Raw genomic sequence first — 125,090 nt, forward strand, 5'->3', positions numbered from 1 at the left:
CCACTGGAGCGACGCGTCAGAGCGGTAGCGCTTTCCTTCGAACTCGGCGATTTTGTCGAGCGAGGCGTGGGTTCGGACTTCTAGGTACTGCGTCGAGTCCTCTTCAGCCGCGTCAAAGCTCAAGTTTCGAATATAGTTCTTCACGGTTTCTTCACGGTTACCTCTCACGTCGAAGGCATCGCCGTCTTCTTCATCCTCCTCGTAAGCCTCAGCCTCATCTGCAGCGTCATACAATTCACGATAACGACCTACATTTCGCTGCCCACGACTCGGCGCTCGCTGAGTCGGGTTTAGCTTTAATGGAGTCAGCATGTGAGATTCTTCGAAGTACGGAGTCCCTTGCGTAGCGCGGAACACTTCACGTCTCTTCGTCTCCGGGGTTTTTGGCAAAGGAATCTTGCTCGGGTCCTCGCCGAGTGGTTTGAACTCGGCTACTCGGCTGTACACCTTCTTCGTTCCGCCAGGGGCCTTCTCCAATCCAAACGCCACTCTGAGCTTCTTCTTCCATTGCCAGAGCTCGGCTCCGCCACGGGTCAGACTCCAGTCGGACAGAATGAGGCTGTTTGGTCGGCTGTTGCACCGATAGCCCATCGCCTTCAACAGCAACACAGTTTCTTCCACCAACTGATTGATGTTGGCTGCACGCACCGGCTGAGTTAACTCGGGACCCAACATCGGCCACTTCGCCTGCGCCATCGCCACAGGCGCGAACATCATCATCCATTCCGATCTCGTTCTCATCTCCTCGCCGAGTCGAGCCAACACTTTATTGGCGCTCGGCGTATCGGCGTTCCTCGTCGCTTTTGGAATAAGGGGCGGACGGTCCCCTTGAGCAACGCCATGGTCTTCTTCATCTTCTTCATCGTCCGCACCTTCGTCGAGCTCGGCGGATAAATTGCGCTCGACAGGACGTGGGGCTCCCATGCGTCCCACCTGCAGCGTCAACTCTTCCACCTCGCCAAGTAGCTCGGCGGTAGTCTTCGTTTCTCCGAGCTCAGCGGTCTCGGCCTTCTCTTCATACTCTCCTTCACTTGCGTCTCCGTTCTCGCTCTCCTGGTCTTGGCCATCCTCGTCGAACTGGACGGTTCGTCCCACCTCCATCGTCATGGCGATGAGTCGTTGATCCGCCGGGTCCGACCCCACGAGAGGCGATCCTCTAGCCGTCGCTGGGCTTCCGTCGCTCGGAGTTGCTGATCCCTTGACCATCTTCACTCTTCTCTTTCTCTTCTCTTCCTCTTAACTTGGTTAGCTGGCACCTTATAAAAACAAGCACACACTCCTGTTCCCGGGTCGCGGCACCAGTTGTGGTGTAGTAGAACACACAAATATCGTCAGATGTGGATTCCTTACACAAATTACAACGAATCGCCGAGTTAGGTCGGCGGTTGTATGGCCTGCGCAGAGGGTGGTTCCCTCGCGGTCCGGCCCTTCCGGGACAGACGAGTGGCTCGCTTCCACTCGGTTCCGACTAACCAAGTCAGATCACTTCCGAGGCTCCGCCGAGTTTGGTTCGGCTGAGCTCGTTCACAACCCTGTGCCCTCCACCAAAGGATGGACGACGGCGCGCGAGCGCTTTTACAGGTCACCGAGCGCAGAGGCTGCTCAGCTAGAAGTGTTACGGCACCCGGGCTATCCGACGTACCGGCCCGCTGAGTATGCGGGACTTTCTTTCGCGCGTAGCGAGACTTTGTCCTACCCGGACCGACCTAATCTCTTGGCGCTACCAGTCAATACCCTACAAGCTATGCCTCTCGAGTATTGACGGCAGGCATAATCCAGCCCTATGCAGGGACTTACCGGAAAAGTGTACACGTGTCTTGGACTAGGAAAATTCTGCTCTGTTATCTTCTGGGAGCCTTTTCGGCTCCTCCTATTTAATCCTATGCTTCTCATACAAATATCTAGTGAAATGTAGTCGTTTCGGATCTCTACCGACTCTTCAGGCGGCCGTTGAGCTCAGCGGCTATCCGGATAGCATATCCGGACAGATCGCCGAGTACTTACCGTGATCCTTGGCTCCTAAGCTCTGGGTTATCAGACCGAGCCGATTCTTGACCTAAAGTAGGTCGGCGTATGGTCGAATCTGGAAATCCCTACACCACACGACCATTTCAATAGTACGGATCAAGTGGATTGTTTAATGCACTTATTAAGTTTGTGTCTGTTGTATGCTCTCGGTCTGAAAGAAAACACACGAAATCGTGGTCAGAGTATCATAACTCCGGGAGGGGAGTTCCGAAATGGTCTGAAAGTTATTCAGAAGCTTCGTGATTTGGCAACGTTTTTCAACACTCCTCAAAGAATCACTAAACTCAAGCAGATAAAGAAGGCCCTTAGCCTTCCAGCTGTCAATATTGAAGTTGATTCGAAGACACGAGTTGGATACGCTGTAACGCTAATGCGTCGCAGTGTACTAAATCACTATGCCTTTGCTCAGTACTTTGAAGGAGCGCTAGACAGTGAGACGGCTGTATGGTCAAGCATTTCCAAGGATGATTGGACGCTTATTACCGAGATGGAAGGGCTGACTAACCAACTCGCACAGTTTAGTCTGGGCGAAGTGCAAAAGCAGGGCGTGGCAAGCTCGTACGTCTTACTTTTTCGCAAAATGTTGGTTTTTGCTGGTGAATCCACTATAGTTAATTGTTTGGTTCTCGATCGCCCTGGGCCAAAAGCAACTGAGCATTCGCAACGCCGAGCACCAAAGTCTATATCCGAGTTTTCTTGGGATGGCAAACGTTGTCGCGACCGACTTCGTGAGCAACTCGCTCTTCGGTTTCCAGTTGAGGATCTCAACGACATAAAAGCTTTACTTCTGGATCCCGCGGATTAAAGGAAAAGCACATAGTATTGTCAGTGATTCATCAGTTCTTGCACAAGCCGAGACCGAACTTCAATTTGAGCATGCTCTCATTTATCAGAAATTGTTTGCAAGGCAAGCAGCAGACGAGGAGTGTAAGGGTGAGGAGCCTTTGCCGTCGGGATTCCTCAAAGCAGCTCTGATCTCATTGACACTGCACTGGGTGCCTTACTAGAGATCGACGCCCCGGCTCAAAACGTGGAAATGTCTGATTTCCAGGCTGACCTATCCGCCCAAGCGATGAACGCGTGGAACGAATGGAAGAACTTGAATGTCTCGTGGCCGTGTTCAACATCCCAAACAGGCAAGTACAATTTACTAGACTTGTATCGGAACGTGGATATACTAGCATGGTTTAAAGAGTCTGGACAACTCCTGTTTCCTGGAATTGCCGTCCTAGCAAGGATCTATCTTGCTAAACCTCTGTCAACTACAATTCAGGAGCGCTTCTTTAGCTTAAGTGGGTACGTTGTGAACGATTTGCGTACCCGTTTGGATGAGGACCGGGCAGAGATGCTTTGCCTGATGAAAGCAAACTGGAGAGAGTACCGGAGCTTGCAAAAGCAAACTGAGGTAGACAGCAAGTAGCGACTCATCTGAATATCACATTATTGATATGATATTGATACGTTACTGATACGCCAGCGTCAGCGTATCAGTATCATCGGATATTGGTTTCACCGCTTTTTAAACTGTATCAGGATCATAAGTATTGCCCAAAGTGCCGATGCTATTAACCCCTGGCCGTAAGGCGTCTGGAATGACCTCCCGGAGAGTGTTTTGTCCTTAAGTTAAGGCCAAAGTCGATAGTATAGTCAAGACAAAATGGCGTCGGGTGCTCCGCTTAATGGGCTAAATCCAAAGCGTCTTTCTTGTGTGTGTGTTTTTTTTTCATTTCGCCCAGGAATTGGGATATTTGGATATTTTACATGTTAATAAATGTCAAATCAAAACAAGCAACCTTCACGTCACCTCCAAAAAGATCCTAAAGCTAGGGGGAAAACCCACAACGCAAAGGAAGGAAGCGGTAGAAGCAGCATGAAGGAGACTGCGCAGACCCCCGTGCCAGCCAAAGACCCTGCAGCCAAGGACGACAAGTCGCCCGACGCCGTCAATGCCAGCAACCCGACAGATGACGCGCCTGTAGAGGAAGAACTCGTACGTATTGGCAGAAAGCAAGATCGGTATTTTGATTTTTTAACGAAGCATTTTTGATCGCTTTCCTAGTCGGAGGAGGATCGCAAGCTCAAAGAGGACCTCAAAACAGCCGTGAACCGTGTATGTGGCCCGCAAGAAGAGATCGGCGTCAAGCAGCTGGCCTTGGAACTGCTGCGTCGCGAGATCCGCACAGCCACATCGTCCATGACGTCTGTGCCCAAGCCTTTGAAGTTCCTGCGACCGTCCTACGACAAGCTGAAGGCGGCTTATGAGACGTTCCAGCCTGGCGAGACCCAGAAGCTTATGGCCGACGTACTGGCCGTGCTGGCCATGACGATGGCCAAGGAAGATTCGCGCGAGAGTCTCAAGTTCAAACTATTGGGCAATAGCACAGATCTCGGCTCATGGGGCCACGAGTTCGTGCGTTCGTTGGCCGGAGAAGTCGGCGAGGAGTACAACGCCCGCCTCACAGCCGAGAACGTGGTAGACCCGGACGTGCGCGACCTGCTGGAGATCGTGGACGCCATCGTGCCGTTCCACATGCAGCACAACGCAGAGCCCGAGGCTATTGACATTCTCATTGAAGTACAGCAGCTGGCCAAGCTACTGAAGAGTCCGGATATCGACGAGAAGAACTACCAGCGTGTGTGTCTGTACCTTTTGGCCTGCGCTGATTTCATGTCGGACGCCGATGACCTCGTCAACTTACTGAACACAGCATACGCGCTGTTCCTGCGTCTCGAGCAGTACCCTGATGCGCTTCGTGTGGCGCTACGTGTGGGTAACGACGACTTTGTAACTCAAGTTTTCCAGAAGTGCAAGGACGACGTTGTGCGCAACCAGATGGGCTACATTTTGGGCCGCCAGCGCTATTTCTATGAGGATGAGAGTGAGGCGTCGGCCAATGAAATAATCGGCAACTCCGACTTGAGTGACAAGTTCCTCGCACTGGCCCGTGATCTCGACGTGATGGAAGCCAAGACACCAGAGGATATTTACAAGTCTCACTTGTCAGAGACGGCCAGTGTGGGTCGTGGCCGGGACTCGGGCTCCCAACCTGCAGACTCGGCGCGTGCGAACTTGGCCTCGACGTTTGTGAACGCTCTGGTGAATGCTGGCTATGGAACGGATAAACTGATGACCCCAGAGGGGAATACGTGGCTGTACAAGAACAAGAAGCACGGTATGATGAGTGCTGCTGCGTCGCTGGGTATGATTATGCTGTGGAACGTGGAAGAAGGTATCACGCAGATTGACAAGTACCTGTACTCGGGTGATGAGTACGTGAAGGCCGGCGCTATCCTCGGAGTCGGTGTGGTTAGTGCAGGTATCCGCAATGATTGCGACCCTGCGCTTGCTCTGCTGTCGGAGCACATTGACTCGGGCAACTGCTCTATCCGCTGCGCTTCGTGCTTGGGTCTGGGCATTGCATACGCCGGTTCGGCTCGTGAAGATGTGTCGGAGCTGCTGATCCCCGTGGTTTCGCACGCTGACGAGAATGCTGACATCCAGGAGGTTTCGTACGCTGCATTGGCGCTTGGGATGGTGGAGGTGGGCACGTGTGACGAAGAAGCAGGAAGTGTGCTGATGCAGAGATTGATGGAGAGCTCAGACGCAGAGTTGGACTCGTCCTGCGCTCGCTTCCTTGCGCTTGGTCTGGGGCTGCTCTATCTTGGGTACGTTGTATACTCTCGACGAGTAGGAATTGGGTATCTAATGAGAGTTTATGTTGTCAACTTGTAGCCGTCAGGAGCGTGTCGAGGCCATGCTGGAAGCGGCTAAGACGATTGAGCACAAGATGTCCAAGTACCTGGCGATTACGTTGGAGACATGTGCATACGCTGGCTCGGGCAACGTGTTGAAGGTGCAGCAGCTTCTGCGTACCTGTGCCGAACACATTGAAGACCCCATGGAAGCTCAGCACCAGAGTGTCGCTGTGCTGGGTATCGCTCTGATCACGATGGGAGAAAACATCGGCAGTGAAATGGCCATGCGCTCGTTCGACCACTTGCTGCAGTACGGTGAAGTGGCGGTACGACGCGCTGTGCCTCTAGCGTTCGCGCTGCTTAGCGTGTCCAATCCGGAGTACGCACTGATCGACACGTTATCGCGCCTTACACACGACGTGGACTCGGGCGTGGCTCAGAACGCCATTCTCGCGCTTGGACTCGTTGCTGCTGGCACGAACAACTCGCGGGTGGCTGGTCTACTGCGCCAGTTGTCGGAATTCTACAGTCGCGAGGCCAACCACCTCTTCGTCGTCCGTATCGCTCAAGGTTTACTGCACATGGGCAAGGGTCTGATGACTCTGCACCCGTTCCACTCCGACCGATTGATCATGTCTCGTGTGGCCGTGAGTGGTCTGCTGACGATCCTGCACGCGTCGCTTGATATGGAGCACACGATCCTGGATACTTCCCACTACATTCTTTACTGCATCGCCACAGCAATGCAGCCGCGTATGCTGATCACGTTGGACGAGGAGCTGAACCCGCTGCCCGTTTCCGTCCGAGTCGGCCAGGCGGTACGTTGCCTGGTCCGTTAGAGTGGAGTGGCTGTTTGTGCTGACGTTGGTTTGTTGTGTTGCTGTTTAGGTTGAGATTGTGGGCCAAGCTGGTCGGCCGAAGTCTATCACAGGGTTCCAGACGCACACGACACCTGTGCTGCTCAATGTCAAGGACCGCGCAGAGCTCGCGACTGAAGAGTATCTCCCGCTCACGAACGTGCTAGAAGGCGTTGTTATTCTCCGAAAGAACCCGGACTACGAGCCGGAGACTTAAGCAAGGAGTAAAAGAGGCGGTTGGAAGCTTCTCTGGCTAGCGATAAACAATGCCAACACACAATATTCCTTTAAAAGGCGCTACTATTGGGTTGCTGTAGTGCATCGAAATACTGCTTTCTGGTCACTCTTAGACTGTTTCGTTGTGCCCGTTCGTTCGGTCTAAAGGGACAGTACTAATAATTCGAGAAGGGAATAATGGACACGGCGTACTTGACCGGATCGTCGGGCATGCTGGCTACAGCTACGGGAGGAGGCTCAACTGTCCCCAGACGCAGCGACGGGAACGTGTCGCTTGGATTGTTCAGCAAGATCGCTGCAGCGCGCAAGGAAAACCTCTCGACTTTCGTACGGTTTTGGTAGTTGTGGTATCTCTCTCATGGTTGTGACGATTGCTTTTTGCTTTTACTCACAGAGTAAGGCCGTCGCTGGAGACGTAGGAGGACAGTCAGGACGGAATTTTGAAAAGAAGTCGATCGCAGGGACAAGTAATTTCCCCGAACTCAATGACCCTAGTGGTGAGAATATAGGTTGGAGATGAAGAACTGATCTAATCACTTACTTGTCTTTGTCTGTAGCTCGCAAGCCAGTTCTGCGGACACCAGGAATTCACGAGCGGAAGACAAGTTCGCGCTCTTACTCTCAAAATGTATGGACAAAGCAAACACTACCTGAAGAGCCATCACGACCAGTAAGCTCCCAAGCTCCAGTCAAGAGCTCCATTTTCACTGCACCAGGGGCAAATCGAGCAGTGTCTGCTCAACCACAGTACTCAATACCTGTGGGAATAGTGTCACCATCCAGTCGAAGGCGACATGCTCTACCTCCACATCAGCAGCTTTATCACCAACGGAGACCCACAACTGACTCGGTGAGGATGCCAACGGATGCCGTACTCGAACATTCAAGCTAATTCTCACCTACTGCATGTGGTTCAGCCTACAGAATTGCCAAGAAGTGATCGAGAGATGCCCATTAAGGAGTCACCGACACGACCTGCCACTGCTAGTGAAGTACGTGGAGCTGTGTTGACATTTTGACCAAACAAAACTGACCAACACTTCTGAAATCATGAAGATTCTAGACACCAGGTATCCAGGTTATCAGGGCAATGTACGAGGCTACGTCAGGTACGAAGGAATGCTGCTACTGACCGCAACCGACGACAACTCATCGCGTCTCTGCTCTAGGAGGTCGCCTGAAGTGCTATCGACCTCGTTAGATCCATCCAATACTGTAAGTAAGCGTCATTGATTCATTTGCATGTAGCAGGCCCATAACGATTAAGTATTTCATGGACAATCAGGCACATGGGTGGCATCGTCACTCGTATTCGCTCCAAACTGGCACTGCTGATCCTGGTGGTCGGTATAGGACCCGGACAGAGTCAATGGTAGCTAATGACATGAAGTATACTGGTGCGGGAGAGCTCCCCGTAAATGCTCCCAACCAAGAGGTACGCAGAGAAGGAGGATTCTTCTACAATAGCAAATGGTATGGCCGCTGACCTGACGAAGGATAGGTGCACTTTGCAGTGACTGAGGAGATCCCAGGAGTCCCGATCGTCTATCGGAATCAAAAGGTAAGGCTGTCAAGTGCTCTCTCGCATGCGTTTCTAAAAACATGTTATGATCTGCTGCATATTAGACAAAAGTATCGAACCCCGAGCGACTAAATCTCGATCGTCGCAACCTGCCAGTGATTCCTCTTCTTGAAGGTGAGCAGATTCTTCGCCTTCTCAATCTTCAAAATAATGTCATCCGGAGGATAGAGAATCTACTGGGACTGCCGAATCTAATTTTCCTCGACCTCTACAATAATCGCATCGAGGTACGTGGTGTAGCACTTTTTGTCTCGGTCACTTGTCAACTTGATGACTTATTCTTCGTGAAGAAACTTGAGAATTTACACTTGGTGCCCAACCTACGAGTGCTTATGATGGGGAAGAATCGACTTCGTACCATTGAGAATCTAGACTGCTTGAAAAAACTGGACGTGCTGGATCTACACAGGTACGTTGATGTCAACCTAAAAAGTGGGCGTTTTCGACTAAATCTCTGGTCCTGAAGCAACGAAATTGAGCAGATGCAGAACCTGAACGAGCTCAAAGAGCTGCGTGTCTTAAATCTGGGTGGGAATATGATCTCCGCAGTTGAAAACATTGACAAGTTGATGCTCCTCACCGAGCTGAATCTCCGACGAAATCGAATCCGTCGCATCGGAGCAATTGGCACTCTGCCGTCACTTCTAAGACTTTTCTTGTCCAACAACAAGCTCGAGACATTCGAGTCGATAGCACCACTATTTCAGGTACGTGGATCAATCATGTCAACTGTCGATAGACACAGCAGCTAACAAAAGTGGCTGCGGGAGCTGCAGGTCTCGTCCATCAGCGAGTTGCGCTTGGACTCGAATGGAGTCTGCGCTCCTGACCAGATGGAGTATCGTGTGCGTATGATAAACAGCTTCCCGTCACTGAAGCATCTGGACCTCAAGCCTCTAAGTGATGCTGATAGAAAAGAAGCGTTGCTACGTGCCAATTCCCCCAGCAAAAGCGTTGATACAGCGGAAGCGGCTGCAAGAGTGCAAGCGATTTCATGCGTCAAGGCGAACTGGGAACGGCGTTCTCCAGTGAGTAGCGAAGACTCGCGAGATTCGTCGTTTGTTTCGTCTTGGGAGCTCTCTACCAAAGCCGAGTTGAGTTCTCATGGCGGGTATGAAGAACGAGCGAGCACACCGATACATCGGGAGGAATCAACCGTGTACAGCAACAACGCGGGCTTTTCTGAGCTTGAGGTCTACGGTGACTACCGTGTTCTTGTCATCTATGGTGACGCGCTAGACGCCCTCGAGCAGACCAAAGCTCACGCGTTGGTAAACGCAATTTCGTTTCGCTATTTGGGTATTGCCAAGATCGTGGCTGCTGTCAGTAGCGCTACAAACGCCAATCTCAAGCTGTTTACAAGATTGAGGAGATTTTTTTTCGCGTACAACGATCTCCAGTCGTTCGATGAGCTGTTGTGGCTGAATACTATGGGGTTGAAAGCTGAAGAGGTTGATGCTAATCAGGGTGTGTAGCCTACTGCTTCGAGTGCTAATTGTGTGACGCTGTGGGTTTCCAGGTATACATTTCCCAGAATCCTGTCTGTGCCAAGACTCTTCTCAAGAGATTCATCGGTGCTCGAATCAGTGTGCGTTCGTTATGTGCTTCTTTGGTGTGGCACCTCCCTCAGCTTATCTATTGATGTGTGTGTGTCCTCCGGTAGAATATATTGCGCCTCAACGGCGAAGAGATCAACTCAATCGACAGACATATGGGCAAGCAGCTCTTCCCAAAGCCCAGTGTCCCCCGTACGCGAGCAGTAGACGCTCCAGAGCTTCACCCATTGCTGCCCTCAAAGGCTCGTGTGAAAGAGGGCAGGGACGCGAAAGTGCCCCGATCATTGTCAGTTCTGCACAGTTCTGCCACACCCTCCGCAGTCACCGAGATATTCGACGCAGCATCCGACATCGAAATGAAGTCCACGGTATGTCATGTGCTTGTCGTCCTGTCCAGTCTCCGGTCACCTCACTGCTCTAACTGATGTACCGGTAGGCGCTAGACCAAGCGTGGAAGGACATGCTCTTGACAATCGTCAAGGTACGAGCTTTCCTCTCATCACTATGGACGTGCTTTAACAAACCGCTGTCGTCTATAGGAAACGCTACAAGACATTGAGCGCCGCGACAGCTTCATGTCCGGTTGTCTCGACAATCTGTAGCCATTATTCAAGGCCAGCACCAGTTTTGAAGTCAAGAGCAAAATACAATATCGAACCGCCAGACATCTATTCCTCCGTGTCAGCTTTGTCCGCCTTCTTGCTCTTCTTCTTGTCCTCCTTGTCCACGTCCATCTCGCCGCGTACCTCCTTCTCCATCTGACGGATACGCATCCGTCGCAGCACCTTGTTCGAGACCTTCTTCACCACTGTTTTGCTCTCCTTTTGAGCTTTCTGTAGTCGTTAGCAACACATTGTTTAAAAAAACTGACCTGGTTTCTTCAACTGCACACAATGCCACGTACCCTCTCGCGCTTCTTCATGAGTTTCTCTTTGCGTAGTCGCTCTTTTTCGACTTCCAGCTCATACTGGGCCTTGATCTTGTTACGGTTGTTCTTCCTGGACATGGCTGTGCTCTTCGCTCACCCTACAGACGGCAACAATGATGTGCAAGTACTGACCCTGTGTCGCTTGAGACCACCGACTATTGCACCACACCATATGTACGCAAAGTTTGTGCATTTTCCGCCAATCCTGATAAGACTCAGTTTTGCATGAGTGGATCCACCAGGAAGCTTATCAATTGTGCGGCGGAGAGCTATGAAGGGCCGACGCCAGCGCGCCCAGACGCGATCTGTGTACAGCATGCTACCTGCTAGCATCCGGTATGTTCGCCTAGTCGTCGTAGAATGATAAGAGATGAGTTCTACGCCTGTATATTTGTTGTGGTATCCGTATTTACGAGTGGACTCATGGTGGACAACCAGGCGGACGCTGGCAGGTGTATCACTTGGCATCTCCATTGGCGTCGCAGGGACTTTGATACTGCTAAGAGTTGAAGAGGAAACCGAGAAACCAAGTCGACGCGTCCCAATTCCGACCGATCGCAAGCCATTCGATCCTAAAACGCTACCCAAGCATGAAGCACTTCGCTACGGAATGCCCTCCGACTCGAATGTGCATGTGCGGTCGGGATACGTCGTGTCGTACGACTATCGGTGCGTGCATTGAGTGCATATGTAGTGTTTAGTGGATAATCTGACGGGTTTTATGTTTTTGCTCTGTCAGCACGCGTAATGCGTCGTGGGTGATGGAATACTTGACGAAAGACTCGCTGCGAGTTGAGCAAGAGACGGATCGAGCGAATTCCAAGTTTGTTGTCGATAAAGATGTTCCAGAACAGTTTAGGGTGCACCCGAATCGGTATCTTAAGAGCGGCTATGACAAGGGCCACCTCGCTCCAGCTCGTAAGTTCTCCCCCTTATCCCATCAAGAAAAGTTTTAATCCCTGCTCATTCCTTATGCCGTTGATGGAATGCAGGTAACATGAGTCACTCCCAGGAAGCCATGGACGATAGCTTTCTAATGACCAACATGTCGCCGCAAGTCGGTGTTGGCTTCAACCGTGGCTATTGGTCACGTCTTGAGGGCTTCATGCGTCATCTAGCTGGACAATACGACGCACTTTACGTCATCACAGGGCCACTTTTTCTTCCTAAGGTAGATAAGTACTTTACGGTTGACGATTGATGAACTTTCCTCTGACGCGTTGCTATTTGAGCAAGCAGAAAAACAAGAAAACGGGAGAGTACGAGGTGTCATACCCTGTGATTGGCAACCCACCGGATGCCATCGCTGTTCCGACGCATTTCTTTAAGGTGGTGCTTGGGGAAAAGCGAGGTGGAAACGGTTTTGCTACGGCTGGATTTATTTTGCCGAACAGAGCCATCCCGGAGAACAAGAATCTACGGGACTTTCAGGCTCCGCTAGAAATCATCGAGAAGCAGGCCGGACTTCTCTTCTTCGACAAGGTTGGACCCCTGCTTGTTTCTTATTTTTTTTCTGTCTAATGATTCACCTCCGCTGTGGCGGTGTGTACAGCTGGAAGGTGTTGAGAAGGTAGACCTGTGTAGCGAAACCAAGTGCGGACTTGCTGCAGCTTACCGCAGAGCTTCGTCTATCGAGTCGAAGTGAGATAGATATGTGCTTGCATAATGGCATTTGAACGCTTGACTTCTGGTTTGCACATATGATAGGGTAGCAGCAGCAACAGTATTAATAGCTGCACATACACACATTTGCTTCCACATTAGACGGCATTTGCATTATATTCACTAATCATATATAATACATAACATTTCTTCTCCTTTTAGCGAATCAATCAACGAGTTGCAATTGCCATTGTGATTTCTTGAATTGAAGTGTCGGCATGAGTCTCAACGAGCATGACGCCGCCGCGTCGGGCCTCATGGGCGTGGAGGAGACACCGCCACCCGCGCCGCTAGTGAGGGCATTGGGCCCCCAGCAGGCCGAGGTGGTCGTTAAGCGCAACCAATCCAAGTACGACTTCGTGAAGGTTCGAGTATGGGTCGAGGATCATGTCTACGTGTTGTCCCGCTACCTGCTGTGCCGCGCGCTGGTCAGCGCTAAGGTTAGTATCGTATGGCCTCAATGGTGGTGTAGAATTTTTTCATGACGAAAGGGCTCATGCGTGTGGCTGACGTCGCAGATAAATTCGAGGGACGCAGTGCAGATTTCGCTGGATCTAAAGAGGGTGAGAACGCTGGTTAGAAGGTTAAAGAGAGGAAGCGTTACTGATTAAACTGCGTTATAGACGCTGGTGGACCTAAATTTGACGGATATCGTACAGGAACAGTTCGAGGACTTCCTGTACAAGACGATGCTTGTGTTCGGATATGGAGAACCTCAGATCTCGTGCTACAGGATGATGTCCAGGTTGGGTCGAGTGAGACGGGAGTGTGCGATATATCAGCTATGGACTGATAGCAGATTTTGTGTGTGTGTGTGTGTAGTTTCCACCGCAATCGGGTTCCACTGCTGATCATGCTGGCAGGTACAGCCTGCATCGGGAAATCCACACTGGCCACCAAGGTGCGGCATTCTTTGTCACTTTTGAAAAGGTGAACTTTACTCTTAATTTATTATTTTAAAAATATGTGTAGTTGGCCGACCGACTCAATCTCTCGAGCGTACTGCAGACTGATCTCATCTTCGAGCTCATGTGTAACTTTTCAGGGTATGTTTAGAGGAATACCTTGTCCGACACTGCATTTTTAACACCATCTATTTGTCTCTCAAGGCAAGAGAAAACTTCGTATATAGCGACGAGGTTTCAATCGACGGATGGCCTTGTCGCAGAATACCAGAAAGAGTGTGAAGTTGTCCGCAAAGGAGTCAAATCCGACATCGACAAGTGCCTTAAGGACGGCAAGTCGCTCATAATTGAAGGCTTCCACATCGATCCTCGCCTGTACCAGAAGACTATTGCACTGGAAAAGGATAGTAAAACCAGTTGTTCAGGAATCGTAGTGCCGTTCCTGCTAACGCTGGACGAAGAAGACCACCACAACTTTATGACGAACTCTCCTGACCCAAGATACCGTGGAGACCAGAACGCAATTGGCTTCCGCAACTTGCAGGATGTGCAGAACTATTTGGTCTCTCATAACCAGGAGAAGGATATGCTTCCGTTCACCGAAATTCGGATCAACCTTCACTCATTCCACGACACGTTGGACCACCTGCACGATGTGGTGCTCAAGCGTATTGAGGAGGTTTTCGTGAGTAGTAAGACAGCCACGTAATATTTTTTTCTTGCTTTTTCTAGATAATATCCTTCTCGTTGTCTTCTCAAACGAATAACTGAAATAGAAGTATATGATATGCGGATTGGTCAACACAGGCTTACTCGGCTCTTGCATGCTCGGCCACACTTTGTGAATCTTTACTCGTGAGGCCAGAACCCACTCACCGTAAAGAGACCACAGAGAACTCCTCCTTCCGTGACGCCCGCAACAAGCCCCTTGTATTTGCCGAGAAGACTCAATTCTCGACGTGAACGACGACGAGGACGTCGAACAAAACGCACAAACGAGAGATCTCTCTCCAGAGCTGCTTTCAATGGTCGATACAGCTTCGCACAGTTCGCGCGAATACGCTCGACTTCTCTAGCTGTTAAGTCAGCGTACTTCTTGAGCTCTCGTCTTTTGTCCGGATCGATCAGACTTTCACAATACTCACAAGACGAGCCATCGATTCCACTCCAATGTTCCTCCAAGAAGTCGACAAAATACGGTTTGGGATTCAGTTTAAACTTGTAGAAGAACCGTGATCCAGACCCCGGACTCGTATCATTCATCGCACGAGTGACTGCAGCCATCGTAGAAAGTTTCGGATTGTCTTTCGACATTAAAGGACACAAAACCGGCTCAAACGTGGCATCCCGATTTCTCTCCGCTGCCTCAAATGGCTTCATCAACTTTTTGGTCAGTAGAAGTGCGTCCAAAACGTTTTTTGGTCCTCCTGGCAACTGGAAAATGGGTAGCATTTTGTCCACTGTGAACGGAGCCTCCCTTCTGCAAGTGTCGTCGGTATTGTAGCTGAAATCCAGGCGCCGCATCCAATCGCATTCACAATGCCGACCCAAGTGCGTCTGATGCTCCACTGCAAAGTTTTCCACCGCCTTTAATGACACGGAGTCGATGAAGCCCCGCGAGAAGACATCAGGACAGGCTCGAAGCGTGTTGTAGGCGCTTTGTGCATCGAGGTAGTCCCACACCGACGCGGAGCCCAAGTCCAAGATGTAGCAGAAGCGATTCACTACAGAGGGGGAATCACCGAGTGACAGTCTTTGCTTCTTGGTCTTAGCGCTGCGTGGTGGATTCCGTCGTGGAGTCATAGCGACGCTTTGGATGTCGATTAGATCGCTGTTGATGAGTCACCTAACGTGCATAGAGTCTGCTATCCAGGATTGTCAATCGGTCTTAAGTGATCTGTTAACATGAAATCTGCTTCAAACTAAGTTACTACACTGTTAAACTGTGGAAAGATGGAAACGAAACAGCATAATTTAATATTGATTTACGTTTTTACTACGACTTTCACAGGTCACACGATCTCGCTTCACACGGACCGTACCATTGGTGAAGATACAACGCACTCGACAAAACCTCAATTCTCGGAGTCGAGGCGCAGAAGCGAGAGAACTCGAGGTACATCATCACAACCTTCAGTGGTCGCAGCTCCTTCTTGCAGCTCGAGCGAGAGCAGCCGTTCCTTAAGCCTTTGGTCAGCACCAACGCGCTCGAAAGAACTCGTGGTCTTCCCGGAATATGGAGAATTGGCAAGCTTTGGACATATCTATCCGCAGAAGACGTCTCCAACCTGTTGTCGTATGGGCTGGTATAGCCATGGAGAACAAAACGCATTTGTAGTTTTGATGAAAAGAAATTCGCCAAAATTTAAAACACCATTCGATTTACTAAATGAATCGTCCATTTCTATCCATCGTAAAAGCTGGCCACACTGGCTCCCTCTCAATTCTGGATTGTTGCAAAATGACGTCATGTAAGCAGCGGAAACGGAGTGCGACAGCCAAGTCCGGGAAAAGCAAGAAACAGAAAAATCTTGATACCCTTGATGCGTCCGATGTGGCAGTCCTTCCCGTTCACCTCTTCTCGATAGTGTTGGAGCTTGGAGCTTCTTTTGTATGGAAATATCTGGGTATTGAAGATGTTTTCAACCTGCTTCAAGTGTGCCCAAATCGGCTCTCGGATGATTTCGTTCACTACGTGGCGCTAAAAGCCATAGACAGCTTCACTCTTGAATACAAGGTTCATTTGAGGCGACAGTGTGGCTGCGACTGGATGCGTAGCCTCGACTTCGTTCCGCGTTCGGATGACAAGTGCGTCGTACGCTGCGACTGAAGAAGTCACTACCTTCATATCACAATCGTGGAGGTGGGGCTGCCAAACTTTTGCCTTTGGTTTGCCCTCTAATAACAAGGAAGAAGAGACTATGCCCATGCACTCAGAAAGGTATGACTCGAGTGATGAATGATATTTGGCAATCGGCTGGTACACGCTTTTTTCACGATTATAAAAAAGGTAGGGGGCGAACCATTTTGGATTACCTTGCCCACCATTGGAACGGAATGGAAGGCACTTCTTGTAATAACTGCAATAATTTGACGAAGCCCCATAAGAACTTCACGGTGTATACCAAGCGCAAATTTGAAGAACTTCGTGCACACTGCACCGATGTTTATCGTTCCCTGAAATCTGGCCTGATGACGAATCTACAATTTGTGCGCTTTGTTCCACGACGTCGTGGCTTGTACAGTGTACCGAGCACGCTAAATCCAGGTCAAATGAACCTTCCCTACGAGGGACTAGCCGCAGGAATTACAGACGACGGAGTTCTCTGTGGGTTCTACCAAGAAGGCGGATTCAGGGGTCGCTATTAGGGAGTCAGAATTGACCTTTTTTTTTTGCATTTCCCGGTACCATATTCTTGGATGGTAAGTACATTTCGAAAATGGGTGCCTTACAAAAAAAACCTACATAAAAAGTCGCTTTTTTTTTTGAATTTTTTATCACGATGAATTGTTTGGTTGAAACCCCTTTTTCGTCTCATCAAACAATAATAATCCGCCTTTTATTAATGTCACTCGTTATTTTGCCCGAATAGGCAACACGTGACAGGACATCCGTGCCAGAATTGACCCGCCGATTTAGCTAGAGCCGGAGGGTCATCTAATGAAGTGTCCTCGAAAATATACGTATAGCCGGAAGCTCATTGAGAGAGCAGAGCAGCATGTAGAGAGAAGAACACACGTGTGTGGCATTCTGACATTTTGCTATTGCATGCATAGCATCCAGGTATCCATCAAATGAAATTGCTGCGAACATCCAGCACTAGTCTGCATTAAAAAAATGAACTAATTTGTTATCGTTAAATGCACATGCACAGATATCTAAAGCGCAGATACTGAATCTCCTTTTTACTCAGCAAACTAAGACATTCGGCGCCACAAAATATCTCGAAGGCTACTAGCATGTAAATCCCACAGTTGTAGTTATCGACTTGCACTCCGAGATCACTTTGGTAGGCACGGGTTCGATATTTTCTTGGGACGAAATCAGGTAGCATCGCCACCAACTTCTCGGCAAGTGGTCGAATGTTGACCCCGTAGGTGAAATTCATCGGGTCGTAGATAAAGACTTCTTTTCGTGTAAGATCCATCATGATTGAGCACCAGTGATTCTTTCCACATATCACTGGGATCAAAATTTTCTCCGTGGTCACGTCAAGGAAAATATTGTGCATGGTTTCAACAGAAGCGTAGCCATTCATGACGTTCCCAGTGAGGCCTGTGTGTACCGCAATCACTTCGGCCCTTAATGCGAACAGATTCGACATCAACATGTCAACTGAGTTGTCGCCCAGCGCAGATTTCCCAACCAGTTCCAGTGCTTCTGCCTGCGTCAGTAAACAAATGCACGTCTTAGAAAATAGTATTAATAAAGGCGTGTCATACAGAACATTCATACCTGAGTCGAATGAAGCGGGATGGACTTCAGCTTCTCAATAAGATTGGGGTCTTGATTGACTTTGAAGCACGAGGGCATATGGAGAGGGAAGTCGACCGTTTCGATCCAGCTAACGGCCTTCTCTACAAGTATAGTCATCTTCTTTGCCTTATGCCACATTTTCATCACACCCAGTGTCTTTGTAAATAAGGTGCCGACACCAATAACTTCCACCACCACCATTTTTTCACCTACGTTACCCGCACCCTTGTCCGACCGCTTTTTTTGGAGAGCGGAAACTTTGTCGAAACACTTCTTAATATAATCGGCACGAAATATGCGCATGATCGACTCGTCTAATGTCACCTGTTTAGCTGGAGGTAGCGTCGCTAACATTCGAGCAATCGGGGCTTTAGGACTTTTAGTAAACTCGAACAACTTGAATCTGGATATAAGTGCTGCTGCTGAATCGTATGATGGCTGGTTGTCAAATGTGTACTGTTAGTTTGCCAGGCTAAGCTGTGATGCGTACATTTCCGAGTCATCTTGGACACGCGCGACCGCCTTACTTCGTGCACCCTTCTTAGCTTTCGCTGACTGTTTTGGGCGTCCACGTGATCTAGGAGGACTTGCAATTTCAAAGTCGCTATCCTGAGCAAGTTGCAGTGTTGCCGATGGTTCGTTTGAAGCAGCTTCTGAAACAGGTGATTGAGTGCTCATATCACCCGTCTGGTTACCCGACTGATTACCCGACTCACCCGACTGATTACCCGACTCACCAGAATGGTTACCCGACTCACCCGAATGGTTACCCGACTCAGTGACTTGGCCTGATTGACTGAGATCATCCCACTCACTATTTAACTCGACATTTGGCGAGACAGACGAGCTGTTAGCTCTCGGTTCGGGCGTATGGTTGGTTTGTCGAACCTGCAGCTCCGCCAGTTGGGTAGAGGACTGCGACGAAACAGACGGTAGGTTCGGTACAGCATCTTCTGGTCCTGACGGAATCGCCGCAGTTTCAATAACTGCACTGGAAATCAAATCGTTGAAATCCCCCCTTTTAAAGCGCCGAGCCACCTCCAATAAGTCCGCCATCGCTTCTCGATATTGACGCATCCCCAGCCCTGCCATCAAATCACATATCTCGCTTGCAATAGGAAAAGCCTCGTGATATTTACGGTTTGAATCCCAGGGACGCTCATCGACAATCATTACCCGACGCACAGCAAATGATTCCACATGAGACGCACTGTCATTGGTGCTTTCGAAATCAATTGCTGACCGGACAGACGAAAGTAGCCAACGCTGATGCATTAACTGCGTCGGGATAACTGTTTCCATCTGTAGAGCTCTACGAAGAAAAAAAACGTGGCGACATGGTAATAGGCGCGTACTCATGAACAAACATGAGCACGTCCAATCACGCTTTGATACAGAGTACTCCGTGTATAGTTCATCAAGCGCGTCGTCATCTTTGCAAGTGCTCTTCACGAAGTATACACCAGGGCACCCTTCGTAGAACGTGTACGAGGCACGACCAAGCGCGTACTAATACTGAGTATATATCAACTCACACGCGTGCTCGCTGACGAGATTCGCAACCAAACTCATCTCATTGTCGTAACCGACGTGCTGCACATTGACTTTCTTGTAGACCTCGTCCATGTATCTCCTCTCTTGCAGGCTCTGATAGTACATGATCGAGGCTATGCACTCATCCACAGCCATGAATGAATTCACCCACTCTATCAGCTGTTTCCAGGACGCCTCCAACCTATTGTTGGTATTATTTCCAAGCATCACCGTGTTTTGCCGCTTATGAGCACACCACAAATCTCGGCATTCGTCCCGATTCTTGACAAAGTAGACAATAAACGGGTGTCGGTCACGCCTCGGTAGTGTTTCAGCATCGTTTGAGTGCATACCATGCTCTTCCAGGTCTAATCCCGACTCTTGCTCAAGTTGCCCGTCTAAACCCGTCCTGTGCCCGACTTGCCCGACTTGCCCAACAGAATTTGGCGCCGCATAGTCTGAAATCTGCTTCCCCATTTCGACTATGATCCATATACTGGAAATGTTTCACGTACTCGGTCTCTGTCTTTGCGTAAACCAGTAGGCTTATAACACCTCGTAGCTGCTCCTTCTGCCATGAAGTGAATCCGTAGTCGGACGATGCGATTTCTTCTCGCAAATATTTAAGAACGTGGAGCTGGCAGAGCAAAATAGCAACGTTGGGGAAGGCCTTCTTCAACACTGACAACTCGGTGAAGTCCTTGTCAATAAGGATACACTGCAACTTTGTCCATACAGGGTTGTTAGCCTTAAATTCTTCCAGCGCTGTTAGCAACGTCGGCCATCGCTCGTTCTGTAGCAGAGAGTGCTGCACAAATTGACCTTTTCCGAACGTATCGTGGGCCATGAAGGAGAAGACCTTGTACTTCGAGCGATTTGTCCCGTGCGTCGCGTCAATCAGAGGGACTTCTGGAAATTGTTTGAAGAGAGACCGCATGTGTTTCGTTTGAAGAGTAATGCACGTAGCAATTTTCTACCATGCCAATTGCACAATTTTCAGACAATAGTTAAAACCAATTATAAATGTAATAGTACCTTTCCATCCACTTCATCAACGAATATACGACCGACATTCCCGGGCCGGTCACCAAACTCTGACATCCACGTCTTCATCCGTTTTGCGATGGAAGATGGCCCCTTTCCGTTTTCACGATCCTTCAATTTGCGAACTAGATTTTGGACGTCCTGAGCAGTTGGGTTGCTGTCCGAATTTTCCTTAATAAATTTCAAAATACTCGTCTTCTTAGCGCCCGCCTTTCGGAGTTCATCGACGGTTTGCAAGGTTTTGTTGGGGATGGAAACGCGAGTAGAAGAGTGCCCCGTGAATGCATATTCAGATAGCCGGTGGTTATGCTCCAGACGACACTTCGTTATCTTGACAGCAAACCTCTTCGAAACTTTGTCGACCACTTGGACGCACGTATTGATCTGTGGGACGTAAAAGACACGAGATGAGTCATTAGCGCTTAGTGCAATGATTATGATTCCAAACGTGGCCAACCAATTCCCAGCATGCCCAACTGAACCGAAACTTGCCCGACTCAGCCAGAATTGCCTAACTCAGACAGAAATTGCCCGATTCAGCCAAAATGAGAGTGTTTTGGAGTGTTAAGCCAAGGTCTTACCTGTGCATTACAGCCTTGGGCTCGAGTTTCTTGCCGTGGTCGTTTGCTAGTCGCTGTCGAGAAATATTTGCCATGATGAGTACAAACAAAAGTCCGAGCGTACTGTACCCACTCAACGGGAATTCGAGGTGCCTTAGATCTCTGTACGTCCATTTTGGCGTTTCGATCAGCCGCAGTGGTGTTTGTCCGCATCCGAAAGATCTACAAAATATAGTGAGTATTAATGCGCTTTGAATATGGCTGTTAAATGTGCAAAGTTACCTGGAACGATTGCGCTTGGTACACCCTAAGATAGTCCTCAAAAGCTTTCCACGACTCGAATTGGATCTGTTCTGGAGGTGGAGCTATAACAAGCTGTTTACCAGGTATACGCTATACGCTCGACGGATGTGATAAAAATCAGCACATCGGAGAGGAGCAAAAGATCGGCTAGGTGTAGGTTTGAAGACAGTCCCCATTCGGGCAAAATACTCACTTCCTTTACTAATAAGTAGCAACGTGATTAAACACATGACTAAACCTCACTATGGTGCGGATTGAATCGATCTGTAATTAATTTTATATTACCGATTAAACTTATCAAACAACTTAATAGTTCACCAAAACAGGTACAGAAGTCCCCATAAATAAGCGTAGCTTGCACCCCATATACCCCTTTATATCAAATCACATAGATTGAAAGTACATTTGACAAATCACAAGTTCGCTGTGATTTCCATCTGAAAAATTATCGGACGGCACCCTGCGCTTATTGAGGGGGACTTCTGTAAACCACTTTGGAGATGGTCAACGAAATCTGAAATGGTCAACCATTTTCGACTGACCATCCCTCTTTTAATCTTATGAATTGTATTCCGATCCTCAACTTCGACGTCTAGAGCCTGCATTTGTACCTTTCTGCAAGCTTGGTAGCTAAGTGTAGCGCCTTACAGCATCACTACACCGCCGTGTGCCAGAGCACAAGCTACATCTTGTTCGTATGCTTAGAGCGACGCTAGGTGATGTAAAGGCCCTTGAACGCTGGATAGCCGCATGCAACGGTGCAGGTCACCGACTTATATAAACACCTTCAAATGCTTTGAGGAAGCATGTAGCAGCTACCTTGACACTTCTACATGCTTTGCAAAAGTACGGAACCCTTTGTAAGTGCAAAGCGTCTTCCGCTGACCCCATACAGCGAGTCGGCACTGCCTCGGCAGCAAAGAGAAAGAATGAAAATGGTCATCCATTTCAATTCTGACTGGTGCAATATTTGGAAGATGTCTGATCATTTATTGTCGTCCAAGTGGTTTTTTGTTTGTGCCATTTCTTAATTCTGACTCCCGTATTAGTAGTAGGTGTTTAGCATTTGAATGAAGCTTAGCAAATGGTTTTGCATTGAGATCTTTCAGAAAATAGGTTAAACTCACACCCATTGCTAGGATGACACACACCGGGCTGGTCGACGTGAGTACCCATAACCGCGGCGCCAACTAAGGTGAGCGTGTAACCTAGAGTGTCCGTTGCTAGCTTACACGTAGCAATGAGGAAGCGTACAAGCTCCACGATAGTTAAACCAAGTGCTTAGTCTGAAGAAAAATCAACTCTGTTTTTATTTAGGTCCGGGGTAGCTTGCCCTGACCACTCAAATACACGTCAGCTCCTTACTGGTTGATAATGGGCCTGGCTCCCCATATATCAACTAAATAGGATGACGGCAGTTCAGCACACGCTAGCCGTGTGCTGCTGCACCTGCTTTTGTAATATAAATCTACCTACTTATGTAATGGTGTGGCTCACTACATCACCCCCTCTTAAAGTTGCACTTACGCAACATAAACGACGGGCGGAGAACAAATCAATCAAAAGGGAAGCAAAACGGAAATCGTGGCCAACGGGAACGAGCGAGGCGGGGACGAGACAGCTCCTGCGCCGCGCAGGAGCAGCACAACACAACTTGCACAGCAGACAACAGGCGCGGACGATGGAACAGCAGCAGCAGATTTCAGCGACGGCGACGTCGCTGAGGAGCGCGACGACAGCAGCACGCGGCACCCACGTGATGTACGAAGCGCTGAGACCCTGGCCGCTGTACGACATCTCCGGAGCGCGAGATCCGGAGCCTCTGGATGAGATGAATGACCTCTTCCGGCGTTTTCGTGCGCTGCGCCAGAAGCCGGTGGACGGAGTCGACCACAGCGCGCTGCAGGAGTCATGGTGCGCCTTCATCCGGCGCTGGAACCGGGCGCAAGAGCAGGAAGAGAATCTCGCCGACTGGATCGTATATCGGGCAGAAATCATCGGGGAGCATTCCTTGAGCGAGCTGCGTGAACGAATCTGCGATAGCGCTTGGAACGCCGACGACCGTATTTGCTACGTGCGAGTTGCTGAAGACTGCGGGGGTGCGTGTCGTCTCGCCCGACTACGGACGAGTGAAGAGCCCATGCCGCCAAGCATCCGCTCAGTGATCGCGAGAACGCCTGAATCCAACGTTACCGTCGCTCGCTGTCCGAAAAGACCAGCACCACTACTCGTGCCGGCTCGCGCCGCCACTCATCTCGACGAAGAGCATCTCCGCCGCTCCGTTGGGATTACGAGAACTCGGGTCGTCGTTCTCGGTCGCGCTCGCGCGATCGCCGCGTGGTTATTCGCGGCGCTATCCAGCGCAGGAAGACTGGAGTCGTACTTTTGGATCACATCCGGGACATCGCGAAGGAGATTCGCGCGGGGCTCCCACGTATCTTGGTCCGCCGGAAAGCCAAGCCATCGTACCATATAGCGGCGCGCGGCGGGGGCCGAGCGACTGGTGGACGCATGGTACTGCCCCGACCGACGGGGCGGGTCTTCGGGATCGACAATCTTCTCGACTTTCCAGCGGATCTCGCCTGCTGAGTCGACAATCGGCGGGGGACCGTCCTGCTGATACGACTGACGTTCTGGTCGGGAGCCGCGAGGAAGATCTCGCGGGGAGCTTTGGGACGGCGCACCAGGAGGCGGAGAAGGCTCAGGACGCGGCTGCAAAGGCCGTGAGGACTGCGACTGAGACTCGTCAGTCGAATCGGGAGCACTTGGCGCGCGCGAGGCTTCTTGAGCGCGCGTTATATGGTTGTATGCAGAGCGGGACGGTGGATCAGGCGCCTGGTGTGAATGGCGCGAGGGCTCGGCGCGCGCATCGGGTGGGGCGGCCGCTATATGCGCCGGCGGCTCAGGAGACTGAGTCGAAGCAGAAATCGTAGCGGACAGGTATTTCTGGAGTCGTTCGACGTAGAACGTCGGATGTAGCAGCAGCGACGTAGGGATATCCAGCGTGTAAGCCTCGCCAATAACCTTAGACACCGTAAATGGCTCAATAAAGCGCGGTGCGAGCTTACTCGCGTCGAAGTTGGTTACTGCAGAGTCTCTGAATCCTGAAGTCGACAGGTGCACTCGATCTCCTGTCGCGAACTTTACTGTGTGTTTGCGGCCGCGCTTGTCCGCGTTTTCGTTCTGCTTGTCGACCGCCGTCTGCAGCGCGTCGCGGACGTAACGGGTGACCGCTTGGCGCTGGAGGAGAAAGTCCGAGACAGCGGTGATGTCAGCCGGACGTGCCGGTTGCTTTGGCGCGTAGTTCGCTGATGGAGAGACCGCGTTAGCGGTGCCAGGACTGATCAGGGCACATTTGTCCACGAGGCGAGAGGGGACACCGCGTCACGCGGTGTCGTCAAGGCCTTCCTGGCCTGGGCGTGTGTCACTGCGCTAACAGTTGCTGAAGGTGAGCCTGCACTCGAGGAGGAGTCGGCAACCGGTATAGAAACCGGTTGAGGATCCATTACCGGTGTTGGCGCAGAAGGCTTGTCGGCAACCGATATGGTAACCGGTTGTGGGTTCGAAACCGGAGTCGTCACAAAATGGTTGTCACTTTCACCCCCACCCAGAGTGGAGCCACACGGCGCCGTGGGACGGCCCACGGCGAGGAGAGCTGGAACGCGAGGGTGCCGAGTGCTGTTAGCGAAGAAAGGAGTCAGGCCAGTCGACGCGTGAACCGCGTTGTTCAGCGTGAACTCAGCAAGCGGAAGGAACGAGCTTCAGCTCGTGAACGACGTCGCGTAACTGCGAAGCACGTCCTCAAGGACGCGATTAATTCGCTCAGTTTGGCCATCCGTCTCCGGATGAGCAGTCGTCGACATCAGCAGCTTTGTCCCTGACAGCGCGAAGAGCTTCGTCCAAAAAGCAGACGTAAACCGCGAATCGCGGTTCGAAACGATAGACTCGGGCATGCCATGATGACGGAAGACTGCATCCACGAAGTGCACCGCGGTGTCGGCCGCGGTGATCGTATCCGGGACCGGGATGAGGTGAACCATCTTGCTGAACCTGTCGACGAATACTAGGACACCGGAGCGCCCAGTGGAGTCGGGTGGGAGGCCAAAGATGAAGTCCATCGACACCGAGCGCCATTCCTCGGTGGCCACTGGTAAGGGTCACAGGGGAGCCTGCGACGACGCGGACGGTTTCACGCGTTGACAGATCTCGCAGGTCCTCGCCCACTTGCGCACCCACTTATACATGTGGGGCCAGTAAACGTCGCGCGACACCGCGGTGAATGTCTTCTCACGGCCCAAGTGAGCGCCAAGCGGGATATCGTGGAACTCATGGATGATCCGTGAGCGCAAGTCAGGGTCGTTGGGGACCACTACACGCGAATCATCGAAGCGACCGATGCTGTACGTTAACAGGCCGTCTTCAATCCGATATCTATCGATCTGATTGCGTGTGGAGCGGGATAAAGTACTCAGTGTCTTCTCACTGGGCGAGCGGAGGTGTTCCAAAATACTCGAATAGACCGAATCGAATTCATACGCAGTCCGGATTTCGTCGCGGAGTGGGGTTTCTGGGTTTCTGGAGACACGCTCGTCAGGTTCAATCCCGACGCCAAGCACGTAGCACAGTTGTCTTCGTCGTCTTCATCATGCAGTGGTTGTCGACCCAGCGAATCGCGTGGGTCGTAATCTGGACGACGAGACAGAGCATCGGCAAGGATGTTGTTCTTGCCGGGTTTGTAGTGACCCACGAAGTTATACTCGGAGAAGGACGACAACCAGCGAGACATTCGCTGGGAAAGATGAGGGCTCTTCACCGCTGTCCTCAGCGATGCGTGATCGGTATACACTGCGAAGGTTTGCTCGCCGAGTAAGTACACAGTGAATTTGATCAGAGCGTAGCGCATCGCGAGAAGCTCCTTGTCGTGGACAGGATAGTTGCGCTCCGCTGGCTTCATCTGTCGAGACTGATAGCTGACGACCCGTTCACGACCTTCGTCGTCAAACTGCATCAGCGCACAGACGATGGAAAAGTCGCTCGCGTCGCAAACGACGTGATATGGTTTCGAGTCGTCGGGAAGAGCTAGGATCGGCGCCTCAGCAAGGCTCTTCTTCACTGGTTCGAAGGCGGCTTGGTGCGCGGGTGACCAAGCCCATGTGGCATCTTTCTTCAGGAGTGATGAGAGGGGCTGGATCAGTCCGGCGTATTTTTCGTGTACTTGTGGAGATAATTCGCTAGTCCCAACCACTGACGCAACTCCGTGGGGTTCTTTGGTGTCGGCCATGCGCAGATAGAGGACACCTTCTCCGGGTCGGCGCGAACGCCGGCCTTGCTCACGAAGCAGCCCAGCACCGGAATCTCCGGCGCGCAGAAGATACACTTCTTCAGGTTTGCGTACAATTTGCTCTCGCGCATCACTTGGAAGACCTGCTTTAAGTGCTTCAAGTGGACTTCTATCGCGCTGAGACCACCCTCAGCGCGGCTGCGAACGAAGATGGCGTCGAAGTAGCTCGGTGCGAGGTATCGAAGCGGACGCAGCACATGGGAGACCATGCGATGGAACGTGGTGAGTGCATTCTTCAAGCCTTGTGGCATCATAAGCCACTCCCAGAGCATACCGCTGGGGGGGGGAGGGGGCTGACCGCTGTCAGCGGAATGTCGCTCGATCTCATCAAGATCTAATAGAATCCGTCGGTCAAGTCGATGGCGCTGAAGATGACACTGCCCGACATGGTGTCGAGCACCATGTCCTTCCGTGGAATTGGGATTTGCGCAGGGATGGTCGCATCGTTCAACTTGTTAAAGGCATGGACGATGCGCTATCCGCGTGTGGCCTTCTTCACACAGAACGTTGGACTCGAGTGTGGAGAGACACTCTCACACACGTGACCCGCTTTACGGCGATTCTCGATCAAGTCGTCGATGGCCTTGACTTGGTCTCGCGGCAGCGGCCACTGCCGCGTCACACAGTTCTTCGAGCCGGGCGTGAGATCGACCTCGTGGCGGACGCCTCGATCGGCAGGCAGTTCGGCTGGAATCTAATTGGGGAAGACGTCCGCGTATTCGCGAATGGTCTCGTACACTGGATTACCAGACTCGCGCAAGTGCGCTGCGAATCGCTCCTCGCGAGCGGACTTCGGTTCGGCGCTCTTGGGACGGGTGGATTCATCGTCATCACTGACGGCGTTTACTTCGAGTGGCGTAGACGCAGTGTCTGTAATCAGGCAGACCTGCTCAATCTCGCCAACCTTGAGACCACGAAGGAAGTTCTTCCAGGAGAGACCTGGAAGCCGGGTGATGGATTGAGCGTCGCGGGGTGGACACGCAAGCTCGACGGTGCGCTGACGGCCCATGCCGCCGTTTACGTGCTCAATGACACAGACCGACTCCGTCTGTGAGGTATCGCTCGGTGCAGTTTCACGTCGTGGCTTCAAACGACGGCGCTTCGAATTCTTTGCCCGGCACCTCGATGCGTACTCGAGGAGGAAGAATTGCTCTCGCTGGACGATGTATCACCCCACTCTAGGCACAGGAGCTCACTCTCGACTGTGCCGGTCACACGCGGGGGCCACTGCTCGACCGCGTGATCGTTCGGCGGGATCTCCAACGGCTCGACCACCGGCTCGGGTGACGGGAGCCTCGACTGCTCGACCGCCGTGTTGCGTTGCGGGAGCCCATGCTCGACCGCCGTGTTGCTTTGCGGGAACCCATGCTCGACCGCCATGTTGCGCTGCGGGAACCCATGCTCGACCGCCATATTGCGCTGCGGGAATCCATGCTCGACCGCCATACTGTGCTGTGGGAACTCATGCTCGACCGCTGTAGTGCGCCGCGGGAACCCATACTCGACCGCAGTTGTGCGCTGCGGGAACCCATGCTCGACCGCTTGCTCGTATTGCACCCCTGCTCGACCGCCATCGTGTTCTTGTCCTCGCCTCGCCGCGAGGGCTCTTCGTGCAACAGCACTGCGCAAGCCGTGCAGAGAGGGTCATCGCTCACTCTGCGTACAGCCTGCGTCGTGGACGACCGGTCCACGACGGTGACGTGAGGCCAGTCCTTCTGGGCAACCAGGAGGTGGGTGAACACCTCGCTCACGTCGAAGCCGCTGCGGTGTTTAGACGAGCGGGCCAACCAGTCAATCTCTGTTTGATACCGTGACAACCACGGGATACCCAAGATGCAATCAAACGCGTAGTTCATCTCAATCACGAGGAAGTCGTCATTGCTGCGAAAGCCGTCGAGCGTATACGGCAACGTAATCTCGCGCCGCGCGACGTGGCGCAGCTTCCCGTCAGCAAGCTTGACTACAACCTGTCCGCGACCATTGCGGACAGCGATTTTTCTGGGTAGCGGCGACAAACACGACTCACGGAAAAAGTTGTTTGTCGCTCCTGCGTCCACAAGCGCGCGTAGTGGACGTCGGGCGCCGGCGACATGGTGGCCGATGATGATCAGTCTTGAGTCGCCCGACGTTGTGGTGGCATTGAAGTGTGCGTGTAGCACACGTAGGCTAGAAGGTTGGGTTGCCACCGGGGGACCCGGACCCCCATTCCAGCCAGTAGGGCGCCCCGCACCTACTGACCCTGACCAGGTTTTGGCTGAACGGTAGGAGAGGCATCGACAGTATGCGCGAGCACTGGCGCGGGCGCGCAGCACTCAGCCGCGCGATGTCCAGCCTTCCGACAGCGGAAGCAAATGAGGGGTCGACTGGGACGACCACCCTTTTCACGAGGGGCCGCACGACGGCGGTTGCTCGACGCGTCGATCGCGTCGATCTTCATCGGCTCCGGAGCTGACTCGCTAGCTTCTGTGGACATTGCCCGCGCGTACGACGCCGCCATTACGTAGTCTTCACGAAGCGCGAGAGCAAATGCCTCCTCGAGAGAGGAGGGTTCCGCTCGAGTCAGACAGTATCGCGTCATGCCTTTACGCGTGCCGAACACGAAGACGTGGACTTGAGATGCCATGTCAATAGGATTGGTGACGATGCAGGATGCGAGGTGGCGTGTCTTTTGGACGTAGTCATCTTGCCTTGTCGCAGAGCGAAAAACTCTGCGTGCACTCGGGACTCGTCTTGTGGGGGCACGAAGGCGAGACGAAGATCACTCTGGAGGGCGTCCAGGGTGGATAACGCATCGTTGTTGACGACCAGTTTGCCGAGAGCCCACTCCTTGGTTTTCCCGGCCAGTCGGGAAAGTAAGAGCATAACTTTCGCTCCTTGCGCCTCGATCGTCCTCGAGGCGATAGCGATGTCGATTTCGCGGAAACAGCGGTTCAACGGAAGACGATTCGCTCCTTCACCGGAGTAGGTTGACGTCTACAACTTGACGATGTCATTCTTCGAGGAACGCGAGGGAGCTGTCGCTCGCCGATTCGCGTCGGCGAGCTCGCGTTCCATGAGCCCTTGGGCTGCTTAACGTTGTTGATCCAGGGTCGCTGAGCTTAGCAGCGACGCGACAACAGCCTCACCGGATACCGCTGCAATGCGGTGTTAGCCTCCCCACTCGACACGAGTGAGATGAGGGAAAGCAGCATGCTTCAGGGTTGGCCCTGAAGCTTCAGACGTCTGGCCTTGGCTTATTGTGAACTTGGTCATGGGAAGGACTACAAAGTGCTACCAGGTGTAACGGGCCTAGAGTGTCCGTTACAAGCTTACACGTAGCAATGAGGAAGTGTACAAGCTCCACGATAGTTAAACCAAGTGCTTAGTCGGAAGGAAAATCAACTCTGTTTTTATTTAGGTCCAGGGCAGCTTGCCCTGACCACTCAAATACACGTCAACGCCTTATTGGTTGATAGTGGGTCTGGCTCCCCATATATCAACCGAATAGGATGACGGCAGTTCAGCACACGCTAGCCGTGTGCTGCTGCACCTGCTTTTGTAATATAAATCTACCTACTTATGTAACGGTGGGGCCCACTACAGAGCGGGTGCGAGGCGGGCTCAGCGTCGAGCTCATCAGCGAGCCGTGCATTGCACTCTTCAGGTCATTTTATCTTTAAATCGCGAGCGTAGCAAATAGCGGGAGTTTCCGAAGCGGCACCAGCCAAGCGAAACGCGGCTGGTCCCTTTTCTGCTGTGACCTTAATCCTCGATTATGTCTTATTGCGACACTCAGATGGTCAATTCCTTACACAAGTCAAGTCAATCGATTTGTTGTGGGCTGATCCAGTAAATGCATGTGATTGGCATGTTCTGTCAACTCTTTTTATTCTGGCATTGGGTGCTTTCGATAAAAAGTACATCTTTTTTTTATCCCCCTATTTATTTCGCCAGCGATCCGATAAAAAGTCACCATAAATTCCGGATAGAAAACGCCTTCCATAATGATGCAACTATCTGTAGTTTTGTATGTCAGTTCAAATGCGACAATTTGAAATAGAACATAATGCAGAAATGGTTTTTCTACACGTACAGATATTGAAGGAGGTCTTCCCCTCGAGCGCAGCTGATACGAGATCATGTCGGGTTTAACACGTCGTTCCCCCTTCCTAGAATAGCCTACCGCCATTCAATAAGATCCAACCGCCTTTAGCTACACTATCCCAAGCTTCCTGCTCAAAACGGACGATGAGCGTTGAGGCCTTGTTTCTTCTTCTTAACGCCAAGATCGAAGGGTGCCGCAGATCTGATGGGGGCCTGCACGACCTTCGAAAATGCTTGCACCAGAACTTGATCAGATATGAGTGGCAAATGCTGGTGAGGATGCGTCACGATGTGACGCTTGACGTCTTGAAGGATCCGAGAGACTATTCCTAGAAGGACACTTGGCAGAGAGGGAGCGACAAGAACGTTTTGGCAACAGCTAGTCTTACACGGTGCGATCCTGCATCCTCAGAGGTCTTAAAATTTATCTACGTTTCTCTAATGAATGTACCGATTTATGTAGTGTGTTTGCCAGGGATTCCACAGTTTCGTCGAAAGGGTGGGCACCCGTGTCGGCTACAGGAACACCGCCAGGTCCTAGACCTGTTGTTAATTTCTACAAGGATTTAATGAGAGGATCTCTCTGCAAAGAATTCAGCGCGCCTCCTTCTACATTGGGACGCGTACTGAACGCCGGCAAGGAAGCTGTGGTGTAGGGATTTCCAGATTCGACCATACGCCGACCTACTTTAGGTCAAGAATCGGCTCGGTCTGATAACCCAGAGCTTAGGAGCCAAGGATCACGGTAAGTACTCGGCGATCTGTCCGGATATGCTATCCGGATAGCCGTTGAGCTCAACGGCCGCCTGAAGAGTCGGTAGAGATCCGAAACGACTACATTTCACTAGATATTTGTATGAGAAGCATAGGATTAAATAGGAGGAGCCGAAAAGGCTCCCAGAAGATAACAGAGCAGAATTTTCCTAGTCCAAGACACGTGTACACTTTTCCGGTAAGTCCCTGCATAGGGCTGGATTATGCCTGCCGTCAATACTCGAGAGGCATAGCTTGTAGGGTATTGACTGGTAGCGCCAAGAGATTAGGTCGGTCCGGGTAGGACAAAGTCTCGCTACGCGCGAAAGAAAGTCCCGCATACTCAGCGGGCCGGTACGTCGGATAGCCCGGGTGCCGTAACACTTCTAGCTGAGCAGCCTCTGCGCTCGGTGACCTGTAAAAGCGCTCGCGCGCCGTCGTCCATCCTTTGGTGGAGGGCACAGGGTTGTGAACGAGCTCAGCCGAACCAAACTCGGCGGAGCCTCGGAAGTGATCTGACTTGGTTAGTCGGAACCGAGTGGAAGCGAGCCACTCGTCTGTCCCGGAAGGGCCGGACCGCGAGGGAACCACCCTCTGCGCAGGCCATACAACCGCCGACCTAACTCGGCGATTCGTTGTGGTTTGTGTAAGGAATCCACATCTGACGATATTTGTGTGTTCTACTACACCACAAAGCTCTAAGAGAAGCTATGTCAGGGTTCGCGCCCGCTCGTATCGCTTGGCCAAGACTGGATCGTCATAAGGCCCTAGCGTGCCTGGTAGGGACGGTGTTAGAAGATCAGCACATCGATGTAGGATCACTCCGGGATCTTACCGGGTTTGCTAAATGGAGGTATCGATGCCTGCGTGGCTTGGGACAACATTTACATTTGAAATGAGGTAGCAAGTTTCACGCCCAAGAACCTTTGAGGATACGCAGCTTCAGCTTAAACCCCAGATCTCTATATGAAAAGATTGATTTTGGCTCATAGTCAGGCCAAGATAAGTTTTCTCTACAGCTGCTTAGTAAGGATCACATTAAACTGGATAAAAAGCCGCTTAATATTTTTTAAATGACCATTTTTCGAAAAGATCAAATAAGTGCAGTTTTATATAGGTAATTTTAAAAGGTTTTTTTTTTAATTTTAAACCCTAGTGAATAAGCTCTTTTATGTGGGTTATGAAAGTCATCCATTAATAGTTTTAAAAGGCATCCAATAATAGTTTTAAAGGGACCTTAATGAATTTAGGGTTTAGGATCGGGTACCTTTCAAAAAGTCATAAAAAAACAGTTTAATCAGTTTAATCTGAAATTTTAAATAGGTTACAAATGGGTTTAATGCGCACCAAAACGGTTGCTGGAACTCGACCTCCGCGCATTAGTGAATTTTAGTCATGTGTTTAATTATATTGCTACTTTAAGGTCGCGTTAAAATGCTTGTTGAGAGCAAAACGTGGTCTCACCAAGCAATGCGACGTGATTAAACTTTAATGCGGGACTTTTAATCCGGGTTTTTGGAAGGCACCCAATAGACCCTTTATTCCACTATATATACGATGGACAGAAAGTGGCGTGTACAGGGTTATCTTCAAATCAGGGTTCACAACCATTTCTTAGCTGCCGTTCGATCAGGATTTCAAGCAAAAGACGAAGAGCAAGGAGAACAGACAGGGCGTGACTGCATTTAGAGAAAGTAAGCTGGACTCAGTATTGGAGCTCTAAACTGCGTAGGTAGTCGATTACTTGACAATAACAGATAGAGAAAATATTTTTTCATGTCTGAAACGGATGTATTGCACTTGCCTCCAGTCAATGGCAGTTTTGCACTTATGAGAGATGAATTTCATGTGCGTGGCATCGTCAAGATGAAACAGTTGGCTGGACCCCGGGGACTCGCAACAAATAATGTCGGAGTCCAGAATTATTTATTTATAATGGGCATGTACCATAACCTATACAGTATTCTTTTGTGACTTTTAGCTTGTCCAACATCCTATGAAAGAGCATTTAGAAGCCGTTTTATGCCATATTTGCCAGTAACACATCAGGCATTGCTGTGAACCACTGGGCTTTACTGTCGAGGCATTTCAAAAGACCCCGAAAACCCTTACGCTGACAGTGGGCAGCATCTCGGCTCTACAAATCTAGGCCACGATGTATTGTGCATTTCAAAGCATTTGTCGTTTTCACTTGGCTGGACGCTCGATTTATAGTAGATAAAGGCCGTATTATTAAATCGTGGTCAATAAAAAGTACGAATCGATCAATTTAGACTGGCTGAAGATCGAGTTACGGTAGCCAAATTTACCGCTTGAGATCAATCTACCGTCAAATCCACATCAACATTCTGTAAATCGCCCTTTTGGTTTTTTAAAAAGGTAATTCGATCACAGATAAAACAAATCGACGTCTGCCCCTGGTTTTTAAGCTCCGGCCATGCTCGATCTACGCTATAAAACGGAGGACATTCCATCTGCAAAGCACAATATTTCCCAAAGTATCGGGAGATCGTTTAGGACATCAGTAGCCAAAACAGAAATTGAAACTGTTTCATTCCGATTATTTATGAGAGTCCCGGCAACTGTTTCCGACGGATAGAAGATTTAAACACGAGCACGTAAAAAATATTCTTAATATTATTCATGCTCAGATATGTAATAATGTCAAAAGAAAATGTATGATGCGTTTAAAAAGTAAGACCGAGTTCTGCGGTAACTTGAATGACTTCACGGCTTGAGCTAACGGCAATGCCCTATAGCGAACTTACCACGCTCACGCCAGTAGAGTCGGCATCCTCCGGTTCCGTGGCTAACTATTGGGCCTTCCGTTGTCAAATTACTATTTCCAGTGGTAGATCCCTCCGCGGTTGCTCCTAAGAGCTTACCTAGCCTTGGGCGCTCTCGAATGTTGTCACTTCGGCTACTGTCGCATTAAACGCCGTGGGTTACAGGCCAGACTAAGACGATCGCCGGTCGGTTTGGCAAATCTCTCAACAAGTGTAAAGCAGAAAGAAAGCTTCTCCATCCTTGTTTAAGTCGAGTGGTGGTGGTGGTGGGGGGGGGTATGTGTCGGGGGCGTCCGGGTGGATTGCACGTTCGACATATAGCACTACATGGCGGTGTATGGCTGCTTCAAGCGTAGCGGGGTGTGCTGCTGACCCCTTCTCTACATGGCGCCAATGATCAATGAACCAAACGATTGTTTGAATGCTGAGACGTGTATGGTCTCGCTTGCCTCGTTTCTACCGTTTTTCGGTAAAACCAACCCTGTCTAATTTGATTTCTTAATTTGGCGCTAATTGTGCAGTGAACAAGCGCCTCGCCCGACTTATCGACCCCGCTCGTCGGCTGCGCCAACCATCGGCGCAACTTCGCCGCTAGCTGCTTCCTGTCACCCAACGAGGAGGACCTCGGCCAAGTGCAATTGCACATGAAATAGCTGCACACGATTAAGCAAGCTGCAAAGCAAAAGTATTTAATTGTTTTTTACCTGCCGTATTTTTTATGTTGGTAACCATAGACTGAAGACCATGCTGAAACCCAAGCTGCGTCAAGAAACGTGATGTTGGCCCGCTTACTCAATGCTCGCGCGCTACTTTGAGCTGCGTGTATTACTCAGCGCCGGTGACGAAGACCTCGCTGACATCTTGCCCCACACCAGAAGTCCACCACAAGCTGAAGACGCTCAAGGAGCTGCTATCGGAAGTAAAGTATCTAACACAGAAGCTTCTGTGCGATGACCTCAGCTTGTTGGATGCTCGCGGCCTGCTCGATGGTATGTTCTAGATCCAGTCATCATTTGCCAATTACCTGGGTAAGTCAATTGCTTGCTTTTTTTTGTTTATTTATTTGTTTGCTAATTGAGAGCCAAACGCTGATATTGTACAGTCCTCTTACTTGGAGTCGGGAGTGGTGAAAGTACTTTCGGGCTAGGTTAATTAGCTGTCCCGTGGCGAGCGCTCGGCGCTCCAACCTCGAAAGAAGACATCGAAGGCTTCTGCCCCAGCACCGGAGCCGACCAAGATGGACTTTGCTGACAGCATTCTTAATGGGCGTAAGACACAGAGCACGCCATATGAGTACGAGCTGTTGAACATCACCACGCCGACGTCCACCATTGTTGAACGGTTGTTTAGCTCTGCTCACATGGTGCTACGATATGAGCGCAACAGGCTTTCGCTGCTCACGATGTAAATTGTTATTTGCTTGAGGGTCAGCGACACGTACTGGGATGTGACGACAGTGGATGCTGACAGCTACAACAACTCGACGTAGTTAAATTAACTGATAATCTACTTTTACAATGTCTCCGCTCCAATTAGTATTTCCTTTGTTCTAATGTTGCTGTGCGTTATTTATTCGCTGGTGCCCTCTGAAATAGATATACATTATATTCCCGGTTTCCCTGTCTAGGATACAATAGATGGATCGACATGTGCAAATTGTGACACCATACCACACCTCCAAGGTGGAAGCTCTTTCCGTATCGCGAACAGCATGTAGTATAAGGCCAAGGCGGTTGTGCCAACTGCGAGAGTGCTTACCGGCCACTAAAAGCGGCAATGCAAAACGAGCTTCAATTTGGGAGGTATGTTTCCCAGCCCCACGCAAGCGATGATATTTTATTGATGGAAGTCATTCTCACCTAAAACTACTCTAGTTTCTTAAAACCCGACTGAAGTAATCTGCAGTATGCACCTGATGAGCGGACGTAGGCCTTACCATCGCACGTGACACCTAGCTAAATCATTCTCTGGGTTTTATATCCAAATTTTAAGAGGCGAGTCATACTGACCTAAACCTCCTCTAGTTTCGTATACTCATATCCCAAACAAAGGTTTTCAACTCAAAATTAAATTGACTTAAGCACTTGATACACCTGTTACAAAAGATCTGCATTGAACTGTCATACTAAATAAAGTAGGGTTTCTCTCTGAGCCTGAATAATGTATCATTTCGGCTTGTATCGGAAGCAGCACAATTACTTTAATCAAGTTGTTTGGTGTCTTAAATTAAATATACTTGTATCAGTGATACTACCCAGGTCAATGATGCTTCTGGCGGTCAAGCGTAACATTATTGTAAATTACGCCTAGCCGGTGTAATTTAATCCGCGCGAATGTTGCAAGAACAGACTTCATCTTACACTGAGTGGAGATGATGCTACACTCTGCGACAAAAGTACATAGACACTCATTGTTTTATCTAAATCTCAGGACTACCTAGCGCTATTGGATGCTGTTTTAACAGAAGTAGCCAAGCACTTTAAGCAATAGATTGCATATGGCGCGATATCGCCGGTCGTGGAGTGTAATGGGGACCTTATTAAGATAATTACATCATTAAACCGCCAATGTATTTCTTGTGATTGCAGAGCGACTCGCACAGTATTGTAACAAGTCACGGGTAGTCTGCTTGCCTGCGGGTCGCGTAGCCGTTCGTGTCTGCTGCGCGACTCACCAGGGACCGTGTGACCGAACGTACCGTATGCAACTAAACACTATGTAGCCCACCGTATAGTGGCCGCTTTCCCACCCTATTTAATAATACCCAGTGCACTGCACGGTCAATCGCACTCAAGATCCACCCTCACAAAGACGCGGCTTGCACCACAATCGTCAATCCACTCGGGAATACGCCTGTGATGCCTACCCTCTCAATACGCAACCACCACAGCGAAAGTAGGAACCTCGTACCCCCTTACCGGTTGTAGCTTCACGCATCCATCCGCGCTTGAGTACTCTTGCACCGACTTGTACAGCTCTTCTTACTCGCTGTATGTCACTTTAACGTCACCCAGGTTTGGCGTACCGCGTGTGCTGTTCCAGATTAAGAAGTCGTTGCTGCCCTCCAACGTGCACTTCGTCTACGCTCATACTGCTGCCAACACTTTCGCATGTCACTGGAGCGCTGAAAAGCGCGTCCGCGACCGGGTTCGTGCGTCCCCAGTCGAGACTCCACTGCAAAAGCGCACGCATGAAGAGGCAACGCACATCGATGCAAATTACCAGTCAACTTTGATCCAGTCATTAGCCATTTGATTGCGGCATGGTCCGTCACAATAGTGAGCCGTCTACCGTAGAGATAGGGTCTAAGCAGTTTGATATATCATACGACTGCTAAACACTCCAACTCAGTAATGTCGTAGCTCGCCTCGCTATTAACATTACTAGCACACACCACAGGTTTCAAGCCCTTACCTTGGTCTTGCATGAGCCAAAATCCAAACCCCACCTTACTCGAGTCCGGAGCCACTCTGTAAGGTAGCCGAAAGTTAGGGTAGATTAGCAGAGATTTTGCCGCGGATACAGCTTTAACCCCCTGTGCGTGAAGCGTTTTCGGCGCCCCCATCGACAAAAAAACTTGTATATCCGGGTAAGGGTTACGATACTCAAATCAAGACGTTTTGGTATCGTGTATGCTGGAAAGGCGTAATAAAGCTACGCCTAGACCTCCCGACTCGCTCTAAACAGATGTATACAAGATTTTGGATGCATTATGTCCGTGACATTGCACTAACGTGATTATTTTCTTAATAACCAGCTAGACGGCTGCAAAGTCGTGCCGTTTGCATACAGAGACGCGTAAATGCAGTTCAAAGTCAGTCTAGTACACTGTACACTAAGCCGTCTGCTAGTTTCAGGAAAGGCACAGTGATCCAATACAAGAAGACAAAAGAGCTACGGACGAAACACTGCCAACATCGACTGCTCGGCCGTGCGAGGCAGCTTTTCTTGCTGGGTCTTGGGCTCATCACTGGGGGGAGTTGTCCTGCTCCTCCGCCTGCGCCCCACATTCCCTATCGTCATCTGTAATATTCGCCGGCGTCTGCAATCGAATCATGCGCTTCCTCGGTCTATTGGGCAAGGCCTCAACATTTCTCCACGCATTGTGCCATATTTCAAAGCATGCTATGGCCTGTCCGTTGTACTTCCAGCGCACTTTGACGCAAAGAAGACGTGCCAGACTCTCGGCTTCTTCGCAGATGTCAATAGCCTACCGTCGCTGCAATTTACGGAGGTGCCACCTCCACGGCTGTCATCGGTGCCCTACCGCAATGAAAACAATTTGCATACTCATGTCCTGCGCTTCCTGCCGGCCTCGTTGTTACCGCCGTGCCATTCATCAATGTGCAGCGGAGCGTGTTCGGCCTGCTGTGGCTTTGAAGATGATTTTGATGGCGCTGTTCCGACGTTCTCGCTGGCTTTCAGCACGTCCTAGGCCTCCTCGTGCAGTTGCACGAGCTCTAAATGCAGCTGCTTCATGCACTTGACGTGGCTCAGTTTGCGCATCACGTCCGCAACACGGTGAGCATTGTAAAAGATGTAGGTTGACAATGGCGAGATCTAGAAGACCGTTAAAGAGACTTCTGTAATACGTTTTGTACTTGATACCAAGTTGTAGAGATTATTTGCTCAAGTCTTACATACAAGATTAGCATAACGCTTAGCATGTACATATATTTTTACAACACTTGTCTTTGAGGTCGGTGTGGGTCGTGACAATCCACGCCGCCCACTAGCGTCTGATGATCTTTCAATGATCGGGAACACGCGACTTTCGGTTTGCTCTTCACTGAGCTTGTCACGGCGGAACACCGTCCAATGCCACGCTACCTCCAGATGCGATCCTATAGACGGCTCGGTTGTCCCATCTGGGTAGCGCCTAGAAGCCAAGGATCTGAGCGTATGCAACAATCTCAAATATTTCACGTTTGATTGACGCCGGGCGGGTTTTCACCAGCCTTTTCTTTTTATCCCCCTTCTTAGCATTTTCACTCACGACAGCTGCCGGTAGCCACTGCCGACCCGTTTGATAAGTTCCGACCTTGTAATATCCCAGCGTTAGCATCGGCAATGTCGGAGCGACCGAGCTGTAGAAGCGGTCGGTTACAGTCAAAATTGTCGCCCCCATTCTGGCCTTCTCTGGTCCAATACCTCACGCAGATTCCGGATGACGGCAGCCGGTCCGGAGTACCAGTCGGTCGACGCTCCTTGTTCTTTCATGCCACAGTATACTTTAAACCAGGAGGGTAAATAAATGCACCCAAAGGTGCACTACCCTTACCGAATACAGTACGCTGTCGTCGAGTAGCACAACATGAAGTCCCCCCCCCAACTTATGAGGCTTATCCTCTATGAAGACTCTCATGTGGTTGAAGCTTGAGCGAGAAGGTAACATGGCTTTGTCACACGCCAGATTAGGTGGCGGGATGTTTGCCTCGTTGTAGATGGTCTGTAGAGCGTTGATGACTGGGCGGGGCTTCCATGCACAGTCACGGCGAGCCCTCTCGTCATTACTGCTGCTGAAGTGTAAATTCCACGTTATGTGTATGAGCCGGTCTAGGGGCATGAACCGCCCACAGGTCCCGCGCGGTAAAGCGCATTTATCGGTTGTCTTCCAGTGATGCTTCAGCGTTTTTCTTGCTGGTGTGATGGCTCAGGCAATAAGTAGACCAACAAAGACACATAGCTCACATGGAGTAACTACAGCTGTCCTGCCAAGAGCAACATTTATTTATTCTCGGCCCTTTTTCTTAAGCTAAGGGTGCTTCTTTTCGTGTGCTACTTGCCCTGTGTAGGTGCCTTCCTCTCGCTCATCAAACTGCTCCAAGAAGTATCCGCTAATAGCTTCAGCGATGCCCTCCAAAAATGAGGGAGGGGCAAAGTAGAAGAGAGCCCCCAAATGTGTCGCAGCTGCCTTCGGCGAGTCTAGCGTCGGGACATAGTCACCGGTGTAGAGCCTAGGATAGCCTTGATACATTGGTGTAGCAGGTGGAGGCTCGTACGGCTTCATGCGATAATCGTACGGCGTTTGTTTGTAGGGCGCATTCCAACCGGGCTTTGCCATCTCCCTTGACCAGTCCTGTGAAACTTTTTCGGCAGCCAACTGCACAACACCTTTAATCGCTCGTACAAATGAGTCGTCGAATAGTATTTTAGGATGTTATGAGCCATCATCATCCATGCCCAAAGTTGTTTCGTCTTCATGTAAGCTCATCCGGAGCCTATGCAACCCCCGCATTATTCATGCTATCCGAATTTAGGACCGCATACCACTCCTCATCACCACCGCTGTCCGCAGAAACATCATCAACTACCAAATAAAACGTAGCAAGTATAGTATAAGCTAGTCGTAACTCGTTATCATGTATTTACAGTTTAGCAAACCTTGGTAGAGAGCTGTGTCTCCCTCGGCATCGACCCCGCTAAATTAGTTCAAGTTTACATCGTTGCAGGCAGCGACGGAAGGCGACAATGCATCGACGTCGTCGTGTGCCACTGCAGTGGCAGGTTAAATAATGTGTTCATCCTCAGTTGTCTGTACGACAATCGAGTCTGTACTTGATATCAACTACATACACTATTATAAATGTGCCTTGACTCACCAGGGCTATCGACAATGCGTTTGTAGTGTGTATCGGTGGAGAAGGCTAATCGTCCTCAATTATCAGGATAGCAGTCGACCCTGTACACACTGTCCAAGCCACACACGGTTAGCTTTGCGCAAATGTGGTCATACACGATTTTAAGTTTACATTTTCTCTAATGTGAAGCAAAACTTTATGCTGGCGGGGGAGTGTGTGTGTGTGGGGGGGGGGAGGCGGAGGCAGCGCCGCGATACTCCATCATCCTTGTTGCCCCTGCGCTGCTTTAAAATCACTTCGGCACTGTTCTTCGTCTCTCGGAGAAGTGCTGAAATTGAACGGCGCGGGATGCCTTGGCTGGGGCTTGCTGACCTTCGTTTTGCTGAGCAGCACGTAGATCTACTACATTTCATGCTGAGCAGCTCGTAGATCTACTACATATCATGCACGTATTAGCTCCGAGAACGATAAACCATCAATACAAACAAGCGTTAACGCTACCCAGATCCGGCCGATCGGGATATGGCATCAGGGCATCTGTGCCGACGAAGAAGTCCTCTCCTTCGATATCTTTGTTAGTCTTTCCAGGGAAGAATGTACGTAGAATGGTTCAAGCGATCGGTCGACCGCTTAACTATCCACTCGAGCTTCCTTAGCTCTCTCCAGCACGCTTGGAAGGCCATCTGCGCACCATGCGGTCATATTAAAAAGTGCGAGAGCGAAATATGTGGCGGCGCCTAGCTACCTGTAAAATCAAATGCGGGATGTGGTTGAAACAGCTTACAACCTCTTGTCTCTGATAGAGAAAGGTGCGCTTCGTGTGACCATACTATGTCCAAGTGTAGTTTACTGCGGGAATGATTGTGAGTACCCCGCCCCCAGCTGATTAAAAATTTGTAAAGGCATTTACATACGTCAAGTAAAAAAAGGTTTCACGTGGACCGTAGACGCTAAGATTTTGCGGATAACATGTACGGCCCACTCTCTCGAGCTCAATCGGTTAACGTGCTCAAACATCGATTCCTGTGAGAGTTCATTCCCATTCCGCGTCCTTGCGTAGCAATTTCGCCATTGGGTGCCTTCCAAACCCTATAAAAAACGTTTTAATCAGATTAATGGGTAATTAGAAATAAATAACAATTTTTTTTCTAATGCGCACCAAACCGATTGCTACAACCCGATCTTTGGGCATAGAGAAGCTCAGTTACATGTTTAATCATGTTGCTACTTAAAAGTCGGATAGGAATTGTTTAATGATGCAAAAAAGTGGTTTCGTAAAAAATCACCGTGATTATGCTTTAATGCTTGACCTGTTATGTAGGTTTGGAAGGCACCCATCGGTGCCATTAAAAACCGAGCCCTTCTAGAAATCGACGATAGTATTCTGCCAAATGCGAGAAACGTTTTACCTCCACCCTTTGGCGTGGAAAGTCGCGCACATTGATACTAGTCGTTCCATCAGTCTCACATCATCCGAGCTCAGCTGATGCCCCAAGTACTTAATCGTCGTTGTAGCATAATCCCACTGTGTCGGGCTTCAGAGAAAGCCCAGCCATTGCCAATCGTTCCAGCACGCAAGTAAACTTTAATACATGATAATCGATACCTTCTCTTGTGTAGATTACCACGTCATCAAAATATTCTAGGCAAGTACTCCGTGTCGACCCTCACAGTACGCTGTTCATTATCCTGAAATGTCGCCGACGCTTTAGTCAAGCCAAGTGGCATTGTGACGAACTGGTAAAGGCCCTTCTTGGTGATGAACGCAGTTTTCGCCTTATCCACAGCTGTTATTCCTTTCTGCCAGTAGACCGCTTTTAGGTCTAGCGTACTAAACAAATTGCACCACCCAATGCTTCCAGTATTTTATCGGTTCTTGGCAATGGGTATACATCGTTTTTCGTTACACGGTTTAATGCACGTTTGAGCGGGCTTCGCTGCCCTTCTTTTGTACAAGCACTATCGGAGATCCCCATGCTCCATTACCTTCTTCGATCCCACCAAATGGTACCATCTTATCCACGTTTTCTTTTACGACTTTGCCCTCAGCCTGTCGTCTTTGCAACATAATGCGCACCACACCCGTGTCAATATGATCACCTGGTGGACAATCACCAACATTCATAGTCAACTGTCGATTCGTACGAGGTAATTGTAGGATCCGTTGTCGGCTGCCGTCATCTGTACTGCCAAAGTTTACTGCACTTTCATCATCCAGTGGATCGGCACGGGTCCCTAAATCATTCAACCGCGCTTTGATGCGCTCACGCTGCAGCAAATCGTTCATCTCCAGGACCTCCATGTCGTCGTCCAGCGGTTCTCACTCACCTAGTTCCTACTTAGACGGCTATCTCGCTTGTTCAGCCTTCGCATATATCGCCGGTACGCAGGCAGGACCGTCACGCCCAGTCGTCACTGTCGCCCCAGCATGCCCGCACCTGTATTCTTTGCAGCGTCGTGACAATACTATTTGAAGAATTGATTCGTTGTCACTTTTTACAACAATACTAGTATTGTAAGAGCTACTTTTCCAAACACTACGGCTGGCTTTGAGGCAGACCAGAAGTTCTAAAGATGCGGGTTTGATCCTCGCTATTCTGGGCGTCTTAAGGCTTCGGTGCCATGCATCCACGGCCCCGAGCCCGAAGTAGTCGGCTTGGAAAAATATGAGGTCAATAGTTAGCGTTAGAGGGCAAATCGGGGCGCAAAACATAGCTACGCATCAAGACGCTGTATGGGCCTTATTTTTAAACAACCCAAACTACTATTTCAAAGCATTCCCAAATAAAGTACTATGGGTTTGGGGGGCGTTTACGCGTGGCACTGGGGCCTTAAGACGCCCAGAATAGCGGGGCTCTGGGGCCGCATAGGGCCATAGAATGAACGTTCATTGAGATATTCTGCTCACATATATTGGATGTTGGTTGCGCTAAGGTGGTGTTGATCTACGCATCTTTCGGTCCGATCCGAGGGCGCTTAAGCGCTTGCTGGGCAAGTGACATGGGCTTCTCGTCACTAGTTCGAGAAGTTCCATCTTCCTGGTTGGATAATTATCGCTCCGATATCGCTTCGCTGAAGGACTTAACCTTTTATCGGACTGCAGGCTTACCAACGCACTTTCAAACGAAGCATTGCTCACGATCGAAGCACGTGCAGACAGGTTCTTACTTGTCACGGGGTAACGGGCAGCTGTGTGGTCGAATAGGGCGCTATGCGAAGCCGTGTAAAAGATTGCACTGTGAGGTCCTCGCAGAAGCTGATTGGGTGTATCTTCACCATAGTCCAATCTGCCCATATATCGAGGTTAGGCGGCCCGTGCTCGAGGAACTAGACAAACGTTACCTGTAGATAATGCGGCTGAGAAGCAAGATGGGCTTTGAGGTGAGTGATACGGGCTGCAAATAGAATAGTGCCACGAACGCTAGCGAGCGGAAAGCCCACATACCCCAATGACCAATCCCATGAAAGGGCGACGACAACCATCCGCGTGGCAACTACACTTGAAAAATACTCAATACAATTTAGGATTGTATTGATGGGTACAATACCGCAATATATTGATTTCAATATAAAATTAAGCAACGCTGTTTCTTCGTAGGTAGGGTGATACCACGCTCTCCTTCCTGGCTAGAGCAGGTATCGCTACTGGTGTCAAGGTACATCCATCTGACTTCTTAGTTAATCGCACCGCTGCTATCCTAAACCCCCAGATCCTATGTTTGAACGAAATTGTATTACCACGAGTCCTCCTGCGATGCCATATCGCACCCTGCTCCCGTAAAACAGGTCCATGGTCGCTCTTTTTGCTTGCATGAAGTCGACCTCTAGAAGAAACTCATCAGTGCCTCCTTCCACGATGCAGATATCCACTGGAACGACTTCATCGAATCCAGTTCGTAGTTTGAACCGCTACATTTAACAGGAAGCCAACGATCCCTTCAACATTGTCTACCGAAGTTTGACACGTCACACGAATTCCATTCGGCAGCCAGTCTGTTTCAGCTATGGTGTACCGCGCACAGCTATCGGTTTTCACGAACTTCTTGGCACAGTCCACCTCCATAGTTACGTATGTAACCCGTCGTTCGTACCAATATATTTTACCGTTTCGTGAGTTACCGTACACCGTTCCTTAGTACGTTTACGCAGAGGTTTGATGAGGATCACACGTGCTAAGCCTCCTTGACGTCCAATTCGCTGTCCTTCAAAACTCCTCTCTCGTTGCTGCTATCGCTCTTAAGCATTCCCATGTCAGCTTCACCTTCCGCCTCGCGTTTCTGGCGTCGCTCGGCATCAGCTCGCCGCCGCTCATTGTCAGCCTAACGTTCTGCGCTCCAACGCTTTGCTTGTAGGATCTTAATGTGTTGATGCTTGGCTTGGTTTCTTGCCTTTTGTCTCTCCCGTCTCGCCTGCCCTACGCTACATTTTTGCTCTCTCGTAGCAAAACTTTCATCGTCCGAGATCGTTACCTTGCTGCTGACCGCATCACCCTGGATCATTATTAACACCGTGTCCACCATTGACGCCTTTACTGCGTCGGTGCTCGTGCCTTCTTCGTCTCGACGGACACTCCATGTGTCTCCGTCTTGACGCCTAGCTTCGCCTTTTTCCAGATTGATGTTGACCCTTGGCTCCACCATCAGCATCACTGCTCTAGTTCATATCATCCTGATCGACACGCACAAACCTTGCCGAGGCCATCAACGGTCTCATAATTGCTACATACCTCGCGGCACATCCCATGTCATGTGAAGCTTCGTCCTCCATCATTTGCATTACCCATTCGTTTGTTTCCCCATTGGCACTGGTATCTCGTGATACCTTCGGCTCCAAGTGCTCGACGAAGCACTTCACACCACCATCACCCAAATTCTTCGACTTGTCGTCACACTCATCTTCATCTCACATTCAGATTCCCTTTCTTGTGCTCGGACTGCACGTACCGCAGTAACTTGTCGTTCTTCGCCACGCCCTTCGACGGCGCCAGTTTGGGGTCCTCCGTATTGTCTCGAACGCCGTATCCTTTCTTCCGCATTCGACGCCTGATTTCCGCTACTGGTCGTGGCTCTTGATCCCGCTGCTGTAGGTACTCGTCGCCGCGTGCCTTTTCTTTGCTATTGGAATAGTTGTGTGCATAATGTCCGAGCTTCGAGAACTCCTTACTGGTACCATGCAGTATGGTAACGACACAACAAATCTGTGTCAGCACCATTCGATCTGGTCACCACTGCACGGGTCTGATTAGAACCACACCCAGCACAACACGATAGGACACCCGCGGGAAGCACGCAAAAATGGTGCGGCTAAGGTGAATATGGCCGGAGGCCAGCGGTGACCAGTGTGCAGTGTGAGCCACATCATTCCAGCACAGCAATCACGATCGAGTATGCCGCCGCGAGTTAGCTGGCGAGAGCTCGCCGTCGGGACCGAGGTGGTGTTCGCGAAGCTAAAGTCGTTCGACATTGAAAAGTCGCAAGTCATGGGGTGTACTATCTGCCCTGGAGGAGACCATAAGATGCGCTATCGTCTATTGGAATGCAGCTCGGCTACATACAAAGAGGCGAGCCCCGTGAAGTGCCCCTGGCGGAAGAAGGTGGTCACGTGCTTGGAGTCCGAGCACGCGTCCGTCTAAGACTCGGGAGAGCACAACATGGTCTTCTCCACCTCTTCACCAGTGCGCAAGAAGCTGACCCAGCCTCAGAAGGCCTTCGTCCGGGACCTGGCCGAGAACCACCTGAGACCCATGCGCAACAGGCACGCGCTGGCCCGCAAATTTGCTACCCCGCTGGAGGAGCTCCCCGCTCTCGAGACCGTAAAAAACTTTGTAAGCCACTACGCCCGCTCGCGGTTAGAGAACCATGACCGAGTCGATGACTTAAAGAGGTGGATTCGCCAGCAAGCGTACGACCACTCGAAGGACATGACGGAGCCCTTTACGCTCACGTGGGAGCTGGACAACGAAGGTTTGCCCCTCGTCGAGAACGGCTCGGACACAAAGCCGTTCTTGGTCGGCATCTCGACGAGGTCTCGAATGACCTCAATGATGCCGCCAGCGAGCTTTATACTGCACCGGGACGGCACCTACAAGACGAACAGGATGGACTACCCCGTGCTGGTAGTGGGGGTGTCCGACCGCTCGCACCGCTTCGATTTGGTAGCTATGTTCATTATGTCCTAAGAAACGGAGTCGATTTTCAGGAATGCGCTTTTATCGCTACGGCGCCTCTACTTTTGGATGACGGACAAGCACCTGACGGTGCAATACGCAATGGCTGACGGCGACAGAGCCCAATTTAGTGCTCTGTCGTCGGTATCTGGCGAGAACCCAACGCTTTTGCTTCCTGATGTGCTTCTTCCATGTGATGAAGCACATCCAGGAGCAGGCTAAGACGCTTTCCTCGGACTCGCAAGATCGTGTCCTGACGGAACTATACGACCTGCACTTTGCCTGGGCCCAGGCGTACTATATAGGGACGCTGCGTGCTGTTCTCCACCGCTGAATGCCCGAAGCGACCCTAACCGCATTTGCGCAGTATTTCTAAGGACAATGGGTCGTGGGGCCCTTCGCGAAGTGGCAGCGCTTCGCCACGCCAAGCGGTTTTGCTTCGACGAACAACCCAGCGGAGACGTTCAACGCGCTGTTGAAGCGCGACTACACCTTGCGCCGTCGCCTAAGATGGGAACGTTGTTGCTCGAGCTCAGTGGCTGCTGCCTGGACCAATCCAGCAGCGTCAGAGCCTTCGAGTATGCCGTGATTCCAGCACCGACCCTCGAAACGAAGGGTCTCAGAAATGGAGCGAGAGGGGTTGCTAGGTCTCGCACCAGGCCAGCATGTCAAGTACGTGCGCTCAGGAGAATGCTCTATCCTGCGCGTGATTTCGCTGCCTACCCGCCGAGTTTTATTTGCCCCAAACTGGCGCAGTGAGGCGACGATTGCTGTGTCGGCGCAGATGGGCAGCAACTACGCGCGAAAAGAGAACAAGGGGGATCCCTTAGACGGCTGGCCCGTGAACATCCAATGGCAAAGCTGCCCGTTCGCCTACAGTGGTGTTGGAATTCCCACGTGAACTCTAGCTACAAATGTAGTTAGGACGTTCCCACAACAATACGTCTACTAGGATAGCAAACGATCGCTCGGGCGGACCTGAAGACCCCAGTTCTGCCCTTGCACCGGGACAAACTGGACCTTGTAGACTACTTATATAGGCCAACCAGTAAAAATAAGAACACGCTACTAGCACGAGCAAAGCAAGTATGGGTTCTGAGTCCTCGTGGTCCCAACAGCGGAAGGGTACCAGGTACGGGTAAGCCTTTATGAAGGCCACCGAGTGCTCAATACTCGGTTGGAAGAATAAAAGGGATGGAATACAAGCACTCCCAGTCGTGCAAATAGGCAACAATACACCGTCACGTAAAACCTCCCGATAGTAATCGGCCAAAATACACAGTCTCTTGGCCTTGCCGGATGAACCCTCGCTACAGAGCTTCGAGCCCACCGACAGGCATAACACACTCAAACAAGCTTGACCAGACGCTAACCTTGAAGCCGGACGTCGCTCTGTGTGCTTGAGTGGAAATTCTGTTCTGTCTTTATGTTTACCCTTTCGGATCTATTCCTAATAAGAAGTCCTAATCAAGTTTACATATATATCAAGTGAACAATGATCCGTTATAGATCTTCTTGCGCGCCAAGCGTCGTCTGCTTTGTCGCATGAGCATCTTAAACGGCCCGCGCCCTGTCCGAGACGGTGAGCGTGTCTTCCAAGGGTCGCTGAGCCTTCCGCGAACTCATATCAACCGCCACCGAGGGTTCGTACCGTAGATGGTCAGTTCTTGGCCGCTGAATGCGAATCCGGCCAGTCCATTATTAATAATAAAGACAGCCTGGATTCAGTGACATATGGACCGTATCCAATATCCGTTGAGAGTTCGGTACTGACGCCGTCGAGTCTCTTGCACCTTGGAGTCACCGTACATCACATGACCGAGGGTTCGTCGCTTGAACAACTTGGGCGGTGTCGCGTCTTTGTCGACGGGCGATTATCCGCAACAATGGAGAAATCACTACACCACACCTGCCCCTGTCGTAATGGAAACCACGGTACTGGTGCCCGTTGTGACATTGCTTCAGTCTCCAATTCGCCATTCCATCTCAGGATGTCCAAGCGCTTGAACCGGGTCGTGAACAACGCACTTCAGCGTCTCAATCCTCGCCGACGTCGTGAACGTGAACAGCTGAAGGTACGTCAGCTCATCTTCCTCTTGAATCATCGGCACCTTGATCATCACCATACATTACTCGTCTTGTTTCTTAGGAGGGCGACACCGAGATTTCGAACGCCCCTCAACCTGCTACACTTCCTCCGACGGCAACGTCATCAGCCGGACCTCTGGCGCTTCCTGCCCCGGACTCTTCACCTCCTGCTGCAGCTCCTGCAGCACTTCCTGTCGTCGCTGAGCCCACGGAGATGGCTCCTGCTGGTCCGCCTGCGCCCGCTGGTGGTCCTCCACCACTCACCGAGGATTCATTGCGCGCCATGCTGGCTGAAAGTACGGACACATCGGTCGATCACATGATGACCTCGATAATTCCGTACTTGACTGCGATGGCTCGTCACCAAGTGCAGCTCAGCGTTGCGCTTCCTCTCCACGGCGATATCCACGCTCAACGTCGCCTCGAGACCGCTGTGGGCTTCGTTGGCACTCTTGGCTTCCGCCGCCAGGCAATTGGAATCGCTTTGATCCCTCGCTGCATGTTTCATGACGTTCTCCGACATCTCAACTAGCTGTTGAGGGGTCCAGCGAGGTTTCGTTTTCAGTGGTCGCTCCTCGGTCGGCATTCATGTTTTCTTATTCTTAATCCACTTCCACAGCGTAATCCTGTTCATGTTGTTCTTCAAATGCATATACAATTTGCTGTTGCAGTAACGTTTTTCGTCTGTTACCACAGGCTGCATCGCCCTGTGGGCAGTTCACACGTGATCCAGCACGCTAGTCTTCGTCCGCCACTTGCGCCATCTGCAGCCGATTCTCGCTCTTTTTGGCTCGCAAATAGTCGTACAACAGACCTCCACATGACAAGTTGAAGGCTGGTTCCCAAGCTGGGTCTTCGTAGCCTACCCACTTGACTTTGAACTCGCGTACAGCACGCTCCGTGCTCGTCGACAGTGGTGTTCTGTCGTCGAGGATGGCCTCGACTTCATATTCACCGGCAATTTAATCTGGTTCCCGGCTGTCTCCAGGCAACAGCTCCTCGTTGAAATCGAGTATTGCTTCATTAGTCGCGTCTAGTACCAACCGAGTGTTTGGTCGACTGTTGAATTCGTTGATAGCCTTGAGTCTCGACACATGCACCACTGGGTAGAAGCGATACGCAGTTCGGTTTAACAGTTCCAGATCGTACGCAAACGCCTCCACCTTGCGCTTGATCCGAAAAGGTCCATGCCACCGGTGAGCTAATTGCTTCGTCAAGCCCGGTTTGACGCGTTCCATGTACAGCCACGCCCGGCTCCCAATCTCAAAAAGAGATCTCGGTGGGGCTCTTGCAGGATCTTTCATCTTTTCCGAAGCTTCTGGGGGGTCCGCCGAGTGTTCGTTTCCACTTGGCCGAGGTACAGCGGCTTTTTCCAGTCTACTCAGGGCATCATTATGTTTTTTAGCCCTTCGCTCCTTTTCTACAGCCTGATAATTTTCGGCCATAGAGAGGGCGATCTCGTGTTGTCGATTGATTTCGCGCCACCACGCCAGTGCGTCGGACAGCTTGCCGAGTCCTCGTTTGAGTGATGACGACATCGCCCTCAACGTCGACTGCGCATCCCAACCGTGAGCGATGTAGAACAGTGTTTCCTTCCTTGTAATGTCCTGAGAAGTATTTATAGCTATTACTAGCTTCTCGGCGATTTCGTCCCAATCTTGCTGTAGAGGGTCTTCCGCGTACGCCCGTACGGAGCCCATCACCGACTTCACCGAGCGTTCCTGCCGTCCATTAGCCTGTCGTCGATAGCTCAAAGTTGCTCGTGATCTTGACTGCAACATCTCTGCGAACGCTTGAAAAACCTCGCTCATGAAGCGTGGGTCGCGGTCGTTCCTTATCAATGATGGGTCTCCGAACCGTCGGTGCACACATTCTTCGAACACTTGAGCAACACTCAGCGCTGTTGTATCCGAAATAGCCTTGGGAATAACGAATCTCGTGAGCGATCACTGAAATAGGAGCAACGCCGTGTTGCCCCTGCGAGATTTCGGTAGTGGGATCACAAAGTCCATTGATACGATCAGGAACGGTCGTTCGGCTAGTTTATTGACAGGCGAGTATCCACGAAGCTGCGGACGGCTTTTACTCGAGCTGCAATCCGGACATGACTTTACATGCTTTTCCACGTCAGCGTACAAGCCGACCCAATAATAATCGGACTTAACGCGATGGAACGTTTTAACCACACCTTGATGTCCACCTTCCAGCGAGTCGTGACAGCTCTGTAGGACCTCTTTAATCACCGTTGTCGGTACAACAAGCCGCAACTTGGTTTCTTCTTGCCAACCGTGGTCGTACCGACGATTCAATCCAAGATAGTGAAGCACGCCGTCTTCTGATAACACGAACCGGTCAGCTTACTTCCAGGCATCTCGAGCTTCCTTATAACTAAGCTTATCTGCTTGGCCTTGAAGCACCTTCTTGATGTTAGACCACTTCTGCTCCTCGTCTTGTGCCACCATTATCCGTCTGCGTCGTTCCCGCTGTATTGCCACCGGGTCAACATCTTCCGCGTCGGGAAATGCTGCTGGTACAGTCTTGTGAGGATGGTCTGGCAAATCTTCGCCGATTGAATCTTCGTTGGACGTCTCTCGTCGTTCTTCATGCTTTTCTTGAGCTTCTGAGACCCCCTCCGAGTGTTCGTCTGCAAACCTGACGCGTTTCTTGGCTTTCGTCTGTCGCCTAGTCATCACTGCCATATTACCATAATCGCACTCTGGTGAGCTGTAATCAACCACGAAAAATTCGAAAGTTTTCCACTTTGAAGACTCGCTGCCTGACAGTACATGTACTTGACGCTCTGCTCCACGTGACGAAACATCTACCGAGTCTTCATCCGGCTCGTAGCTCATTTCCTGGATGCGATTCAGCGACGCCAATTCCGACTTGCGAGTTTCAGCTAAGATGACACGACTGATCTTTGATTCCAGCGCTTCAGTGGCTAACGAATCCGCGGCAGCGCTGTATTCTCGTACAACGTGAAGATATTTAACTGATCGAAGCTTGGCCGCGAGTTCCTTGTGAGGATTCAGCAGCGCTAGCAGCGTTTCCTTCCAGCATGCGATCACCCCTAGTGATTGTTGAATCGCGAGCCTTGAGTCACCAGCGATAACTAAATCCTCAGCACCGTGCGCAATAGCGGCCTTGGCACCGTTAATCATTCCTGTGTTCTCTGCCTCATTCACTGTGGTGGCCGAGAGGTAAGCGTTCGCAGCAATCACTATCTTCCACTCAGGAAGGCTCCAGAACACCCATGAACAACTCCCGTAGCCACCGTACTTCTCTGCCTTCGCTGATCCATCAAAAGACATGACGAATCCACTGTAATGACAGGGAAGCCTGGCGTACAGCAACGCGGGGTCCATCCGAATAGTCGGAGAGCCCTTGTTTGGAGGTACCACCGGCACGAGTGAGTCTTCCAGGTCGACGAAGCTCGTGATGCTTGACTGCAGTAGCTGCGCGAAGGCGACATCCTTCTCCTTCACGCGCTGCACCTTCAAGTACCACTGCGAGAGAAGCACTGCGAGCTGGACTGCGCGTCCGAAGAGAGACTTCGACTTATGTACCCACTCTAACGTCGAGAATCGTGTATAGACATGTAGCGTCTTTCCTGCCAGCTGGACGTAACCGATCTTCAACAGCAAAAGTAACGGCAAAACTTCCTTCTCAGCAGGATGGTAGTTCATTTCGGATTACTTAAGCACACGACCGAGGAATCGTACGGGGTGTAACTTGCCTTCGTGTTCTTGCATTAGCGTAGTGCTCAACGCCCATTCATTCGCAAAGAGCATGACATGAACTTCCTTCGACCGATCGAAGTGCCTGAGGATGGGTGAATGTGAAACACTCGCCTTCAGTTTCTCGAAGGAACGACGAGCCACAGAAAGGCCACCTTCAACGGCAAAGTCTTCATCCTTAAGCTGGTACAGCGCCGCATTGTAGACCGCGAAGTATTGAATGAAGCGGCTGTATTAATTAACCGCTCCAACAAACGACTGCATGCCCTTCTTACTCGTTGGAAACGAAAGCTCGGTAATGGCCGCAAGCTTCTTCGGATCAGCCCTGATACCTTCTGGCGAAATTTTATGTGACAGAAAGTCCACCTTGGGTTGGCAGAATATGCTCTTGGTAAGGCTAATGCTGATCCGACACTGTGCAAATCTTGCCAGCAATCGGTCCAGCGTCGCCAGGCAGCTGTCGAACTCCTCGCCACCGAAGCAAATATCATCCACAAACGATCGTCGACCAAACACAGGTACCAGCGATGATTCGTCTGGCTCCCCGTTCGTAAACATGTCCGGGACGGGGCTGTTGACGAGTTGTAGTACAGGGTCGGCCTCCACCGGTGCTTCGCGGTCTGCCGCGAACTTCGTTTGAAACGAACCCTCGGTGCTTGGCCCACGACGTTCCTTGGCCTGTTCTTCAGCTAAACGCATCTTCGCCGAATATTCAAACCAACCTCTTTTAGGTTGAGCGAACCCCCAGAGTGCGTTGTCAATCATACGCTGGTAGATCATCGGCGCGCTCTTAACCCGAAGGGCATGCGTAACCACTCGAAATGTCCGAGTGCGCTGACAAACGCCGACACTTTACGTGCTCGCAAGGTCATCATGACCGCCCAGAAGCCGCTTGCAGCATCCAGCGAGCAGAGCCATAGGTAGCACTCGAGATCGGTCAACAGATCGTCGACTAGTGGCATTGCATACTCCATGATTGCGGTGATAGCATTTACCATCTTGTAATCAATGCAGAGCCGGATGTCCAGCCCGTTCTTTTTCATCACAATCACGATTGGCGATGCTCATGGATTGTCGGAAAAGACGATCCGTCCTGCTCGCAGCAGAGCGCGCAGCAGCTCGTACAGTTTGCCGAGAAATCGTAGCGGCACGCGCCGGGCACGCGGTTTATTGGGGCGTGCCCCTGCGTGTCGGTATCGCAGACTGCGCCGTAGGCTGGCGGTGGCAGTGCGTTACCACTAGCAATCAAGATGTGCTCGTGATTCTTCAGCATTGCGACTAGACGCACTTTTCGATCGGGTGACAGCTGGGGATCAGCAACATTCGGCGCATTGTAGTCTATAGTCGTGTTGATCGCTTCGGTCAGGTCAGGCAGGTAGGCCAAATCCTTTGCGTAATCCTCCAGATCAATGTTGTTAGCTGGGTGCTCGCAGAAATCACTTCTTTTGTCCTCCGTTGCTTCATTTCTTTCGGGTGTTAGCACTCGAGCAACCGAGATGTACGTCTCGTCCAAAGTCGCTACGGGCTCTTCTCTTGACTCAAAATCGACATCCGCCTTGAGTTGAACACTCGGTACTGGGTCTTTTTCCTTCCCATCCTGGTTTCCCATCTCTAGGCCACCTGCTGGGTCTTAGTTCGCAATGTTGAATGCGCAGGCAACCGACATATTGGGCTGTTGACTCTTGTTCAGCGCCTCGGACGGTCGTTGGCTTGACAGTCCGGCATTCGCACCAATCTCGCAGCGAACACTCGGTGCAGTATTCACCACCTTCAGCGCGATGTCTGCATCATCTGGACCAACCACCGATGACTCGTTCGCAAATTTGGCTGCGTACAAGTCCGGGATAGCTTCGTCAAAACTGGTGACTTCATCTAATCCAGTGCTGTTACTTGTCGCTTCCGTTGTCACCCCAGACTTGAAACGAACACTCGTTGGCGTATGTAAAACGTTTACCGAACTCAGTCATTCGTGTGTCCGCGCTACCGAGGCTTCGTTCGCATTATTGCCTCCGCCATGGGCTGTCGTGTACGTGTCCAAAGGTTCTTCGGAAGGCTGACCGTCGGCCGAATCCCCGGCTGTCACCCCAGACGCCAGACAGGCTTCCACTCGTTCACGTTCCTCCAGGATCAGTGCCCAGAGCTCTGCACATGTCAGTCGATCACTAGAGTCCATTAGCGAGTCTTCATGAGGCCTTGCTAGCACCCCACTGGGTTCTGGATAGTCTCGTCGCTCGACGCCGAAGGATGAGCTGCAAGCCATTGCTCGTAGATTTCACATTCACGCTGAAACAGCTCGCGGTCTCTGCAATCTTCGTAAGACAGCACCTGCCAGTTTTGGTACTTCTTCGAATCCAGACGCACATAGCCGTCACCTCGCGGCAAATCCCCATCTGGAAGCCACATCGCGATCGAGTGGTGGGCTGGTAGGTACACAGTCTGGTCAGACTCATTGGTCAACCGAATACTCTGAGTCCGTCCACGTCGAAACGTCGCCACTGACGGAATTAGCTTGTTCGTTCGACGAACCCACAGTACGTGTTCCTCCAGCCCGACTTGACGCTTCGCTAGTCGATATTCTCGCCACTCGTGCGCTTGAATGTCCAAACGCTCAGGTGGCACGGCGTTAACATGGGAGCCGTACTCTTCCCTGTCGATCATGTTCTTGGTCTTGATCAGTGAGATTTGAACTTCGTGCGGTAACCGCGCTGCGCCGTGAAACAGGTCCAACTGGATCCGAGCTGGGATCATAAAGTCGGTCCCGAGTACCACGTCGACGTCTGCACTATGCGCCATTACCCACATCTCGAATTCGTACACCATCTCTCATCCGAGCATAATCTTGCCGTATGCTCGTGGCGTCGTAGACACCTTGCCTTCGTTGATTCCTTGAATGTCAATGCGGCGTCCGTGATTGGGTACATCTCGGCGCCACAACTTCTTGGCAAAGGCGTCAGTGATCACACTAACGCTCGCTCCTGTGTCGAGGAGGATCCTCGTTCGCTGGTCGTTTACAGCGCCTTGCACCAGCGCTCTCATTCTCATCCGTCGGTCGAATTTCTTGGGCGACCACCACCCCTGTCTCTCGCAAGGATTCAACTTCAACATCTTGGAGTGACTCTTGGGCTCGTCTCGCGCTGCACTCGAAGTCACGCCGAGCGAACCCTCGCTGGTGCCCTCATCAGCATCAGCACACTCCACTCTCCCTCCAACACCTCCACCGAGGATTCTACTCCTCTCCTTTTCATTTTCCGTCGCGTTCACACTTGGTACGTAATTATCAGGCCATTCACTCTGCCCCATGAAAGCAAAGATACACTCTGCTTCCGTTGAAGGCTCGGTTAGCTGTGGCAGCCTGATAGGGACCAACCCAGTTGTAGTTGGCGGGCTGCCTAGTTCAAATGACGTTCTTGAACGACGGCCTGGAGCTGAGGCGGGAGTTCCTCCTTCGTGCCTTTAGTACGCACAAATTTGGCAAGGTCTTAGAAGCTGCAGAAAAGTTCGCATTGTCCAGCATCGTGGGCTTGTTTGCAGAGATTGCATCGCTTGTTACAGTAGTGGGCGGAGTGACTCATGCCACCGCACACCGCGTATGGTCCGTACTGTGGGCGTTTGTTGTCATGGTTGACGTCGCGCCGACCGCGTTGGTCCTGATTGAACCCACGGTCACCACCTTGTCGATCTTGATTAAAGCCATTCTCGCGATCAGGCGTGTTCCCACGCATCGGACGGCTGTCTGAACGTGCGTAGGTGCCTTCAGCGGCTGCACGGCGTTCATTTTCGTTAGCCGCGGCGAGGTATCGGTCATTTTCATCCAACGAGAAATCACTATCCATACTTTCGCGCTGAAAGTCGTTGTACTCGTCTTGGACATCGCTGTAAGCGTTCGTATCTTCGTTTGAATACTCGGTGCCCCCTTAAGCAGCTTCGCGACCTTCTAATTCAGCTAGAAGGTCATCCACCGTGGCTTCAATGAGCGTCACGCTTAATTTATTTTGGTTGTCATCGCGGCGACGGTCATCACGGCGATTGTTGCGGGCATACCCATCGTCGCGTCGCGCATCACGGCTCTTGGAATATCGATACTCACTGTCACGTTTGGCCATTCTCTCCTTGCCCTTGAGAACATCTTCGATGATCTCTTCGAGCTCGTGAATGTCGGTGACACGAGCGTGATAAAGACTCTCCGCCAGCTTGTCATCATCGCATGTTGCCAGGAACTGCTGTATGTGTTCTTTCGCGTCGCGACCACTCTTCTCGAAGTGTAGAAGGGCGGTCCGAGCGTAGGCATTCAGCCTGTTTGTGTAGTCGCACAGATGTTCGGTATGTTCCCGCTTTGCAGAGTAGTACCGGGACAGTGCCGTCTGCGTGAACTGCGAGCAATAATAGCGGATAAACGCATCGCTCAACAGCTTCCACTTGCGCTTCGGCTTCTTTGGAAGTTGACGGAACCAATGAATGGGGCGTCCCTGAGACTAAGCTCAAATGGAATGCACCATTTGTCGGCATCTGTGTGGGTTCCAGTCATTTCGTAGACGAACCCACGGAGCCACTGCAAACAGTTCTCGTCTTGTTGTGAGAGCCTGAGAACGGCGTGATGCGATCTAATGGTCGGTGCGACGCCATTTCAATCCTCGGTGTCGGGTTCACGTCGTTTAGCGTCGCCAGCTCATTCATCTGACGCATTAACTCGACTTGAGGATCTTCCTCGTCGAATGTACGCACGAAAATGTCATCGCCACTTGACGAACCGTCATTGTCGACTTGACGACGTCCGGCACCACCTTTGGGAGCTCGCGCACCGCCCCGGCGACCGAACGAACCCTCGTTACCAGCGTAAACACGTTGCATACGGCTCTCCGAACGTGACGTAACCATGTGCGAGCCTTGAAAGTACAATGAAGCTTCGGTAGTGCCAAAGGCACCGCGCTCAGCTCCATGCTTGGTCGGAGGAGTACGGTCGAGTCGTTAGGGTGTATGCGGCAGCGGAATCATGGACGGATCTTCATCTTGAAAGATCGGTCGACTCACAGGCTCCTTTCCAGCGTTGATGCCAACAGCGCCAAACGCCTTCCGAAGCTTCTTCTTCCATTTCTGGAAAGCGGCTCCGGCTTGATGAGTACTCCAATCTTGGAGCGACATCGTCGATGGGTACGTCTCATTCTCGAAGCCCAGCGCCAACAGTAGCGAAACTGAATCCTCGGCAACTTGGCTAGTCGACACCAAGTTGACTGGGTATTGAAGTTCCTGCGCAAGCGCAGGCCAGTCGGCCTTTCGCTTGGGGATGGGCTTGCGCAGCTGCATCCACACATCATTCTGCATCAGCGCTTGTACGCGGTCGAAAACGCGCTTGGCGGCTGGTGTATCACCGTTGATAGGTGGGCGAGGTGCCTTCAGCAATACTGAATGCTTGGCACTCGCCACCGAAGGTTTGGAACCCTCGGTCACTTCCTCATAATCTTAATAGGTCGGTTCCGGTCCCGCAACGTCATCTAGATCGTCGGCAAGGTTCCTCGAAAGGGACTTGGTCGCCCCGCTCAGCCCCGATGATTGCGTGGCCGTCACCGGTGTCGCTGCGCCTGGCTCTGGAACCGGCATCTTGTCTTCGTAATCTTCATAATCGTGGACGTCGGGACCCGTCGTCAAAGCTCAACGAAAGCTCGGTGGCGGCTGCAAAGCGTGCAGCCGGGCTTGAACTCTCGTTGGGAGCTCCGCCAGACTTGGCAGGCATAACTGGTACCGTCAGTTGTCCTTTCGCCATGTATCTTATTTTCGTTTTCTTGTTCTTCTTCTCTTGGTAGCTCGTTAGCTAAAAAGGCCATACAAACAGTTCACAATGGTCAGAATCTGTTCCCGGGTCGCGGCACCAGTTGTGGTGTTGGAACTCCCACGTGAACTATAGCTACATATGTAGTTAGGACGTTCCCACAACAATACGTCTACTAGGATAGCAAACGATCGCTCGGGCGGACCTGAAGACCCCAGTTCTGCCCTTGCACCGGGACAAACTGGACCTTGTAGACTACTTATATAGGTCAACCAGTTAAAATAAGAACACGCTACTAACACTAGCAAAGCAAGTATGGGTTCTGAGTCCTCGTGGTCCCAACAGCGGAAGGGTACCAGGCATGGGTAAGCCTTTTACGGGGGCACAGAGTGTTCAATACTCGGTTGGAAGAATAAAAGGGATGGAATACAAGCACTCCCAGTCGTGCAAATAGGCAACAATACACCGTCACGTAAAACCTCCCGATAGTAATCGGCCAAAATACACAGTCTCTTGGCCTTGCCGGATGAACCCTCGCTACAGAGCTTCGAGCTCACCAACAGGCATAACACACTCAAACAAGCTTGAACAGACGGTTACCTTGAAGCCGGACGTCGCTCTGTGTGCTTGAGTGGAAATTCTGTTCTGTCTTTATGTTTACTCTTTCGGGTCTATTCCTAATAAGAAGTCCTAATCAAGTATACAAATATCAAGTGAACAATGATCCGTTATGGATCTTCTTGAACGCCAAGCGTCATCTGCACCGTCGCATGAGCATCTTTAACGACCCGCGCCCTGTCCCAGACAGTGAACGTGTCTTCCAAGGGTCGCTGAGCCTTCCGCGAACTCATATCAACCGCCACCGAGAATTCGTACCGTAGACGGTCAGTTCTTGGCCGCTGAATGCGAATCCGGCCAGTCCATTATTAATAATAAAGACAGCTGGATTCAGTGACATATGGACCGTATCCAATATCCGTTGGGAGTTCGGTACTGATGCCGTTGAGTCTCTTGCACCTTGGAGTCACTGTACATCACATGACCGAGGGTTCGTCGCTTGAACACCTTGGGTGGTGTCGCGTCTTTGTCAACGGACGATTATCCGCAACTATGGAGAAATCGCTACACCATACTACTTGTTCGGTTTTGGCGCCTGTGTGCACGTGGTGTATGCACTGCGCGTGACTGCGCACGTCAATAGCAGCGGGCGTGAGGTGCTGGTAAGTCGTAGGAAGAAAATGCGTGGCGCAGTGGCTGTACTTCCCGAACTGGGGTGGCCTCGTGATGGGGGTGCTGTCCTGAGCTTCGAGTGATCCAGCGCACACAAAACTTTAAGCTGCCGCAGAGCGAGCTTGTTAGTATAGTATTTTTTTCTGTAGTGCAATAGGAATGTGAGCAGACACTCGAACATCTCACAGCGTGTTGATATTTACAGAGCGCTAGCTAAAGAGATCTAAAGAGAACTGCGGGCACTTGACGAGATACGCCGATAGATGTTCTTACTCGTCACCACTGTTTTCTCGCGTTCTGCTCGGCTCTTTCCAGAAACCGGCGCAGGCGCATTGGAACCACCGCTCGTTGCCGTAGTGCACGGTGATCTGAGCGCCTGTCTCCACTTTCTTAATCATCTTCATCTTCACAAGCACCCGGACGCGATAGCGCGTCTGCTGCTCCAAAAAGGTGGCATTCGGCTCGCAGGAGTGAGAGATGAAGTGTGTAATAGAGCCACATCGCAAGGCGTCAACGTAGACGTAGTTATTGTTCACTGGTCTGATGTTGTAGAGCAGCGTGTATCCTGTGTTTGTCTTTACGGCCTGTGATGGTTGAGCCTCCACCACTGCGGGGAGCTCTGACAGCTCTCCACAGTACTCACCCAGTACGTCTCCGAAATCGAGATCCGTGGTCGTGTACACGCCGAGACCCACCCGTCCGGTATCGAACAGCTTCAGCGAGCATAGAGTGCGAGGTACGTTACTGCAAATGGCGCCCAGTTTGCAGTATTGGTACATGCAGAAGGACGCCGATACCACGTTGGTGCAGGTATCCCAAAAGCCGTCACCGAAGCACTTGCATGGGTCGTAACTCCCAATATCGGGGAGCTTCACCCCGTTGCGCCTGCACGTGGTGGTTTTCTCGATCTCTGCTGGCCAGGATACAGTCTTACAAAGAGTTCGAGACTGCTTCTGTACTGGATCTGAATACATAGACCGCTTGGTGTGCAGGATCTCCAACTCCTTCTTGATCTCGGGGCTGCTCCGCAGTATATTAAACTTCACCGCCTTGACGGGCTTCGCGTGGTAAATCATGGAGCCGCTCCTCGTCACCGCACATTTCGCCAAGTTTCTGCATTTTCTAGACCTTGGAACTAGCCACTGCTCCCTTTTCGTCTTTGGCTGGTGGTGGATCTTGGCGCGGGCGTATGGGTTAGGTACCGACTGGACGGACACACCAGCGTCGGAGTCGGAGACCATGCCGCAGCACTTTTCGGGTGATACAAGGTCAATTATCTCTCTCACCGCTGACGTTCCAGAGTCCCCCTCACATGGAGAATATTCACCAGACACCGTAGATCCTCCTGCAAATACCGCATCCGGAGTAGAGACTCGCGGTGGGGCGCTGGGTGGCACGACGTGGATTCGGTTTGTCTGCGTGATCGAGGAGCTGCTTGCACTGCTCGGCGGCGTTTCCAGCACGATCTCCTCGGGTACATGTTCACGTTCTCCACGAACGGCCTCGTATGCCGCTGCGACAGCCGCTTGTAGGGCACTATTCAGCGCACTGGACCTCGTTGGAGCGGAAAAAGTTCCTGGAACCAACTCAAACGTCCGAACCTTCCGACAGTTTGTCTTGACGGGTCCCAGGGGTAGTATGCCACCTTCTTGACCATCATGTTCGTCGGTATCGGCTCCTCAGTGCTTACAGTGTCGAAAAGGTCGACGTCGTCGACACAGGTGACGACGGCGCGACGATACCCTCGGCGGTCGCCGCAGACAAAGGCACGGGAGAAATACTCTATCGTGGCCCCAGCGTGGAGCGCCTGCGGTGGCAGCTCCGACGCGCTGAGGCCCGGCATCGCCCTGTGGTGTGCGCTGGACGCTGCAGGCGAGCTGCTGGTCAGGGACCCTGGGGCTTCTGGGACTTTCTGGACAACCAAGCGAGCCACTCAAGGATCGTCATCGTCGCTGAAGTCACGACATTTTTTTTCTTTTGACCTTAATCTTGGCACCTGTTTTTCGATTCCTACTCGCCACTAGATTTCGCACTAGCCGCTGCCGTTTACGCTTAACCTTCTTGGGCTCATACCAGTTTTACCGCTCCATACGGGACCATGTGGTGGGTCCCACACTCCTGAAAATGTGTCACACACTACCTGTGGACTCGTAAAACCGGTTGCACGCCACCAGTTGTCAATGCTCCATCCTCGATATGCGTGTGTGCCACCACATCGGCTCCGCTAATGTCAGATATGTCACATGTTTGCCGTGTGGCGCCATTGACGGGAATCACATACCGACTAGGTGCCGTAGCACATGGTTGGCCAATGTTAGCCACCCTCTCGATTACGTTGTCCATAGGGTCATCTATCGCTGGGGCCTTATCTACCGCAGCCTCAAGCGTTCTTGGTTTGGGGTCCTTCTTCACCAGCTTCTTCGTCGGCTTATTGAGACACCACTAAAACTGCGCTAGTAGTACTTGCTCACTTACTCGATTCCCTGTCGCCACGTTTTGTAGCCCCGCGGCGAAGTCAGCATCTGTTTAGCCGGGCGTTATGTGCCTCTTGTAACGCTTCATTCCGCAGCTGAAAAGTCTAATTCTGCACCGTTATGCCGTAGTAAAGCTTTATTCAGATAAGACCAGGTTCGGCGACGTTCCGACAGTCGTCAAACCAAATCAACCCACCATTTGCTTGCACTTTCCTTATAAATTTCTTCTAAAGATGACGTATAGCGTCTTATTGGGGACCATGAACTGCGTCTTTCGCGCTCTTAAACGCAAACTCAGCATTATCTATCCACGTAGAAATCGACACTTTCGTGGAGGGTGTGAATGGCGATAATTTAAGTTCCTTCACATTCTTCTTCTTCCGGTGTCCGTGAGCACGGTATCTTCAATGTCCATGGTGATTACGTCGACTACGTCGCTTACGCCTCTCTCGTCGTCCGCGTTGACCACGTCATCATCGTTGATCATATCGGCCTCGCTCGTCATGTTATCCATCGGATTTCCAACTGGAGCTGCTACGCTCGTCGTCGCTCTCATTGAGTCGATTGCCATCGTGCCTGCGTCATCGTCGCAAGAAGGATCGTCCGAGATATCGTCGTCTGATAAGAGAGAGCTACAACCTCCTGTTTGCCGAGATGTCGTTCGTCGGGCACCGCCATGCTGTTCTTGGCGTTCTCCACGATGGTCACCGTCTTCTTGTCGATACCGATCTCAATGATGGCTACCTTCCTCACGTACACGTCGTTCTTCTTCGCGGTCATCACTGATCGTTCCGTCAGTCTTGGAAAGATCGCCAGCGTCCTGGCGTCCTTCCTTGCGCTCGATTTTGTCCCTTCGCCTGCAATATATTCAGCGTCGTCTTCTTGGCTGCACGGGAATGGCGCCAAACGTACTGCGTCCTGTGGCGACGGTCGTACGTTGGCAGCCACTTGTTGCCAATTGCTGCAACTTCTGCATCATGAATGACAAGCTTTATGGGCTCGATGTCGACGTACCCGTACTCGCCACTCCGCTCGACGCGGCTGGGGCCTGCGTTGACTCGCGTTCCGGCTGTGGATCTTCGGCATCTGTGGCTTCTTCGCCATTTGATCGGCAATGGTGCTCGTCGCCGCTGTGTCCCATCCTTGTCTGCATTCCAGCCACTACAGCTGATAACTGTTGCACGACGTCCGCGGTAGTAGCCGTGTTTGCCCACCCTTGTCTGCATTCCAGCCACTACAGCTGATAACTGTTGCACGACGTCCGCGGTAGTAGCCGTGTCTTCCGCAGAGATTACTGTGCCGTCGTTTCCCTTCATTTCTTCATCTAACGCCGATTTGTAGGTATCTCCTTTGACAGCTCTGTTCAGCGCGGCGCTCTGCCGCTCAAGCGTGGTGTTTTCTGCATCACTGGATAGTACCACAATTTTTACCTTGCTTCACGGAGCGCCTTTTTCGCTCCGCACTCATTCGTGTCCTTGCTGGCAGCGCCGATACTGCCCTCACAGTCGGCATTGCTGTATTATTTGCAACAGGGTCTCTGTATGCCCACCATGTAACAAGTCTCGGGTTGCATGCTTGCCTGGGAGTCGTGTAGCCGTTCGCGCCTGGAGCGCCGTTCACCAGGGATCGTGTGCCCGAACGGACCGTATGCAACTAAACACGCTGTAGCCCACCGTAAAGTAGCTGTGTTTCCACCCTATTTATTAATACTCAATGCAGTACGCGGCACGGCCAATCGTACTCAAGCTCCATCCTCGCAAAGCCTCGGCTTGCACCACAATCGTCAATCCACTCGGAAATACGCCTGTGATGTCTACCCTCTCAATACGCAGCCACCACAGCGAACTTAGGAACCTCGTGCCCGCTTACCGGTCCTAGCTTCACGCGCCCACCCGCGCTTGAGTACTCCTGCACCGCCAGGAACTTGTCCGCCCTTTGAGTAATCGCTCAAGAAAATAACTTCTTGCGTCACTCACGATACAGTCAGCTCGACCGACTCGTCAATTAATCGTATGTTGATCTGCACGTGTCCTCACCCACGTAGCTTAATTCGCCTTCGCCTTGCTCGTCCTTCTTGCGCTCGAAGTCCGAGCCACTTGTCCTTCTCGTAGTAAAACTGGAACAGAACGCCTGCCGCCCGTCACTCGCTTGCTCACTCACTCGTCGTCCTTTTTAGAATGGGGTCGCTCCGTGCGGGTCATCACCCTTCGCACAGACTCGTTGCAACTCCTCAGCTCAAGATCTTGCCTTGGCGGTAGGTATAGTCTAACGTAGCCTCCGATCCTGCGACTGGTCGCGGTCGCCAACATCGCTTCCGATCTCCACCATTCGTCTCCATCTCCGACGTCCCTGCCTGATGTTTTCAGCCGTCGTTGTTCAACCTCATCCGCGTGTTCGTTACCGACGCAGATAGACTCACCACGCGGTTGCGAATTCACTCTATTACAGTATGATCGCATATATACTGCTAAAACAAAGCATCCAACGGAATACAGAACGCTAATAATAGTAACCTGTAATGTGCGTCAATTAGAAGGTTGGGTTGGTAGCGCATTTACGATCGCTGTCATTGTATGTACATCGGCTGTTTTAACAGGTTATAATCTAGACATTAACACGGTAATAGTGCTTAGTATTGTAACTGAAATAATCCCTTTAAACAGCTCACGTTTTAGCATTTTAAAATCTTAAAACAAACACGATTCTACAATATTTTCTGTAAAAGTGGAATTACAAGCCCCTCTCTGTATTATAACGTCCCTTGTATTTAAACCCCCTTTTGAGATATGACCACCTTCTAGAAGCTCATTCTATTAGAGTTCATTTACTGAATTAGGTAATGTGAGGCCTGTCGTACTAGAACTCGGACCTAAGGATCGTCAATTTGGCGAACTTCTTTCCACTTTGGCCCTATTCACGCATTTACCATGCATCGCAGCTTTACCATCAGTACGAAGAAGAAGGGGGCACAGAGACCAGGACGATCGGCACACGAGCTACTGCTCGCAAGTTCAAAATCGTTCGGAAGTGTATCCGTTAAGCCACCAACGCGCAAAATAATGATCGCGTGGATATAGACCACGTAGGAGACTGTTGTGCCGCCGTCAATCCCGCTCGCTGATCTCGCCCGCAACGCAATCAGAAGCTCTTCAACAAGCTGGCTCAGCGCACGTCGTTCCCTTTCGTGTCATCATCTTGCAAGCAAATATTTCAGCACTAGGCGACTTCAAGTAGAAAAGCTTGTTCACAAGCTCCAAAGTCCAAAACACTGGATCGACATTCTCATCGGCTGTTTTACTTGGGGCCCTCTTGGACGATCAGAAGTGGAGGCCGTAGAGACTCCTACTGCTGCTCCTGGATGGAGGTTAATCTCATCGGCGCTCAGCAGGGTCGTCAAAGCTGTCAGCGTCGAGGACATCACGACAGAGGTGACCGGTGTCGACTGAGCGAGCTGAATGCTAGACGCAGCGGCCGAGCCACTTGGCCAGGCTGAGGGAGGGACACTCTTCCCTGCTGGCGGCGTCACAAAGACGGCCGCAGATCTGAGCCGGAGGTTGCTGGTGTCAGTACTGGGTCCAATATTGACAGTGTCTTTATTATATTTGTACAGAGAGAAAGGCCTAGTCAAGAAGTTGAGAAATATGCCCGAAACCAGCACGTGGTACACCGTGGGTGGGTTGCTCTTGCAAAGGGACTGCGCAAGCAGCGTGGAGCTGGTGTGACTAACTGACAGTGTCAGGACAAGGTTATAGAGTATCACTAGAACGTTTGAATTTTTATGTTATCTAATTATTTTATCTGAAATGGGTTGAAACGTGAAGGCTCTGGAGCAACAGTAGGGAGAGAATAAGAAGGATCTCATTTGCACAGGCAACGACACGGAGCGCCCACGTGTCAATCCAAAAAACCTTGATACAATGATCATGAATTGTGGATAATTTCCGGGAACAAACGCGGAGACGCGCTTCGATGGTGCAAGTGGGCGACCCTCCGCTGACACGGAGGCCAAGGAGTCAGATACATCGTGCTCAGAGGATGGGGCTAGCAACACCGAGAAAACGAAAGGAGATTCGTGCGGCATCAGAAACCAGAAACAAACAGCGGCGACAGCCATTTCTAGAGGTACAGCGCTGTCAGGTTTTATCAGTTTAGCATTTGAAGGCTAAATTGTGTTTGAAACGGATGGAAAGAGCTCGAATCTCTCTCTAAAGGAATGAGACATATTGGGGGGCATTAGCAGTGCGGAACACTGGGGCTACAGGCATTGTGAAGCTGAACCATGGCCATCGAAGCGCAACAAGAACTTTAAATTAGCAGACTAAAAGTCTGCAGGTGCTCATTGAGTGTTTAACTAAACAGCAAGCACATAGATAAGCTGCTTAATCTAGCAAGTAGTCGGCGATGTCATTGCGAAGCACCAGACCTCTACGGCGTCATTTCTTAGCTTCCGGGTTTTAGACTCATGACCAACAACACTGAGTATAATTAGAGCCTATTCCCTTTCGTCGCTGTCTGTCCCATCGTTCGTGGCGCTAGTGGTGTTGGCTCTGCCGTCTCCTCGGCCAGACGCTGTGCAAGCATTTTGTTTATCGGATCAGGTAGCGGAGCTACATCTCGTACGTCAATTGCAATATTGTGCAGCACCATGCACGTAGTATTTGTAGAGGAAATGTAACTTAACGATTTTGCTTCTTGTGACCTCCGCAGCATGCGCAACCCTTTTTTGTTTTGCAAACGCACAGTCCACCACGATTCTGTTCGACTGTGGTTGTAGCTGTAGTTTTGCTCTCGGTTCGACCGATCCAATTCGTTATCGAAGGTTTCGTACGGAATTAAAAGCGCATTTGATAACGTGTAGCCTTTGTCACCAATAACGAAGCCTCCAGGGGGTACGTTCTCATCAATGTGTTTCCCAAAATTTGATGCCAGCCATAATTGCTTATCACGTGATGGGCCAGGCCGCAAATTAGCCCCTGGTTTGGATCCAAAACCGCTTGAAATTTTACAGCTGGGTAGCCTTTGCGACTGTACCAACCCTTATAGTCCAGCGAGCTCAATTGGCGTTCCGTCGACTGCAGCGCAAACTAGGGGAACGCCAATGCGCAACTCGAGTGCTTCTTGAATAGCTCCCCACTTTTCTTGTGATCTAGCCAAGTAGTTATAGCAACGATAATTGTTCGCAATGGCAGCTAGAAGCTCGTTTACTGCAGTAGCTGCCCAGCTCCTCGACCCGCGGAAGGTATGTGCCGTTTCGCGGAAACCTCCCATTGAGGCTAAATAGAAAAGCATCACAGTAACTCGCGCCTCAAAGGCGAAGGCGTAAAAGCCTGCATAATTTGCGAAAGCTTGACTGTGTGAGGCGTAAATTATCCTGAAACTACTTGTTGCAGCTAGAATTAGATAGCATCGCATCAACATCGCGAGCCGGTAGCTTCAGAGTGTTGGTCTTATCCTTCTTGACAGCTACACAAATCACGGCGGTAACAGTCGACACGCCTGCTACAACCGCAGCTAGCGCGGCTTCCTCATCAATCCTCATCTAGAAATATTGAATGTTTGCAAACGTGCTCTGTTTTCCCTTGGTCTTCGCCCCGACACAGTTTCGGGGATCGTTTTGAGGCCAACATCAACGCACTGAAAATTACCCAATCAAATCGAAGCTGTTGCATATTTCTAATCCATTTTTTCAAACACTAACACCAGATACGAGTGATGCAGCAAGGCCCACAGTATGTTGCTACTCATGTTTGTATTTGATTCTTTTAAGAGGGTTATTAATATTTGAGAGGTGTTCACATTATAGCCATCGAAAAGATACCTTTCAAGCTCTCTCACAGCTGCAAATTCTTAGTGACGCACCTGCTACAGCAGCTCCGCCCAACTTAGGTCATACTCTGTCGCCGCGGTGGTGAGCGAGCTGTTGCTGTCGCTCCTTGCTACTTATCTACTCATCTACGTGTCTACACATTCGCCTATGAAACTCATCAGCGCATCAGCTAATCGATTACTGGTATGCGTACATAGTATGCTTATTTTCGATTTGCTCAGATTCTGATTTAACCAGAATTATGTGCCAGTGACCCTGCTGCAGGAGTTTTGGCTAGGTGGTAGCAGACCTGCTGTAATTAGCTGACAAACAAAAGCATACATGTTACATTGCGGCACCAGCAAACGTAGCAATCATTGCGCTACGACGCTGAATATCTAAGCCACGCAGCAACTACCACCGCGCGTCAGGCAAACTACCAACATATTACTAACCTTTTTTATAGAATGCCCAGGTAGCAGACAACATACTGAGGGATTCAAATATAAATCAACCGCCAGTTGGTAATGGCAAATCGCACGAGAGGGAGTTAATCTGAAAGGCCAAAATAGGAAGTTTACAAGAATAACAACAGCTATATATCACAAGCTCGCTACTGAATTACTTCCTCTGTCCAAAAACATAAGCGGTAAGAGCAGTTAGAATCAATTTATTTCTCGGAATGCATAAACTGGCAACTGATTGGTCTACATTACTTTTCGAATTACGGTGAGTGTTCTGGTTGAAGTTTAGATCAAATCAGTTCGAGAGTATGAGTCGCTGGTTTCTGCACGTGTTTCCTCCACCACTTTTTCTTCTTCTCGTCCACGTTCTTTAGCATTGGCATCAGTCTTCATGCGGGTCGTCGATCGCCTCCCAGGGCTCGCGCAGTGGATGGGATGGTGATGGATTGCCATCTACATGTGCTTGCTCCTCCGACAGATCATCTGCCGACACCTCGTTCTGTTCTTCATGCTCTGGCTCCGTCTTGGCCACATCGCCTTCTTTTCCTGCCTCATTAGGCCCGGCCTCATTCTGCCGTCCACTGTCGCGGCCACTAGGGAGCAAAGATATCTAGATGCATAGTTTGTGATGCCGAATGGGAAATTGAGAAGTCTTCGCTAGGTCGTTATTTTTAGACGTGGAAACTTGTAAAGATGTCAAACTTTCAATCGTCTATATAACGGTGCTACTAATAACGCGTAACCCAACCTTCACTCGGGTCAGAAGTGGTTGCCAACCACAACAGCAATTGCATTAGCGTTTTTAGCCGAAATACATCGTTATAGTAATTTAATGACTTAAATTTGTATGGAAGACGCTAATATTTTTCGGACACGGTTTAGGTAGATCGCTTATATTTCCGGATGGAGGAAGTAGCAATTACGAGCTACCACAAGCGGTGGACTGTAACGTGAAACATTATATTCATGATCGCGTTTTAAATGACGCCACGTTGCTATTAGTACAAGGAGACAATAGGCAGTGATTCGTTGAGACCTACTTCAAATACGATGGTTAAGGATATCGAAAGCATGTGCGTGCTTGAAGTGCTGGTTACGTGGCCAGATCGTCCTTTTTCACGCGCACATCGGTCTGGGGTGTTGGCAGCGGCGATATAACCTTTTTATCAGTACTATTATCACTACTAACGAAACTGAAATGCTACTAAATACGGTGTTTGCTCTTTTCCATATGCTGTTGTGGCTAAGAATTAACTGTCGCGGCACGTTCGTTATCGGTTCTAGTGCGATGACGACTCATGACGAAGGAACCAATCGATAAACGCTTTCTTGAAAGGCTGTTGAAATAATATAACCGAGCCACACACGAGCTAGTTTTGCGGCCGAAGGGAAGAAGTTCTGTCCTGTCACGACGCACCAGCGGCACACATCGACATGCTGGCATACACGTTTCACTTGCCATGCACGCTAACCGTGTTATTTTGTACCGTTGAGCTTTGGTATCACCTTCTCCCACTCGTTCGCATCAGGAATTTCTTCTTCACCACTTCCTCCCAGGTAACCCGATAGCTCAACACTCATCTAGCTCCTTAAGCTAACACCGTAGAGACGTAACATTCAAAGGTGTCATAATGGTTGCTGAGTGTCTTGTTGGGTGGTAGCGTTCCCCGTGAGAGCGTGCACCATTTCACAGAACACCGCAGTTGTCGAAGTATTATACGGCAAACCTAAGTACACATAAGTTTATGCGCTATATTCTACAGAGTTTCGTGCGAGTTCGCTGGAGGAACATGTGTATTCTCTTTTGGTACTCGATTCAGGACTTCGTGTTCATGATGGAGCTCATTTCACCCTGTGCACGGTCGATTACGGTGGCTTGCCTCGATGTTGATAAGCTGCTGGGCGTAAGCTCCTCCACATCAGCGTTCTCTTCGTTAAAGAACTTCTTTACGCACTTGGAGCTGTAGAGCCTGCTCCCATTCAATATTAGCATTATGTAGCGTTTTTGGAGCTCATTGCATTAAGTCACCTGTTGCAGAGGTCAGTGTCCTTTGTGCGCAGCTCGTTACTGCACAAATGATGGACAAGGCGACCGCGGGGACGTCTCCGTCGCGTGTTGCCTGCGGCATTCTATCTTAGCACACCGCATCAATTGTGGCTTTTGTTATGCGAATTTAGAAGTGAGGAGAAGGCAAAAGGAGAGGGGGGTAGTTGTGTGCGACCTTATAGGATTTCAAAGGGTTCGCGGTTTCCTCAGAATACAGTTGTGCACCTCCAATTCGGCAGGGCGGACCATATCAACAGTGCCAGGGCATAAGTGCACAACGTAAAGCAAAAACCAAACGCAAATGCAGTGCACTGATATTGTTCTTGTTAATTCAGTACAAAATTTACGTTTAGTTTTGAGACGATGCCCGTGTGGCACCAACAGTTTCTAATAGTCTTTGGAGATATGTTGGTCCAGCCTTCAGACAACCACTTCATGGCGGAGTAAATGTCGACCGGCGTGTAAGGAACACCCTTGTAGAACAGGTCCAGCTCCGCGGCTTGCTTCTTGTTCTAGTACTCATTCTTCAGGCACTTAATGATGCCCTAATCCATGGGCTGCAGTACGGCAGCTGTATTAGGCGGGAGCTTGAATAGCAACATTGGATAGCTCAATAGAAGGTCCGTTGTGCGACGAAGCATTGTCAACAAGTAGTAGTACTTGTCGTTCTTCCAGCTGCATACGTTCATTTAGCGCCAAGAGCCAATCACTGTACTTTACCGTATTCATCCACGCCTTCGGCGTATTTCTGTAGGTAGCTCCAATTTCGACTAGAAGGTCGCGATTTTTTTAGGGGGCGCGGCACTTTAGACCGACCGATGAAGTGCAGCGGAAGCTGCTCCGTGCCATCGGCGTTGGTGGCAACGCACACGGTGATCCGGTGCTTGCTCTGCTTCCTCCCCTTCTCTTTCTTGCTCACTGGTAGTGATCCTCGCGGCTCCCGGCGGTAGAAGAATGCGGTCTCGTCCATATTGAAGACGTCCCGGGGGTGGTAATCTGGAACAAGTGCTCGAAGATCTTTAAGTCTCTCTTCCACTGCTGTGTCGTCCACGGAGGCCCCCTCCCCATGTCGTAGCGAAAACCACAGCCCTGTGCGCTGCTGAAAGCGGTACAGCCACCCTTGACTAGGTACATTGCCTCCGGGTAGCTGTACTCTTTCACGCTTTGCAATCATTAGTACCGTAGAGCCCTGAATAGTTGCGTTTCCGTGCCAAGTCTTGAACTCGTCAATCTTCTGCATAATCTTGGCGTCAGACGCGCGAATCGCGGGCGCGCAACAGCGCTTCCGGTCGCGATAGGCATCCGGCAAGGCGGCAACGTCCGCCGACCGCTTAAGAATATTCTGGACGGTAGTGCGCTTCACTGCTTGGGGGTCCTAAAGCGCTCCGTTGCCCAACGAGCAAGTTCGGAGTGAGAGCATGCAGGGTCTGACTTGTGCTTCTCGCACAAAGACTGCTTTTGTGCTTGAGTTAGGGACATGTAGGAGAAAGGGCGATGTCCCCTTGTCTTTGGCGGTAAAAATTAAAGTGTGTGTTTGTATGAAGACGTTCGATCCAAAATTTAAAATCAGATCGATGCGGCGTGTCATCCCTCCGCGAGGAGGGGAATTACGTTGAGGTTAATTGCTAGGGTGGTGATGGGCAAAGGTAATTGCGCATCCGATTCGCGTAATCATGAAATCTGACAGGGTATCGACTGATACCGGTGCCGAATTGGAGGTGCACGACTGTAGTTCTTTTGGTGCTAATAGCACTACTAATTTCCATTTTTAAGAGTACTAATAAACATAGCACTACTAAAGCCATTTAAATAGTACTAAAGTTGAAGTAATACTTAGTATGCATAATATTACAGTTCTCTGGAATGTTTTATCCAGAGCTCTTACCAGGCTGTATGAAAACATCATTTTGCTAATATCGTAGTAATGTTAGACTAGCAGTTTGATAGAACTGTTTGTAAAACGGTCGCAGTACCTAATAAAATGCGAAACCTAATCTCGGAAGGTGAATATTTGACCCAGTCGGACAATCTAATGCGTGTAGCGCCGCTTAACGCATTCTTTGATAATTGGAACCGAGCTCCCAGTCTCTTGGACTCGGCTGAGCCGATCCGGTTCCATGAAACGAGTTTTCCTAAGTAACTGCTCGGAGCTCGCCAAGTTTTCTTTTACGTTAGCTCGCAACTTACAAGAAATACATCGATTGATGTCCATTGTTCTTAGGCAAAGCCAACTTATCTTAATTCGCTGAAATCTTCTTCTTCTCTGTCGTTTTCGTTTTCACTACCGGCGCTTGCTCCATCGTCGCTTCCTCCAGGGCTACTGCCGTTACTGCCACATCCCTCACGACATCCGACTGCAGTTGTCCCTTCACCGTTTTTTTTTCTGCGCTTCACTGTATGGAGTCTGCTGCCATACCGTCTCGAGCTCCTCCGGACTGCCACTTGAGCTAATCGATTCGTGCTGACCCTCGTCCTCCTTGCTCTGGCGACTCCACGTCGTTCGCATCTTCTTGTCGTCGACGTCTCGCTCGTGCACGGCTTTCAATCGGTCGGTTGTGTCTTCGTAGCAACGGCGTGTAGTCGTGACTCGACGGCCCTGTTCGTCCATCACCGACGAGTTGCTGGACGAATAGGACGAGAAGGTGTGGCCCTCAACGTGTTCCTTGGTTGATATCTTATGCTCAGTAGCGGAAGTGGCCTTGTACGAGTTTGCTCGGGGTTGCTTGCTGAGATTCTTGCTCTCGCTGCGTCATTTTGCCTTACATGTCGCTTCGCTTTCAGTCTTCCTCGGCTTCTTGGAAGTGTTGACCTTGTGTGCAGTCTCACTTGTATTGTCTTCATCGTCGACATCCATGTCGGTGCTGGAGTCGGTATCCGAGTTTCCGCTGACAACCCTCTTCGAGTAAATTTCGTGCGTCAATTCCGGGGCAACCTCGGGAACAACATCTAACTGGAACGCGGATGGGCGGTACTTGCGCGCAGCTACAGGTAAGTCCACAGAGAACCCGTCGTCGTTGTCAGAGCTATCTCCATATTCCGCGTACGTCGGTGCTGTCAACACCGCACGGCGCGTGCCGAGCGGGATACGCGGACGCATCACCTTGTGGATCTTCAGCTCGAGCGCTACCATAGACGGCTCCAGTGACGACATGGGGACCAGAAGCGCGGTCGCACGAGATCCCACGAACTGAACATGGTTTGTGTATAAGCGTATTTAGCTTGTTTGCGTTGTTCGAAGCAAACTAACGAATGTCCGTGCGAGGAGATCATTTGCGTCATTGCTGTACGATGGTGTCGTTGCCTACCGGCCTGCGGTGTCGGGGTGCTCGAAGTTTGATCCGAGCTTACAGATCTGCGGAGGTATCCATACTTTCCGGCGGCGAGTCTCCGCAGATGTCGTTGTTTGTCATTTACACACAACGCCGGTATCCTGCCCAGAACAACATACATTTACACATGCCAAACATGTACTTAAATACAGTATCGCCAGCCTGAGGATATACTGTACTTCTGATTTAGAGTCTGCTAAATACCGACTTCACGGGTATACGATTACTTTGGAATGATGTTCGCGCAGAACATCTTACATTATTTTGTCGGCTCTAAAATTACACAAGATAATCAAAGGCTTCAAATTCAAAATTCATTCTAATTTTGTGTACGATGCTCAAGGTAATAAGACAAATGAAAATTGTTATTCTTTGTCGGTCTTCTCTACGATTCCATCGATTTGAGTAAGGCTGTAAGCATCTCCATCAATTGCTGGTACTGAAAAGCCGAATTACACTCCATTCTTTCACGATCCCCACGTTCGTTCTCTCTGCGTTCGGTATCCATTTAAGCTTTCACGTTCAGCTGAATCATCTGGCTGTAAAGGATCATGATTGCCGCCCGTGCAGTTATTGAATCTGTTCGTGGACTGGAAAAAAAGTGCGGTAGGCGCCGAAGCTTCTAAAACCACCAAGTTTGGGCAAGAAAGAGACCGCAGAACCCAAGTCAGAGACTTCAGAAATCTGTGCAGCAGCTTTGTCGGCCTATCCATCGTTGTCCTGAACGGGCGTGACATGGGTGGCTGCGCTCACGAGAATAAGGTGGACATCCTGAAGACCGTTGCCCCTAAGACAGAAGTGATGCAATTGGTGGTTTCTAGAGTCATCTTCCATTTGTCCATGGTCGACTTGCTTTGAAGTACCGTAATAACGCTGCCACGAAATTGATTGCAATCGAGAGGTTCCTGGGGTATAACTACTGTCTTTTTAGGGGGCTTTCCATGGCGCGCAGAAGCCGCTCCTCCTTGTTGATATGAGAGGCAAGATGAACTTAATTGGCCGTTTTGTGTGTGGCAAAGTGCTTGTGACTGACTGGTTCCAGCAGAGCAACCGGTTTTGCTCAATCATGCGGAAAATGCGCAGAATAGACCTGTTTAGCTGTCGTCCGCCATACAAATATCAAGTAAAAATGTTTCATTTTTTGTGTCTGTTTCACATTTTGTCCTGAAGAGATACCGAAAGTACCGGTACCTACGATAATAATCGTTACTGTATTTAAGATCTCCTACTTCAGACCCAATATTTTTGAGGTTGTATTGCTGCAAAATACACAAGATCTGTACATGTACCGACGCATCTCTATCACGTATTATTTAAACAAAACAATTTAGTTATCAAGTTCTTCTTCGGGAACTACGAAGTTTTCTGTCGTGACGCGTATCCACAGCATGGCGCACTACGGGCACTTCTTCCAGCAACCGTCGTAGCAGCTCCCAATCAGGTTCCCTCCACAACCGAAAGCTTGTAGGCGTATGAAATGGCAACGCGCTTGAACTTCTTGGGAGGCTTGCCAGTGCCAGAAATACGGGTTCTCCCTTTCCGTTGGCCGAGCGTGAGGGGAGTGCGCGCCATTGCGAATTTCTGGGTGGATACTTACAGTTTAGCACGTTTTTTGTACTCTGAATTAGGAGATCTAGACTTGTGCGCTGTTCCATTCTCGATATGTGATTGGTTGGAGGGCAGTCTGAATTAGGAGATCACTCTGAAGTATTAATAGGAGATCTCAAATACGGTATTAACAATTAAGATTCCGCGGTATATCATAACTCTCTATGTGACTTATCTACAAGCAGGTATTTGCAGTAGCGGCATTTTCTTTCTAGTTACTGCCAGTACTTTTAAGTGAAACAATTCAAATTACTGGCAGTAACAGTAAATCAGTTCAATCCTTCTTAGCTACTGTAGTAATAGTACTATAGTACTGGCTTATGACCAACTACGCATATCGTGTGTGTGGTCCACACTATCTAGCCCTTGACTGTCGACCGCCACTTCCATCCGACGGATCTCACTCCGGTTGTGCTTATACGCACCTGCATCTCAGCACGGCGGTTGTCCGATTTGGTGCAAAGAGAGCTCATGACGAAGGCCCCCGTCGGAAACACGCGCTCCTGGTACGCGTTTGACGGACTCCGTTCGAGCCACACCCGAGCAAGTGCAGCGACGGACGGAAACAACGGTGAGCCCGTCTCACGAAACCACTTGCAGACGTCCATGTGCTTGCAGAGTCCTTGTAGACGCCAGCACACTATGTCCTGATGTTGTACGAGGAGAAGTCGGGTGAAGTCTTCTGGTGTGAGCTTGCTGTCTAGATCCTGGTCGACGGCGACGCGGACCCATTGCACAGTGTGCTTCAGCCACTTTCTCAGGACTTCGTCGGCTTGTTCGTGAAGGGTGGACACCGGCGAGCTGTTCATAGCCGAGGTTACCAGGGTGGAACCATACATGATCAGATCGTCCTCAACGGACGGCACTAAATCCAGGTTCGGTGACATTTTCACATTCGTGCTGTTGTTGGCTCCCGAATTGGAGGTGTACATCACACAGAAGACTTCCCGGTGTGCGTTGCGAAGGCGATCCTAACCTTCCACCATGACAACGTCGATTGTCACGGTGCTACTCTCAGCGGGAAGCGGCAACGCAAGGTTCTCGTCAGTGTCCGTGACTCTTCTCCTGGAAGACCGGTTGAATCAGGTTCTCCACTGTGAACTTTGTGCGGGGGCCAGAAGCAGTATCACCAACGATTATGCTGTGATTGTCGGCAGCCTCTTGGTGATCTGCCCCTTGACCCTTTTTCAGACAGACTTGGCCTTCTTTGAAGTATGCGCTGATGTGGACCTCTCGACGCGGAAGCGACTACTCGTTAGTTTTGGGCGTGCAAAGAGCTTCGACGTCGTAGAGCTGATAGTTGTCGGTACCGAGGCGTTCGAAAGCGAACTTCATCAGGACGATTAGTTCAGACGCAACTTGGTTGCTGCGCTGAACTTCGATGCACGCGAGATCAGCCAGGGACGACGTGATCTCCTCCATCTCAACCAGCAGCCTCCAGTCGACGTCCGTGAACTTGTGAAACACCTGTGAGTCCTTGTACGACTCACCGTGCTGGATGTAGGCTCTGAAAGCCGGAAAGTCCACAATCGTCCGCTGGCGCCGGATCACCGACGACGCAACACGAGTATCACAGTCCACCATTGGGCTCAGCTCCGGAAGACCGAAGAAGAGCTGCAATCGACTCTCTGAGGCGTATTGAAGTGGTTGTTGAGGCCTCTGGCCTTTCGAATCAGCGCATCCCCTTCGGGGAACGGGCCATCCAACGTGCAGACTCTACGCTCTTTTTTCTGCAGGTTGGTCTCGGGGTCCACTATGTACACCGTCTCAGTATTCTCCCTCATGCCCATGCCGTACAAGAGACATAGAATTAGAGCGTGCATTGCACAGTCGGTAGGCGTGGAGTCATCAAACAACTTCGAGACTTTCTTGGCGCTCGGCGTCGTGTCAGACATGGTGAACTGAGCCATACCCTCGATGGAAATGCCGTAGAACTTCTCAATCCTGGACGTGATCAGAGCCTTCACCTTGCATGACTCGTGCGAGCCGTTGTGCACAGTCACTAGCAGCGCAAGCCTGCAAAAAAAACAATTCCGCGTGGTGAAGGAGACCGATGTACCCACCACATCTTTCTTGAGGCTGGCAGTGGTACATGAGTCATGCAGCACGTTTAGGAAGGGCAAGCCAAACGCAGCCTTAAACTCATCTTTCAACATCGTCGTCGCCATCGTGCAAAACCACTCGAATAATGCCTCGCGTATGTTGCAGAAGTTCCAGACGAGAGAATAGTAGCGCCCGCGTTACCCGTGCGTAGATGAACGAGGTTGCGAAAGTCATCCGTCACAACCGTGTTGTACGGCAGGCCTGAAGCATCACAGATAGATATTGTTAGTGCATCTTGCCACATAACTTAAAAAACGTGGCTTACCGTCCTTGATCAGCCAGCGCGCAATGTGCGCATTGAGCTCCTTTTGGGTTGTGCTCTACAGTTTCTGTATAGCTCCGCGCTTGGTCATCTTCGACTGAGGAGGTTGCATGTCCGTGATGCGTTGTGAAAGACATCCAGAGACATCGCTCAGCACCGAGTCAATTTGGCGACGATCCCGCATGGTGCGCTTCGCCATCTCCGCCTTGCCTACCCGGTGCGTGCTGTGTATGGCGGCCATGTGGTCCTTGGTGTTAGACGTATGGCTCCAGCGTCGAAGACCACACTGCCATGAGTCAGCTGCGGCGTTAGGCTGTCTGGTTGCATTCGTCGTGCGCAAGGCACAGATGTGCGTGAACCTCTCGGCGTCGTCGTCGTCTCCGACTGCAAACGGCGTCGCAAAAATGTGCGCGACGTCCCACACGTTGTCCCGCTTGTCGACCTGACGGTAGTGGTGGACGTCAAGCGGGATTCCATATGAATCTACGCACACCGTGAAGTGGTCTCTTGCGACGACTGGCTGCAGGACAGGTCCAGTGTCTCGCTCTCGGTGATCGAGGGCTGACTGTCCTGCTGGTGAGGCGTGCCCGGCGACCAGCCCGCAGCGTCGAAAGCGTCTAACAGGTCTTCGTGGAAGGCATCACTTCAGGTGGCGGGTTCTTGGTCTTCCAGCAGAAACTATTGTAGTACATAGCAAATTAGTAACCGATTAACAATATAAATTTCAATGTAACTCACCCCACGGATATGTTGCCTGGGTCGTGCAGGTCATTAGAGCACAGGTAATGGACCTCTCTATCGCATACAGAGTACGGGTCCGTTTGAGACAGCCCAGGGTTGACACAGTTGATGAAAGCACACTTCATTTTAGGTTGAGGTGATGTAGTCTAGTGTTAGGCCTGCAAAGAAAATTGCGAAGTGGTTTAGCAACGTGCCTTCCCAGGATTGAAGCAGACAACCTTTAAAGAGCAACCGTAGCTCAAAGCAGCAGTAGGGGAGCTTGCACACGGCCTTAAAACGACTTCATGTCCTGCATCTAGCAACCAATCGCGCAATCGTGCGACGAAGAGGGCTAGAAGCGAGAGGGATAGCGTGCCGAGTAGTGAGCAAGCCGTCTTGCGTCCTACTCGCGATCCATAGCGGTGGTCAAAATGGAGGATTGTCAGGTACCCGTCTGGATTTCGGTATTTACTCGCCAGTAACTCGACAGTACTGGAGGAGCTGTAACCTGGGCTACTGGTTACTAAGTAACAGTAGAATCAGATTTGACAAAAGTACTGACTACAATATAATAGTAATAGAAGCGCTACTATCTCTAAAATACTATCTAATTTACTGGCGAAGCAAATTACTGCCAATCCCTGAAGGTTTTTACTTAGCTCAAACTTCGAAGCACTTCAACTTGTCCCATACAAATCCCCATATATGCTTTTCGATATGTTTCTAGAAAAGGAGATTTCCTTCAGTACATGTCGTTGACAGATTCTAGAAGAGAATAAAATCCGTGGGGAACTGACAGGTGCAGATTGAAGCGCATACAATTAGTAAAGCGTGAGTCTGGTTGCTTCGGACATCGAGCATTTAGTTTTTTTTTATCGTGACTTGCATAATTGATGGTTTTCTTCACGTTGGCGCCACCCTACCATCACTGCGCCGCAGGTTTGCTTTCGAATAGAAAGCTGTTTCCAGTGCCGTCTCTTATTGATATCTTGGCAGTCTCGCAACGTTACTTATACGGTGATATTCGCTCCAGTCAGCCGCGTGCGTCGGTTTTCTCACACTGGTTATCCATCTCTCGGCTGCATCACGACAATCCACATTTGACAAACGGAAACGTCAGGGACAAGAAGAAACACTTCGGAACACCTCGTGCAGAATGACCAGTACGCTGTCGTCGCCTTCACACTCGTCCATGCCCGTGCTACCGCCGCGCTACTCGTCGCGGTTGTTCCGATCCTCGTTCGCCACATGCTTCTCGGTAGTCGGTGCGGTGCGCAGCGAGCTCTGGGGCTGCGCTTTTGTTGCGCTCGTGGTGCTTCTCACGTCGCTCAACTACTGGCGCAATCCAGTCCCAGGCTGGCGCCGTACAGCCGACATGACGGCAGTCTTTGGCGCCGCGCTGTACCACGCCTACTGCTGCGTCGCCGTGTGCCAGGACCCGTTAGTGCAGGTGATGTATGCGTTGGTGGTGGCCAACTCTGGCTACTGCTACATGCAGGCGCGCAAGGCGCCCAACCAGAACGTGTCGTCTGCCTGGCACTGCGGCCTGCACTTACTGGGCAATGCCGCCAACGTGCTGCTATACCACGGGATCTAGTTGAACGAAAAGAGGAGAGAGTTAAGTATATAAGGCAGAAGAGCCGTTCGTGGCATCTAAAAAGTGAATATCTAATGGTTTCGATGTTGTAGTTTTATCATTTTGCGCGAAAAGCGCCGAAAGACGAGCTTCCAATATCCGAGAGCGTCGCTTGTGCCAACGTATTGACACGGTCTCGAGATAGTGCCAAGCTTGAAGACGAGATGTCGAGACGGTACGTGACTGACTTGCGGCCGCTCTTCTCGCATCGATACTCGTCCAGCAATGAGATGGATACATCCATTGTGTCAGGAGAGAAATGCTTGTGCACGACGTCATGCAATAGCTCTTCAGTGAACATTTGCTCGTCCGTGACCCAGAAACTCATGTCGCGCGTCCACTCGATGGGGAAACAGGCCTTGCGACCCGGAGCTTCGTGACGGAATACATGCGAGATGCCGTCTTCTGTCCAGAACGCTTTCTCCCGTGATTGATAACCGACGCTGTAGTATCCCAGCTCAGCCAAAGCGTCCACGGGGCGTCCTGGAGCACTAAACCTGCATCAGCAGCACAGTGAACAATCTGCCACGTATCTCCCACTGCTCGTGTCTTCCTCTCCAGCCTCGTGCCTCCCTGTCCTGCACACAACGTCACCCAAATTTGACCGTCGCTTGCCAGCACGTGGCTTGCACTGGCAAAAAAGTCACCGAGAAGTTGACGGTGGTGATGGATCTTGTTGCGCTTGTTCTTGTTGCCTATGCCTCCTTCCGCTGCATAATGCGGGAAGTTAAACACGATCCTGTCGAATTTAATGGGCTCGTTATCTTCAAACGAGTAGCTTTCAAGCTTTGTAGCATTCACACCATGTCGAACGTGAACTCCGCCATCGTGTAGCTCGTCTAGAATGTCGCGAGACTTTGGATACATATCCATTAATTGGCTCTTAGTGTCCAGTGATGTGACGGTAACGTCTATCTCGGATGCTCCGATGCGAGCGCTGTTGGCACGCAGGTACGCTCGCGAGTAGGAGAAGTTGCCATCGCCAACCACCAGCACTCGGGCACCTTGTTGAAGCAGTCCCAGTGTCGTCAAGTCACCGGTAGCTTCACTGCAAGTCGCAGAATATGTGGCTGGTGATACTGTAGACGACATGGAAAACTTGTTCCTGAAGCAGGAAGGTCGAGGACGCAGCAGGTTGCGTGCAATACTAGTAATGCACATCGGCAGATGCTACAGTAATTGGAGCACAATGACTTGTAATTAACACTTACTAATAACGGATACAATTGCAAAATAGTGTTATTAACGTGCTTAAATGGGGGGAGTAATTGAGGCTTGAGCAAGTACTTCTTCGCCGCTACATTCGTCGTCTGTGGGTAACCTTACGTATTGTAATGATACCACAACATGGCAATGACAAGTGCGATAAGTGTGGGTCCCAGAAATGCCACCGTGACTCGTCCAGACTGCGCAGTTTGGACTGTTTCGGCTGACACAAGATTCTGCTTGGGAGGCTTCGCGTCGCCTTCCTTCTCTTTTGTCTTCGTACCGGAGCTGGCCCTGCCCTCCTGCTTTTCGCGACGTTGCTTTAACTGAAACATGTACCAGATAGCAAGAATATGGCAAACTGCGGTCAGTAACGTTCACGTCCCCATAAATCATGTGCTGCGCCCTCACCGTCAGCTCAAGGTCGTCGATGGTCATGCGTAGCTGCCACGGCACTTGAATCTTTTGCTTCTCCAGCTCTGCGATCAGTTGCTGGCGGCAAGACAAGAACGCCTTGTACTTGGTGACCACTTCTTCGCCAAAGTCGTCGTCACGCTTGGCCTGTTGGTGAGCTGCCTGTAGCTCGTCGTCCCGTGCATACAACTCGTTGAGCTTGTTACGGATGATCTTAGACGAGCTGCCCAACGACTCGAGGCCCTGCGTCAATAGAGATTCCCCTGGCATCGTCTTGGTGCCTGCACTCAACCGAGGACAAAAGCTAAAATGAGACGCGTCGTAATCGACCCGCCGAGTCGCAGCTGTAATCAAATCCACAATCAGTCGATGTAAAGCACAGAATGACGGAAATGCAAAACTCCATTAGCGTTGTGTTAAATGAAACCATCCCTTTTAATTACAAGCTGAGCGTTGCTAACATCACCACGCCCTGGATGAGCGATTCCTCATCTACGGCACCAATACGGTGGATCTTTTCACACAAACAGACTACAGCTCCACCACATCATTGCGACGTTGGCCGTACGTGTTGCGGTCCTGTGTGATGTAGTGGTTGGCAGCCGAAGTTCGACTGGCGTCGTACGTCTGCTGACGATCATCCTTCTCATGCGTGGCCGAGCGCAAACGGATCTCGTCAGCGCTGCTGTAGTCCACAGTAGCGTTATCCTGGACGTACGGACTGTTGTTGTTGTTCACATTCGAGTACTGAGACTGAAGAACAGGCTGACCTGACGGGATCTGGGGATTGCTGGGAGCACGATCCTTGCGTCCGCCAGCGGGGGTCTCGTCCTTGAAGTAATCCTGTGCAGTCTGTTCCTCCTGGTCGTACGCAGCATCGCGCTGCAGCTTCATCTTCTGCCAGAACGTGTACAGCGATCGGACCATAAGTAGGGCCAGCACGAACAAGTTGAGGCCCACTATGGCCACCGAAATGCCGTTCTGCAGACTGGTGGGGAAGCCGTCGCTGGCAGCAGCTGTGATCAGGAAGAACGTCAGCACGAGCACAGCGATCTTCATGATGGACACGAAACTCGTGGTCGTCTGCACGAACTTGGAGTGGTGTGGCGACTGGATCTCCAAGTAGAAGAAGAACAGCACGTTCAGCGCAAGAATGAGCGACACCTGCACCTTTCCGGACATGCTGGCACAGCCAGTGACCACACCAGTTGCCAGCGCCAACATCATCTTGGCCGCGAAGAAGTAGCGGTTCTTGAACTTGTACTCTTCGTATAGAGGGCCGTAGCGCATGTTGACGGTCTTCTTCATGTGCTGCACTGTACCGACATCCGTGATCTCTGCCTCGTGCTTCTTGATAACAAAATAGCCATACACGAGGATACCAGTAGCCAAGAAGAGAATCGCAGCGATAGCCAGCAGACACTTGGGGTCCGTGATGCTCTCGTACTTGGTCGAGTAGTAGATCTGGAACGTGGCCGTCACACCGATAGTATACTGGGACAGAATCGCAACAAGCACTTCGAGACCGATCATCTTGTCGAAAAACTTGGTCAGGTACTCCTCACGAGGCATCACGAGACCGGAGAGCAGGTAGCCGATACCGAAGAGACCGACCACACCGGCCATCACGCAGAACACACCAGCCAGTGTCACAATGAACAGCATGTCTTCATTGATGTCCAGCTGGCGAGAGTACCTTTCAATACCAGTGAGTTGACTGGTGCTGCTAGAACTTCCACTGCCGCTTGCGCTTGATCCCTCCAGACGACGACCAGAGACGTTGCCACTGCCAGATTCAATGCCACTGCCGCTGCCTGAGCTGCTGCTGTCCGAGTCGGAATCGCTGAGCTTACCGAAAGGCAGGAACGTGAACGCCGCGGGTGCCATAGCTTTACCGAACTGGGCCAGAGCTGATGACTTGCCTTCAAGCTGAAGTTGGTTAACAAGCACACCGAATTGGCAGATCTCAACCGTCGTAATGGCCATCGTCGAGCCAGCGGCAGCAAGCGAAGCACCGGCAGAGCTGACGCCACCCACAGCAGCACTGGCGATAGCGGCAATTCCGGTGATTGCAACAGTCACGCCAGCAACACTCTTGGACGTCGCTGCCACCACAGTACCGGTTGTGGTCGTGTTGTCCTTCGTAATGACGCCATCGGCCTCATCCTGAGCGCGCTGCTGCTTCTTGGCAGCATCCGCCACACTTCCCGTGCTGTCTCTGTCTACTAGCATAGCCGAACATGTGCACGAAGAGAACGAAGACTCGGAAGAGTACGTACACTGCTCCGAGTCCGACATGGTCGAGTTGGACAGGAAAGTCGAGACAGTTGACGAACGTTCCGTCAACGCGGCGACGGTATCACTTGAGAGGAACGATTCAATGCTGAAACCATCGTAGACTGACGACGAGATGCCGTTGTCTGCGCCGTAGGCCCACGCGTTGTTCGTGCAAGCCGGGAACGAGCAGATAGAAACGCACGTGGATCCTGAAGTTGAGCCAACGGACCCGCTGTAAATCACGCAGCTAGAAGACGAGACGGCTGAGTCCACATCGATACCGGAACCACCGCATGTCAAGCCAAGTGTGTCCCACGCCGAGTAGAAGTTGCTATCACACGTTAGTACGTCCGATTCCGAAGAGTTGGAGCCCACTGTGCCCATTGATGAGCTGGATCCTGCCGTCGTCGTTGTCGTCGAGGTCGTTCCGGTAGCTCCGTTAGTTCCGGTCGTGCCGGTAGTCGATGTCGTTCCGGTTGTGCCGGTAGTCGATGTCGTTCCGGTCGTGCCGGTAGTCGATGTCGTACCGGTCGTGCCCGTAGCCGGGGTCGACCCCGTCGCTCCTGTAGTCGTCGTGGCTCCAGTCGTTGTACTCGTGCCGGTCGTGCCTGTGGTCGATCCTGCAGTGCCTGTTGTTGTAGTGGTCGTAGCCTGCAGCTTACGCACGCCAAGTGAAATGGAAGTGGTGGTGCCTGCCGCCGTGCCCGCAGATCCCGATGACGTCGATACTGTCGCCGTAGTATCTGTGGAAGGAGCAGTGGTGGCCGACCCCGTCGTAGTAGTGGTAGTAGTAGTAGACGCACTTCCGGTGGTGGTACTAGGAGCCGTCGTGGTGGACGGCGTGTCTGTGGTGGTCGACGGGGTCTTTGTAGTGGACGATGGCGTCGATGGCGTCGATGGCGTCGTGGTCGTCGTGGAAACGCCAGCGCTGCCAGTAGAGTCATCGCTTCCAGCTGTGGTGCTGGTGCCGGTGGAAGTACCGCCGCTAGAGCCGGCAGTCGTGGAAGTGGATGAGCTTGAAGAGCTGCCTACATCCGCATTTTGTGATCCCTGACTGCCTGCGCCCGAAAAGCTGGTGCCCGATCCCGAGCTAGAGGACGAGGATGTGGCCTCGCTGCCACTTCCGCTGGAGGTGGACGACACCACCTTGGTGATGGGGTGTGTGAGCGTCGAAGTTGTCTTGCTCTGAACAGATACGGGGCACGTGGTGACGGCCAACGCCGTGTTCGCCGCCAGGGCGGCCGCGCCCAGTAGCGCAAGCAATCGCGCGTTCATGTCGGCTTTTGGTTAGTTTACTGTTGTGTACTCTTCCTCACGCCGATAAAGTGCCGCACGCAGGGAACGAGTTTGCCTTTCTCACCGTCGTCTGTGACTTACCGAGGTAGAGAGAGAATGAAAGTTCGAGTGCGCAACGATCGTTTAGTGAATGGGGCAGAAAAAAGTCGCCCGTTTTTTCGCTTACTGGAATCAAGTCAGAAAGGTTTGAGGAGAGCTTCCCGCACGTCGCTGCCCTACACTCAGAAATTGCGTGCCGCTGACGATCGAGCGAAAAGGAGCTTGAGAGAGATTTTGTACTGTAGTGGTTGACACAAGGACAACCTTGCAAACGTGCCCGGCACCAGCGAGCGATACATGTAGCTGGATTTTTCCTATCAAGAGCGATGTTTAGCCATCAGCGTTGAAAGCGACCCGATATCATTGATCGCTCTGCCGCAGTCTGCGGGGATGGGTGTCATTGTGGGTGCCGATGTCACAGTTTTGGATGGGCGAGCAAAATGGATGCCAATGTGGCGGTACAAAAATTTGAGAAAGTGGTGTGGAATACACTAAGTCTGAAGAAAATCAATCACGCAATGTTTGCCACATAATCACTGATATTAATACTCCTATTTTTACCCCAGCACAACTTGTCCGTAAGAAATGAGGACGAATTAAGAAGCAAGATCGTCAAATTCGAAGTGATATTGTCCTTAAGACCTCGATTATAAGGACAAAATTAGAGCGCAATTGCTGTCTGATATGACAGTTGAGACACCCGACGCCACTTTGTATGGAATTAAAATTATACTTATTATACCATCGAATTTGACAGCTTTTGTTCTTAATTTGAGGACAAAACACTCTTCGGGACATCTTTCCAGACACCTTTCGGCACAGCACCTCGTGCAATAACGCGTAGGTTTATGTAAGTGGTGCTAGTATAGTTGTAGAGAGGTAATACAGGGGTACATTTCTATATACATTCACAGGAGCATCTACTAAAACTGAGGCCAAGCAAGGTCATCAACTTTTAGTCCTTTGTTTTGTCCTATTTTTTGTTGTTGGGGTTAATACGAGATATTAAATAGGAGCAAATTTCACTGGGGTTAGGCCCTAGCCCAAAAAAAATTCAGAGCCGTTCTGACAGGAGCAAAATTAAACGTTTTGATTGGCTTTCTAGAAGTGGTACATGCAACCATTTGTGTCTGGCAGCTCTTGTAGAACTCGTATCGTCATCGCTAGCGTCGCTGCGGCGATTACAGTCACCGCAGATCCGAGCACTCACAAATAAGCAGGAAAACGAGTCGACGTTCTCTACGGAGACGTTAGAGAGGGCGTTCAAGGCTCCACACACGAGGTGGTTTAACAAGATGCTGCGTTGTGATCACTCCTCCTATCATATCATCACCCGGACACTTACAGTGGTGTGGCTAGTTGTGCCGCATCACAGCGCAAAAATTAGAATTGTCCATTGCGTAGAACTGACTATGACGTATTTAGCGCAAGGGGGACAATCGAGACGGCTGACCAAGTACTGGGCATCTCGTATACTCGTGCTGTAAGCTACATCACCTCAAGGTTGATCATCAGTCTCGCGAAAACAGTCATCTGCATGCCTGAATCGAGTAAAGAGTCTACCGTAGAGGACGGGTTCTTCGCCCTCGCAGATTTTCCTGGTGTTATTGGTGCTGTCGATGGCACACTAGTGCGGATTGCCCGACCAGCATAATTTGAAGGTTGGTATTGTCGGAAGGGCTACCCTGCGTCACAAAAGAGAAAGAGATTTCTGGCATGCGTATTTGGAGTACATCAGCTTCATCGAAGGTCTATTGGAAGGCAATCAAAACATACTAGTGATGGAAGTATTTGGAATTTACGTATGTCCAGAGCTTGTCGCAACACTGTTGTCGTCTGTCAATGAGGATACCAGCGACTATGTCGTAGAAACCGATCGCATGAACCGATTATTGTACAAGCTAAAAGGTGACGGAAGGCGGATCGGAAGCAAACATCAAAGAATCATCAAAACGGGCATCGAAACATCAATTATTATGGTGATTGTGACCAAGTTCGCATTAATCGGAAAAAAAAATGATGACCTACCCCGACGTCAGCAATATCACAACAGTGAATACAATGATGCACACCTTTCAAGGCCAGGCGACGGACAGGCGCATACGGCGACTAGTAAACGCGGTGAAATACGCTGTCATGCGTGCAACAAGGAAGGCCATACAATCTTTACGTGTCCGGTGGTCCAACCTGCGAAAGAATTGGCATCTAGAGGAAGTTCAAACCTGGCAAACGCTGATGGTGATGATAGTGAGAATGACCATACCACAAACTACTCTGATGATGAAGGGTACGCTTGGATGACCGCATGCGAAACCGAGTCTGGTCCCGTTGCAAGGGTTGGCCATTGGACTATGGATTTTGGTGCTACTCACCACTTGTGCTCCGACAGAAACCAACTGTTTGCATCAGAATCCGCCTCTAGTATGTTCGCGCCGCAAATGGCAATCGCAACAACTGAGAAGGGTAGTACCGTCATCACCACAATTGCAAATGGTGTGAAAAAAAACAGTATTGTTGAAGGATGTTTACTACGCGAAGGGCATAAGTCGCAGCTTGATTTCGGTCCCCCAGCTCACTCAACGAGGCTACACGTGCGAGTTTGTATAGCAGTGTGTTGTACAGACTAAGTCCAACAAGGTTGTTGCAGAGATTAATTAATCACCGACGGACGGACTTTGGTCGCTCGGAATCGAAGAAGGGATGGCAGTTTTTGTTACTATGAGGACGTCTACTCTCCAATAATGGCACGAGCGGCTCGGTCACATAAATTTTCAGGATCTTACTCGTATGTTGGACGAGAAACTTGCCGGAGGCATGATTGTCTTCAACAAACGAATCAATTTCTGCATGATCTGTGCTGAACGGAAGCAAACACGACGAGAAAAGAACGAGGCGGACATATCTACCTCCGCGCCTACAAACGAATCCATTGCGATGCTGTGCGTCGATCTAAAGACCGACATGACTCCGGACCGGCTCGACCACAAACACATCTTGACGATCGTTGATCATGCAACCAACTACAATCGAGTCTACTTACTTCACAAGAAGAGCGATGCAGAAGGACACATCGAGAATTTTATCAGCCAGTTTGAAAGGCAACATGATGTTTCGGTCAAGGTTCTTAAATCTGACGTCAGGTGGTGAGGTTAGCAACAACCGGATTGGCCTTTTCTTTTTAATCGTGGAATCCGTCACCAGCTCACCGAACCGGGTATGTCTTCGTCAAACGAAAAGGCAGAGTGTTTTCATGAGACTCTTATGGACACTGTCCACGCGATGCTGTGGGTTTCTGCCCTGCCGCAGAGATTCTAGGGCGATGCTGTTCTCTACACCAGCTACATACTCAACCACCTACCGACACGGGCGAATGCAAACTACGCATCCTCGCTTGAGGCCTTATCGGCAAATGTGCCAGATGTGTCGCACATCCTGAAGTTCGGAGCAAAATGTACGAGCCGCATTGCCCATGTAGCAGAGAAATCAGCAAAGAAGCGAGCTGAAAAAGGAGCTATTATCTGGATCGACCCTAAGAAGAAGGCGTACGGTCTCTACGTCCCACGCACCAAGTGCATTATCTCTACCACGCACACCCAAAAATATTGACCGCCTGGATCCGCGGGCTGTGGGTCGCTACATGGACGCCGTGGACTCCAACTATTACAGTTGCAGCGCGAATAACTGCACCAGCGATGACATCTACCGATGACGAAGCAACTATCAGTAATGGAAACACAAGTGATGATGAACCTGGAAGTCCCTCTGAACATCACGAGTTCAGCTCTTGTCCAATTCAGCGCATCTTCGGACTGAACCGAGGTGCACGTACCCTACCGCGTGACGAGTTCCGCCTACCCCAATTGTTGCATTATTGACAATCATCTTGCAAAGAGGTGCAGCCTTCATGGCCCCGCTGGAGAGCGATGATATCAGGGTGTTAACTACAGTGAAAGAGTCCAAAGAGAGCCCATACTGGTGTGAGTAGCTGAAAGCAGTGAAGAAAGAGCTTCGATCTATTTCGAAAAACGCAACGTGGGAGGTAGTGGACGTCCCCTCCGGTGAAAACTTGATCAGCGCCAAGTGGGTATTCAAGATGAAGTTTGATAGTAAGGGCGAGTTGGAGATATTTTAAAGATCGGCTGGTTGCCCGTGGCTTCACTCAAAAGTACGGAGTGGACTTCGGTGAAACATTTGCCCCCGTGCTCAAGTTTACTAGCTTGCGCTTGATCGTAGGTCTTGGTGCCCTATGGCATGCCATACTCCGACAGGGTGACGTACCAAATGCCTACCTCCAAGCAGACCTTGACAGACCCATCCACATGCGCGCACCTGCTGGTCTTAGCCTCCCAAAAGACAAGTCACTACTTCTACGCAAGAGCCTATACGGCCTAAAACAGAGTGACAAGCTCTGGAACGACATGATCCACAAGTACTTACTGGAGTTGGGGTACAGGAGGAGCAAGCTTGATCCGTGTCTGTACTGTCGAAGGTTCAACGGCTTCATGGCGGTATTGGGGCTTTACGTGGACGGTTTATTCGTAGTCAGCCAGCGTGAAAGTGACTCGGACTAGACCATGCAGAAACTCGCTGAGAAGTACCAGATCTAGGACTTGGGTACAGCGAAGAAGTGCTTGGACAAACAAATTGAGCCGACTGACTCCGGCATCTATTTACAATAAATGACAAGCATCAATAGCTTAATGATAAAACTCGGCATGGTAAAACTGCCGCCCGGTGTCGACACCGATGAAGTCGACCAAGCACCTGCACAACAAGGACAACGAGCCCTTCTACGACACGAGCATGATATGGGAGATTATTGGATCCCCACTATGGCTCAGTACGTGCACACAGCTGGGCATTACAATGACCGTCAACTACCTAGCGCGCATCGTGTCAGAACCCACCGCTGCACACTGGATGCGGACCCTGCGCTATCTTCGAGGCACGCGTGAGCTAAAGCTCTTCTACATGCGACCCCAAGCACCGCGAAAGACTATCAAGACAGCCATCCGGAGACAAGGACGCGAATCAACCTCCGGTGGATTGCTCACCATGAACAACATGCTCATTGGCTGGTACATCAAGAAACAGTCCACGGGTCACCCTCTCCATCGCTGAGGTGGAGTACATCGCCGGGGCTACCGCGATACAACATTTGATATGGGTAAAGCAGCTATTCAACGAGCTAGGTCGATGTAGCGAAACAGACATTACATCGACAATCAGAGCGCCATCAAGAACATGGAAAACGACATAGCCACGGCTCGGATGAAATATATCAACATAAAGTTTCACTTCATTCGAGACGCCATCCGCCAGCACCAAGGGTAGAATTTTAACGGGGTCGTATACAGGTCAGGCCTGATTATTGGGTCAGGTTCCATTTCCAACAGGATCCTCCTACATAAGAAGAAGAATCGAGCAGTGAAGAAGATGACGAGGCTGTAGACGTCGACAGTGATGATGACAACAAGGGCGTCTCTGGTACTAGCAGCGAAGAGGACGCTGCTGCTACCAATTTGGGCGCAGGTGTGATCAGCAATGACAGTGATGCCGATGAATGCGACACTGAAGCCGACCAACCTCGTGCCGCGCAGACCATCGTGGTCTAAGCATTTTAACCCAACTGCTTAGCTTCATATCTTTCACTTCAATATGTAGCTTAGCAATTGGTCCTGTGTTTGGTAGGGCCGTCAGGAAACCCGCCTGACCCAATTATCAGGCCCTACCCGTAAACGACCCCAAAAATAGCTAACCGCACCAAGTTGCTGTGTGCTATTGCCCCACTACCGAGATGAAAGCAGATATCTTGACTAAGCCCCTAGCTGCTACGCTACACAGACGCAATTTTGCGAAAATCAAGCTGGTCTTACCTAAGCGATCAAAGCAATAAAACGAGAGTAATGATACCGTCACTATCGAGGAGGAGTGTTGCAGATCGCAAGCTACCGACACCTGCGATCGATGCAGTGGCATCCATATCGACCTGGGGTCCAAAGTTGCGACAATAACGGCCTTCTCAATCGCAAATACAATACTAAATCAGAGCTAAATCAACACCAAAGCATGTTAGACTATAGGATCAAACCAACCATTCACTACTTCAATCCACAGTCTACTCAGTGCGAGGCACTACAACACGAAGCAATCTTGTGTTCTCTCATAAACCTGCTTCGTTCACTGGCTCCCGCTTCTTCTACATCTACAAGGCTGTGCATCCCCCCCCTACAACAGTCTGGGGCAGCATTGATGGTTCGTCATGTCGGAGTTGTGACAGTGAAGTTTATAAAGGATCTAGTTGGATCCAAGTCAAGCAAATGCGGGAGAGCTGTAAACGTTTGGACCGACCGTTAAAGTCAGCAATGATAAAGAATCTCCAGTATGTGCGCTATATCCGTTCGCATCGTTACCGGCACCCCGTCTCGAATGAATCGCTAGTTGGTCAATACAAGGGCCTGGTAGCTGGATTAACGGAGACTGGGGTGCTGTGTGGCTTATGTCGGACAAAAGCCACACAGCACATTATTTTTTTTCTGCCATTGGCAAGGCAGAAAAAAAATAATCCAATTTCGTCGTAATACAGTACTGCACCGTTTTCGCGGGGGTGGACCAGATAGGATTTGCAAATACACTAGACTTTTGCTTACAAATCATTGTTAATTTGAATTTACAGTTACTACATTTAGAAGTTTATTAAAGGTCCAAGGGCGCGAAAACGGGGTGCTGTACTGTACATGTACATTTGGTGAAATAAGTTGATAAAGAAAAAATTCTTTATCCAATATATTTCGTCGTAATACATGTAATGGAAAGCAATGTTACTGCAGTTATTCTTTACTTTAAAAAAACTTTTTTCTTTTACAATTGTGATTTTCATAAAATAAAATTGTAGCTTTACACATCTTAAAATGCATGTTTTATTGGCTGTAAATGACGCGTAGGATTCTGCGCCGCAATGGGGCGCGTATCCGCAAGGCCCTCGGGGTATGCGACCTTGCTGAATATGCACAGCGACTGGTGCGACGTTCGCCGCCTCTGCGTGTGCTCGGTCTGGACGTCAACACCAACAGCACGGGTTTCGCCATCGTGACGGAACGTGGCCGCGTGTGTCGCTGGGGCCACATTCCCACGGCCCAATTCCCCAGTGCTGAGGTAATGCATATCGGTGGTGCTGTCGACGAGCTCCTAGCCGATGTCCACGCTGCCGAGCTGCAGCAACAACCCGATGCTCAATGGGTCGTTGGCATAGAAGCGTTCATGCGAATGTTCCGCTCCGGTCGCTTCCACAACGCCGGCATTTTCCAGCTAGCACAGCTCAACGGCATCGTCTCCTTCGCTTGCTGGAAGCGCTTCGACGTGCTGCCATTGCACACACATCCGTCGGCTGCTCGTGGATTCTTCGGACTCAGTGCACCGACGTCAAAGAGCAAGAAGACCAGCATTAAGCACCAAGTCATGAGCTTCTTGGAACAGCAAGAGCCTGATCTCACACAGGCAGCAGGTCAAGAATACACAGACACATCTGAAGCTCTGCCGAGTTTTGAACGTATGCGAACTGGGGCGCTAGCCGACTCAGCATTCGACATAGCCGATGCCTACGTGATCGCGGCTTATACACGCTGCGTTCACTTCCAGACGCAGCTCCAAGAGCAAGAGCCGCAACTTGTTGAGAACTTTTCGGATCAATATTTTGAGTTGGCACATAAAGCTGCAGCTAAGACAAAGAAGACCTCCCCGGAAATGGAGGCTCTGAAAGCGATGGACGAGAAGGAGAAGGTGGCGTACACGCGAGGTTTGTTCACTTTTGGTTTAGAGAGTTGGTTCAAGGAGCACAACGAGTGCTTTGTGTTGCAAGATTTAGATAAGATTGAGGAAGGCAGGTAGGTGTTAGATAACAATGGTCGTGTTGATGACTTTGCTTCTTAGTCTACTACACGAAATACTCGACGCATGGGGCTCGCACACTGCTTCCCCACGCGATAATGCGCTCAGTGGAACTCGTGTACGTCCGTCCACGCGTCCTCCACCTTCTCGCGCTTGTAGTAGTCGAACAGACTGTCCGGCTCGAGACCAAGCATGGGCTTGTTCTTGTGGATAGCCATCGCCTCCACGAAGAGCTGCACCAGACTGATGTTGGTCAGCAACGGGATGGAAAAGTCTACCGCCGTGCGACGAATCAGGTAGTTGTTCTCCGTCTGCTGGCTCTGGTTGTTGGGCAGGTTCACCACCAGGTCGATCTTGCCGTCCTTGATCAGATTCAGAGCGTTGGTCTCGCTGTCGCCGTCCGACGGGAAGTCCACCTTGGTCGATGGAATGTCGTACTTCTTCAAGTACGCATGGGTCTTCTCCGTCGTGTACAGGTTGTAGCCCAGCTCATGCATCTTGTATGCAGCGTGCACAAAATCCTCCGAGAACTTGTCCTGCATCGACAACAGAATGTTCTTCTCCGGCAGCTGGAAGTTGGACGAGATCAGCGCCTTCAGGAACGCCTCAGCGCGGTTCTTACCGAAGCATGCAACCTCACCGGTCGACGCCATCTCAACGCCGAGCAGCGGGTCAGCACCACCCAAACGAGTGTACGAGAACATGGGCGACTTGATACCAACGAATCCCTCCGGGCGTTTGGGACCATCAAGAGGGGGCAGGTTGTCGTTTTCCGTCGAGTGGCCCACCATCACCTTCGTGGCGGCGTTGATGAAGTCAGCGCCCGTCGTTTTGGACACGAACGGGAACGAACGCGAGGCACGCAGGTTGCACTCAATCACACTCACGTCAGCGCCCTTGGCCAGGAACTGCGCGTTGAACGGACCCGAGATGTTAAGCGCCTTGGCGATCTTCTCGGCGTTACGCTTGATCTGGTTCGTGTAGAACGAGCTGGCGTCAACGGGAGGCAGAACCAGCGTCGCATCACCGCTGTGTACACCGGCATTTTCAACGTGCTCAGAGATGGCAGCAGCAATCACCTTACCGTCCTTCGCCACAGCATCAAGCTCCAGCTCCTTGGCACCTTCCACGAACTTGGTGATCACAACGGGGTGGTCAGCAGACACAGCCACGGCCTGGTTCAGCACGTTATCCAGCTCCTCGAAGTTGTAGGCAACGTTCATGGCAGCACCACTCAGCACGTACGACGGACGCACAAGCACGGGGTAGCCCACACGCTCTGCGAACTCACGGGCAGCAGCGTGACTCGTCAGCTCCTTCCAGGCAGGCTGAGGCACACCAGCCTCGTCCATCAGCTTGGAGAACTTGAAGCGATCCTCAGCGCTATCAATCATCGTCGGGTGTGTGCCCAGAATCTTCACGCCAGCCTTGTGCAGCGGCAAGGCCAGGTTGTTGGGGATCTGTCCGCCAACAGACACCACGACGCCCTGCACGCCTTCACGGTCGTTGACATCCATCACACGCTCCTTGGACAGCTCCTCGAAGTACAGCTGGTCACACTCGTCGTAGTCCGTGCTCACCGTTTCGGGGTTGTAGTTGAGCATCACAGCGCGGTGGCCGAGCTTGCGTAGCGTACGGATGCAGCTCACAGCGCACCAGTCGAACTCAACAGAGCTACCAATACGGTAAGCACCACTACCCAGCACCATCACACCGTCGTTCGGGTCCTGTGCTGGCACATCGTGCTCCGATCCGTTGTATGTCATGTACAGGTAGTTGGTTTGAGCCGGGTACTCAGCAGCAAGCGTATCAATCTGCTTCACAGCAGGCACGATGCCAAGCTCCTTACGCTTAGCACGCACGTCGTCGTCCGCGCAGCTGAACATGCGAGCAAGCTGCCGGTCCGAGAATCCGAGCTTCTTGGCCTGCACAATCTCCTCGGCAGTCACCTCGTTCAGCTTCTTACCCGTCAGATTCACATCGCAGTCACAGATAGCCTGCAGACGACTGAGGAACCACGTGTCGATCTTGGTGATCTCGTGTACCTGTTCAATCGACAGCTGGCCAGTCTTCAAGGCCTGTGCGATCTGGTAGATACGACGGTCTGTGGGCTTGCCAAGTGCCTTCACAAGTTCCTCGTGCGACAACTCATCGTAACGCGGCTCGAAGCCCTCGTTCGAAGGCTCCACCATACGCAGAGCCTTCTGAATAGCCTCTTCAAAGGTACGGGCAATCGACATGACCTCGCCAACACTCTTCATGGACGATCCGATCTCCGTGCTGACGTTCTCGAACTTGGCCAGGTCCCAACGCGGCATCTTAGCAACACAGTAGTCCAACGACGGCTCGAAGCAGGCGGTTGTGCTCTTGGTCACTGAGTTGTTCAGGTCCGGCAGGTTAATGCCCAGGGCAAGCTTGGCAGCCACGAAGGCAAGTGGGTAGCCCGTGGCCTTGGAGGCCAGAGCACTCGAGCGTGACAGACGCGCGTTTACCTCGATAATGCAGTACTCCTCCGACTCCGGGTTCAATGCGTACTGGATGTTGCACTCACCGACAATGCCAAGATGACGCACGACCTTGACAGCAGTCTCACGCAGCATGTGGTATTCACGGTTCGACAGCGTCTGCGACGGCGCGATAACGATGGATTCACCGGTGTGGATACCCAGAGGATCGAAGTTTTCCATGTTGCACACCGTCAGACAGTTGTTGGCAGCATCGCGCACCACCTCGTACTCAACTTCCTTCCAGCCCTTCATCGAACGCTCCACCAAGATCTGAGGACTGCCCGAGAAAGCCTGCTTGGCCATCGTTCGCAGATGAGCCTCGTCCTCGCAAATACCCGAGCCAAGACCGCCAAGAGCGAACGCAGAACGGATCATCACGGGGAATCCGATGTGGTAAGCAGCCCTGACGGCATCCTCCACCGACTCGACGGCTTCACTCTGTGCGATCTTTTCGTTGATCTCGGCCAATTTGTCGTTGAACAGTTCACGGTCCTCAGTGTAGTTGATCACATCGATCTGCGTACCCAGCACCTGCACGCCGTACTTCTCGAACACGCCACGCTTGTCCAGCTCCATACCGCAGTTCAGCGCCGTCTGGCCGCCCATCGAGATCAGGATACCATCCGGTTGCTCACGCTTGATAACCTGCTCCACGAAGTCTGGGTTCACCGGAAGATAGTACACGTTGCTGGCCTGAGCCTCGCTGGAGCGGTCAATGTTGGTCTGCACAGAGGCAATGTTGGGGTTGATGAGAATCGTCTCGATGTTCTCCTCTTTCAGAGCCTTGATAGCTTGCGAGCCAGAGTAGTCGAACTCGCCGGCCTGGCCAATGGAGAGACCACCGGAGCCAAGCACCAGCACCTTCTTCACCTTGGGGCGTTCAATGTGAGGACGCTGCACCAGACTTTTGATCGATCCCTTCTCCTTGGTACGCACAGCGTCCAGGAACGTGTCGAAGAGGAATTCCGTGTCCGTGGGGCCACCAGCGTGCTCCGGGTGGAACTGCGCGGTAAAGTAAGGCTTGGACTTGTGGATAATACCTTCGTTGGTGCCGTCATTGAGGTTTACAAACAGCTCCTCCCAGTCGCTGGGCAGGGTCTTGCCGTCCACAGCGTAACCGTGGTTCTGAGCAGTGATGTAGCTCAAGCCAGTCTTGAGATTGTGCACGGGCTGGTTCTGGCCACGGTTACCGAACGGAAGCTTGTACGTGGTGGCACCGGCAGCCTGACTGAGCAGTTGGTTACCCAGACAGATACCGAAGATAGGCTTGACGTCGTCGCCCTGCAGAGCCAACGCCTTCTTGAGCTGGGCTGTGGTCTCCTTCATGATGGCCGGATCGCCAGGACCGTTGGAGATGAAGAGACCGTCATACCAGCCGATCTCGGACGAAATGTCGTGGTTCCACGGCACGCGCTTGACCTCAGCGCCACGCTTGACGAGCTCACGGATGATGTTGTACTTGATACCGCAGTCCACAGCCAGGATCTTGAGTGGGTTTCCCTTACCGTAGGTGATGACGTCCTTAGTCGAGACGAGAGAAGCCAGGTTAGCCTCATTGACATCCACGAGGTTGGGCTTGTCGCTGCCCTCGACAATAATGCGGCCGGCCATGGCACCATGCGCACGGATCTTCTTGGTGATAGCACGTGTGTCAATACCAGCAATACCGGGAATGTCCTCACTCTCGAGCCACTCGGAAAGCGACTGCGCAGCGTTCCAGTGGCTGTGATGGCTCGAGTAATCCTGCACGATCATACCGGCGGCGTGGATGCGGTCGGATTCGATGTTCTTGTTGAGACCAAACTCGTCCAACGCCTTCGTGTCAGGTACACCGTAGTTACCGATCATGGGGAAGGTCATATTGAGGATCTGACCCTTGAACGACGGGTCTGTGAGGGCCTCCGGGTAGCCCACCATGCCCGTGGTGAAGACGACCTCACCGGCCATGGACTTCTTGGCACCGAACGACACACCGTGGAAGCGCGTGCCGTCCTCAAACTCGAGCACAGCAGGCGTCTCGAAGCGCGGCGCATTGCGACGATCTACTTTCTCTCGCGCAGACACCAGCAGGCGGTTGCCACTGGCCTTGTGCAGCGGCACGCGGCGCTTCACCGAGTGCGATAGGCGAAGCATCCTATCCGTTGATTAAAACACTCGGGGATAAAGTGAAGATACACGGGAAGCGGTGGGACGGATTGGCCTTTTGTCCGCGGCGCTTCCTTTTGGGAAATGGCAAGATCGCGAGTCAAAAGACTGAAGCGGCGGCTATGAGCACAAGATCGCACGGGTACGTGGCCGTCGTGCATAAACAAAACAAGCTGCGGATCCTGCTGCCTGATGGCAACCTACGGTGTAATAAATCGAGGGCAGAGACTGGGCCTTGGCCACACAACATAAACGAGCCATGGGATCCGAAAGTCAAACCGGTTGCCGTGGGGGGGGGGGGGTCGGCTTCCTCTCGTCACCGAGTGCAAGGCACGCACAAGAATTTGACACAGTGCTCAATGAGTACTGCTCATATCGCTGGCGTCGCTGCACCGCACATGCGCATTGCTCATTGCTTATTGCTGGTGTATTTGCACTGCACTACTTGCTACTGTATTCTTACCGTGGTAAGAATACAGAACTCCATTGTGTGGCAAGGCGATTGACACTCCGAAATCTTTGCATTCTGCTACAGTACCATTTTAAGTGCGCGCATTCTCGCAAGTCTCTACCGGTACCCCTAGGATGATACTCAGCGGATGCCAGGTGCATAGTACTGTAGCCCTGGCCACTCGGCTTGACGCCAGGAGAAGTTTCACCTGGGAACCAAAGAATCCGGGGTTTCATCATCACAATGTTGAGAGGCAGACGAGAATTGATCTGCGCAGCTGGTCCAAAGTACGCGGCCGGGGCTTCAAAAACGAATACCACGCACCTATCTCCTTCTAGCAGCCAATCGTATGCACGCAAGGTGCTCGTCTGCGAACTACTGCTTGAGCCCCTGATGTCTGCTTCAAACCGCACTTAATTGATTTGTGTTTGCACACAAATGTATCCATCTATTTCGGATAGTATTATACAGCAGTTCAGTAGTCATATTTTAAAGGATAGTTATAGTACTCTTATTTTCTTACTTTCAATGAAACGGTATGACTCAAGCGCAGGTCTAGGGCTTATTATTTAGGAATCCTAAATAATAATATTTTTTTATTCCTCCGTCCGGAAATTTAAGTGGGCTGCCGTTCCCTTAAATCCAAGTCATTAAAGCGATAAGGTAAGGAGTCGTTCTTGCGAATCTACGAGCTGGTACATGCTGTGTGGGCTTGTGAGCCCGGTCCGAACACCAAGAGCCCCGTCATTAAGCGTGTGGCACTAACGATGATGTGCTTAGCCCAGGGGGTACTATGGACCAAGCAGCCACGGTAATGGGCATATCCAGGCCTCGTGCTGTGGTCTACATTAACGACACCCTGGATGTGCTCAGTGCCATGGCAACACGGTTCGTTGTGATGCCCACATGCCCTCGATTGAGGGTGGCTTCTTCGATGTAGCTGGGTTCCCCGGCACGATTGGTGCAGTCGACGGCACGCTCATCCGCATCTCGCGCCCCCACGATTTCGAGGGATGGTACTGCCGTAAACTTTCTCTGTCGTCAACGTACAAGCCGTGGTAGATCACCGTGGTTTGTTCCGTTCGATTTCTATTCGCTCGGGATCTAAGAACGACCAGTCTCTCTGGAATGGTTCTGGAGTGCGGAGACGGTAAGTTTTTCTTTACCGTTACTGATACTATATTTATTACCAATGGATTTTACGGTTTTAGAATTGCAAGCTACGTTCCACCAGGAATGCACCTGTTGGGCGATGCGGGCTACAAGATCTGGGGGCATCTGCTTACTCCATCTCCTGAAGGAGAAGCTTTACAAGATCGTCGGAGACGGTTGTACAATTACCTGTACCCAAAGACTCGCATCATTATCGAGTGTGCTTTTGGTCGTCTAAAAAATCGCTTCAGTATTTTGCAAGGTAAACTAGAACAGAAGACTGCAGAGCGCGTTTGCAAGATTGTTCTAGGTTGCACTGTTTTGCACAACTTGCTGGTGCTGGTAAAAGATGGAGTACAAGTCGAAGGAGCGGATCCTTTGCTACGTGAAGCACCAACACGCCCGATGAAGACCTGCATGATCGCGAGCAGGTCATCTGTCACAAGCAAGGCATTTCAAAGCGCAACGACATAGCAGACATTATGGTGGGGAGTTAGCTGTTTGAACAATACGATTGTTAGCAGAAATTACAAGCGTTAATGGGAATTGAGCTAGTTGTGGCGCTGTCTCAACACTTCACGCAGTAGTTGAAGCTGCATCTCTTGGAAACGCCGCGTCTCTTCATGATGCTGCTGTAACGTAGCTGTCAGCGATTGGACCTGACCTTCGGAAGAGGAGCGAGAGCCTAGCGATGCTGCAATCGCTTCATTCTACCCTGCAGCGCTGTCGCAAGTTGCACGTCTGGTGGAGGCTTTTGTTTGGACGTAGTGTCGTTTTTCACAGAAGACGAATCGGCGTCCTCGTTTTCTTCTTCAGGTACAGCGGAGTCTAACAGCATCTCGCCACTAATGCCCCAAATGCGTCATTCAGAATCGCCCACAAGCCTTCGTCCATTTCAGTAGCGCGTGGGTTGTTTCCGGTCTTCTACATCTCACGCTTTTCTTTCCTGTAGATACACTTCAGCTTCCGATATTTCAAGAGAAACCTGCCCATACAACACAAAAATAGTTAGAGCGCAGTACCGTACGCGTGAGAGTTTAGGCCTACCTGCTCGTGGATGAGTACCATGCCCAGAGAATCTGACAGCACACTGGCAAAGTATTGCCAGGCCAGAGCCTTTTTTAATCTTCGTGTCGGCAGTCTCGAGTCGACGCTTCACGTCTCCGTCCGAAAAGCGGAAGTGAAGCAGCTCCTCAACCATTTTGTTGGTCCATTTAGTGCGCTTCGTTTGCTTTTTGGTGTTCCCTTTTCCCTTTGTTGCGGGTATAGCCGCAGACTTGGCAGTATCAGGTGTGAGTGGGTAGAGCAGGCAAGCTCGTCGTTACTGGCTGCGGCTGCACCACTCCAAGCGATGTTGGTGGTGACGACTGGGCTGTTGCGACTGATGTCACTGACTGCGACATCAGCGAGTGAGCGCTGATGAGGTCTGGCCACTGCAGTGGCAGCGACACCATGGGCGGCGCAGTTGCAGGAGCCATGATATTCGGAAGAAGGATTGTAGGCTGGACACGTTCACCTTGATCTGGTGGCTCAATGGTGGAAAGCTGCTTGAGGCCTCGTTGCTGTTGTCGCAGCAGAGAACCGCAAGAACTGATGGTGGCAAGCGAAGTGCCCGACCTGAACATACCGGGGCACAGCGTTCTCAACTGTTGCGTCCGGCCCTAATCTGTTTGTCGACAGAACACATTATCCACCTGAACAAGGGCCTGACCACTCTTACCGCTTATATTTTCGGACAGAGGAAGTATTTCTGCCAGAATGCCCTCCAATTTGGGGCCCTACGTAGGGCCTCCGCTCCTACATAGGGCCTCGTTATACCTACCCTGGAGCCAGTAAAGCTTATGCAGTAGCATAAAGTGGGATGCGCTCTAAAGTACATAACTTTCAGTGAGGCACAACGCTCTCTTCTAGCCTAGAAATTGTCGCTTTACAGTGTGATACGAAGACTTAAGGAAGCTGTACATGTCTTTATTATTTTCTTTTGTTATTTTATGCGATTAGCGCCAGGGCGATCTCTGCATAATGTGAGTTCTGCATATTGTGCTTTCTACTCAAAACTTGACTGCCTGATTTATTAATCACCCGCGCCGAATGGCCTATGAAATCGTTCATCCTACCATACATCATACGGAAACATTACATGCGACAGGTTTCCACACACTGCAAGCTCAGGGCACAGCGCATCGGCAACGTTTCCCGTGTCAGCAAACGGTAATGGATCTCCGATCTAACGTCTCGCCTGGTTGCGCAAGAGGACCCCCACCAGCAAGTGCTGCATCAGCTGATGGTGCACGCTGTGGTGGTCGAACACGTGTATCGCCACATTCGGCCCGTGTATCTCCATATCCTGAGCGTACTCGGACGCCAACGGAGACTACACCGTCCAATACGACGGCGTACACCTCCAGGCCGAGAAGCACTGCCAGCGACCACGACTAGGCCATACTCAACCCCGGGTCCAGTGTCATCCGCAGCCCAACGAGCGTCACTTCTTGGAGCAGCAAGATCACCTGGTGAATCAGCTCAAGCTCGACCTTCTTCAGCCCCTGGTACAGCTAGACAGCCGCGGACCCCACATTCCACGCGACGTCGAACATCACCCCGAACTGCATCTCCTGTTGGTCAACCTGAGCAGCAGATACCAGCATCCCCAGCGGACGCTACTTCGCATCAATATCAGCTTGTGGTTCAACCGAAGTTGCAGCTGGTGAGTTTTGACCAATCATATCTAAGTGTTGATTTTTCAGACTATCCGTCAATCACCCTCGGTATCCAATTTTCACTGGAATTGACAATACCACAGGTACATGTATCACCGGCTCTATCCATATCAACCAGGCCTCTTGCGTAGGACCTACGAAGGAGGAAATGGCCGGTAAAAGTTACCCAATCGGATTTATTGTCTATAGCGGCCCCTACGTAAGATCGAAGGTTGCGTAGGACTTGTGATTGCCAAAGATTAAATTTTATCATTTTCACATCAAATCTTAGGTCTATCTCTACCCTCTCCTTCTTAGGACCACCCTTTTGAGGCCCGATTAACCCTTCTAATACGAAGGCTGTTCCGGATTATCCGTGATTATAACATATGAAGTAAACTATACCGGAAAATCAGTACTTTATATCATGTATGCAGCCCTTTTGTCTGACACGTGGATTGCCTAGAGAATGTGATTGGCTAATCGTTAGAGATGGGCAGTACGAAAATCGTCCTAATTACTGTCAATTGCGATCTCCCTGCAAAACCGTTGGGCATTACCCAAACGACAACACAACAAAATGTGAACATCATTCCCAAGTGCCATTCATTAGTCTTCTTCACTCTCGCTACAGACCTCGCGTCTACGCTTCTCTACAAACCGGATTTTGTGCTGCATCTCAGCAGGAATAGCCATGCCGTTGCGCCAGCTCTGGTGCCATACTTCGTTGCAGGTGAGAGCGCTACCGTGGTCTAGTCGGCGAGCCTTATTGCATAGAGTAACGCGCCCCTTCTTGACTCTTGAGCACGTCGCGCAAAAATAGCTCGTTTCGAAGCTGCGGACGCCAGGACCCGCGTACGCTGAGCAGACCTTACAGAGCCACTGGCGGCGCTTGTTTCCGTTTTTCTCTTCCGTCTTCTCGAGCGTGTGCACGCTTCGAGGAAGTGACGAGGTCTGCTAAGTCATCGTCCCCGGCAAAATCTTCGCTTGTCTGACTCAACAGGGCAAAATGTAGTCGCCGCATGAACACGGCATGCGTGGGAACGGGCTTGTTGAGACGACGCAGGGCGATCTTGTGAATGATAAAAGCATTTACCATAGCAATATCCACTAAGCCGAGAAAAATGGTATTGTAGTACTTTCGCATGCGGATGGAGCGCTGGATTGAGTACCGTTGAAGGCGTAGTTGATCATGAACGTCCACACCTCCCATCGCTTCATGGTAATCTCGAACCAGCTGAGGGCATGGGACTTGGGAGATCGATCCGCCGGGCTCTCTACGGGTGACGTGAGTAATTTGGGTGGAGCAACCAGTCGCTAAAAATGTAACTGGCTTGCTGTCCATACCACGACAGAGCTACGAACTCGGGGCGATCTCTCCATACAGCTATTCGGTAAGTTCCTCTGGCCATTTTCTTCGGTCTCTTTTTCTGCGTAAAGTCAATAGCTTTACACCACCCTTTCCGGTCCTTGCTTATGGTCCCGACGTGGTAGTGGCCCATACTGAGGTGTTTGTCCGATAACGGGATTGACGTATAGAAATTGTCTGTACAAATAAGCCTCTGAGAAGGCTGTCCTTGTAGTACGCGCGTCACATTCTTCACCACAGCTCGCTGCGCCACAGCGTCTTCGTTAGCGTTCGCTTTCCCGCAGTAAATTTCCAGTCTACACATACAAACACACCATATTGTCAGCGATAAGGCGAATACAATATGGATAGTGCGGAACACATTATGGATGCACTGAACCAAAACTACCACGGATATCCGCCACAAGTGCCGGATATCCGTAATAAACGTACAACATACCTCAAGCAATACGCGGTGTCCGCGCAGCACGTCATGTAGAACTTCGTACCCCACTTGTTCGGCTTGTTGGACATGTACTGGCGCATTGGATTGCGGCGGTGACGCATTGGCACCATCCCCTCGTCGAACGAAATTCGCGCACCGAGCCGATATCCGCGGAAGAATGTCTTCTGCAAAGCTTGAATAACAGGACGGATCTTGAACGCACGATCCGCACTGTCGTGCTGCCGGGCATTGTCGTTGAAATGCAAGTAGCGAGCAATGTCGTGGAAACGATCCCGACTCATGAACTGTCCGAATGTACCGCGGGATAGTGCACCCTCAGCCTTCGTAATCCAATGACGACTGAGACTCTCTCGGCGCGGCTCCAGCGTTCTCGCGACAAGTAGTCCAATAAAGCGAACAATCTCATGGGGCTGTATTGAGCTCTTGCGTTCCAACTTTCTTCTGTAATCCTCGGTAGTGAGTACAGCAGTCGACGGAACGGTCTCACGACGGAGAAGGGCACGTGCTCGCATCTGCTGGGCGATAGATTCCGCACTGCCTCGGCGAAACTTGTTCGTTTCATTTGCGATTTTTCGCCACCGCTCCTTCGGCAAGAAGAAATAGAAGATCGCCAATGGGTTTTCAGCGTAAGCTAATGCAGCGCGAGTTGGACCAGACGGACCTTCGTAGAGAGAAGAGCCCTCCCGCAGTACTTGACAAGACTGCTGCTCCATGTAGACGTCCCAGCCTCCTGCGCGGAGGTTATCCAAGTCTTCACTAGTCAGATCAAAGTCCACAGGCACATCATCATCTTCATTCGCAAGATCGTCACCACTCTCGTCACTGGCGACTGAAGCAATGTCGTCCACAGATTCATCATCATTTCCATCTTGGAGAATGAGCTCTTCGTCACCTTCTGCATCCGAATCTAGGGCTCGCAACCAGTCCTCTCCTCCTCTGTTGAAATCATCAGCATCGAGATCTTCGAATAAAGTGTCCCACCGCAGGGCATTGATAAAGTCATCAGAATCAAAATCGTCAAGAGAGACACCGGTTCGGAGGCCAGCACGCGCGGCATTCAGTGCTTCCGGAATTGCCACTTCCGGATTATCCGTCCTTTCATCAGGAATATCCGGACCAGTCTGGTAGGTAGTACCTGGAACAACTTGGGTGGTATCCAGAATAGGGGGTTCTGTATAAACCGTTATAAATACGTTAGTAAAGCTCAAGCAGAGGCCAACCGATATAATTACCAGCGCGACGTTGTTTCGAAGCTTGGCTTGACGCTGAAGACTTGTGTTGGCTGGCCGTTTGTGGTGTTCGTTCAACTGCATGCGACCTAGACGTGTTGTCACGAGGGTTAGCCTTTGCTGCAGGCCTCGGCTGTCGTGGCGCATCTTTCGCTGCGGCTGAAAGCTCACTTTCACACGTCGTGTGTGGATCGGGGGTCTGTGCAGCACCAGACAACGTCAAAGCAACTGGTGACACGGTGGACGGCGTTGGGGTTGGTAAAGGGTCAAACGATAGCCACCCTTGCCTTCGGCAATAGTTCATTAGACTCTTGTCACCTATTCCAAAAGGGGTTAGATAGTAAAGCAGCATGAAACAGTGTTCATAAGTAACGTACCGAGGAAATAGTCAACGCCTTCCGTTCCTTTGAGACTCCCACCCGGCGGCAGATACCTCCGATCGTCGCTCAGCCCCAACGACTTTCGAAACTTCCAGCCTTTCTTGGTAAGCTCGTTCCACATATGGGCAAACGTTTTCTCGGTAGCGTAGGCGTACATATTCTCGAAACAGGAGTGATGGTCTCTTCTCGGGCGCAGATCTCGAAATAAAAGGCTGGCGAGCGCCCCCAGTTTCTTATATCTGCAACCCTAACCACTTTCTAAATATTTCATGTCTCATCGGTCGGAGCTGCTACAGTTGGCCTGCTAAAATTTATCCTATACAAATATCAATATGCGGATTTTCAGTGCTGCAAATCTGTTGCGGACAATGCGGAACAATTTCATCTTTGAAATTACATTCCGGATAATCCGTAATGGTCGTATTAGAAGGGTTAACGAAAGTTTGAGAAAGGCAAAATAGCGTCAAAACGAATAGCATATTGGATTGCTCGCACTCACTGGTGCTCCACGCTGGGGCAGGGTTTTGCGTGAATTGTGATTGGCTAAAACAGTTATAAACTAAGATACACAGGTCGCCCTTATTTGTCAGGTCCACACTAATTGTGGTGGAGAGTCAAAAAGGACAAAAAGGAGGCAGACTGACAGTAAATTGTGTGCACGAATAATAATGGTACATGACTATATTGTGCGAGAAATCTAACTCTCTAGGCTCTCTGTTGCTACGACATCCGACGCCTTGTTTGCAGTATAGAAAGCTGGCAAATGCGTCTCCACGATGATACGCAATTTATTGCTCAGCTGTTTGCTTTCCAAATGCCGTCGCATTGTAGCATAGATTTCCAGACCCAGTTGACGCTTTTAGCGTATATCTCTACGATCACGCGGCGAATACATTTAGCAGCCGTCTCAAGAATAAAATTCTTTCCTGGGCTCGCCAACGCCCCCATACTTTGATGCACATCTTCTTTCCCGAATTGATGACAAATTTCTCGCCTCGCACAAAATGCGCCAATGCGTTTTTATACGTCGGATTGGGTATGGTCAGCTGATTGTACGAGATCAGCTGCATTGGGAGAAAAAAAATGACCGTTGCTCAAAGCTGTTTGGCAACGTGCCTGACATCTTCACACGAATGCCCGTTTGCGTTATCTAACCAGAGAGTGTGCTCTCCAGCAAGTGGTCCACCGGGACCCCAGCCTCGCACTCCCTGCAGCTATTAGCGCATTATTGGATTGTTGATTAATGCACTGGGTGTTGATCTGTACAAAGCACCAGTAACAACATCTGGGGGGTTCTTAAATAGGATATATGTAGTTTACGCTCTTACAAACATAAGCTTGGGGCACAACAGCTTAGCATCCGAACCCGTTTTAATAACACACACATTGTGACACCCCATCTTCCTGTAATGAACAAACGAGAATATTAATTTAAGCCAACAGTATTTTTCTTTAAAGTTAATTTAATTTACCAGAAACAAATTTGCGATGCTTGAACTCTTTTCAAATACAAAACGAGGTCAAGGGGGAGACGAGCAGTCCATTCTTCTGTTAATCCTCGGGATGGTCCACGGACGTTGTCACGACCCCTGCGTCACGGCGTCGCCCCGAAGCTCGCTCGGTGGGTACAGCCGAGAATGTATTAAAATAGTCAAAAACTGCCGAATAACACCACACTTATTATTTAGTGACGCAAAGGCCTGAAAAGCACAAAACCAATACTGCGAACCATCATTCAAACTGGATCGGCACACTATTTACAGTGGCGGCACACTGGTTGACGACATCACACAATTCGCACATTTTCCAGATAGGGATCAGATTATTATCCAATGCTTGATCGTGTACTGATTGCGCATCAAAATCAGCATAACTACCACTTAAATATATCTACCGTTGGCGTTACTACGCGCAAGATATACATCACCAAACATTAGCTCATAAGGCTTTTTTTTTACCGAGTTGTCGACATCAATTCCAAGAGAAGGATACGAAAGCGCATCGAGTGGGTTGACCTTGTAATTACTGAGAGAAGAAACCGTCGCTGCTGCGAGAGAGAAGCTGAAGTCGCACAAAACATCGAAATGTCAACCCATGCCGTGTACGGTGTGTGCAGATCCATACCCCCACCTAGTGATGAATCGACTCCTCACGTGCAAGTCTACATGCACGAGTAACGCCGTGCGTGGACTGATCAAGGCGCGGAGAGCAGCTCACATGTCGAAATCACCACACGGCGTCTCACTTCGAACATGGTAGACACCTGACAGGTGCCGCTTTGCCGCAGCAAACTGGGCTATCCAGTCGACACAAGGCGTTTTGCAAGGCACTTGCAGAGCAGCGATTGAAGCCGAAGCAGATTATAAATCTGCATCGTCACATTAACCTAGCAATACACCTTTCGATCGATATTCTTCTCGACTTTTGCAGCAATCGGGCGGGTGCTATGAAAGTAGTTGGACTCGAAAGCACGAAGGATCCTACGGCAACAGGACACGAAATCGTCCCTTTAAAATCTCGCATGCGTGCTGGACCTACTACCTGAAAGCGCCCAGATATCTTGTGCTGCGCTGAATGTCTCGGGTTGAAGGTTTTTTTTGCGTGCTTACTTGTGGCATAAGCTGAACTACTGAGAATAAACGTACGCAGCCCCTCGTATATGTCTTAAACTTGCAATTAGGCTGAGAGCCAAGCCTGTAAAAATTATAAAGCCCTAGGAAGCTTGTTGCTGGCCGATCCAGATCACCCTATTATGATGTCTCTAAAGCGCAACGGAGAGTCAATGGCGGCATGAAGTACTGTACGGTAGTAACCCTTTTTCGTTTCAGTACGCCCCCCCTCCCCCAACTCTGGCAGGTATGGATTTAAATTGAATATCTGGACCACCCATGTGACGGGGTCACTCAGCACCTTGCACCGAGGAAGTGCTTAAGGGTACTTACTACCCGAGTGAACGTTAGTACACGTGTTCCCGGCCTCAGTGGGAACGGTTTGCTACTTGATAGAGTAGATGTAAGACTGATGTATCTATAAGTAAGATTAGCTTGGGTTTTATACAAACTAGAGGTTATCATATAGTGGAGCTAAGTAGTCATGCCCTGACTGGCTCCGAGAGCACCTGGTACCGTGTACCAGGTGTCCACAAGAGTGACGGGTCACTCTTTATGTAGCCTGAGGTACACTGGATTGTACCCCGTTACATCCTCCTCCACTTAATTAAGAATCACCTGATTCTCCAATCACAGCTGATTCTCCAATCAGAAGTGAGAGAATTAAAACATTCAAAGGTGAATTTTCACACTGATCAGCCATGAGACTGGCGCGGCTCTCAGTCACACCCACAGTGACTTGTGCTTCTAAGTCTCACTGGGATGTGCATCCTTATGCTCACAACTGTGTTAACCGCAAAGCCTACACTCAAAGCTGCCTTAGCTCCTGCGCTAGCGCGCGTACAGTGCTTTGGCACATGGTGCAATAGCATCCGAACGTGTGGCATTCGCCCACAGCTCGCACCAGAGGACACGACAGTCCTCGCGAGCGCATCCGGGGCATGGTGTCTCCCGCAAGGGACGACACTGAGAAGGGCAACACCTGCCCCAGCACTAGAGGGAACTCTCACCTCACCTCGGGCCATGCCTTTGGCCCCAGCAAGGATCCATCCTTGCGGGTGGAGCTTCTGCCACGCTCTCTTTGCGTCTTGGTCGTCATACCAACGGCGCTTAGGTGTTCTTCATTGACACCGTGTACCGTGACGGTACACAACCGTGGCGCAGGTATCTCCCATCGCCACCATGTACCGTTCGGTACTAACCTTTGGTGCGGTACGCCCACCACAAGGCTGTCCTGTTTGGCGGCAACAGCTTCTGCTGTGCTGTCGCCTGAACTGATTCATGGCCAGTGCTCACATCATGCATGTGACAAGGCCACACAGCACCTTGCGCTAGAGGAAGTTGGCTTCCGAGAGTATACAAACTCTCAGTGAGCGGCAGTTCACAGGTCCCCTTTTTCCGAAAGGGAGCGAAGTGACCAATTTAAGGTAGATTGTAAACTAAGTATATTTATAGGTAGGCTAAGCTTGAGCTAAATACAAACTATATGTCACCTGTATAAAAGCAATGTCAGCAGCCAATGGTTGGCTTTGGACGACCTTATCAATTATCCCGAAGTATGACGTGTCACACTTCATGTAACTAGGGGTACACTTGGGGCTACGTACCCCGTTCCATCCTCCCCCCACTTAGGTTCGGTTAACCGACCAATCAGAATGAAGAAGTGTACGTCACAAACTTTCATTCTCAAAGTCGAAAACATCGACTTGGCCGCGCGAGCGCGGTGGAGGCTTACTTCACAGCTAGAGCCTCGAGCAGCAGTCTGTGCGCTCCTCTTCGTGGTCTCCACATCGACCGTTACCATGCCCCGTGGCACTGAGAAGAGCAGTGCGAAGGCACGCTCCAAGGCTGCTGCCGGAAAGGCGCAAGTCAAGAGCACTAAGCCTCACGGCAAAGGCTCGGCACTCCAGGAGGCTACTAAGGTGGCCTCCGAGGCGGTTGGCTCTACAGGTGACGCGGCTGTGGGCAAGCAACGAGCAAGCGCCGCAGTCCGTCACCCTCGGCCTCCCCAGACAACCGTCCGAACCCTCGGTTCGCTGAACGTGAGTTCGACTGAGGCAGTGAGGACGAAGCCGAGTCCTGGAACACGCACGATGCTCCTGTGGGCTCTACGGGAGGGCACAGCCCAGTGCCCAGCAGGCACAAAGACGACAGCGTGCAGTCGCGCGCTAGTGATCACGGTGATCACAGTCCCAGGACGTCGGTGCGCTCTGAGAGCCCGGCCGTTAAGGCTAAGGGCACTCCCAAAGCTGGTGGCGACGAGGAAGAGAAATCTCGCAAACGTCTCTCGCTTGCCAAGGGTCTTGCGCGTGCTAAGGCCGCTAAAGATGAAGGCGCCAAGCTCTCTAAGAAGCGTACGGCTTCGAAGTCTCCACTCCGCGAGGAGAAGGAGACTGGGGGATCTCTTCGATTTCTCGGATGAAGAGGACGAGAAGGAGGAGGAAGAGGAAGAGGGTGTTATTCCTGAGCTTCGGGAGATCATTAATGACCTCGACCAGCAGCAGAAGGACTTCCAAGCTGCCCAGCGTGCGCGTGTGGGCTCGGTGGTGGCACCCGTCAGCCAGGGAGCTGCCATCAACTTAAGAGGGTATTGGCCTCCCGAGGATAGCTCTGGGGACTGACCTCTTCCTGGAGCTTCTTGTCGCTCCACGTGGCCTTGTTGGCGGCCAAACCTCTAGGGGCGTTTACGAACGTACCCTTGTCCAGAAGGATCAGTTGATTGTTGACAACTTGGGGGCGGATCGGTGTGTGCTTCTCGCGCCATACCGTATCCCTCTTAAGGACTTTACGACGTGTCGCAAAAAGCCCGAGAACCGGGGTGGTCTCTACCCTCTTTGAGGCTACCCCTGGGTTCTTCCCGACCTCGAGACTTGTCCCAGCTGGAGCTCTTGTGAGGACATGTTCTGGGCTTGGGTGGAGTCTTTCAAGTACTCACCCTCGGAGTTACGGGAACTCCATGAAGATCAACTGCTGTCCCGCATCCTGGACCAGCGTGATCTTCGTGTTCGGTTTGCCCACATGGTCTGCAAGCTCATGCTGCCAAGGGACATTCTGAAGCGCGCGGCTTCTAGCGCTCACGATGAGCGCGGGTACGGAGTGTCGTCAACGTCCGTACCCCGTTCGGGCAAGAAGCCCCGGACTATTTATGAAGCTGCCGCCGCTTCTGTTCCCAGATTGCGACAGCCTTCGGGCCGTCAATCAGGAGCCGCTCAATCGGCTCCCACGAGTTCTCGGAGTGGACATAACCCCTCCACTTCACGAGGAGCTGTCGCTTACCGCGACGCCGTTGCTCCTGGAGGATCCTCTCCACGTGGTAGTGGTCTTCTCCATTCCGGTCAAGCAGGGGCGAAGGTGCCCTCGTACATGTACTCGGCGCCTCCCGAACGCTGCTTTCGTCCGAGTGTTTCTCCGGCGGGTCCGACATAGGCCCCTGAGGTTGACCACCTTCGGCAATGCCTCCTCGTGCTTGAGATTGCACTTGGCCTTGGGACTGGCGGGGATGCGGCCGCCCAGGCTGGAAATCAGGGCGATCTCGCTCGTCTTGCGGGCCGTCTGGACCTGTTGGAGTGTGAGGTCGCGAGCCTGCATCTGCGGGTGGACTGGCGGGCCTCTTCGTCCGATCTGGACGAGGCCTTCCGCATGATCCGACGTATCGAGACTCTGCTGCCGGCGATCTCGCTCGTCTTGCGGGCCGCCTAGACCTGTTGGAGCGTGAGTCGCGAGCCTGCATCTGCGGGTGGACCGGCGGGCCTCTTTGTCCGATCTGGACGAGGCCTTCCGCATGATCCGACGTATCGAGACTTTGCTGCCAGGTTCCGAGCCGCCTTCGGCGCACTCCCAGTCGAACGCGTATGGTGCGTACCCGGCGTACTCAACGTACTCGGCGTATGGCTCCGGGGTCCGTTCGTACAGAGCCCCTCCTGCGTACGGTCTTGACCGCAGCTTTACCGTTCAGACCGAGGCTTGGGTGCCTGCTCCGACGCCTTCGGCGGCGTCTGTGGCCGGCCCTCGCTTCGAGGAGCTGGGCCAAGGTGAGTCTGCGAGTCAGCAACCCCCTGCGGATCAAAGTACCGCTTAAGACGTCCAACATAGAACGTCGGGTGCGTCGTCATTGACTTAGGCAGGTCGATGGTGTACGACGCACCATGTCTGGCCAGGACTGCAAATGGTCCGAAGAAGCGGTGTTTCAGCTTGTTGCTGCCGACAGAGCTGACAGTGTCTAGCGGTAGGCTTCTCATGACTAATAGCACTAAGTCCCCCACTTCAAGTACACTTTAGTGTTTTCTCTTTCATGTTTGTCTGAGTACTCCTTTTGTCTATCATGGGCCGCTGCCGACAACGCTCAGCTTGGTATCCACAAAGGATTCCACTTGTTTCCGCAGTGAAACTGGCCTCACAGTCGAGACCTGGGATGAAAGGGCTGTTCGAGCCTCTCCCCCACTTAGAATAGAGAAGTCAGTGCCTTCTTGAAGAGTGAGAGGCACTCTGGGGTGACGGAAGCCGTTCAAGTAGAACGGCGTGAACCCCGTGGACGCGTGCACCGCGTTGTTGAGCGCAAACTCAACAACTGGAAGCTGCATCGACCACGTACGTGGTGCTTCCGTGCACACACTGCGCAGAGTGTCATCGAGCACTCGATTGACGCGCTCTGTCTGGCCGTCTGTCTGTGGATGGTCCGCAGTGGACATCTGCAAACGAGTTCTTAGTAAAGAAAACAGCGTTTTCCAAAACGCAGCCGTGGTCCGCGGGTCTCGGTCCGAGACAATCATCTCTGGGAGACCGTGATAGCGGAACACGCCATCAACGAGCAACCTCGCGGTTTGTTCGCCTCTGACGGTAACGGGCACTGGAGCGAGATGTACCATCTTGCTCAGCCGACATACGAACACCAAAATTCCGGTGTTGCCGTGTCTGTCGGCGGGAAGCCCAAAAATGAAGTCAAGCCTCATCGACTTCCAACAGTCAGCCAGTACAGGCAGGCTCTGTAGTGGAGTCGAAGAGTGCCCTGCGGGTTTGACCCGCTGACATGTTTCACATGTCTTCACGTATCGGGGACCCACTTGTACATGTGGGTCCACCAGAAGGCCTGAGAGACCGACAGGAAGGTCTTCTCGCGGCCCAAGTGGCCGCTGGAGGGCGCATCGTAGCCTCCGAGAGGATATCGAGCTTCAGATCCTCGTCGTTGGGTACGACCATCCGTGGCGGTTCATTGGGCTCCACCCAGTAATAGATGAGGTCATCCTTCAACTCATACCGGTGGAGCCGGAGCTCTGTCGCGACGATAGCCAGTCGGACTTCGCGCTCGTTCCTGCCGTGAGGAGCTTGACGATAGGCGCGACAGCCTCACCGACCCGATACGCCATGCGTATCCGATCATATAGATCCGTTGTCACCCGTGTGATGTGGGCCAACTCGTAGTCTGGACGCCGAGAGAGGGCGTCCGCAAGCACGTTGAGCTTGCCCGGCTTGTACTCAACGCGGAAGTTGTACTCCGCAAAGAAGGACAGCCACATCGCCATCCGTTGGGAGGGGTGAGGTGAATTTGTCGCCGTCCTCAAGGATGCGTGGTCTGTGTAGATCACGAAGGGCCGTGAGCCCAGAAGGTGCACCCGAAACTTCACAAGGGCATACTTCATTGCCAGGAGCTCCTTGTCGTGGACAGGGTGGTTCCGCTTGGCGGCTTTGAACTGCCTGGACTGGAACGAGATGACTCGTTCATGTCCAGCCGTGTCGGCCTGCAGCAGTACACACCCGATGGCGAAATCGGAGACATCGCAGACGACGCTAAACGGCTTCGTCTCGTCCGGCAGGGCCAGGACAGAGGCCTCTTGGAGACTGGCCTTGATGCTGTCAAAGGCATCCTGGTGCTCTTGCTTCCAGCACTAGTCGACGTCCTTCTATAGGAGGCTTGGCGAAGCTCGCGTACCCTGCGCTGTACTTGTGAAGGTAGTTGGCGAAGCCCAACCCCTTTCGAAAATCCTTCTGGGATCGGAATGTTGACCATGCTGCTATGGCCTTGACCTTTATTGGGTCAGCCCGAACGCTCACGTTGCTTACGAAGCACCGAGAACTTTACTCGCTAATAACGCGAAGACGCACTTGTCGATCTTGGCGTGGAGCTTGTTCGCTTGCATCACGTCCAACACTCTACGGAGGTGCCCCAGATGCACCTCCATGGCCGTCTTGTCTCCCTCGGCACGTCTCTGGACGAAGATGTCGTCGAAGTACGTCTGTACGAAGGCACACAGTGGCCGGAACAATTGCGTCACCAGGTGGTTAAGCGTCGCCGGGGCATAAGACCAGCCCTGCGGCATGACGAGCCACTCCCAAAGCATGCCGCTTGGAGTGCTCACCGCGGTGAGCGGGATGTCGCTCTCTCGCATCAGGATCAGGTAGTATCCGTCTACCGAATCCAGCGCACTGTACAGCACACTTCCGGCATTTTTTTAACAACACATCCTTTCGTGGGATTGGTGTTTGGGCCGGCACCGTCGCGTTGTTCAGCTTGTTATAAGGATGAACTAGACGCCACTTTCCGTTCGGCTTCCGAACGCAGAAAGTTGGCGTCGAGTGCGGGGACTTCAATTCCCGCACCATGCCTGCCTTCGCTTTCGCAGCGAAGAAGGCATCAATGACCTCGCGCGGTAGAAGCCATTGCCTCGTGACATAGTACTTTGTGCCAGGCATGAGATCAATCTCATGCCGTACGCCTCTATCTGGTGGGAGTTTGGTCGGTGGGTGTTTGCTCACCACGTTCGCATACTCCGTCACCAAAGGATACACCGGATCCTTGGGGTTCTTTAGGATCTCAGAACCCAAGCGCGTCTGACGCTGCTTGTTCAGGACTTCCAGGACGCTCACGTCCAAGACAGAGGAGGAGTTCAGCTCCTCCCGAGTGGTCTCAGGTCTCATGAGTACCATCTCAGCAATCTCTCCAGCCTTGAGGTTGGTCAGGAAGGACTCAGCCGTCATTTACTCGAGGTTCAGTATCTCCGCAACCTCTGGCAACGGTTCCAAGTGGACACCAGATGCCTTGACGGGTAAACCTGTCTCGCCATCGAAGATATGACAACACTCTTCCACCGGCCTTGTCGGAGGAGCCCGGGCCCTGGACTCCGAGTCGCTTGAAGCGACGTCGATCGGAACGAAGTTCGGATCCGACTTGAGGCGGCGGCGGCGTCGTTGACGACGGCGACCGTGACGTCGAGCTCTGCTGCCCACGTCTAGGGATGTCGGCGCTACGACATCCGAGGCACTTGTGGCCTGTGTGGTACCGTGGAACCCACACAGGAAGCGTGTTCAACGCCTTTCTCTTCCGTTAAGGTCTGGGCGACCGCGTGTGGCACTGTGATACCCACACAGGAAGCGTGTCTGACGTCTTCCTCTTCTGTTAAGGTCTGGGCGACCGTGAGTGGAACTCTGTTACCCACTCTGAACACGCTGTTCTCAGTGTTCGTGACAGCTGCAGCTGTCTGCGGAACTAAGTTACCCGCCTGTGGACCTAAGTTACCCACTTGGCCAGCGCCTCTTCTGGGCGCTGCCACCATCAAAACATCCTCGGAGTCGTCATATACGTCGACGACTCCAAAGCATCTGCCGGATGCTTTGGTACCCTGGCAGCCCTTGCGGGCGCCCCGGGTCCTGACAGAGGTGGGAACATGACTCACCAATACTCTGTCGGACTGCGCAGGACGGCTGGCACCGATTGCCTTGCCTCGCCAGTCGATCCAGAGCTCGTGCTTCTCAAGCCAGGGCATGCCCAGGATCATATCATATGGATCCATATCGAGAACAGTGAACTGTTCGAGGCTGTCAAAGTCTTCTAACTTGACGGCCATATCCACTTGGACGTTGGGGACAGTGACGACCTTCCCGTCGGCCAGTCGCACTGACACCGTTCGTTGCCCTTGCTTTCTCTCAAAGCATCGGACAACTTGTTGCTATTACGAGCAACCGTCTGGCGGCGTGTGAAATTCTTCGACGCCTTAGAATCGATCAAGATTCTAAAGGGGTGATTGTATCCCCGTACACATCCGTGTACTACGAGCAACCCGCCGCTGCTCTTCGTCGATTCGAGAGTGCGAAGACTCTCAGGAGCTAAGTCCCCGTGGTACGCGCCGCCACCCGCGCACCCTTCACGAAGACTTAGTTCTTCCCCAGTAGGGCGCCCCGCCCCTACTGGTTTCCGGTGTTCCCCTGTCCCCTGGATCCTGGCTTCTGCCAGCGAACCTTGAGGACGGGCTTGGGGAAAGTCCTTCTGCGGAGTTTTAACGCGGGGTAGTCACGCTTGAAGTGGCCCATCTTCCCGCAGCCGAAGCAGCGGATGTCGTGCTGCTCGGTGGACCCGAGTTCCATGGGAACGGGCCGTTGGGGCTCGCTCGACCGGAAGTCGACAAAGAATTCCCAGGCCGGCGTACGCGCCTGGCGATGGCTGTATTCTACCTGAAGAGCCACTTAAATCGCCTCTTCAAGGGTGCTTGACTGCACCCGAAACAGCTGAGTGCGCGCTGGGCCCACTCGAAGGCCGTCCATCACAGTCATCTTGATGTGTTCGTTGAGTGGGTTTCCCACTAGGGACGCCGTGAGCTCCCGTATCTCTTGGACGTACTCGTGCAGCTCACGCCTCCCTTGTTTGCACGAGAGGAAGCGCGAGCGCTGGCGGTACTCGTAGTTCGCCGGGAGGAACGCGGCTCGGAGCTGTTCGCACAGCTGAGCCCAGGATATGAAACATCCATGGGATGATGCCTCCCGCGTGTACACCCAACTCTTAGCACGACCGCTAAGGTTGGAAGGTGCAAAAGCAACACGAAGTTGCTCGGTCGAGATCAGAGCCGCGTCCATCGCGAGCTCTACCTCTCGGACCCAGAAGTGAAGGCTCTCACCTTCCTTTCCTTCATACGGCTTAACCTTCAGCCGTATTGGTTTCGGGTGTAGTGAATTAGCTTCCGCCGCCGGAGCCTGCAAGTTCTCCCGCACATGCGCGATGAGCCCCTGCTCGTAAGCATCAAACGCATTGACGCGCTCGAGCTGTTCGGCCGGTGTTAACACCACCAGGCTCTGCCTCCATTCCAAAGATGCCTGCCATCTTCCGAACCGACTCAACCTGTGAGTCGTTCAGATGGGAGAAGTCGTTCCTATCCATGACAACGAACGTCAGAGAGGTTCAGGTAGTCTACCCGCGGTGGCGGGATTGACAACAAGTGCTACCAAGTGTGACGGGGCGACACAGCACCTTGCGCTAGAGGAAGTTGGCTACGGACCCCGTTACAATGCACGACGCATGTGCAAGCACAGTGTACAGGTCCATGGGCCCGTATACGAGGTACACTGTGTACGACACGTACCACAGTTACCATAAGTGCTCCGTGCACTTCATGTGTGTCATGCACAGCGCGTTCATTACGTGGAACTCCCGGCAGGCTGCTCGACAGCAGCCAGTGCTGATGCACGGTACGTGCGTGGACTCACAGCGTATACGCTCAGAGCGCATCGGGTCGTGGTATGGTGCATATCCTTTGCACCCATACCAGTGTCTGTCACAGACACCACGTACCTTGATGGTACTAGACCGTGGTGGGACATATCTCACCACCACGCCACTGCGGCGTTGGTATCTGGCATTGACACCGAGTACTCACGGGTACCAAGCCATGGTGAGGCAAGCAGCCATCACCACGGTGTCATGCTCGGCGCGGCACCAGTTACAACTGCGTGCGTTGCCTCGACCACCACCTGGTCAGTTGTGTGTGCACTCGTGCACCACACTTGGGTTATGCCATTATACCCGGCGCATTGTTTACATCACGTACGGCAACCGCTTTGTCGGCGGGTGAGACGTTCCGTTCACCCTACTCGACAGGTCGTTCATGACCAAGGGACCGGTGCCGTCATTGCACGAGGTCCGCGCTTCGCCTCGTGTGTGGTTGGATGCAACCCCAACACAGCTGATTCGCTCAGCGATTCCGAGGCATCTTGCGTCAGTGGCGTCCGTCGCCACTCTGTTTTGTTTGGCTAGATCTACCGCAGCTCCCAGTCTGCGGTCGGTATACATCGACGCCTAGTTCCAAGGAACTTGGTCTTACCTCAAGACCAGGGAGGAAAAGTATTTTCGAGCCTCTCCCTCACTTAAACTTGAGACCATTGAGTCTCTCGTGGCTTGTGATAGCCACTGGCAGCACGACGGCTACCTGCCTCATGGAAAGTCAGGAAGAAAAGTTATTTCCAAGCCTTTCCCCCACTTAACGTTGAGACTACGGAGTCTCTCGTGGCTGGCGATAGTCACTGGCAGGCACGACGGCTCTCCGCCTCGTGCACTGTGCCGGTATGGACGACGGCGTCGGCCGTGCCGACCGAAGACATTCAGCCTTCGCGTCAACAGTTTGAGTTTGCGCGACTTGACGTCGAGCGAGTTGCTCACGTCTGGCGAGGCCAAGACATCCTCGCGTCTCGAGCCAATGGCTCTGTGTGCGGAACTATGTTACCCGCCTTGGTTGTGTGGAACTCTGTTACTCTTATCGGAAGCGCATACAGCGACTTCCTTATCAGTTATGGTCTGAGTGACCTTGCGTGGAACTCTGTTACCCACGCTCGGAGCACCGACTGTCAGTCTCTTTAAGCAGCTTCGCTGCTTGCGGAGCTTGTCATCCGCAGTGCGGACCTATGTGACCCACCTGGTGAATACCCTTCGGCACCACCACTGTCGAAACCCATACGGCACGACGACCTTCGGTGTTGGAATCGGCTAGTGTGGCAGACCCGCACACACACACCGGACAGAGTTGGTGTCCACCGACCGAGTCAGAGGAGTCCGAGCCCTGGACACCGAGTCGCTTGAAGCGACGTCAGCCTGAACAAGGTTCAGACCCGACTTGAGGCGGCTGACGTGGCGTGGCACTTCGTTACCCACGTCGTGATGTCCCGTTGATGACTCGAGACCTCGTGTGGCACTGCTTTCCCCACACGGGAAGCATGGTCATTGCCTTCTACTTCAGTTATAGTCTGGGCGACTGCGTGTGGTACGGTGTTACCCACACAGGAAGCATGATCAGTGCCTTCCTCTTCAGTTATAGTCTGGGCGACTGCGTGTAGTACGGTGTTACCCACACAGGAAGCGCATCCAGCGTCTTCCTCTTCAGTTAAGGTTTGGGCGGCCGTTTGGTCCTAAGTTACCCAGCTTATAGGCATAACCACTGTCGAAGCCCGTACGGCGCGACGACCTTCGGCGTTGGGCGCTGCTGATGTAGCAGGTCCACACGCCGGGCAAAAGACCCATGCCCGTGGCATTGCCGCAGCGGAGCATGGTCTTGCTGTACGCAGAGCTGTTGGCGCGTTGCAGCTTTGTGACGCTTCTGCGTCCTGGTGGTCTGTATCAGACGCCCAAGTCATGACGGAGGTAGGAACATGACTCACCAATGCTCCGCCATAGACCTGGACTGGTAGGCCCTTCTCAGCCTTGCCACACCAAAGTCCGGGCTGTGCCTTATGTTCGGCACAGCCATGTTGTTCATGGCGAGAACTGCGAGCGACACCGCGGTGCGCGACTTCATCGAACCTAAACGTCCAGGTCCGTTGCGGACCATTGGTACTTCCTTCACCGTATCAAAGGCTAGTTCACCAAGACCCAGCCCACGAGCGCTACTCTGACATAGAGTGCAGTCGGGTGTCGCTATGCCAAGCGACGTTCCGGCGGCGTAGCAACGCCCCAGAACTCATCAAACGTTCAAGGGGTACCATACCCCCGTACACCGAGTGTACTACCAGCAGCCCATCACTGCCCTTCACCGGTTTGAGAGAACCACGTCACTCTCGGCTAAGCTCCGTGGTGCGCACAACCTGGAAACTCATTAGGAAGGCTTAGCGCTCTTCAGTAGGGCATACCGCCTCTACTGGTGACCGGGGAGTCTTCGTCCACCTGGCCATGGCCTGCGCCACCCACCCTGGGGTCCACGGGCTGTCTTCTTCCCGACGACTAGTGAGGGACACACACGCTGGTAGTGTCCATGTCCGTCGCATCCGTATCAGCGGACCAAGCTCTCGGCTGAGCTTAAGTCCATGGGCTCGGGCTCGCTGTACGCACCGGTGTCAACGGGCTGCGTGACAACAGGAGCAACAGCGTCATTGCTGCGATGCTCCGCCTCCCGAGGAACGCCATCCACATCGTGGCGATGTTCCTCTTCCCGAGGAGTATGTGGTGTAGGGATTTCCAGATTCGACCATACGCCGACCTACTTTAGGTCAAGAATCGGCTCGGTCTGATAACCCAGAGCTTAGGAGCCAAGGATCACGGTAAGTACTCGGCGATCTGTCCGGATATGCTATCCGGATAGCCGCTGAGCTCAACGGCCGCCTGAAGAGTCGGTAGAGATCCGAAACGACTACATTTCACTAGATATTTGTATGAGAAGCATAGGATTAAATAGGAGGAGCCGAAAAGGCTCCCAGAAGATAACAGAGCAGAATTTTCCTAGTCCAAGACACGTGTACACTTTTCCGGTAAGTCCCTGCATAGGGCTGGATTATGCCTGCCGTCAATACTCGAGAGGCATAGCTTGTAGGGTATTGACTGGTAGCGCCAAGAGATTAGGTCGGTCCGGGTAGGACAAAGTCTCGCTACGCGCGAAAGAAAGTCCCGCATACTCAGCGGGCCGGTACGTCGGATAGCCCGGGTGCCGTAACACTTCTAGCTGAGCAGCCTCTGCGCTCGGTGACCTGTAAAAGCGCTCGCGCGCCGTCGTCCATCCTTTGGTGGAGGGCACAGGGTTGTGAACGAGCTCAGCCGAACCAAACTCGGCGGAGCCTCGGAAGTGATCTGACTTGGTTAGTCGGAACCGAGTGGAAGCGAGCCACTCGTCTGTCCCGGAAGGGCCGGACCGCGAGGGAACCACCCTCTGCGCAGGCCATACAACCGCCGACCTAACTCGGCGATTCGTTGTGGTTTGTGTAAGGAATCCACATCTGACGATATTTGTGTGTTCTACTACACCACAACTGGTGCCGCGACCCGGGAACAGGAGTGTGTGCTTGTTTTTATAAGGTGCCAGCTAACCAAGTTAAGAGGAAGAGAAGAGAAAGAGAAGAGTGAAGATGGTCAAGGGATCAGCAACTCCGAGCGACGGAAGCCCAGCGACGGCTGGAGGATCGCCTCTCGTGGGGTCGGACCCGGCGGATCAACGACTCATCGCCATGACGATGGAGGTGGGACGAACCGTCCAGTTCGACGAGGATGGCCAAGACCAGGAGAGCGAGAACGGAGACGCAAGTGAAGGAGAGTATGAAGAGAAGGCCGAGACCGCTGAGCTCGGAGAAACGAAGACTACCGCCGAGCTACTTGGCGAGGTGGAAGAGTTGACGCTGCAGGTGGGACGCATGGGAGCCCCACGTCCTGTCGAGCGCAATTTATCCGCCGAGCTCGACGAAGGTGCGGACGATGAAGAAGATGAAGAAGACCATGGCGTTGCTCAAGGGGACCGTCCGCCCCTTATTCCAAAAGCGACGAGGAACGCCGATACGCCGAGCGCCAATAAAGTGTTGGCTCGACTCGGCGAGGAGATGAGAACGAGATCGGAATGGATGATGATGTTCGCGCCTGTGGCGATGGCGCAGGCGAAGTGGCCGATGTTGGGTCCCGAGTTAACTCAGCCGGTGCGTGCAGCCAACATCGATCAGTTGGTGGAAGAAACTGTGTTGCTGTTGAAGGCGATGGGCTATCGGTGCAACAGCCGACCAAACAGCCTCATTCTGTCCGACTGGAGTCTGACCCGTGGCGGAGCCGAGCTCTGGCAATGGAAGAAGAAGCTCAGAGTAGCGTTTGGATTGGAGAAGGCCCCTGGCGGAACGAAGAAGGTGTACAGCCGAGTAGCCGAGTTCAAACCACTCGGCGAGGACCCGAGCAAGATTCCTTTGCCGAAAACCCCGGAGACGAAGAGACGTGAAGTGTTCCGCGCTACGCAAGGGACTCCGTACTTTGAAGACTCTCACATGCTGACTCCATTAAAGCTAAACCCGACTCAGCGAGCGCCGAGTCGTGGGCAGCGAAATGTAGGTCGTTATCGTGAATTGTATGACGCTGCAGATGAGGCTGAGGCTTACGAGGAGGATGAAGAAGACGGCGACGCCTTCAACGTGAGAGGTAACCGTGAAGAAACCGTGAAGGACTACATTCGAAACTTGAGCTTTGACGCGGCTGAAGAAGACTCGACGCAGTACCTAGAAGTCCGAACCCACGCCTCGCTCGACAAAATCGCCGAGTTCGAAGGAAAGCGCTACCGCTCTGACGCGTCGCTCCAGTGGCTCAAGCGGTTCATCTACGAGATGAAGAGCACCAGGATGCCCCAAAGTGCATGGTGCGAGCCTTTCTCGCTATGTTTGGGACGCGCGGCGAAGAGTTGGTACAGGCAGCTGCCGAAGAAGACTCAGCGACGTTGGAAACTACTCAGCGAGGCGTTCCTGGATTATTACTGCTCACAGTTCGACCAATCCGCCCGCACCCGTTACTACTCGGCGAGACGTAAAGTCAACGAACCGATCTGCGACTTCCTGATCCGACTCAACGGGTACGCTCGGACAGCCAAGATCCAGTACGAGAAGGGTGGCGCCGACGCAGCTGACCATGTCGAACACTTCTTGCTGCATTGTGGTGATGACGATGTGATGGATTTAATGTACCCCTTGCAGTTGGAAGACATCAGTAAGGTGGAACAGATAATCAATCGTCGGGATCCTCCGCCGAGAAGCGTTAAGAAGCAAACGCGACCGACTCGTGACCGCACGAAGCCGAGATGACAAGCGGAAAGGATCAGAGCCGCCGAGATGAGAAGCGCAGTCGCAAGGAAGAAACCGCGACCGCCGAGTCACTGTCGTTGACGCTGACTCCGACGGAGAGGAACTCATCGATCAGAACCCGCCGAGTCCGTACAACTCCGAAGACGAATGGGATGATGAGTACCAGTCCGGAGGACACGACTCAGCGGAAGACGACGACTACATTGACGCCGGCGTTTCCAATGATAAGGGAAATACACCGGACCGCCGAGAGAACTCGGCGGGAGACCAGAAAGGCTCGAACCGAAGCTGGGGAAACTCAGCGAACCGACCTCCGCGACCGTACAACCAACGAGAACAGTCGAATCGTGGAGATGGATCACGCGACAACACCCAACGAGGACCTTGTGCAGCTTGTGGAAGAATGGGGCACTCGGCTCACTACTGTCGACGACGCTGCAAATTCTGCAGACAAGTCCATGAAGGCGGCCAGTGTGAGCTGTTCCGTCAATATGAGAAGCTGGCTGCGTTCGTGAAGAACTCTGTCGACAAGTCGCAAGTGCCAGAAGACCTGCAAAACCTTTACGCGCCGAGTGATTTAAACTCGGCGGCCCGCCAACACTGACTGGGTTGGAATATGCCGGGCTGCCACAGTCAGCTGAACCTGCAGTTGAGGCGAACTTCTTGTTTGCCTTCGTAGGCGAAGCAGGACGGCCCGAGGGAAGAAGCGGGGATGGCAATTGGATGTGTGAAATCGACGGAATTGAACGTGAGCTCGGTGAGTTAGATGATAACAACCGAGCGATTGCAAGTGTAACTCGGCAGTCAGACCAGGCTGTGCATCGTACCAGGATAATGAAGCTGCTTCCGGGAGAGCGGCTGGGATGGTGGTCAGCACAGACGTTTGATCGCCGAGTTAGAATGAGAGCCCTCGTATTGGGTGCAGTGAACGACCGAAGGACCAAGATATTATTGGATACCGGAGCAAATGTCTCGGCGATCAGTGAGTACTTCGCGAGGAAACTGCGTCTCAAGAGAGTGGCCAGCCGAGATAAGCGAATTGACATACAAGGAATAAGTAAAGACAGGATGGTGACAACGTCAAGAGCAGTGGTGAAAGTGACACTCGGCTGGGAAGTGGCATACGAGTTTGAAGTATGGATAATGCCTCATCATGCCGGAGTCGATTTGATTCTCGGCACCGACTTTATGATCCCAGCTGGAATACGTCTGGATCTGTACAACTCGGCGGTCAAGCTACCCGATGAGATGGTGATACCACTCATCCGGTCAAGTAATGCACCGACCAAGACCGAGTTCGGACCAAATGTACCATGCGGGCCACCAGACGGGTTGACGATCGAAAGTCGAATGACCGCTGAGTTCAAATTACCCAGGCGACAACCCAGTGAGTCGACGCATGACCTATGGGTGCGACGGACGAAGGGTTGGATTCCAACGGTTGTTTTTAATCGCCGAGGAAGACCAACCCATGTCCTGATTACGAACGTACGACAGACGTCAGTCTGGTGCCCACCTCACTTTTATGTGATAAAATGGCAACCACACGGAGTGCTGGCCAACGAGGTATATGTCCGCGTGAACTCGGCGAAGTACCGTGACTGGCAGATATTGGCCTTTGAGTCGGCGATGGATAAAGATTTGCTGCAGAAAGAACAACGACTGTACGACGACTGGCTGTCACACCAGCCGCCAGCTGTGGAAGGACTTGGATCTGGCGGAGGGGGGGCGCCTGGTGGCGGTTCCCCAGGATCGCCTCATGGTGGCGGATCCCCGGGATCGCCTCACGGTGGCGGATCCCCTGGATCTGTCTTGATCCCCGCCCCCCCTAACTCGTCACTGCCAGGGATGCTCCCCG

General features: G+C 51.6%; 13 protein-coding genes across 13 annotated transcripts; 9 read left to right on the forward strand and 4 right to left on the reverse strand.

Annotated features, from left to right (window-relative positions):
* Positions 1-3,880: 3,880 nt before the first annotated feature.
* On the forward strand, positions 3,881-6,898 carry PITG_03081 (26S proteasome non-ATPase regulatory subunit 2; the record flags this gene model as incomplete). The annotated part of the gene is made up of 4 exons (XM_002906135.1): positions 3,881-4,018; positions 4,088-5,694; positions 5,762-6,542; positions 6,613-6,898. The coding sequence occupies 4 exons, from the start codon at positions 3,899-3,901 to the stop codon at positions 6,796-6,798; spliced, it is 2,694 nt and encodes an 897-aa protein (XP_002906181.1).
* Positions 6,899-8,732: 1,834 nt separating this feature from the next.
* Positions 8,733-10,558, forward strand: PITG_03082 (Outer Dynein Arm Light Chain 1; the record flags this gene model as incomplete). The annotated part of the gene is made up of 8 exons (XM_002906136.1): positions 8,733-8,809; positions 8,867-9,107; positions 9,177-9,420; positions 9,490-9,851; positions 9,920-9,988; positions 10,064-10,324; positions 10,393-10,437; positions 10,496-10,558. The coding sequence occupies 8 exons, from the start codon at positions 8,733-8,735 to the stop codon at positions 10,556-10,558; spliced, it is 1,362 nt and encodes a 453-aa protein (XP_002906182.1).
* A 597-nt stretch (positions 10,559-11,155) lies between these two features.
* On the forward strand, positions 11,156-11,880 carry PITG_03083 (nuclease precursor; the record flags this gene model as incomplete). Its single annotated transcript, XM_002906137.1, has 4 exons — positions 11,156-11,220; positions 11,323-11,553; positions 11,624-11,806; positions 11,877-11,880. 4 exons carry the CDS (start codon positions 11,156-11,158, stop codon positions 11,878-11,880), a joined length of 483 nt encoding a protein of 160 aa, XP_002906183.1.
* A 1-nt stretch (position 11,881) lies between these two features.
* Positions 11,882-12,529, forward strand: PITG_03084 (nuclease C1; the record flags this gene model as incomplete). The annotated part of the gene is made up of 3 exons (XM_002906138.1): positions 11,882-12,055; positions 12,124-12,366; positions 12,437-12,529. The coding sequence occupies 3 exons, from the start codon at positions 11,882-11,884 to the stop codon at positions 12,527-12,529; spliced, it is 510 nt and encodes a 169-aa protein (XP_002906184.1).
* A 235-nt stretch (positions 12,530-12,764) lies between these two features.
* Positions 12,765-14,177, forward strand: PITG_03085 (uncharacterized protein; the record flags this gene model as incomplete). The annotated part of the gene is made up of 6 exons (XM_002906139.1): positions 12,765-12,986; positions 13,065-13,145; positions 13,206-13,291; positions 13,369-13,447; positions 13,519-13,592; positions 13,656-14,177. The coding sequence occupies 6 exons, from the start codon at positions 12,765-12,767 to the stop codon at positions 14,158-14,160; spliced, it is 1,047 nt and encodes a 348-aa protein (XP_002906185.1).
* Positions 14,178-79,866: 65,689 nt separating this feature from the next.
* Positions 79,867-80,307, forward strand: PITG_03092 (uncharacterized protein; the record flags this gene model as incomplete). The annotated part of the gene is made up of 1 exon (XM_002906140.1): positions 79,867-80,307. One exon carries the CDS (start codon positions 79,867-79,869, stop codon positions 80,305-80,307), a length of 441 nt encoding a protein of 146 aa, XP_002906186.1.
* Positions 80,308-80,404: 97 nt separating this feature from the next.
* On the reverse strand, positions 80,405-81,438 carry PITG_03093 (uncharacterized protein; the record flags this gene model as incomplete). The annotated part of the gene is made up of 2 exons (XM_002906141.1): positions 80,405-80,767; positions 80,839-81,438. The coding sequence occupies 2 exons, from the start codon at positions 81,436-81,438 to the stop codon at positions 80,405-80,407; spliced, it is 963 nt and encodes a 320-aa protein (XP_002906187.1).
* A 203-nt stretch (positions 81,439-81,641) lies between these two features.
* Positions 81,642-82,248, reverse strand: PITG_03094 (uncharacterized protein; the record flags this gene model as incomplete). Its single annotated transcript, XM_002906142.1, has 2 exons — positions 81,642-81,878; positions 81,964-82,248. The coding sequence occupies 2 exons, from the start codon at positions 82,234-82,236 to the stop codon at positions 81,669-81,671; spliced, it is 483 nt and encodes a 160-aa protein (XP_002906188.1).
* A 249-nt stretch (positions 82,249-82,497) lies between these two features.
* On the reverse strand, positions 82,498-85,518 carry PITG_03095 (carbohydrate-binding protein, putative; the record flags this gene model as incomplete). The annotated part of the gene is made up of 1 exon (XM_002906143.1): positions 82,498-85,518. The coding sequence occupies one exon, from the start codon at positions 85,516-85,518 to the stop codon at positions 82,498-82,500; it is 3,021 nt and encodes a 1,006-aa protein (XP_002906189.1).
* Positions 85,519-85,968: 450 nt separating this feature from the next.
* On the forward strand, positions 85,969-87,232 carry PITG_03096 (uncharacterized protein; the record flags this gene model as incomplete). The annotated part of the gene is made up of 3 exons (XM_002906144.1): positions 85,969-86,036; positions 86,684-86,860; positions 87,004-87,232. 3 exons carry the CDS (start codon positions 85,969-85,971, stop codon positions 87,230-87,232), a joined length of 474 nt encoding a protein of 157 aa, XP_002906190.1.
* Positions 87,233-92,511: 5,279 nt separating this feature from the next.
* PITG_03097 (uncharacterized protein) lies at positions 92,512-93,476 on the forward strand (the record flags this gene model as incomplete). Its single annotated transcript, XM_002906145.1, has 2 exons — positions 92,512-93,428; positions 93,473-93,476. 2 exons carry the CDS (start codon positions 92,512-92,514, stop codon positions 93,474-93,476), a joined length of 921 nt encoding a protein of 306 aa, XP_002906191.1.
* Positions 93,477-93,569: 93 nt separating this feature from the next.
* On the reverse strand, positions 93,570-98,105 carry PITG_03098 (carbamoyl-phosphate synthase [ammonia], putative; the record flags this gene model as incomplete). The annotated part of the gene is made up of 1 exon (XM_002906146.1): positions 93,570-98,105. The coding sequence occupies one exon, from the start codon at positions 98,103-98,105 to the stop codon at positions 93,570-93,572; it is 4,536 nt and encodes a 1,511-aa protein (XP_002906192.1).
* A 1,173-nt stretch (positions 98,106-99,278) lies between these two features.
* On the forward strand, positions 99,279-100,244 carry PITG_03099 (uncharacterized protein; the record flags this gene model as incomplete). The annotated part of the gene is made up of 2 exons (XM_002906147.1): positions 99,279-99,718; positions 99,780-100,244. The coding sequence occupies one exon, from the start codon at positions 99,475-99,477 to the stop codon at positions 99,628-99,630; it is 156 nt and encodes a 51-aa protein (XP_002906193.1).
* Between the last annotated feature and the right edge of the window lie 24,846 nt (positions 100,245-125,090).

The sequence above is a fragment of the Phytophthora infestans genome, genomic scaffold, assembly GCF_000142945.1.
Source record: "Phytophthora infestans T30-4 supercont1.4 genomic scaffold, whole genome shotgun sequence".
NCBI lineage: Eukaryota > Oomycota > Peronosporomycetes > Peronosporales > Peronosporaceae > Phytophthora > Phytophthora infestans.